This window comes from Phragmites australis, chromosome 20 (genome assembly GCF_958298935.1).
Source record: "Phragmites australis chromosome 20, lpPhrAust1.1, whole genome shotgun sequence".
NCBI classification, from domain to species: domain Eukaryota; kingdom Viridiplantae; phylum Streptophyta; class Magnoliopsida; order Poales; family Poaceae; genus Phragmites; species Phragmites australis.
In genome coordinates, this window is record NC_084940.1 from 4,164,942 (window position 1) to 4,271,176 (window position 106,235).

Consider the following 106,235-nt stretch of genomic DNA (forward strand, 5'->3'; position numbering starts at 1 on the left):
TTCGCACTCTAAACTGTTTGTGGCTTGGGATTTATTTTCTGTTGTGTTTTTGTTGGCCTCTCAGCCAGGTTTGTAATATACAGTATGAGTTGTAACCTTTTGTTCTATGAACCATAATACTTATGTACGAAGTTTGATTGTGATATTACAACTATTACTGTGTGTATCAGCTACTTGATTCAGGGATTGATACAGAAGGCACAGGAGATCCCGGGATTGGGGTCCTACATTGCTGACTGGGGGGCCTAGATGCGCTAGGATTGTTTGCTCAAACAACTTGGATTTGACCGCATCGAATAGGGTCATGACCTGATTAACCATAGGGGTTAAAGGATTAGTCAGATCCAACTTTGAAAGAGATCTAAGGGTTAGATGAGCTTCATGAATATTAGCATCTGGATTGCTAAAAACGCCACTGCCAAGGCTCGGTTGCGATCGAGCCGGTGAAGCCACGTGATGGCTACCCTAAGGGAGTTCGTCCCACAATCTCAGTATCGATGCTGGTGGAGGCATGCCCACTAGAAGCCGTCATTGAAGATCAGGAGGCGTCGGACCTCATGTGGTTCGTCGATGATCGATGGTACTGGGAGCATATAGAGCTCCGACTGCAGATGTCCCCGACAGTATATCTCCAGCATTGCCGGTGTTGGCGGCCACTGCCGTTGGATCCTCAAGGATTTTCATGCCATTATTCACCATGGTGTTTGGGTTACCACCGTCAGATCGGCATGTGAGACTCTGATTCCTCCAGCTATAAACATGAATGGATCTGTTTGGCTGCTTTGGTTGTCAACGGAGCCATCGTGACCACTCATGTCGCTGTCAGTGTCCATGACCTGCAGAACATTGGGCTCATTGGAATCCCTTTCAAGGTGTCCCACCTCGCGGTACGCGTCTAATGGGCTGGACTCAAGAATACCAGTGTGGATCAGTCCACCCTGACCGTCCCAGCAGAAAACCATAGTTTCGAACGTGATCTCTGATGCAGGTGGGGGTGATTCAAAAGCTATCGTTGGCGACTCTAAGCGGTCGTAGAAGCCAATGTCGGAGAATCCGGTGCGAATGTGTACTTGAGACATAGTCGATCCTTGAAGCAGAAGACTCCTACCTAGCGCGCTAACTATCGAGGGGTTTTCCTTGACAACATATCCGTAAGAATAACGGGGTTGCATTCATGATTTAAGAATCGAACAAGAGGCAAGATACACATGATGTATACAGGTTCGGACCCTCAGTTGGAATAAAATACTACGTCTTGTGTGATCGATAATGTATCTATATTTACTCAAGTACAAGCAAGGTGTCTAGATCTATTGCAATGAGTAGATGGGATCTAAACTAGACTAATGAGGAAATCGCCGAGTATCTCCTGTGGTCCTAGTGCTTGAATCGAGTTGCAAATGAGTTGTCCTCCTCCGAGAAAAGAGTCTCCCTCGAGGGTCTGGGTCCCCATCTTATAATAAGGGTCTTATACTACCTCCTATTTCGCCGTAATCGATAAGAAATCATTCATCTTGTCCACCAAGAAAGATTAGATAAATCCAGTTGGGATACTAGTTGTTCTCGAGTTGGATAACTAATCGAAACATTTGAGACCCTCCTAGTATATGCGTACTAAATCTTCAGGAGTGTCAAGTACAACAAATCCAGTTTCGTAATATCCATAGTTGTTAAGCATACATACGATATACCTTATCTATATATAATATACTCTTTATACATATATACTCTATACCCTATAGTAAGATACTTGATATCATTAACTCATCCCCCGCCCTCTGCTCCTTGTTCCAATGATGACAACACCATATGTAAGAGAAATGGTCTAAGTCTAGAGGATATAGACAGTTGATACAACTTGAGATTGGTTATCCGATGCATAGAACTATAAATCAAACTTGATTAGGCATTTTGGTTACTCGATGCATAGAATTGTGTGGCTAGCAATACTAAGCAAATCCACACAATCAACAAGCGAGACTCACAAATCATTCACTACAGATATATCGGATGACAATACCGACTGGCGCAATGATAATGCAGAATGAGTATCAAGGCAAGTTAAGACCTTCTCATCTTAATCTTAAATGTAATCTAGAGTCGGAGACCTTTTGGTTTTTATGGTGCACATCGCCTTCACTACGTAGGCAACTTTTAGAGCCCAACTGTTTGGCAGCTGCCCCGGAAGGCCACAGATCGTCCACAGAGAGAGCCAGAGCAGATGATCCTCCGAAATTCACAAGTGGAGGCCTCGTGTTGGCACTGGCCATTCCTGCTTCCTTTCTTTTTTTCCGCTTCCCAATCCGTTCCCGAATAAAAAAACCAGAGGAAAGGCGAATCTTCTCCTCGTCTCCATCGCTCGAGCAAATCCCCGTTCGTCCGAGCGAGATCAAATCGTCGAGCAAGTACTCACTAACCTCCCCTTATTAGTGATTGCTTCTCTGATTAGGGTTCTTACTACCCCGTGTGTCCGCGAATCAGCGGGGGCGGATGGATGGATTTTTGCGCATAATCGTATCCTCGCGACTCGTGTCGCCGTTTCAGGGTTGGTGTCTGATTCGCATAGGTCTCTTCTCCCAAGCGCGACAGCGGGGTCTCGTGTAAGGTACGGATTCCTGATGCAAAATTAGCAAACGAGTGGCGGACTGGATAGAATTGGAATGCTGACATTTCCGTCGAATTGTATTTTGCTTGTACTGACTGTAATTTTTTTTTAGATTGCTAGGGCCTCGTTTTGGGTCGACAGATACAGGTTGCTGTGATCGTCTGTTGAATGGCGCAGAGAAGCTAGCCACTGGAGCTTGGGTGGTTTGATGTGATTGGGATCATCGAAGTGGTGGCTGTAATGGAGGAGCTTGCTATGTTTGCGACGCAGTTGGGCGACTCATCGGATTTTGAGGTCGAGGGCATCCAGAACCTCACCGAGAACGATGTCAGTGACGAGGAGATCGAGCCCGAGGAGCTGGCACGGCGAATGTGGAAAGACAGGGTCAGGCTCAGGAGGATCAAGGAGAGGCAACTGAGGCTCGTTCTGCAGCAGGCTGAACTGGAGAAGTCTAGGCCGAAGCCGATATCTGACCAGGCCCTGCGCAAGAAGATGTCGAGGGCGCAGGACGGGATCCTCAAGTACATGCTCAAGCTGATGGAGGTGTGCAATGCGCATGGGTTCGTGTATGGGATCATCCCAGACAAGGGGAAGCCTGTCAGTGGCGCTTCGGATAATATCAGAGCTTGGTGGAAGGAGAAGGTGAAGTTTGATAAGAATGGGCCGGCGGCAATCGCGAAGTACGAGTCTGAGAACTTGGTGGCTGCTGATACCCACAGTGGTGGAATTAAGAACCAGCGCAGCTTGATGGATCTCCAAGATGCCACTCTGGGATCGCTACTTTCATCATTGATGCAGCACTGTAGCCCACCGCAGCGCAAGTACCCATTGGAGAAGGGCACTCCGCCCCCATGGTGGCCTTCAGGGAATGAGGATTGGTGGATTGCCTTGGGCCGTCCTAGCGGTCAAATCCCTCCTTACAAAAAACCACATGATCTTAAGAAGGTTTGGAAGGTTGGTGTGCTGACAGGTGTGATCAAGCACATGTCTCCCAACTTTGATAAGATCAGAAATCATGTACGGAAATCAAAATGCTTGCAGAGTAAAATGACTGCAGAAGAGAGCCTGATTTGGCTGGGAGTTCTGCAGAGAGAAGAAAGGCTTGTTCACAGAACAGACAATGGTGTATCAGAGATTACTCACCACAGTGTGGGTGAAAGAAATAGGGAGACACACAGCAGCAGTAATGAGTATGATGTTGATGGTTTTGAGGATGCTTCTCTTTCTACATCATCTAAAGATGATGAACAAGATCTGTCTCCTGTTGCACAATCTGCTGAGGAGCATGTCCCGAAAAGGGGGAGGGAAAGCACTTACAATAAACGCCCTAATCAGATTGTTCCTAATAAGGCAAGAACAAAAGAAACATCAAAGAGAAAAAGAGCACGTTTCAGTTCCACTGTTATTGAGCCTGAGGTACAAAGAATTGATGATGCATCAGAAAATTCAAGAAATTTGATTCCTGATATGAACCGACTGGATCAAGTTGAAATCCCAGGCATGGCTAATCAGATTGCCAGCTTCAACCATGGGGCAAATACAAGTGAAGCTTTTCAGCACAGAGGAGATGCTCAAGTACAGGTCCATCTTCCTGGTGCTGGGGTTAATAACCTCGATAGTGCCCAAGCTGCAAATGCTACTCCTGTAAGCATATACATGGGAGGCCAGCCTTTACCTTATCAAAATAGTGATAGCGCCAGGTCAAGATCTGGAAATGCTTTTCTAGTGGGTGCTAATCCTGGCTTAAATAATTTACCCAGCGGTTATCAGAATTTACCCCCGAAAAATTCACTACCACTATCTATGATGGATCATCATGTGGTTCCTACGGGTATCAGGGCACCTGCTGACAACAGTCCGTATGGTGATCATATAATAGGCTGTGGAAATTCAACTTCTGTTCCTGGGGACATGCAGCCACTCATAGATTTTCCTTTCTATGGTGAACAAGATAAGTTTGTTGGCAGTTCCTTTGAGGGATTGCCTTTAGACTACATCAGTATCAGTAGTCCGATACCAGATATTGACGATTTGCTACTGCATGATGACGATTTAATGGAATACTTGGGGACATGACATAGGTAAATTCATTACATATCCATTTCCTTGCTGTTTCTTTCTGTTTGATCATTTAGTTTTATTTTTTCCATTTCATTTTCAGGTTAGGATGAGGTTGCTCGTGATTGTTTTTTGTACATTTTATCCACCAGAATCGCCATCCTAACTTGAATATGGAAGGCTAAACTTCTCATTTTGTCGCCAATCTTGTCATTTTTTGTAAATGTATGACAGAACTGTACATGTGAAAGGTGAACATGGTCTAAGTTTTAAATATGATATCTTTGGAAATAATATCTATTGAAGAAAGGACAAAAAAAATTGTAATTTTTTAATCTGTGAGATATGAATGTTATGCTGCTTGTTCAAAATTGCCTTTTGCCCTCTACACAAACATCAAGAATCCAACATTGTATATGCAATGAAGAAATGAAATTTTTTCTGTTGAGGCATCCCTCTCTATATCTTTTCTTTTCCTGTGTTTGATTTCAATTTAGTGAACAAAGACTGTTGTATCATAACAAAGTACATTGCTAATGTCATTTGCTGATTGTAATTACACGGTGTAAAACTGTTATTATTACACTGTAAAAGAAAAAAATGAAATAACAACCATCGCACAAAAAAGTTCAGAAATAATATAATGGTGGTTATAACTAAAGTGTAAGTGTTACTAGGCTACTAGCTATCCTCTCCTGCTATTTGGCACTGTCAAATCCGCGATATTGCCGAGATAGCCCTGAAAATATGTATGTTGTTTCTTTTGATCAGCCAGTCAATCTCTCGTGCCACACTCATGAACTTTACTTTATGTTGATGGTAATATCCCGAGTTTTAGCTATATGGAATATAGCAAATTTCACTCTAATTTAAAAAAATTCTAATATATTAATTGGCTAAGTATTCCAAAAGAGCACCAAATTAAATTCAATATTAATCCTTGCATTAAAGTGAATCATTTGCATTTTTGTTTATTTGCTTTTTGGATATTTGAGTGGAGATTTGAAATTGAATGTCTCTTAAATTCAAATCTTTTCTTAGTTTCTTTTCAGCTCAAATTCAAATTGAATTCATGTTTGTTGAATTCAAATCATCTTCTAAATCTTAGAGCTTCTCATCCAAATTACTAATTCAAATACTCTTAATTAAATTTATGTCAAACCAAATCCATTTTTTTTTTCGAGAACACAGGAGAGCTGCGCCTCATTATATAAGAAGAGAAAAGGGCAAGAGCCCAAACAACCCCACAAACACCACACATACACAGAACACACACACGCACTCACTCCTTAACAGTTTCCAGGATTACAATCGCGCCCGTGACCACAAAGGCGACCAAACTAAGGTAGACAATCTAACTACCGGGAAGGAGGGCAGTCAAGAATGAAAGCCCTCGAGCACCAGCCATAGACCATAAGCGGCGCTCCTCGCCTGCTATGATCAAAGCCCCAACTAAGTTTGGAGCTGCTCCATCGAAAACACACCCATTGCGATGGTTCCATATAGTCCAGGCTCCGAGTATAATGAGTGAATTAATTCCTTGCCTCATCATCTCATCATCGGTGCTGCTGCTAGCTTTCTCCCACCAAGCATGGAAGGATATTTCGGTAGGCTGAGGGGACAAAGATTGAAGACCGACCTGTCTGAACAAAATGAACCAAAATTCTCTTGCGAACACGCAATGGACAAGGAGATGATCGATAGTCTCCTTTTCTTGGTCACAAAGAGGACAATACTTCGGATGAGGTAGCCCCCGACGTGCTAGACGATCAGCCGTCCAGCACTTATTGTGCGCGACCAGCCACACAAAGAAGCGACAATTGGGCGGTGCCCAAGATTTCCAAATCCTTTCCCATGGTCCGAAAAGAGTAGAACCCAAAAAGAATCCTTCATATGCCGACTTAGCCGAATATTGTCCATTGGAGGAGAGCCTCCATAAGTGTTTATCCTCAACCTCCGGCTGCAGCTGAAAATCCATCAATAGATCCCATAACTGGAGATAATCTGCAATCACACCAACTGTAAGGGCTCCCTGAATGTCCGAAATCCAAGCCCGGTTATTGAGGGCGTCCCGGACAGTGCGTCGCTTAACCCTCCTTTTAGGAATAGCCGCGAAAAGGCTAGGGGCAAGGTCTGCAATGCATTGCCCATGAAGCCACCGATCTGTCCAGAAAAGAGTATTTGTACCATTTCCAACTAAAGAATTCACTGCTACAGAGAAGAAAGCTTTCACTTGCTCAGGCACATGGAATGGGAGAGTAGCCCAAGGGCGATGAGGCTCTGTTTTCTGCAGCCAAACCCATCTCATGCGCAGAGACCAGCCAAGGGACTTAAGATCTGAAATTCCCAGACCCCCAAGCTCCGGTGGTCGGCAAACTTTGACCCAGGCCACAAGACAATGACCACCTTTCGCCTCTTTGCGACCTCTCCAAAGAAAACCGCGCCGAATTCTGTCCACCGCTTTGATAGCCCATGGAGGAAAATCAACGGCCATAGCCAAATAAATGAGCATCCCAGTGAGAACAAATTGAACTAGTACCCGTCTTCCAGCCCTAGTCATTAAGTCTGCCTTCCAGCCGGGCAATTTATCTGCAATGCGGTCAATAATGGGCTGCGCCTGTTGTTTGGTTAGTTTCCTTAGGGATAGGGGCACACCCAAGTATTTGCATGGGAATTCTGAGAGTGGACAGGGCAACAGGTTCTGTATGGTAGCAATCTTCGGATCACCACACCTGATCGGGAGCACATTACTTTTCTGCAGATTTGTCTTGAGCCCAGATGCCTCTCCAAACAAATTAAGAATATCCACGGTTGTAGAGATATCCCCAGCCTCCGAGCGGAGAAAGAGAGCCACGTCATCAGCATAAATAGAAATGTGGTTCTGAAATCCACGAGTTGACAGTGGCAGCAACAAACCTTCACTGGTGGCTTTATTAATCATATGCCCCAACACATCCATTACCAAGATAAAGAGCATGGGGGAGAGGGAGTCACCTTGTCGTAATTCTCGCCGATGATGAATATGATCCCCAGGCACCCCATTTAAAAGAACTTGGGTTGATGACGAGGAGAGCAGCCCACTGATGATATCTCTCCAAACTTGCTCGAAACCACGCTGCTGCAATACCTCCAGAAGGAAAGGCCAAGACACAGAATCAAAGGCCTTTGAAATATCTAGTTTGAGAAGAATCCGAGGCTGCTTTTGTTAATGAAGGAGCCTTGCTGTTTGCTGAACCATCATGAAGTTATCCTGAATGAATCGCCCTTTTATGAAGGCGCTTTGAATAAGAGAGACCATTTGTTGTAAACGACCAGCGAGGCGATTAGCCAACATTTTAGTGAATAATTTGGCGAAGCTGTGAACCAGGCTTATGGGTCGGAAATCTTTAGGCTGATCAGCACCATTCTTCTTAGGAAGGAGAGTGATATAGGCTGAATTGAGAATGTCAAAATTCAGAAACTTCCTGTTCCAAACTGCTGAAACTGCCGCCATAATATCATCCCTTATGATGGGCCAGCAAGCTTTATAAAATCGTCCCGTGAAGCCGTCTGGCCCGGGAGCTTTGTCTGAAGGTAAAATTTTAATTGTGTTCCACACTTTAGCCTCACTAAATGGGAGCTCGAGATCAGCAAAATCATGAGCATTGATTTCTAACTCCGATAAATTGATAGTGTACTCCCTGTCAGCACAGTTACCCAGCAGATTTTCAAACAAACCATCAATAACTGCCGCCTTATCCTCATGACTAGTGCAGATTTGCTCACCATCAACAATTTCAAATCCAAATTCAAACCAAATACAAATAAATCCATTTGAAATTGCCCTCAAACAATTTCAAATCTTTTTCTCTCCTCTCGGGCCGCCTCCTTTTCTTTCCTCCTGTGCAGCCTGTTGCGCAGCCTAGCTGGCCAGCTCATCGCTCCCCTGTGCGCAGGCTGTCGTACTTGAGCTGGCCCAGCAACCATGCGCCGCTGGCCGACACACCAGCCCAATGCGTGCTTGCCTCCGCCTTCTCCCTCCTCTCGCACGACACCATCGCAACCGGCACCATTAAGACGTCGACGACTTCCTAGCCGCATCCATGCTCTCGCTCTCTCTCTCTCTCTCTCCCCCCTCCCTCAGCTCCCTCACACATAGCCCGAGCTGCCTGACACCTCGCGACTTTGTTGCTCGCCACACGTGCATGGCCGGCGTAGAGCGGTCATGCCGTGTGGTTTAAGGTGGGCGTCGCCTCGTCACCATCCTGCTCACCAAGGATAGTGCGATGTCGCGCCTCTCGGCTTCTCTCTTTCCTGCTTCAACTATAAATGGAGCACCAACCTTCATTTCTCTTTGTTTCCCTTTTTCCCCACCTCGCTGTCGCACCAAAATCCGGCGAGCCCAAGCACGAATCGGCGAGCCTGAGCTACATGGAGCGAGGAAGTCGCGCACGACATCCCTGACTGAATTGGTGTGTCTTCCCCCACCAGGTTGGAGCTTGTGCCACCTTCTTTCCCGTCTCCGGCCACCACCGGAACCGGTCGCATGTTGAGCCGCTACTACAGCACTCCTTCCAGCAAGACCAACATGCAGTGAGTTTTCCCTCGCCCTCCCTTTTCTTTTGCGTGTTTAGCTTTTCCTTCGATCTGACGGCGGCGCACCTCTCCGCGGTGATGCACGCCGTCATGTCTCAACCGCACGCTGCCGGTCGGGCCATGGCCAGGCCATTGGCCCCTAAACCCCCTGGCTAGACTCCACGCGTCGCACAGCACCTGTATAGGGATGGAAATTTCCGCTGTTGGGTTGGGTCCCTGCGGGTTTCAGACTCGACGGGGGTAGGTTTGGGTAGAAAATCGGCCCCGTAGGGTTGTCGGGTCAGGGCTGGGGTGGCTTTGCACCTGCGGGTGCCCCACGTTCCCCGAAATCCCTCGGCCCACCTAAACCCCCCACGACCCAGCCCATCCCCACCTCCTCTAGTCTCTTCACTCGGTCACCCCCACTTCACGCCTCCACATGGTCCATAGTCCACACCAGATGCGCTGATGCGGTGAGAGGGCAGAGAGTGAGAGAAAGGGCGCCGAGATGGAGGGGCTAGCCAGGGGGAGGTCAGACGGGGCTGGCTGGCAATAGCCCGGGGTCGAGCGCGTCGAGTCCGGTGGCGCAGGTGGAGAGCGAAGGTGACGGAAGCTAGATCGAAGTGACTAGGGAGAAGAAGTTGATCGGGGAGAAGAAGTCACCCCCTTCTCTCAATCCCTGGGCTCCTCCTTCCCCTTCTCCACTTCCTCAGCTCCTCGTCACCGGCACCATGAAGCGGCGAATCTTCCCATGATGCGACCTTGGCTCCTCCACCTCCACGGCGTGACCACCTCCTCGGCTCCTCCACCTCCACGACGGCGGATTTGGAGGCAGCGTAGCCATGGTGGCAGATCTAGAGGCGTCGTCCTCCTCCTCGGCTCCTCTGTCACCTCCCCTCCCACTCAAGGTAATGTGGTATGTTGTCCCCCACCCCAACCCCCCCCCCCCGCCTGTTGATCTGCGATTGTGGACTCCACAGTGGGTGCCAGCCATCGAGCTCTTGTGCCGGCGTTGAGATGTCTTCAGCCATCACGCTGTTGAGTTGCCTTCGTGTCGTGGCCATTGAAGCGGATGTGCTCCGGCTGGCCTTCGTGCCGTGACCGTCAAAGCGGGAAGCGCGGTGAGGGAGCAGTGCAGGAGGGCTAAGGTGCGGCGAGGGAGGGCGACGGTGCGGGAGGCGTGAGGGTGTGGCGAGGGAGGGAGACAGATCGACGGGGAGGGACCTGCGCCGTCGCGCGGGGAAGACGAACTGATCGGGTTTCGGGTTGCCCCGTCTGGTTTTGGGTCCCCGTCGAGGCCAGGGGTGGGCTGAGTTTGCGCCTGGTATTGAGTTCAGGGTTGGGTCGGGTTTGACGAATCGGGTTTCAAGTTGGGTCTATTCCCTCAAAACCCAACGGGGGGCAGACCAATTGTCATCCCACACCTGTAGCAACCCTTAGCCGTCCGATTCCTCCTCCCTTTCCCCTCCTCCGCCGATGACCGAGCCGTTGCCACCATGGTCGTCTTCGGCCGTCGACTGGACCCGCTTCGGTGGCCGCTTGCCATTGTCGACCCCCAAAATGGATCCACGTGCCCGCACAGATCACCGACCCCAACACCTTTGACTCGAGCAACAGCCCTAACGTAATGCCGGTGAGCTCTCCGGTGCGGCTGCGTCGCCCTTGCTTGTCACCGCTCCGCCTTGCCAGTGAGCCCGCGCGCACATAGGAGCATGGCTGGGCCCCGGCCTCACCTGCGTAGCCTGGCCGAGCAGGTCATGGCTAGGCCCGCTCATTGTTGGCCTGCTAAGCCAGCCCAGCAGCTAGGGGTCATGCCCTAGTGGACCGACCCAGCTTTTGTAGCCCGTAACGCCAGTCGGCCTAACTCTAGTGGGCCGACTACTGTGCAACCTAAGCTAAGGCTCAATACAGCCCAATTTGAGTACTGTACAGCTGGCCCACCAAGGGGGTACTGTTCACTGGGCCCCATAGTACCATCCAGTGGTCCCACCTGCGGCCCCACCTATGAACAATACTGTTTTATAATTTCTCGATTTAATTTTTTATCAAATCTTTCGGGAGTCGTAGCTTCTTCGTTCTGACTCCGATTTTGACGATTTTTTCACGTAAAGTCATGTAAAATTGAGATCTATCTCTCTATCACAGTGTGATATCCATTAGGGCTCGTTTGATATTATATTTAGTGTTATTTGTTCTTCTCTAGTATAGATCGTTGTTGATCGTAATCATGTTTGCAGAACCAGAAGACTTTGCGGAGAACCCGGGGTACCCTGACTTCGATCAAGGTTTAGAAGAAGACTTCGGAGAAGGCAAGTCCTATCTCTTTGATCATTGAGCCTATGTTTTGCAATAATCTAATTGATCAACTGAAAACATGACTTATTATAGCATGTGCTATGTATTACGCTATTTCAACTACTGCAGTAGTTAAATCCTATCAAACAGTTGACATGCCTTACTGTCTTATCCAAAACATATATCACCCTAGGATATATCTGTCGTTATCTATATTAACGCTAGACAACACTATGATATCTAGTATGCTTATGATGGAATACATTCTCTTCGGAGATGTCGCTAGTAGAATACATCTCTTCAGAGATGTCGCTTCACTGTTTAAATCAATCCAACTCATAAGCCGTGAATCTTTGGTAATTGTGGAATCCTTAATGCCGTACGGGATATGGTAGGTGGTGTGTAAAATGGGTGAAAACTGTTTTAGCAGGAGCAAGTGTAGTAGTCCTTCGGCCGAGGATACTCTTGAGGGTTTGAGTTACCTTCGTAGTATTCATTGCTAACTATAGATGTCTTCCCTGACCGTATAAGCACTGGATCATTGCTCCGTCATGCTAAGCCACCAAGTGCAACCATACTTCCTGAATGGGCAGGACTTGACTTTTCTTCTCCCAATCGAGCTAGACATTATACTAGTAGGTTGAGAGCAACGAGGATGCAAGTGGCTTATTGGCCCTCTGCTTAATTGTGAGGTTTGGCAAAAGCCTGAGATCTGGCATCATGCACGAGGACTCTAATACTTGGCATGTCTCGTAGAAAAACCCGACAAGAAAATGTGATTGAGGTGCCTTGGTATAGTTCGTTCCTTCGCTTGCAATGGTTAGAGATTGAACATATCGTATGGGTACAGTGTACAACCTTTGCAGAATGTAAATCTATTCGAATAGCTATATCCACGGTTATGGACATACAAAGTAATGACCTCACTTGATTAGACTCAAGGAGTGTGTGTGTATCCTTGACGAGTGAGTGTGTGGACTAGATGTCCATGTAATGAGATTATTGTTTCAATCCACTAGGAGTTGTGTGGTATTAGAGGTACACCAGATACAGTGACAAGGACTGCGGAGCGGGGTGTAGCTCCTTCTAGAACTGAAAACCCTCATATATACCTTGTTATCTAGTGTACACTATTTTCAAGGTTAATAGTAGAGAATATGACTGGATACATGCATAAAACTATTTTGTGTTTAAAACTAAACCCGTAAAGACTTATCATTGAATTATCCTTTATGCATTTATCAACACTTTGATATAGTATAGAACTTATTAAGTACCTTCCGTACTCATTCTTGCTATCATTCAGATGAGAAGCATATGCCGACTTCGCTAGGGACAAAGACGTGGATGAGGAATAAATTAGTAGTCATGTTCGCATCTTAACTACCTGTGGCTTTGGGTAGATGATCCCATGTATTTTTGATGGCTGTTAGGTCAGGTTTGTAATATACAATAATATTTTAAGACCTTTTGTACTTGTAACCTTAATACCTTTATATACAAAGTATGACTGTGATATCACAATTGTTGTACTATATATATATATCAGTTATTTGACCTAATGACTGATACAGGAGGCATAAGAGATCCGGGGTCTTACATTGATTATCTTGACATCATCACGCTAATTTACGTGAGTTGTGTGCCTGCCTCATGACTCGTCTCAATTATACATTAATATATTCCTAAAGGAAACGGAGATGGTTAGTTCCAGTGGTGTTTTTCCTTTCTGAGGAACAATGTATCTTGGTTTCCTCGTGTGATATGAGTTGTAGCCTCCTTCAATGCTTGGGTGTTCTTATCTGAAGCTCTATCTGTAAGTTTCCTGGCCACTGGTCTCACTGACAGAGCTATGATACTTATCTGTTTGCACTGCCAGACTTGTGGGCCGTAGGTTATGGACCCCAGCTGTTCAGCCTAAAGTAGAGTTAAGGTCACTTTGTTTGTTAGTGTTATTTTGGGCATACTTAAATTTCTGTCATATTCTGTCCTGCAGAGTGCAGATCAACGGGCATAGCACAAACGTTTGCTAACAAGTTATGGTGTTTACGAAAGCTTAAGGGGTGCACTGAACTTGATGACTAATGAAAAATTGGCAACACGTTCACATCGTCTGCTGTCCTTAGGGAAACTGATTGACAGTCGTGGAGCAAATATTAGGGATCTGTATAAATCGATCCATTAATCCACTCTAGTTTAACTTAAGTAACAAATCAGTAACTATGGACGACCCCAATAGTGATAAATGAAGCTACCATAAGCAAGCGTTATGGCATTAGTTATGGACAAAGTATCAATGGCATCTTAATTTTGTAGGGCTAAAAACGGACGCAACATACAATCCTGGGTGTCAGTTTGGCACTTTGGCTACACTGCCAAGTTTCCTCTATGACTGTATAGTCCCAACTGCTAGTCGGATGTTACCTATTGAATGTTTCTTATATATTGTAGATGAACATTTGAAATTATCTGTGCTGCTTCCATAAAGTCTTGATTTTTTGGGGGTGCATGCACCTAATCCAATAATAACCACTGGGTCAGACCAGATAGGTGTTTCTTCAGTTTTGATATCCATTAGTCCAAACATAAGCAGACAACGTTAACAACTTCGATTGCGACATTAGAATAAAATAAGGGCACTTAAGTTTGGAGTAGGTGTTTGAAGTCGAAATGATTGTGATAAATATTTGTAAATGCTAGGACATATAGCAGCCTGCTACTGTGGCACTTGTTATGCTGTGTTGTCAAGTTAATAAAAGGAACGTGTTGTTTGCTTTGCTACTGTACTTTTACAGTCGTCGCAGCTTTAAGTGTAAAAGGTCTCTTACGAGATTATGGCATTTTGACTTTCAGAATACTTGATTTTCTGTGTTACCATTGTGCAGTTACTAAGTTGACATGCTGTTGCTCAATAATAAAGGTAGAGATCAAAGCAACGCTTGACTGATTGTTACTCTTTTTAAAATTCCAACTGATGAAGTATTGAGACAGAGATACGAGGCATTATGTCTGTTATGCTTACTTTCAGGAAAGGTAAAAGAAAATTTATTCTTTGGCATTGTTACAGCAGTCATTGCTATGAGATGTGTGTCTGGCAAACAATATATCTTTTTCACAATTTATAAATCAGTAAGTTAAATGTATAATTCAGCAGCTTCTCATATCTTAACACATGCATCTCACCATGGAGCTCTGGGTTTGTTTGATACGAGTTTTTCTGCTGTCCTTTTTTGTGATTTGCAATCAGTCTGGTTTGTTTTTTTTTGCTTTGTTCCTTTTGCTATGTTCCTTTGTGTTAAAGATACAATATTCATCATATCTCTTGGTCCGGGAGTTGTTGGACTGCTGCTCTCTTGTGCACAAAATGGCAGGAGCCAACATTTGTGGGGTCCTCTAATCCTAATTCTTTTGCAGCGATTCTGTCACATGCATGGCAGGTCTGCGACGCGCTGGAGCCTCAAGCGATCAGAAATTCAGTATTCAGAAAGACTGGACCAGAGAAGAGCAGAATACATCGAGCTGTGAAACGGGATGTCATGTAACCGTTTGACTTCTACTACAGGAAATGTTGTACTGTACTGGGTTGCGTCGGCAGCCGTAGTTACATGCATGTCTCTTTTCCTTTCAGGAAACAGGTTGACCCAAGGATGTAGAAGAGACCAGAGGAGTAGAAGTGTAGAACCTTTTCACCTCCGGTGACAAAAGAGCATCTCCGCTCCTATAGGGGTGAGTCGCTTGGCAGTTGCAATAATATTTTTTTTTCTCGAACATGCAGGAGAGTTATGTATCATTTAATTAAGATCAAGAACCGTTCAATTACAAAGTCATGCCATTTGCAGGTTGTTACATTCGCGCCTGAATCAAAAAGAACTACCCTGACCGCAACCCTCAAAGCAACAAAGTACGCAACTCCTTCGCCCCTGCCGCTCCCTAAAGTCTAGCCTCCTCGAAGATCTCTCGTAGTAGCCTAGCCACCCTAGGTCGGTCGCTATTGAACATGCAATGGTTACGAAGCTTCCAAATAGACCAAGCCATCAAGATCACCAAAGAATTAAGGCCCTTACGAACAATCTCATCCGCTTGATCACAGAACGGGCAGCACGGCGGGTGCTGCAGGCCTCGACGTGCAAAGCGATCGGTTGTCCAACATCTATTGAGGGTGGCTAACCAGATAAAGAACTTGGCACGAAGGGGCGCCTAGGTCTTTTAGATTCCTTTGGTTGGCTCGAACACAATGGCGCTCGTGAAGAATCGGCGATAAGCAGAGCGCGTCGAGAACATGCCTGAAGCCGACGGCGTCCACAGGTGATAGTCCGATCCCCCCTCCTACGAAAGCATCCCCTCCAATGCATCCCACAATCGCAGGTAATCAACCAAAGTCGGCACAGACAGGCCACCACGAATGTCGCGAATCCAGGACCTATCTTGCAAAGCATCGTGGACAGTTCATTTGGCGATCACCCGCTTTGCCATGAACGGCATCAACATTGGTGCCAACTCCACCAACGAGCGACCATGCAGCCAACGGTCGGACCAGAACAACATGGACCTTCCATCACCCACCACGGTGACCACCGAGATCGTGAAGAGCGCATGAACATTAGCATGCTTGGACAAGCCGAGGCCCACCCATGGCCGGTTCGGGTGAGATTTCTGCAACCATAGCCATCTCATCCGGAGGAACCAACCAAGCAACACCAAATTATGTCTACCGAGTCCGCTGAGGTCCCACGGGCGGCACACCTATTGCCAAGCAACTGCACAATGCCCTCCTTGCACTTTGCGTCTTCCCTTCCAAATTAAGCCCCATCTCCGCTTATCAATTGCACGAATCACCCACTTCGGCACATCCAAAGCCAAGAGAGTATAAATTGGGATTTTCGTGAGCACTGACCGAACTAGGACGGACCTCCATGCTATGTTCAACAACCCTGCCTTCCAGTCCGGTAGCTTATCATCTAGCTTATCAACAATCGGTTGGAGATCAGCCTTGGTCAATTTATGGATCGACAGAGGAACTCCCAGATATTTGCAAGGAAAGGTCGCCACCTTGCAAGGCAGCTCAGGTCGGACCAGTTGTAGGTTAACCTCCGGACATTGAATCAGGGTGACTGAACTTTTTGTGTATGTTGGTACTGAACCCTAATGCGACGCCAAAGGACTGCAAGATGCCCTTGGTGATAGATAGATTGCTGGTTGTTGGGTAGAGAAACATCACCACATCATCCGTATACATGGATACCTGATGCTCAATCTCTCTGCTCGCCAGTAGTTGTAGAAGGCCCTCCTGGCCAGCTCTAGTAAACAAAGCATTTAACATGATCATGATCAAAATAAACAACAAAGGAGACAATGTGTCGCCCTAGCAGAGCCCTCTGCGGTGCATGATCACCTCCCCCGGGCATCCGCAAAGGAGAACACGGGTTGACGAAGACACCAAAAGGTTGCACAGGATGTTCCTCCATCTAGGACCGAAACCAAGGTGTGCAAGAACCTCAAGCAGGAAAGGCCAATATATGGAATAGAAGGCCTTAGTGATATCGAGCTTTAGCAGGATCCGCAACTTCTTTTTCTTGTGTAAAAACTTGGCCATCTGTTGGACGAGGAGGAAGTTGTCATGGATGCAGCGGCCTCTAATGAAAGCACTTTGGTTCATGGAGACCATCGAGGGCAATGTAGGCTCGAGCCGATTCGCCAAGAGTTTGGTAACCAGCTTAGCAAAACTGTGCACCAAACTTATGGGCCCGAAATCCTTCACCTGCTCGGCATCAGGTGACTTGGGAATCAAGACCAAAAACGCAGAATTCAGAAGGTGTAACATCCTTTTATCTCCCTCGTGCAGACCATGGAGCACCGCCATGATGTCCTCCTTGATCACTAACCAACATTATTTATAAAATCAGTCGTAAACCCATCCGGACCTGGAGCTTTGTCCGGTGACAATCTTTTGATTGTTTCCCACACCCCCAACTCACTGAATGGAAGCTCCAGCGCTTCGAGATCAAAAGTTGCAGGGTGGAAAGATGACAGGTTAAGAGTAAACTGCCGATGATGTGGTGTACCAATCAGTCTCTGATAGAACTCCCAGACCGCCTGCTCTTTATCCTCCTGGGAGGTCAGAACCAGGTCATCAACCTTAAGCATGGCCACAAAATTTTTCCGCTTACGAAACCTCGCATGCAGGTGGAAGAAAAAGGTGTTTGCATCGCCCTCCTGCAACCACGCAAAGCACGATCGAGAGCGTGCAATGGTGCGCTATAGAGATGCAAGAGCTAGACAGTGTTTCTTCAAACAACGATGCAACAAAGTCTCCAAGCAAGACAAGTCGCGTCTATCCTGTGCAATGTCAAAGCGATGGAGCAGCTTCCTCGCTTGAAAAAGTTGTGTGCCAACGTTTCCGATTGCACGGTGACTCCAGGCCTATAGGCTACGGCTAAGGTTCGCGATCTTGGACGCCAGACGTTGCAACGGGCAGCAGGCATCCAGCGGAGCCAACCACAACTGGACGATGACCTCCTGAAAGCCCATACCAAAAGCTCTCGAAGTGGAAACGTGGCCTTGCGACAAAATTATCCTTAAGACCTAGGATTAGCGGGCAGTGGTCAGATATCCTCGTAGCCGAAATCTAAAGAAGGCAGTCTCGGAAGAGATGCTCCCACTCCATTGTGTAGAAAACCCTGTCAAGGTCAACCAACGTTGGCGAAGAGCGCTCGTTGGACCACGTGAACCATCTCCCCAGGAGTGCAATCTCGTAGAGCTTCGTGTTGTCCAGGAATCTGCGAAATTGGCCTATCATGGCGCGGTTGACATTGGCGTTGTTTTTATCGGTCGACCTATAAATCATGTTGAAGTCACTAGCCACTGCCCAAGGTCTCTTACAACCTAACCGCATGTCGTGCAGCTCTTGAAAAAAAAAAGAATCTTATCCTCGTCAAGCTGTAGACCATATACAGTCGTGAGCCACCGATGTTGACCATTGACATCCAAAAACTGGACCGGCATGAAAAAAGACCCGGGAGGATACAACGGAGCACACACTCCCCCTCCATGCCACCAGGATGCCTCCGCGCATCCCGATTGTCAACAGCGCGACATGCTGATCGAACTCCGCTCCAAGGGCGGTGAGGAGTAACCTAGTGGTCAGGGTAGCAACCTTTGTCTCTTGCAAGCTAACGATGTTAGGGCTTGCGTCATGCATGAGCTCTCGCACCGAGTCACGTCGCGATTGCATATTGAGGCCACAAACATTTCACACAAGAATATTTGAAATATCCATCGATTAAGAGTTAGGAGACGACCACAGACATCCGAACAGCACTGCCATGGAGACGCTAACAACAATCGGCGGCAAGGATCTCGGTAGAATGCACCTCGGCGTCCCCTAGTACCACCCAACCAAAGAGCGCTGCCAGCGCCGTGAAGCGTTGCAATAATGCTATATTTGGACTTCTTCAAGAACCTCTTTTCTTTTTATTTTGGTCTGAGCACTCGGGCTAAGGCTTCAACACTTCTTTTTATCTCTCACGTCAGCCTAAGAAATATCGCATGAGGCATGACTAGTCTGCTCAATTTCTTCAACCGCTCCGTTGTTCACTGAATCATTTATCCTCATTGTTTTCGCTAAACTGACAACTTTATAGTAGAAACGAGCATGCTATATATAGCTTAGTTCTTTCTTCGATCCGTCTGTGTGCATGTATTATGACTTGTCAGACGAACTGAAATCTTTCCAATTACAATTTTCGGGACTATCAAACGACATGAACAAAATGATTATCTCACTGAGCTTGAACTTTCTCGTGCCCCATAGATATACGTTGTTCTATAGTAAGCTGACGAATTACCTGTTTCCTTGGCATCATGGAGCTCTTGACGTGGCTTCTCTAATTCGGGTCGCATGTTGCAAGTTCAGGAGCATGTGTGTGGCGGCCACACAGACTTTTGCTCCAGCTGACATGAGCAGCAACTATTCAAACGACTGAAAGGATCAATTCTCTACACCAGGCGAAGATTAAATATAGCTGCAGAGGACCTCAGGAGTCGGCATCTCGAGATCGCCAATGTCAAGATGTCATCATGCATACGCAAATACATTAAATTCTTCAGAATTCCTTCTCTCGCCCATAAGTTGTTCTCATAACTCCATGCTTGGCCAGGAGATCCTTTAAGCACAGTTCCATTCGGTTGTATCTATCAAGCTCATGTAGCATTCCATGACGGTTAAACTTCTCAGTTTTTTTTCCCGACGGACTCAGGTGTTAAACGACAGGGAAAAGGCGGAACGTAGAAATTCTCTTCGATTTCTACAGCAATCGAGCCGATTTATGTGAGATTCTCGTGAATTTCTGCGTGTAAAGGAATTTCTGGTCAATCTGGTGCAGGAGTGAAGTGGTGCAGAACAGAGGATGTGGCCACGTAAATGTGGGAACGGCTCATTCCACAGACTGATGATTTTGGGAGCTGGGGCGGTTTACGTGCCTCGAGAGCAGCAACAGAACAGAACAGAAGCATTCACATACAAACTAAACGAATAATCTCTCCCTCTCTCTCTCTCTCTGAGCATAAGGTGCAGGCAGCTCAGTTTAGGACCATGGCCATGGCCATGGCCAGGCAGGCGGTTCTTGTCGTGTTCCGCTAGCAAATCGGTCAAGCAACAGAAATTGTCACCATGTCCTGCTTTTTTTTTTTACTTGTCACAGTGTCTTTACTAGGTGCCTTTTCTGACTAACTTTTCAAGTACTTAACACAGTCCGCTGAACGGCCGACTTGAAAAACATTTGGTTACTGCGGAACTAGGTTTGACTTTCACTGAAAGTGAAAATGGGAAGAAAGTTCTGAGAGGATGCATGTTTTCCTCCGCAAGGCTGCAACTGCCACCGTGAACGAAAATATTCTCCGATATCTTTGAGAAGCTAGAATAGGTTTGCCTCTCTCTCTATAGCATTACGTGGCCTACGTGCGCTCTAGTTCTTTTAGCTGTTCTAAATTATAATAATTCGGTTTTTTCTAAGAAAAATGCAGCGGATATACTTTATCAGAGGGTGCAAAACGCAAATAAAGAATAGGAAAGGATTTCGGTGCAAAAGGGAAGAGAGGATATTAATTAATTAAAGGCGGCAACGTCTTCCTCACCTGCTCTCTCTCTCTCTCGACTGCGTTAAAGCGAAGAACGGAGAGGACGAGAGAGGAGAAAAGCTGGGCTGTTTGTAGTTGTAGCGTCTCATTAGATGCAGCGAGCATGGAGCCAAACAGAAAGTCTGTTTCGCCATTAATGGATCAACATCTTCCTTCCTGGAATCCATTGACACTGCAGAAGAGGCTAGAGATATCTCAGCATGCATGAGAGAGAGAGAGAGAGAGAGAGAGAGAGAGAGAGCACTAGAACACACAACTACTAGTTAGTAGTTTGTTAGTATTAGATAGCTAGGGTCCAAGGGCCATCACAAATGACTAGCGTCCTAGAAAGACTGAGGGTCGCGAGTGTGGAGGGATAGAGGTGTTGCTTGGCCGCTAGCCTGCCTCGCCGGCCTTTGGAGTCAAAGCGTATTTAGGTCTCTGCTAGAGTCTGGAGATACACGTACGTGTATGTCTAGCAGCTAGCCTCCCTCTCTGCGTCTGTCTGTGTCGGCCGCCGGTGTGCACCTCGCCTGCGGAGCTGTGATCGATCGATGGTGAGTGGCAGCAGCCTCAAGGAGCAGCAGCAGGAGATGAACATCTCCTTCGGGATGAACCACCATCACCATCACCCTCCTTCCTCGTCTTCCTCTGCTTCCTCCATGCATGCAGCTGCTGCAAGCTTCATGTAAAGTTTCCTACTCAATTTTGATCTTCAGATGGTTTGTTTGCGCTGTTTCTTGTTCTTGAATTCTTGATGATTCGTATCTTGGTCATGCCTTGTTTGATCATCTTTCTCTCATCGATTGTTTCAGCTTTAATTTGCGCTGGTTTTGAGCTTCCTTTCCTTTCTTTTCTTCTTATGTTTTTTTCTTGACAATTCCACTAGCTCTCATTCTAGATAGCTAGGAAGGGTAGGGTATCGGCATCTTCTTGCACTGAATTCTGCAGGTTGGTGATTTTGCCTTTGCTAGCTGATGGAAAATTAATTATTTTGCTTCTTGCTGTTTCACTGAATTTTGCGTTTACTTGCCTTTGCACTGATCTGGTTTGGTTTTGCTTTTTCTGAACTCTTGTGGCTCTTTTGATTCTGCAACAAAGCTATAGCAGCCCTCCAGCTATTCCTTAAAAAATTTGAGTGATTATTAGACTATTTGTGATTTTTGTATGATAGACCGGATCTGGTTCTTTGATTTCTTATTCTTCCTTCTTTCCTTACTTGTTCCTTTTTCTAAGAAGAAAAAAAATGGTAGATGATCATTGAAACAAATCTAGATAAAAAATTGGCACTTTTGCTTTAGTAATCTGCAGATAATTGAACTGTTGTGAATTGATTAACAATTCACTAGTCTTTCTTATAAATCTTTGAGCCAAGGGCACTAATTTTTTTCAGAACAGGGACACGAACATTAATTTAGGACATGCTGATATTCTCCAGCCCATGTTTACCTTTTTATTTTCGATGAGCATAGCTTGCACACATGAAATTTCGAGACTACCTAGCCATATTTCCTGGGTTGCCAAATAAATACTACAAGCTAGAGAAGATTCCATGTTATTCTCCGGTTCCCATCCTGCAGAGGTTGGACCAGAGATAATAATATCATCATAATCATCATACACGCATTCATAGGTTTATAGCAGCATGATTTCATGATGATGTGTTGTCATCAGCTCCTCAAACCCTGTGCACATATATGCATCTACATATCTATATATATAAATGTTACATATTATTACATATATACGTATAGCTCATCGCATATATTATTTATGTCCGTTGCAACCAGGACTAGCGGCAAGGAGGCGTCAGGAGCTTATGACCATCTGGGCGAGCTGGACCAGGCGTTGTTCATGTACCTGGATCACGGCAGCCATGGCGCCACGCACCCAGAGCAAAGGCGTAAGTGTATACGCATGCGAGTTCTCTGACCAAAACTCAACTGCAGTTGCTGCGTTTTTGCCAGTTTTGCAGGAAGTCAAATGCAAGCAGTGATCAGCATGCAGTAGATTAGTGTAGTGTAGTACGTAGCAGTTACTGGCTTTTTTTGGCTGCATTTAGTAGTGGTGGTAATAGTAGTATAGCTAGGCCCAGAAACAGATGTGATGGATAGACGTAGTGGATAACTGCAGGGATTCCTCCGATCCTCTCGATCGGTGCAGGAAATCGCATCCTTTTCCTGCCGGGGCCATGCATGATCTGGCCGGCCGGCCTGCAGCAGATTCTCAGGTACGTACTCCATTTGACCAGGATCTGCTGCAAATCTGCAGCACTTTGGAGGACCTGCAGGGAATCGGCAGCAAGAACATACATGCTCAAAGTCCATGCATGAAGCCAACAAATCTTCTCTCTCTCTCTCTAACTATTGCCTTTTTGTTTCTTGCTTCTTCTCCTTTCTCTCCCCCCCATCTCCTATCTCTCCTCTTTCTCTCTCTTCCCCTACCTCCGGCCGGTCGGACTGTGACATGTAACGGACTGCTCAATGATTTCCTGGCGATCGAGCTGCATGTGCCCGCGGCAGAACAGTACACGCATAGGGGATGATCTCCATCCAGTACGCCAGTGGCTGGCCGCTGCCGCTGATCTCTCTCTCTCTCTCTCTCTCTCTCTCTCTCTCTCTCTCTCTCTCTCTCTCTCATGCATGCATGCATGCATGCCCTTCTCCCTCTCCTCTCCTCTCCTGCAGTGCAGCAGCTGTACATGCATGTTTGACTCGATCCTATCCACCTCTCTTTCGGTTTCAGTACAAGCACGCCCTTAGCTGTGCGCAACCCTGCTGTCCCGCATCTCTTTCGCGCCCCAGCTTTCTCGTGCCACTGCTTGTACATACCACGCTGGCACTGCCCAGCCCAGCTAGTACTGCCATGATTGAAGACTGTTCCTGCTGCATGCAGGCATGCAGCACTGCACAACCTTTCGAGCTCTTCTTCAGAGTTCAGTAGTATATATGTGATGAGTATATGGCATGGCCTTCTCTCTCTAGCCTCAGACTCTCAGGCCTCAGCTTCGCTTTGTTCTTTGTTGTCTTGTTCATGGATGCAGAGACACTCAACATCTTCCCTTCCCAGCCCATGCATGTGGAGCCATCGCCAAAGGTACAGCAACCATATATCTCACATTTGTTGAACCACTCATTGTCTTTCTCTCTCTCTCTCTCAGATGCAGTAGCTGCCATCCATGATTGCTACTTATTTGGTTGTTTAATTTGATGTTCTGATGTGATTGGTAGGGGGAGATTAGTTTAGTTCTGGCCCCGGCTCCGGTGGGATCCAAGCAGCCTAGGTCACCAGACCATCACCACCATCAGCGGACCGACATGGAGGAGTTGGCAGTGAGCAGGAGGCAGGATCACCACCAGCAGCAGCACCAACCCTTTGCTGCTGTCGCTGAGTCTGCAGCAGCAGCAGAAGGGACCATCAAGGATGTGAAGCCGGTGGCCAAGGTGAGTAGTTGATCAACTAGTAACTACTACTTAAATCAGTAGCAGAACCATGCACACAACAACATTTTCAGATATAGTATTTCTGTTTTTCATGGATGTTATCTTAGTCTCTGCTTTAACAACTAATGTATAATTCAATCTCTTGGTGGTTGTAGAAGGAGCACAGGAGGGGTGCATCGACCGGGGAACGCGACCCAAAAGTAATAGATTATGATACTCTCAAGTCTCAATTCTTAGTAAATTAGTTAATCATGGATTAATTCTACTGTGAAAGAACACTAGTAGTATTCAATGTTGTTGTGCTAATTCTGTTTACTGTTTATGCATGGCGTTGTAATGAACACGAGCAGACGCTGAGAAGGCTGGCCCAGAACAGGGAGGCAGCAAGGAAAAGCAGGCTAAGGAAGAAGGTGAGTGAATCTACAGCTAGTGCTTAACACCAAGATGGAACAAAAAAGACAAGATAAAAATCACAACCAAACATATTTACCATTAGTCAAATTCTTTTGTCTATTATGCATGCCAGTGCAGATTAATTTTAATTCTCTTCATTGCAACAGGCTTACATCCAGCAGCTGGAGTCTAGTAGGATCAGGCTTGCTCAGCTTGAACAAGAACTGCACACTGCAAGAGCTCAGGTAATTAAGCAATAGATTTCAGTTAAAACATAATGCATTTGTTCATCGACCCTTTCTGGACTCTGAAGTGATCTCTGTATATCATGCAGGGAGTCTTCTTCCACAACAGCGGCCTTCTCCCCGACCAAGGTGCCGCTGGCAAAGCCGTCCCTATCGGCGGCATAGACGGCCTCAGCTCAGGTATACATCTCTCCTAGACATCCATGTGCCGATCATACTTACGCCATTGGTCGTGATCGATCGGTGAAATGCATGCAGAGGCGGCGATGTTCGACGTGGAGTACGGGCGGTGGCAGGAGGAGCACTACCGTCTGATGTACGAGCTGCGGGCGGCGCTGCAGCAGCACCTGCCGGATGGGGAGCTGCAGATGTACGTGGAGAGCTGCCTGGCGCACCACGACGAGATGATGGGAATCAAGGACGGCGTCATCAAGGGCGACGTCTTCCACCTCATCTCCGGTGTCTGGAGGAGCCCCGCCGAGCGATGCTTCCTCTGGCTCGGCGGCTTCCGCCCATCGGAGGTCATCAAGGTACGTACTGCCTGACAAGCACTGCGTGATGGAGTTGGATCTCTCTAGCCTTCATATGGACTATTGCTTCGTTGAAAAAAAAGCAATTGACAACGACGTCAAGAAAGATCCATGAAGCAAGGTATTATTGCTTTGTTAAAAAAAACATATGGGTTATTTACATGAAAACCACTGGTAAATTTTCTTTATCACATTTTGAGTCCATGCAAAGAAGAAAACATATATTTTTTTAAAAAAACCATCTAATACAGCATAGGAAATTTTGCAAAGATAAGGAAAAAACAGATTATGGCCCGTTTGGAAGTCATGTAAAAAGCTTATTGAACATCTAAAGAAAAGCTTATTGAAAATATTTTGCACCGGTAATTATAACAAATTAGTCTTTTACATATATTTTGAAAGAAGTTTTATTGCCTGTACTAATACAGGAGTAAAATACACAACTGAAATTGTAGATGTGCACATTGTTCTGAAAAATATTTCTGGCCGAATAAGCAACTGCAAACTAAAAGATCTAACTTTATTAATCTGGAATGGAACCTGCTTAGGTAAAGCAATATGTTAGCTGCATAACTAGCCGCTTTTCAACCAAAAGGAATCAAACTTTATTAGCAGCACCTTTCATAAGATTGTGACATATAAAAAATAATATGCACCAAAAAAATAAATGTCCCACACATCTAGAACTCGATCCAAGCTAGTCAGGTCACGCAGCAGCATTCAAGCTGTGCAAGAGGAGTCGGTGTACCTCGTAGTACCCTGCAGCGGTTAAAAGTAGCAAATCATGGGCGTTTCGGCAGCCGCATGACGGCAGCCGAAATCCTCCGGTTGCCGACAACGGGGAGGGGAAGCCTTGCCTTCACCGGGCGAGCTCCATAAAAGCTTCCCGTGGAGCCAGCCGGGCCGCCGGGAGATCGATCTCGGCGCCATTGAAGCCGCTGGACCCTCGTCAATCTCTGTCGATCGATCGAGCAAGCCGTGCAAGCATGCCCCGTCATATTCGCTGCGCGTGCAGCACAAGATCTAGGTGTGAATTTTGCGGCCACATTGAATACTAAGATGAGAAACAACCGATTTGTCTTTCTCCTACTTGTGGAAATGGGGACTGATTTTGGTCCATGGCTGTAGAAGTAGCAGGAGTACAAGGTACAGTGGATAGTTTATTATTAAAGCATAGGGTTTATTTGGATCTCTGCCCCTGCCAAAAGGGAAAAATATCTCCTGAAAAATATTAATATAAAAATGTTAAACTTTTGGTTAAAGAGTTAAGATTGTTCACTCCATGGACCTATGCATGATCATTGTTGTGTTAGTAGACTTAAATGTAAATTGGACCATCAACTCCATGCACTCTTAGCATTGAACATTTGAACTAGTTAAATTTTTTGTCAACTGATTATTTAAGGTTAGCAAGTTAGTGGACTTATTTTATCATATATAATAGTAGTGGGCTTAAGTATAAATTTAACCTTGCATGTACTCCATGCATTCTCCTGACCGTACACATCTGCATGCATGTTCCTGGTCACGTACGTATGACGAATTGCTGGTCTTGTTGGATGGCTGAATGGATGGATGGAGCAGATGCTGCTGAGCCACGTGGAGCCCCTGACGGAGCAGCAGATCGTGGGCGTGTACGGTCTGCAGCAGTCGGCGCTGGAGACGGAGGAGGCGCTCAGCCAGGGCCTGGACGCGCTGTACCAGTCGCTCTCCGACACCGTCGTCTCCGACGCGCTCAGCTGCCCCTCCAACGTCGCCAACTACATGGGCCAGATGGCCGCCGCCATGAACAAGCTCTCCACCCTCGAGGGCTTTGTCCGACAAGTAAGTAACCAAGCTTCGTTCCTAGCTTGCATGCAGCATGCATCGGTCCAGTTATCGCGTTAGCTCGCTTCAGTATCACTCCTCCTCCTAATTTGCATGATGTCGCTGTATTGGGTTAGTTGGATCTGCAACCAACATAGACGATCGATCAAGCACTTGTATATTCGTTAGTTGAAGCAGGGTACAATGGAGGGTGGATGGTTTACCTAATTGAGACCGACACTTCATTTGATTATTATGATTAAGCAGCGATGCATATATAGAGCACGCACGCATGCCAGTACCGGTGCAGGACGGCAGAGCAGAGATGCTTGGATTAGGTGTCCTGAACATTAAAAAGCACCCGACTGTCGCCATCTCCAAAACGGAGAACCGGTAAAGGATCAAGTGATGCACATATGAATATATCAGTGTGCAGGCCGGGCTGAGGCTGACAGGCAGCACTTAGCTTGTTTAGGAGGATAAGGCACCAGGCCTAGCTTGTTCATTTGTTTATTGATCTTTCCATATTAGATAGGTACGCATTGTTTAGGTCGCCTTCACCTACCCATGGCTGCCACAAACAGAGATCAGTGTGTATATATATTCCATGTCTCTACTGCAAGTTGCAATATGTGTACTGTTAATGAAGCCACCTGTCGACATATACAAAAAAAAAAAAAGGAATGCTGATCCTGGTGTGACGACTGCAAAACGTCAAACGGTGCTAAATATTATCTGTCCGTTGTTCATTGTGTCCGCCCGTGCTGATGATTTGCTTTTAGCTAGCTTGTGATCTACGTGGATGATCGTGTATGAATGAGTTTGTTGCAGGCGGAGAACCTTCGGCAGCAGACGCTGCACCGGCTGCACCAGATCCTGACGACGCGGCAGATGGGGCGGTCGCTGCTGGCCATGTCGGACTACTTCCACCGCCTCCGCACGCTCAGCTCGCTCTGGGTCACCCGCCCCAGGGCCCCGCAGGAGCAGCAGGGCCACAGCTAATCGTCGTCGGTCGTCGTCAGCTGATCGTCACCTGGACGCACGCACGCACGCATGCGTCCATGCATGGAGCCATGGACGGATGGACGCATGCTGTTCGTTCGTCAGTTCAAGAAACAGGCCAGAGACCTCGCAGGTGTTCGTTCGTAGCGACTGTCGTTGGCTGCTAGTAGATAGCTATAGTTAGGTATGATCGATCGGTCGGCTGGTCAGTCGACGCGGCTGATTGATGATCTTAATTGTAATGGTTATCTTATCACCGGATGCATGCATGTGTTCACCAGTGTTCGTTGACTCTAGAGATGCGGCGGTTTTAACAATCCTGCAGGGTCACCGGTTTTAACAATCCTGCAGGGTCACCGGTTTTAACAATCCTGCAGGGCCTGGTGGTGGAGGCCGCCTCGTGGCGCCTCCGTCTCGAGTTTGTCACCGTGCCGGGCGACCACCACCGCCTCCGTTCGTCCAGTTCCCGGGAGCGCCACTATTGCCGGTGCGGCACCGCCGACCCTAGTGCTAGCTAGAGTCAGAGCTTGTTGAAACCAAACCAAATTAAATCCTCTTTTTTTAAAGGGAAATCGAACCCAAATCCTCTTTCGAATGGGCCTGGTTGCATGACCGGGGCCTCTTATCCCCCTCACCACCGGCAAGGAGCACGCCTTCGGCACAGACTTGGCCCATATAACAAAGTCCCTGATGTAAACATCGCGTATCTCACCGAATTAATTTGTACTATGTTTTTTACGGCCCCAGTGAAACTAAGAATGCTCGAGATGATAGATAAAGGTTCCACTGTTGAGCAAATGCCACACTAGTTTTTCAAAAGAATAACCAGATACATTTCACATGTATATTAAGATCAATTTAATCATACATACAGTAATATTATAAGTAATATATAATTCTATATCGAACAAAATAACCTTATTAAAATAAATACCAGAGTCTACGAGACAGCGACGGAAGAACAGAAGAGGACTCCTATGAATTTTCTAGGCATAGCACAGGCAATCAACTAGCAGCAACGTGACCTGGAACGCTCCATCTCTAATCAACGGTCTTCAGCTTTTTTGTTCTCCTTGTAGTCTTCTCTAACTTAGCAACATTTATTATTAGAAATAGCAAGTGTGAGTATATATTGTACTTCACAAGTGTGAAAAAGCATGACATGAGAGTTTAAGATAGAAAGGCTTAATTTAGATTTATTATGTCTATGGTATTCTAACCTAGGACTCAATAAGATATAGCATTCATATTTACTATGTGTGATAACACTGACTTCACAAAAATAACTTATCGGATTTCATCCGACTACCAAACTCACTAGATATCCCATATCCGACTACCAGAACTAAACATCCAAGATCCTCACTAATCATGAAGAAGTCCAAACCGCTCTTGACCGTGAGCACGACTGATCGATCAGTTTTATACTCTGCAGAATTTGCGCACTTTACCTACAAGTCATGATTTCATCACCCGTATTACCAGGTGACAATCTCCATATTGCCATGCTAATCAAGCACTTACACACTTTCTATAGTGTGCTTTCAGAAGATCACTACAAAGCCTTTATAAAGATCCCACCGACCCGTAAGCACCCACTAAGCTTTCACCGCTAACAATGATTACATCACTACGGATGCCCCCTCTTGTACCACTCAACCGTCCACTGGAGCCTACAAAATCAGAGGGGTGATTAATTAATTGGCCAGACTATACCCATATAGGCCTCATAGTTGCGTTGTTCAGCCAGGTTACAGGCTTCAAGAACCACTCCTTAGGATCCTAAGCAGGTACTACCACCAGCCCATAATGCATAACCGCACATGTGCATACCCGCACCATTATCATACCACCTCCTGCTTAGAATCCCTATGTTTCATGTTGCTACAAAGATTATCCAAATCAGTTCATGTTGCATAGACCATTAAACAGAGTGACATTTAAGCCACCTGACTTGACAACACGACTAAGTATCTACCCTCGACACCCAAACTACAACGCAGGCGACAAAGATAATCATGGAAGTATCTAGTAAACCCTAGCAATGAGATTTATATTGACAAGCATGCAACTAAAAGTAAAAGACACATTTTCCTACAATAAGGTTAATGTGATTTAGGACACTTGCCTGGATGCTGCTCAGTATGATAGAAATCTTGATCTTGAAATCCTTCGAACTGTTCAGAATGTTATCAACTAATTACGGGAAGTACCAATAAATAACACAAAGGAAACACTAAGAACATCATACCCAATGGCAGCAAAACAATATAAAAGGTTACTAACAGAGAGTACTCGTTACTACGATCGCGTGAGCATAAGAATTGTCTAAAATGGAGCTTGTGTGAAAAAGTTATAAAGGTTTGAAGTTACACGAGTCTTTTTTAAAAAGGCATGAGCTATTTGGTTAAAAAAATAGAAAAGTCTAGGAGCTTATTTGTAAAAGTTCAGTGACGTATATGTAAATATATAAAACTTCAAGGGCTAAATGTAAAATAAACAGTGCTAACATGGTCTTTTTGTGAAAACAGAAGGTTTAGGAGGACTAAATGCAAAATTAAATATTTAAAAGAATTAATATATTTATTTTTATTTAGAAACCTAATTATGATGCCAGCACACTGGCGTGGCTCGAGAGGGTGACGTGGCTTGCCATGTAGGACAAAACGTCCACATGGCATATTGACGTGGCTCTCGTAAACTGACTCGGTTAAAGAGGACACGTGGCGCTATCTCATTGGCTAGCGAAAGAGGTATGCCCCTGATCTAATCTCTGCCCTACATGCGGGATCGTACGGTGGGAGCTAGGTCTACCTCATAACCAGCGCCGAGCTCAAACAGTGGTGCACGGTCGGAGAAGAGAGGAAACCTCATCACGGGACCCGAGCTTTAACAGCGAGTGGCGGAGGACGATGTACGGTTGACGGTGAGTCCGTTTGATGGCTTGGACGGAGTCGGGGCGGCTCGCGGTGTCCTGATGACGTCGAGCTTCAACGACGAGGCTTCGGTGGCGGCGGCTAGAGCTCCGTGCAGTGGATGAAGCTCGACGACGTCTAGTTGAGGATGTCGAGATGCAGACGAAGAATGATATTGCACACTCGAACAGCGCCGAGGAAGGCTCGTGCTGCATGGTGATGGAAAGGGAGGCTTGGCGGAGTTCAGCGGTGGCTCGAGAGCTCTCAGGTGAGGGGACCATGATGGGAATCAGGGCTTTGGGCGCGGTATGGTGCAAAGAAGCCTGATCAGGGGTCAGGATGGGGTTTTATTGAGGGAGGGGCGGTTGAGTAGATGGGGCCGAGTCGTGCAGCAGTTTCGAGCGGAGTGGGCGAGCGAGAGCAGGGCGGGAGGTTGAGATGATAGCGGGGCCCACACGAATGCCTGCTCACGTAACACATTGGTTTTTTATTGATCGAGCGAAATTGAATCGCATTACATGACAAACGGCTTGGCAGTAAGCTTTAATTTTCATTGGCTAACCACTCAACGACAGCACCGACGAGGAAACTAAATATAGGCATATAAGAAGTGGCTTCGTTTATTTGTTACTCTGATCTATATTTATTGATTCAGATAGTCCTATATTTTATTGATATAATATCAATCTTTTAAATAGCAAATCATTAATTTATTCCTGAAAACAAATAGCCGCCCTCCGGATCGGCAACAGCAACTCTGAAAATGAAAACACGTATCTATCTCATGGCAACGACGTAATACCGGCGATGGAGCTCATCATGATGAGAGAGTAATATATGGGCCATGCATGCATCTATCGCTTGAGGAACCTCTGGATCCAGTAGCTGGACTGCTTGCGGTAGCGCTTGAGGCCGTTGAGGCGGTCGATGTAGATGAGGCCGAAGCGGTCCAGGTAGCCGTCCCCCCACTCGAAGCAGTCCATGAACGTCCACGTGAAGTAGCCCTTCACGTTCACGCCGTTCCTGATGGCGTGCTTCACGAACTGCAGGTGCTTGGAGTGGAACTCGATCCTGTGCCCGTCCTTGAGCGCCTCCTTGATCGGGATGCTCTTGTTGTTCGCCTCGGCGATGCCTGCACAGCCACAGCACAGCACAAGGTCGTTTCAATTTAATTCAAGCATGCGGCAGCTGCAGGTTAATTATATATTGAAGTCGTCGTCGTTGTAGCTAGCTAGTAGCCGCTGCATGCAGTGTCGAGCGAGGCAGTGTTACCGTTCTCTGTGACGTAGATGACCGGGTTGTTGTACCGCCGGTTGGTGTAGAGCAGGAGCTCGCGGAGCCCCGCCGGAGTGTTGAAGAAGATGGGCACGAACTCCGTCGGGCCGATGGGCACGCCGTTGCGGAACCCGGACGTGTTGGCGCGGATGTCGCCGTTGTAGGACTGCTCGAGCGCGTTCGGCGGCGGGATGTCGGTGGTGAAATAGGAGGTGTAGTAGTTGACGCCGATGAAGTCGTAGGAGCCCTTCAACAGCTTCACCTGCTCGGGCGTGAACCTCGGCAGCCGCGCGCCGAGCCACGCCCTCATGGTGCCCGGGTAGTCGCCGCGCACGATGGGGTCCAGGAACCAGCCGAACATGAAGTCCAGGCTGCGCTGCACGGCGCGCCTGTCGGCGAGCGTGTCGCTGTTGGGCACGAACCAGTGCGACACCGCCGTGATGCCGATCTGCCCCCGCTGCGAATGCTGGTACTTGGCGCGGTACAGCCGCACGGCCTCGGCGTGGGCGAGGAGGATGTGGTGCGTGACGATGTAAGGCTCGCGGCCGGAGTCGCCGGGGGTGCAGGACTTGGAGACGTGCGGCGAGCACCGGCCCGGGGCGTGGGCGCCCGTGCCGTACCCCTGCGACGCGTATGTCCATGGCTCGTTGAACGTGGTCCAGAACTTGACACGGTCGCCGAACTCCCGGAAGCACACCTCGGCGAAGTCCGCGTAGTCCTTACTGCGCTTGCACGTAACCGTGCCCATGCAAACGGTTAATCAACTAGAGTCTCTCGTGTAATCAGGCTAGTGATTAAACAACTGATGACATACATGATGTTTTCACTGAGGAAGCCTCCATACTTGCTCTCCAAGGCCTGGGGCGTATCCCAGTGGAATATTGTGACGAATGGTTTCAGCCCTACCATGAATTTTTTTTTAAGTAGTATAGATGTTATCGTTGACGATGAATTTATATATCTGCTGCATGAATGTAAATGACAATTGATTATATTATTCAACTACCATTTGCTATGACCTCATTGATCAAGTTGTTGTAAAAAGCGACCCCTTCCTTGTTGATTCCTCCGCTCAGGGAACCAGCTACAGAAAGCACGAAGCTAAGTTAGTACTGGATCAAACTTCAGTCGTCAGCCTGTGAAAAAAACTTCAGCAACACTAACTTGGCAGGATCCTGGTCCAGGCAATGGAGAACCGGAAGGCATCCAGGTTCATGTCCTTCAAGAGCTTCACATCCTCCTGCAATTCGGCCAGGTTTCGTCAGTTAGTACATAGCTCCTCGACTCGATCAGCGCAATTTCAAAATGCTCGAGCGGATTTGGTACTAATTCAGTCACCTTGTACCGATGATAAAAGTCATCTGCTACATCGCCAGTATCGTTGTTCAAAATTTTACCTGCAATCATACACAGTTTTTCTACCTGTCAGATACCGGTCGGTCACTGCGGTTCATCTTGCAGATACAGGGACAGAGAGACATATGCATGTAGAGTTCATCCAACCTGGGATGTGACTGAAGGTATCCCATACGCTGGGGCCTTTGCCTCCTTCCTTGTAGGCGCCCTCGTACTGCAGGTGATCAAAATGCACGGCACGAACTTGTTCAGACACAAGCAGTCACACGTATGCATCATGCATGCATGGATGCACCGAAATCAACAGTGTGACAACTAAACAGTGCACGGCTGAATACAGATGCTTGTGCACAGACAGTTAGGAGATACGAGTCGAAATGTGCAGATCAACATCACCTGATACGAGGCGGAGCCGGTGCCGAAGATGAAATCCCCGGGAAAGCTGTGCCTGCTGAACGACGCGAAGGCGCCGTTGCACGCTAGAGCTGCGAGGAGCAGAGCAGAAAGAATCTGCTTCGCCATTCCAATTCCGGCACCCGTTTCAGAGCTGGAACCGGAAAGGCTCTCCTGGCTACTAGTCGAGTTAAACTGATGCAGCACTTTGAGTTCCAAGTGGTATTTATAGAGGGAACGGTAGCAGTGTCCCTGCCTCCAACTAGGCATGTAAACGAGCCGTACTCGAGCGGGCCTTGGCACATCAAGCTCGACCTCGAGCCTAAGAATCGGGCGAGCTTGCAAGCAGGCTCGTACTCGGCTTGATCAAAGCTTGAATAACTTCGAGCTTGGCTCGATCAAGCTTGTTTAGGGATATGCCAGTTTTGGGCTTCTGGCATGCAGCAATTTTCAGATATAGCAATGCAAATGACAAAGAAAGATATATTAGGCTCGAGAAGACTCATTCACGTAATAGCAATGCCCGTATTCTAATTGAAGCATATAACTACGGCAAACCAACGCCTGCAGATTTTGATTTCCCCACCCAAAATTTCACCAACAATTGAGTGATGTCATGAAAAATTGCATGGATCCAGGAAGATAAACTAGAGCGTTTCCTCGCATGAAGATCTTCGGTCGCCGGTCGGTGCCACGGTGGAGAAGGAGAATTGCGGACAGGCGAGGCGGCCGGCAACTGTCGCATGCTGCAGGGGTGAGACTGGGGAGACGGAGGAGTAGTGAAGTAAATTTTATGGGATTCTTCACCGAGAGACTCTTACGAGATCTTAATCTATATCGTCATTCTCTGATTTAACGGTTGGTACGTGCAACTGAGAGGAAGAAGCGAGACACGTGGTATGCATTAGAGAGAATTTTTCTGTGAGACTAAATCTCATAAAATTTCTTTCCGAGAAGCAGAGTTTGAACGACCGGCGCTACACGAGAGCAACTGTGGTGCTGGGCGAAAATTAACAGCTCAAACGAGCTATTCGAGCTCGGCTCGTTCACTCGAGCTGAGTCCAGATCGAGCTTTTCACTAGACGGGTTCGGATAGCTCATCGAGCCTGAGTTTTTTTCAGCCCTAGCCCCAACCAATTTTGCTGTGTGCATACCAGCACCACATCTCTATCTTCTGTTTTCCCCTAAAAAAACGAGTTATGTATCTATATTTGTTTCTTTTTTTTTTGAGAGAGAGAGGAGACACAACTGGATCTAGATTAATCGATACAGCTTTGATATCTTCCTGCTCCGATTTCGATGATCAGTACAACTGGGATTGCCCATCAGCACGAGGCGCACGCTGCGCGTTCTTTATATGCCAGGAAATTCAGATCCCCGATCCGGTCGCTGCCCTTCCCAAGGCTACATGCGACCTACTTGGATGATGCGCTAGCTTGTGGCGATCGAGAGCGGACATAGGCGTGAGAACATAACAGTGATTAGTCTTTTGCAATTTTTTTTAAAAAAGGTTAAATTTGCTCCCTCTGTACTGGGTTCGCTCATGGTGGTGATAAGCCGTTCGGGGTCACGGTGGATGAACAAGGACGGAGGTGAGATCGTGCAGCGCCGCATGTGGCACCGTCGTCGATTCCATGCAGAGAGAATGCCACTTATTTTACTTCTCGCTTTGTGTTTTCCTATCTTTCTATTTTTACAAATTTGTACATCTTGTAATCACCAAGTAATTCTAAATATCTACTATATTAAATATGAGCCGTTTCTCACGTCATCTATTCCTTTACACTTTTTTTATTTAATAAATTTTTTTAAAACTCAAATAATTTATGTAATTTTACCATTCATCCTTATCTTTCCGTCTTTCTACTTTATTATCGACTACAGATATAGGATCATAAATAATATTCTCCTTCTTTTATAGATTTTATATAAAATTAAAGTATTATATCGCTCCAAACATATTCTAAATGGAGATATAAGAAAGATAATCATCTACCTTCTTGCTAAAAACGAAAAGAAATGCAGAGCGAATGCACATTATGCAGTGGCATTTTATTTCAGGGCAACTGGGCATTTTTTACGCGGATATTGTGGATGAATGCGGAGGTTCAGATGCGCGCACCAGACAGTCGAGATTTAAAGCGGAATAACGGACAAATTATTTTTAGAGTTTTAGGGACGATGGAATAAAAGACAATGCTAATGGATTTGATAAAGCGTATGATCAGAAAGAGGCTTCAGTTTATCAGAATCAAATATATGCGCATCAGAGGCATAGAGTATATTTTTTTCTTTTTGAAATGTTGAGGCAAATAGTTGACCTCACGTCGAAGCTGTATTCCGACGGGCGAGGGTGTAATGATTAGGTGGGATGTTGGAAATAATAGTATTTTAGATTTGATTTAATTTAATTTTTAATATAATATGAAGATGAATAGATACTGATAATTAATTATTGACTAGCTCGGATAAGTCTCGAGAAGATCCGAGTAAAATCGACTATGTATGATTGAGGTGAAAGACGTTTTACAAATTTTTTTCCGAAATAGATGACTTACTACTTGTTCACCTAATACTTATCAAAAAGTACCTACAGAAGCATAAACTTTAGACAAATAAAGCGAGAAAAAAATTCTAAAACAACATAACTCCACAGATAAAATATGAATCATATACTCTATTCAAGACTATTCTACGTGTCTTTAAGAACAAAAGTTTGAAACTTAAATAAAGAATAAAGAAAAAGATATTCACTTAAAGAAGCAACACTCTAAGTTGATAGTCTACAGGTAAAAGGATTCAAGACCCTTTCAAATACATGAGTACTAGAACGTTTATGACTCTAGCAACAAAAAAAATCATTTTATAAAGGTAAAAAAATTGCAGCTCATAAAGAAAAAAAATCACAACCGAAAAAGAAAAACTTACAAAGAAACCAAGCATATGCAAAAATATAAATTTCATTACTCAAAGGGATCAACCCCATTTTAAACGAACTACAAGTATTTTTCTTAAAAAACTCTCACATATTACATAGGACTAAGCATTCATCTTACTCTCGTCGAAAACTATAGCACTAGGCTCTTAAATGGGTGGCACAAGAGGCTCAAGTGACTGGTTCAAACTCTCCTATAACTCTATCACTTTATTTATAAGCCTAGTAAATTTGACCCATAAATTTCTCAGCTTATTACTAAAATACACCTCTCTTATGGTACACTTATACCTACCACCGAGTGTATTTTGATCTATTTCTTGCTCTGTCCATCGAACGACCGCGACACCTTCACAACTTAGCTTCGTCTCGACGCAAGCTTCGCAATGGTGTCACATACACCTCCAATCCTCCCACGGTTTTAAGGTCCAACTGTGAAACTCTCTTCACACTTTGTAAAGCATGACTCGCCACTTGCTTACACCTTAAGCAAACGCTTTGATATCGACACGTGTACTCCATATTGCGATCATGACCGCCAACAAATCTCTCCTACTCCCGATCACTCGAGTCGTCTTGTCACTTGCACCAACATTCCTTTCGCTTGACTTTGTCAACACATCGTCTTCATCCTCCGTTTTATATTTTGTTTGACCTCCAAATATACAGCTAGGATTACCCTTGACTCTGTCCGACCTCCTTGATCGTCCGACACCAAGCACTCGCTTAGCCCCGATTACCCGCCGTCGACCACCAAGTTGCATCCATCACCTGCACACTATGAGGCAAACAAACACATTTCTCCAATTCTAACTCCAGTTAGTCCATAATCAAAATACTCAAACCAAGCTTAAGCAATCTAAAGCTTGATAAACTAAATTGACAACCTTGGCAATCACTCATCATATATACACCAAGGTACATTTCAACTTGGTTTCTAAATCTTTCCCTTGATGAGTACATTGACAACACATCAAAGCACAAAGATTTTGGTTTGAAGAAGATATGCTCATACAAGTGACAAAAACTCAAAAAAGAGCAAAAATATATCACTTGACATAAGAAATATTATATAAGACCAAAAAGAAGCAAAGACAATACAAACACCTCAAAAGAAAAATAACAACTCAAAAATACAAAATAAAATGCCCCCTTGATGAATGCATATTTTTCATTTATGCAAGATTTTTCTTTGATTTGGTTGAAAAATTCTATTTCTCTCATTTTTCATTTATTTCTGCCCCTTTGGCAATGCAAATATTAAGGACAAAATATTATACAATGCGTTAACATGCAATTCTAATGAGCTTTCATAAGTATACTACAAATCATTTGTAAAAGCTAGAAACGTCAAAGGGCTATGGAAAGTAGAAGATGAATCTCACAAATGTACAAAGGCAAAAAAGAAACAGAGACACAGGAACATGAAGCTGTACAAGCTAAACCTGAAGAATTAGTTGGCGTATTCATGACAGTAGGCTTTTAAACGCTCACATATAAAATCAATACTTAGTTAGATCAAGTGATTTAAAATAAAATTAAGTAATTAGATACATTTCTTTCATTTTTATCCTCAAGTTGCCTCTTATCAAGCAAAATATCGCGTGACTAGGTACGAAAAACACCTTGAGGCTTCAAGACAACCGTATTAGATCACATATTAGCACAATATACTTGATTTCACAAGATTATTCACATTTTCATAACGAATCAAGTTTTCACATGATCAAGTCAAGTAGTATCTTTGCAACACAAGGAACGCGTATTCCCCCAAGGTTCTATCATGAGCTAAACATTTGATAAAGATAGAAAATATACAATGTTCCCTAATCCACTGACTTGAACCAAGAAGCATAGAGTAAGATATTCATCAAACTAGCCTTAACACAAGTATTGACTAAGCCAAAATAATTACGAATATGGTGATCAAGAATGTAGTATTTCAAGTCTATATGATTTATAAAATTACCAAATTTCATCTTAATCTGGCTTGCTTGAAATGTTTCATGTTAAAGCATCAAGATGAGCATAAGATTAAAATCTTGCTCCGCACAACTACTCAACTTAGTCCGAATTCAAGTCTATGATTATCTAATATGAGACGATACAATGCAAATACAACAAAAATAAGATAGAGTATATACAAAACTAACTCCCCCTCACACAATGCCATAGGGATGGCACACACCAAGCTCTCCCCTCAAATAGGCAAATCTAGTAACATCTAGAGGCTTGGTAAAGATGTCAGCTAGTTGGAGTTGGGTATCAATGTATTTCAAGTCTATATCGTCCTTCTCATTGTGCTCTCTCAGAAAGTGGAATCTCACATCTATGTATTTAGCTCTGGAGTGTTGGACTAGATTATTGGCTAAGCTTATGGCATTGATATTGTCACATTAAAGTGGCACACTCCTGAAATCTAACCCTAAGTACCTCAAGGTAGCAACCATCCACAAAGCTTATGAGCAGCAGCTAGCGGTAGCTACATATTCAGCTTCAGCAGTAAACTGCACAATGTTAGACTGCTTGAGAGAAGACCAACATATAAGAGAAGTATCAAGAAATGATACGTATCAGAAGTACTCTTTCTGTCAATTCTACACCCAGCAAAATTTGTATCCAAAAAACCTCGAAGAGAAAGCGAAGAGGAAGCAGAAAACTAGAGTCCATACTCGAGAGTGTGCTTGAGGTACAAGAATGTGTTTCACTACTTGGCGGTGACATGTCCTCGATGAAGCTTGGAAGCGCACGTAGAGACAGATGACGAAGTGGATGTACGGTCTTGTCACCGTCATATACATGAGGGAGTTAATCATGCTCTTAAACTCCCGCTGGTCCACCCCTTCACCATCTTCATCTGGATCAAGCACAATCGAGGTAGGCATCGATGTCACCAAGGACTCCGTGTAGCTTATATCGAACTTCTTCAGCAGCTCCTTAGTGTACTTCGGCTGGTGGACGAATGTGCCAGCTTGCATTGCTTGATTTGAAGTTCAATGAAGAAGTTGAGCTCGTCCATCATCGACATCTCGAACCCACTGCTCATAGTTTCTGCAAACTTGGTTATAAGTGCATGATAAGAGCCACCAAAAATGATACCATCCACATAAATCTAAACAAGTAGAAAATCTTTGCCATGCCCGAGGGTGAATAAAGTTTTCTGAAGCCTAGGTGCTTGCTTAAGCCCATACAAAGTTTTTGAAGCTTGTATACTCTATGTGTGTATTTGGTATGTTCAAAGCCTGAGGGTTGCTTGACATATACCTCTTCCTATATGGAATCATTTAGGAACACACTTTTGACATCCATTTGATACAGCTTGAAACCTTGGAATGCCGCAAAAGCAAGAATGATTCTAATAGCTTCTAGCCTAGCTACAGGTGCAAAGGTCTCTCCGAAGTCTATCCTCTCTATTTGAGTGACACTGTGAGCCACTAGTCTAACCTTGTTTCTCACTATAGATCCATCCTCCCCCTCTTTATTTTTAAAAACCCATTTTGTGCCTATGGTGTGAACATTAGGGGGTGACTCTACAAGGACCCAAACTTGATTTCTCTCATAAATTTTAAGCTCTTCATGCATAACATTGATCCAATTTGAATCGGATAAAGCATGTATAACATCATGTGGCTCAAAGGAAGTAATGAATGTAGAATCAGTAATATGAGCATGGTGAGTGGACTTGGACCTAGTTACCTTGTCATCGAGATCGCCGATCATCATCTATGGAGGGTGTCGCCGCTGAATGTGTTGAGGAGCCTCACGGCTTGAGAGAACCTTCCCCTAAAACACATGTAGTGCAGACTCGAGAGCAGCTGAAGTGAAAGTAGAGGTTGCAGGACCCTCTGCTAGAATAGAAGAAGTAAGAGACAACTTTGGAGCAGGTGTGGTCAGGGGAAGTAGTGGATCATCATCATCATTACCAAGAGTTGGAAGGTCACTATCTGCAAAGATGATCTTGCTCATCTCTTGATTACCTGCACACTCAGAGACAGAACTAGCATAGATAATTAATTCATCAAAAGTCACATCATATGATTCTATGATGATGTTAGTGTCAAGATTGTAAACCCTGTAAGCATGACTATGAAGAGAATACCCTAAGAAAATACCATTAGAAGAGTGTGATTCGAACCTATCAAGATTGTTATGCTTTAGAATGAAGCATTGACAACCGAAAACTCTCAAATGTGAAACCTTTGGCTTCCTCCCAAAGCGCAACTCATAAGAAGTTAAATTCAAAATCGAGCTCAAGAAAATGCAATTTGAGATGTAGCATGCTGTGCTAATGGCCTCATCCCAAAAATTCCTAGGAGTGCTATGCTCATCGAGCATCGTCCTAGCCATCTCCACTGAAGTTCTATTCTTTCTTTCAACCACGTCATTCTGCTGAGAAACGTGTTGGATAGAAAATTGATGATCAATGCCATATTCAAGGCAGAAAGCATCAAAGACATAATTCTTGAACTTGGTACCATTATCACTGCAAATTGCTTTCAATGCACCTAGAAGTTCTTTGAACAATCTCAAAGCTGAGCTCTGAAAATGTGAGATCACTTCATCCTTGCTTACAAGAAAGAAGACCTAAGATTAGCGAGAGTAATTATCAACAATAACAAGTATATACCACTTTTCATCGACTGAACGAACCCGGAAAGATCCAACAGTGTCCATATGGAGAAGTTCTCCTAGTCATTCAGTCATCACCAGATTGACTGATGGGTGAGGAGTGGCAACCATGTTGCCATGCTAACAAGGAGCAAAAATAAGTTTCTTCTCAAACTTGAGCTTAAGTAATCCTCAGATCAAGCCTAGGGAAATCCTCATGTGCCATAGTCTCCTATGCTACATCCAAAGCTCAGAAGAAGGTGGAGCAAGTAAACACCGATAAGAACAAAAAAAACTCAGAAAAAACGGCTCTAAAACCTCTCCCAACTCAAGAAATCTTGCAAATCAAAGAACTAGAAGAATCAAGAACTCGAGAAGTATCGCGCTTGAAGTGCACTGCCAAGTCCTTATCTAGCAACTGAAATAAAAAAGCAGGTTGTATCCCAGATGCTCAACCAAAGCTATATCTTTGGGAGTGAAACTCTCATTTACCTTTACAGTCCCTTTGGCCTTCACTCTACCTTTCCGATCATCCCCGAATGTGATGTACATGTGATGCTTCATTGGGGTGAGCCTGGAGAACCATGATGAATCTCCGATCATGTGGTGTGAACAACAGGGGTCGATGAGTTACTTGTTCTCCAGGCCTCTGCCTTCCACCTATATATGAGAAGAATAAAAGGTTGATGACTCAGTACTGGGGTTAGTCAAAAACCTCATCTGAATACAGTATTAGGTCATCCGCCTTGAAGTAAAAACAGTAGGTACATGCAACTCAACACCAACACGCTGGGGGCGAGTACTACGATGAGGAAAATATGATTCGCCAAAGCGTTGAGACTCAAAATATCTCACACGTGGACCAAAACCATATGAGTCATGGTAAAACCCATGTTGGGCATCACCCCTAGGAATAGACTGAAGAGCATCTGATCCTCGTGGGAGAGGGCAAGAAAAAGGCTCATGTACACCAACAGAGAAATGATATATGTCCTGGGTGCTCCACTCTAACTCACACCTCTCATCTCTCCTAGGGCAAAAGCAAAACCCAACAAGGTGATCCCCTCTCTAGCAATAGGTGTACTGATAGCGTCTCTCAGAAACTCGAATGGTAGTCACTCTAGCTCGCTCACAGGTGCCTTCATTTTAGGCTGTGGAGCTCTCTTGGGCGTGGGTTTCTTCTTTGTAAGTTGAGATGTAGGCTTTTTCTTTTCGGGCATAGATTGTGAGGTGTTAATCTTGGCTTTCTCCGACTCTATGATAGTGGGTGAGGTGAAAATAGTTTTGCCAGAACTAGTTTAAGCAACTCTCTAAAAGCTCAAACCCAAAGCTAACCCAGCCTTATCAGCACATATTTTGGTTTTGACCAAGATCAAATCTATTTTCCCCTTGCCTTCTAAGCACTTCTTCACAAGAGAAAGGATGTACTTATTCTTAGCTATGAGCTTTTTAACTTGCCCTCTAACCCAGCTGAGCTTATCCTTAAAGATAATGCAGGTGGGATATTTTAACTGCACATCCATAGAACTCTCAGCACTCTCCAATCTAGACTCTAGCTCATTTATGTGCTTGACTTTCACATCAATATCCTTTGAGAGCAAAATGCAATTCTTGCAAACGCCTAAGAGAGTAGGTCTAGACTCCTTAAGGAGCTTCTTCTCTGCAGTCTTAAGCCGACTGGCGACTTGAGCATTCACAGTTTGAAGCTCGGCAAACTCACTCATGAAAACCAAGCAACTCTCACAATCCTCATCCTCAACCTTGGCCCTAGACCTAAGCGACTCAAGCTTAAAAGAAACAGACTCATATTTAGGTTAAGCTCATTCAACTCACACACAACTTTTTTAAGTAACCTATCATAATTAATGAGAGCATCATTCAAGATATCAACTTGGATGGAAAGCTGATCGTAGAAAGGTAATACCTCGGAGGGATCAAGCTCGAGGTCGCTGTCGTTGTTGTCGTTCGCCATGAAGCAGAGGTCGGTGAAGTCCTTGGCCTTTTTCTTGTTCTTCACTTGTGGTTCCTCCTCCCCGAGCTCTCCTCCTCGCTAGAAGAGGTGTCAACGTCACTGGGAGCCGCAACGAACAACCTAAAAACCGCATTTGCTGCCTTCTTGGCCATCATGTCACGATTCTTCTCGAAGAAGGACTTCTTGTTCTTCTTCTTATGCTTGTTGTAGCTGTGGTCGTTGTCCTCCCTCTTCTTAAGCTTCGCGCAATGTACCTTGAAGTGGGTGGTGCCACCACACTGAAAGCAGGCTTGAGAGCTACTCCTCCTTCGATCTCGATGGTTGTTGTAGAAGCGGGAACTTCTTCACAATGAGGGCAAGATCCTCCTTCGTTTCATGCTTTGTTTGACCTCCATGTGTACAGCTAGGATCATCTTTGACTTCGTCCGGCCTCCTTGATCATCTGACACCAAACACCCGCTTAGCCTCAATCATCCACCGTCGACCGCCAAGTTGCATCCTTCACCTGCACACCATGAGGCAAGAAAACACATTTCTCCAAATCCAACTCCAGTTAGTCTATAATCAAAATACTCAAATCAAGCTTAAGCAATCCAAAACTCGACAAATCAAATCAATAATCTTATCAATCACTCATCACATATAAGCCAATGTACATTTCACTTTGGTTTCTAAGACTAGAATTCAACCAACCACAATCAGCCTCGGCTAGATACTCGAGAAGGATCTTGACTAGCTCACTCGAGAAATGTAACGACTAAAACACTCGAGTAGAATATCGACTAGTTCACTCGATTAAACACTCGAGTAGGATTGCAGTATATGTATCCGATGACGACGTGAGATGCAGAAGCCCCGTGATATCGATGCAGTAGACGATGACGAAGATGAAGTGATCGAAGTTGATCTCGATGTAGCAGACGACGATGATGGTGGCAATATAGATGAAGTAGCACATGATGATGTAGAGGAAGAAGATCATGAACAGATGCGACGAGCACTTCCAAAAACCTTATTCGCTGAACATGCAAAAGGAATAAAACCGCAAAAGGAAGTGAACCTACGCAAGCAACTAGATCCGATTTCGACGGACCATTCACGTATGTGTCGTGTGCCTGCGCCCTCCGCCCGTTATCGTGCTATTGAGGCGAGCGAGCGCGCGTGTGTTCTTCTAATCATCTCATCTACACATGATAAGTGGGTGAAAGAGAGAAATACTTTTAAGCTAGTCTCCATCCATATCCATTAGCAAGGTAGAATTAAAGAAATATACCTCCCTCGTATAATTGAGCATTTAAAATTTATTTAAAATTATACAAAATATTGGACTAAGCCCATATACTCTAAAATGGGACTACTTCAAATTAAACACGCAGAACGCACATCCCCAATCGAAAGGAGCCTTCGTCGGCACGGCTCTACTAGTCTAGAAAGGAAATTCCAATAACTATTTCCTGAATGCATATCTTATCAGAATTATTTATTTATTTTGAGATTTGTGTTAGGTATATCGAAAAATCCTAAAATAGATACAAAATTATAATACAAATAAAAAATTAACAAATAGATAAATATTATGAAAAATAAACGAACTCGATAGCCCGTTTGTTCAATGACCCTAATACGGAGTTGCCTCTAGACGGCCAGCTCCACTCCACCACGAGATCAGGACTGGATTTGCCATTCGCGGCCCGCTCAAATTGCCCTGATTTCTGGGCTCCGCAACGCGCGAGCGGGCGCAAACTCCCGGTTGCTACAAGTTCGGGGCCACCTGTGCGGACCCAATCCGGCCCACGCACTTGGGTCTGCCCATGACGGCCCGTAACTCTCTAGTAGCACGGGCCACTCGTCGCGGAGGCGGGCAGCTCGTTTGAGCCCAAATAGGCAGCCCAGACAATTGTGAAGCGCAATACTTTTCACCTCTGTTATACGGGCCTTAGAAGAGAATCATACCGTTCTTATCTTGCACATGATCCGAAACATTCATGGCCCAATAATAAAAGGCCCATCATCCATTGCCGAGTTAGATCATAGGCTTGCAAATAACAAGATAACGGACGCAATATTTTTTATTTTTAAATAAAAAAATTACAAACATATGTCTTCATTTTAAAAATTGCAGAGATTCTTGTCGGCTGTTTGAAAAATATATTTTTTCAAAATAGACATATATTTTTTCATTTTTTGATTTAAAAATATAAAAAATTCCAAGGTGTCGCTTCCGCCAGAATAATATCCTCTTCTGTTCCTAAAAGGGCAAAAAAAAAAAAAAAAAACAGCAAGCAGACTCGGGTTCTCACCAGCCCTATTGTTGTCTAGACGACTAGACTAGATAGGTAACGTGTACATATTAAACAGAATGTGTGTTTACGTACTATAAATTTGTCGTGTGTTAAGGATGCACATATGTATATATAGGAGCGTGAGTGTAAGTGTAACGTGTGAGTCGTATGCGTCAGGTTGTACCTAATAAAAAGATGCAAGCGGACGAATAGCAACGAGGACTAAAAATATCTCATTCGCTTTTGCGCTTTTCACCCTCGGCACTTCACTTCAGCGGGGACTAGAAATATCTCGGATCGAAATCTCGGATCAAAGTCACAAATGAACAGTAAAATGTAATACTATATGTCTGCATCCTAACGGTGGAAGGAATGGCGCTCTCAGGGCCTTGCTACTGTAACAGTGGCCCCAAATACGTATACATACATGCACGTATATATATACGTACATATATATATATATGTATACATGTATATCTATATATATGTATATATATATACGTATATATATATATATATACATATGTAATTTTATTTTCCAAAAAATTCTAGAAAAATATCGAAATGAATATTAGTTACATTAATAAATCAGCTGAAAAAATCTAAAATGCAAAGAAAAATATCTAAAACTCAAAAAAATATGAAACAAATTTTTTTAGTTAGTATTACTTTCACCTACATGTTAAAACTATGTGCATGCATAAAAGTATTATTGTTTTCTCTATAATTAATTTAATGTGTTTAACATTAATAATTTTATAAATAAATATTGAAATGTACAAAATTTGTGAGCTTAATTTTTTAATCTTTTTTTATCGTGTTTTACACAGTAAAATAAAAATGGGCGCGACGTACGCGCGCCAATCAAACTAGTACTATAATATGTGGGGAGGGTGGCTTCGCGTTCGTCGCCTCGGCGGAGAAGGCGGCGGTGGGGAACCTCCGAGCGGCGGAGGCGGCGCGGGAGATGGCGTGGGAGCAGCTGCACTCGGGGCCATGGAGCGAGGTGGGCGCCGCTTGGACGGACGCCTACGCGCTCGCCTGCCTCCACGTCGCGAGGCCATCGATGAAGAGGACGAGAGGTGGAGGGAGGGACTCGACAGGAATCGAGACATGGCCGATGTGAGCTCGCTACTACCTTTGTAAGGGTTTCGTGTTTGTTTATGTGCTTACATGTGTCGATGTGCATACGAATTGTGCTTAAGTTTTAGGTGCTGGTTGTCGTATGCCTAATTTTCAATTTTGAGTGCAGTTTACAAAATCTTAACGTTAATGTTAGGGAAGAAACTAGTCTTACTTTGAGTGGTGGATGAGCTTGTTTCTGTGAAATCAAGTGCAACTAGATCAGACAAGCGATTTTATTACAAAATGAGTAGGAATTGACGGATGTCATTGTGATAGTTTTTTTGGACATAGGCACATAGCCACGGTGTATCCTATCACAAATTGTGGGGAGTAAGCTACGGTTGATCATGTCAGAAGTTGTGGGGCTATTTTTTTTCCATGGAAAGATTGTTGCACGTTGTATGGAATGGAAATATTTTCTCTAACTAACTCCTTGTTTGGTTATTCTCTTAAGCTGTTTCAGCACTCAAAATTCTACCAGCAAAGTCTTTGTCTTGTAGTAAGAAAGTTGAGAGGCGATCACGCATTTCCTAGGAGGAGTTTATATGTAATTACTTTTTACATTGGTCCCCTGTTATAATCAGTGGCTCCATCGATCATTGGCCTGCAAGGACCAAATGGAAGGACATTAAATACCTCAAGAAGATTGCTGGAGATCGGACTGTTCCTGTTGAAGTAAATGCTTCTCTTTATACTAGATGTTGAAAGACTATGGAAACAGGCTGTTTGTATTCGATTAACTTAATCCCAATGTCTCTTTGCGCAAGCATGTGGTTGCTATTATTTTACTGGACAAATACATCTAAGAGATCGAGGAAATAAATTTTAAAGCTCATTTATATACCCTCTTAAGCTAATAGCATAAATAAGTGCATCTAAACTTGATGTTCAATACAATGTTCCTCATTTGTATAAGTTGTTTAAGTCTACATCAATATTTTTTCTTAAGCACACTTGTCCTCAAGTTGCATTAAATAACAGTAGCATGTGTTCTATCCTGCATTTGTAGCGCAATATTGAAAAATGTCACGCAACTTGTTCTTTTGGTTTGCAAGTTGGAACACTAATCTTTTGCCTTGGCATCTGAACACTAGGTAAATTTAAGTTCTTTAAACTGCTATATTCCCATATGTTCATTCAGTTTCAGCACTGTTTCTAGCATTTCCTTCACATATCTAGCTCAGCATCCATTGTTTGAGCAGGTAGCCGATCTGTTGCTGCTGATCCTCTACTCTCTAGTAGATTGCCTTTGTTCAGTTGTGGTTTTTACTTCATGAGATCGGGCAGATAAAAGAGCTCAGTGAAGACATAATGGTTCCTGACTACTGTTATGCTGGTGGAGGGGAACTTCAATCACTTAATACTTGGTTTGGTCCACATGGGACAGTGACACCATTGCACCATGACCGACATCACAACATCTTAGCTCAGGTATACCATGTGTACTACTCATTTTCCCTTGTTGGTTTACCGTTTTCATAGTCAGTAAAAAAGTGGTGTACCTGTAAATTGAATTTTGGGCCTGATTTTCGCTATGAACAAATGTCAACATTTTAAGCTGGCATATTGTACAGAGATATCTTCAATCATTTATGTGAAAACTATATATTTACAATATCTTGTGAGCTGTAAACTTGTAAAATGGTAGTGTTCTGTTATCTGACTATGTTAGTAACTAATAAGTGAACTCAGTTTTGTTTTAGTTACCAGCTTGTGTACAAGTAGCTTTGCCCATTTATTTTTTCCATGCATTAGAATTAGATGCTACCCCAATTTGACATCTATATGACTGCTCAGAATGATTAGATCATTAAGTTCGTACTTACCTTTCATAGTTTACTATCAAGTAAAGATCATGACAAACAGCTTTTGCTGGTGACTGCCTGTTTCTAAGTGTTTGTAAATTACCCTTTAAAAAAAAAAATAGCAGTTCCTTTAGGTTTATCAGCAGTTATTGGCTACCAATTGTTAGTTTCTCCTACAGGTCTTGGGCAGAAAATATATTAGACTCTATCCTGCTTCCATATCAGAGGACTTGTATTCACAGACAGAAACTATGCTAAGCAATACCAGCCAGGTGCATATAATCTGTTCAGGTGGACATATATGTGAAAGGAGAGTTTTGGCAGCTAAAAGATTCGAAATACTGAAATTTTGGAATTTTCCTTTTTAATATCTCTTCATGACTCTTAAGCATGAAAGTGCAATTGAGCTACTTGTAGTGCATTTTGATGACCTAAATTAGGAAACTTTTCCGCTTTCCATTTTCTAGGTTATTGCTTATTTTTCTGTGTCACCTGCTTCCCAGCAAAAGTTGTGTTTTGTTATTTGTTTACCTGTTCTGAGTAACCTCTGATACCTCAGGTAGTTAGTTTAGTATGTAGATACAATATTTTGTTGCCCATCTGTGATTACTTTCTAGGACTGCTCATTCTTGTTGCTCTACATTGTCATTTAGCTACATAATTCTCATTCCAAAATTATTGGGTTTTGCTCAATGTGGTTAGAATGCGTTGTTGTTGTGCTAATAAATGTCTATGCAGGTAGATCTTGACATCGATTTGAAGGAGTTCCCTAAGGCAGAGAACCTGGACTTCATGGATTGTATATTGGAGGAGGGTGACCTGCTTTACATTCCACCAAAACGGTGGCACTACGTCTGATCTCTCTCTACCAGTTTCTTCGTTAGCTTTTTGGTGGCGTGCAATAGTTCTTCCTTCAGGGGGTTCATAGTGTCATTCTTTTTTATCCCCCATATATTATAATCAGATTGCAGAAGATAAAGAAACCTGACAGGACCTTTGTTTCAGGTGACATCCGCTATTGAATGGATGTAGCCATGCCATCGCAAATGTTCATAGTGATTCAAATATTGAATTGCTTATATACCACATGTAACGATGTCCATACCCACTGATTCTTGAAAGTTGAGGTCGAAAGGGTTCAATATTTTTTTTTTCGGGAACACCCCAAACATTGGCGTAAAAGAGATGACACATCTACAAATTAGGCCAGCAAGTGCGAACCTGCGTCAGCCTAATATTCTACTGAGTGATACAATGGGTTTAGTGACAAGACAAGGTCTACGACTACTAGCTGCCATCTGTCTTAACGAGCTAGACTGGCCAGGCACTTAGTGCCTGCTTCAAACCACCGTAGCCCTTCTTCCTTGATGAGCTACACCAAGGAAGGTGTCCGATTCCTTCTTCGGGTAATCTTGTGTAACTTATATTAGTCTATGTATCAGTAGCGGGTACGTATATATTTTTAACAGAAGTAGATATTATAAATATACATCAATTAAAGTACGATATTAAAGTATAATATAGAGTTCATTACAATAAAGATCCGTAGACATAATTAAATAAAATCTCACCGCACAACAAAAATAACACAAAAGCGACACATGCCCTATATGCAACTTGAGTGCACACGAAACTAAACTTTTCTATTCTTCATCTTCACCTTCGACGAAGTCAGCTTCTGAATCATTAGAATTCACATATAACAAGAGTGAGTAAATAAGGTACTCAGCAAGTCCTATCTCAAAAGGAGACATTAGTTGCATAAAGGTAGATCAAGGATAAGATTGTAGAGTCTTTAGATTTTTTTAAAAAAGCTAGTTTTCGATACAAGATTCAATTTGCAAAGACTATCTTAAAATATTATTGAGGGAAATACATAAGTTGAGTTTATGGGGTTGTTGGCCCTGGGGAGATACTTTCATCCCGCCAGTTCCCACACTTCTTTTGTCAGTGGACACATAGTCTGGGATACTCCAGACGCATAGCCAACACTTTCTGAAAACACGGGCATACTGCCCACTCATACGCCAAGGAGTCACTCACGCTAGAAAGCTAATCATTGTGATTGAACCATAATATGTTCTTGACCGAGGACACAGCTATCCAGATATGTTTAACACTCTGCATAGGTTGTATACTTTACCCACAAGATATACACAAACCCCAACCTTAACAACTGGTGTATCTGTCATAACAAGACACAATGTCATTACAACATAGCCACAATATCCACCCACGGGGCACTAAGATACTAGCGGCCTTAGAATATCCATGGAAAGGACCACTTAGCAATCACAAGGCTCTAACATAGCCTTAACAATATCACTAGTCGTACATTTGGTTACGTACTGCCCAAGTCTTCTCCTAATCCATGTTGCCACTACCGGCCTTCAAGTGGGTACCGAACTAAATTGAAGGGGTTGGGTCAAGTCCTACCCATCCAGGTCATGTGTTTGTACGATTGAATACTAGGTAGTATATCACAACGAACCGATCCTTATACGACCGAGGCAAATACCTCACATCAAGAACAACACAAGGACGAATCTTGCACCAAGGTAGTTTCCATCTTTGTAGGGTACCTTACTTACCTCCGTCAACAATACACTAGAGTTTTTCAAGAACACAAATCACACACACACCAAGCACACATCACTTGACATTTTTTTTTTTGAAAGGCATGATTAACATATGTCATTATCATGTTTCTTTTATTTGAGCAAAGCAATCCTAAGCATACTAGTAAACAAACATTCATCCAAATAATCATTATAGTTGATGTTGGGTACCTTCTAAGGTTTCAGCGGAATAAATGTGACAATATCAAGATATGAAATAAACAAGCTAGGTCATAACTACATTAGCATATTCTTTAAAATTATAGTTATTAACTTAAGTATGTATATCCCTATAATTTAAAACAATAGCTCTATGGGTTGTATTTGAAAATATAGGATCAACGGTGTAGGACTTGCCTTCATTGAAGTCCTCGCCCACTCCTTCTTCAAACTCTGGATTCTCTTAGCCTTCCTCGAACGCGCCTTCCTCTAACAAACGCAACATACAGCAAAAGCACACACTAACAATCAATCACATTATTATATTAAAAACTAATTAAATTACAAACAAATATGGAATTGATATGGTTGGGTAGATCTTGAATTTAGATTAATATCGGTGGAAGAATCGTCGAAAATGGAGTTAGGACGGAGGAGAAATGGGCTTTGGAAGTTTTACCACGAGAGAAAATTAGAAAAAAAAAAAGGAAAAAGAATATTCTCAAAATATTCCTCAACTCGGCTTGGCTCACAAATCGCCTCAGGGTGGTGCTGGGCTCGACTTGGGCGGCTTAGGCGGGCCCACATGTCAGTGAGAGGGAGAGAGAATAAGAGAGAGGGAGAGGTGGCCAGCTCTGACGGATTGAGCAGAGAGCGAGAGGCGAAGGGAGAGAGGGAGGAGGCGATGGTGGTGGCAGACGGCAGGCGCGTCGGCGAAGGAGGGCGGCGGTGGCTCCGGCGAGCGGTAGGGTATGGCGGTGGCGGCCGAATCTGACCCAGGAGGGGGCGGTCTGGCCGGCAATGGCGAAGAAGCGGTAATCGACGATGGCAAGGAAGGCGAGCTAAGGTACGGTTCTCTGGTGGGATGGGATAGAGAGGGGAAGGGTGGTGGAGCACACCAACGATGGGTTCCAGTGTGGTGACGACGGCGGTGCTCGGAGAAGGAGTGACAGAGGGAGTGGAGGTGAGAGAGAGAGATGCGGTGTTACGGTTTGGGGAGGAGGAAGAGGGTATTGTTGCTCTTTATATGGGCGACGACAAGGGCACGCTGACGGAGTGGGGCGCAAGGAGAGGCTCAGGGCTCAAGGGAGCGATGCGGGCGCGAGGTTAGCTGCGACGGGACAGACGGCGCGGCGCGGCGCAGATTAGAGGGTGGCGAGGGGACGAGTGGTGTGGCGCGGCGCGGAGCAGGAGCTGCGCCGGGTCATAGGGAGAGAGATTTTTTTAATTTTTTTGGGAGAACACCGGTCTGACAAAAGGGTTCAGTATTGCCCAGTTCCATTTTTCTGAAAGAAGTATTATATGGTCCAACATCATGAATGTCGAGCATATAAGGTTTTGCAGTACTGTTGTGGTCAGTGTCTCAACGTACCTGTAACCATCCACGTATCGTTTTCGCATTTGTTGTACGAAGAGCCCAACATCACTTGCCTGTGATCACAGGCACTACTTGTTTTCGGTGACCTGTACCTGATGTTTCATGTGTAGCGATGCAGGCCTGACTGTGAGTTCATGACATGGTTAACATGTAGTGTGTGCTTGAACACGTGCACAGTGTATTCAGAATTTCAGATGGGATGCTAGTTTACTGGGCAGTCGTCAGGTACCCCCTCCAATAAAAACTGGGGAACAAGGCAGTCCAAATTCGAAGGTACATATTGCCAGTTTTCTTCATATAGTTTTGGAAGGTTTTGTAACAGATCTTGTTGAGTGGTGACCTCAAAAGCTGGGAAGCAACAACTGTCAACGGCAAGACATTTCGACATTACCTGCATGGTTACATCACCAGTTTCAATGAACTTTTTTTAAGATGAGTTTCAATGTGCCTTCATCCTTGAGACACACAACCACAAGAGAGAGGGAGAGATGCTGTGTGGACCGTACCGTGGAATCGAAGAAAAGCAAGGTCCATGGAACAAAAGTCTACTAGTACTTTGTACTGCACAAAAGTAGTAGCCTAGTACGTGATTGCAAAATACATGTCGATTTCTTTTGGCATCGATCTCTCGGCAACTTCCTGCGAGTGCTATGCCTCGCTGCTGCATGCATGGACCAGCCGCGAAAGGTGCCATGGAAAAGAAGCTGCACGAGACGGCCACCCTCTGCCAGTTTTGCCTTGGCGCTGCCCTGCCCTGCCCTGCCGATGCGTCATTGCGTGCCCACCATGGCATGGCATGGCACGGCACCGCCGTCGTGACTGATCCATCTGAGCCGGCGATGCCTGTGTCCGTGTGCCATGCAACGCGGCTAGCTTGTCACTGCGCACTACCACGGAAATGTACAGTATATCACTGTAGGTTTATGACTTAAACTGGTACTCATAATTGGTTATCATTGTCGGTTCATTTAAGTATAGGCTAACATCTATGTCGGTTGAGAATTGACAGCAATAAATCCGTCATTTATAGTTGTTTGTGCAGTAGTAGCGGCTTCTTGCTTGGCTTCGCCCGTTTGCAGCTTTCATCGACTGCATGCGCACAGTGTCACAGTGTGCAAAGCAGCTGGTCTGCAGCGTAGTGGGTGGTCAGGTCACGCAACTCGGGAAGCTCTCTCCTCCCGTGCGAGACCGGCTCGCAAAGCCTGTAACGTTGGAATCTCGTAGGATTCCCGCAAGATTTATATTGATTCCTGCAGAATTTGTGTGAAGTTCATGCGTCCCAAACGGGCCGTGACTATTTGTTTTAGACGGGTAGTCGTAATGTTAGTACCATTTCTTGCAGTATTATCACTAGGCTTTGTTTCCTGCGGTCCATTCTAGCAGTGTTACAATTTCTGCTATGACGGACTACGCTCTGCACTTGGTTAATTTTCTAGCTTCCTGTCTGCATAAGTCATGCCCGTGCAATATGGATGCTCATCATTTTCTACCCCGGCTTAGCAGTTGGAGTTCAGGCTGCAGCTAGCAACACTGATGATTGAAGGAAGAACATGTTAACCTAACCCAAAGCAGACAGAAAGGACTGCTAGGAGTTCACATGCGTCTGTTGCCATGCTTAGTCCTGAAGATAACAGCCCAGACAATTTTTTTGGCCAATGCCAGACAAATTAACATTCTAGCTAGGCCTATTCTTGTTGTGATTTTTAAAAGATTAGCAAAAGCATCACCCCTAGCTACCTCCAAAACAAAGAATTGAAACACACGCCCCAAGTATAGTGGACTGGTTAGTGGGTGGTGTAACTGGAGGCCATTTGGATTAATAAACAAACACCGCCCTGGAACAGACATCCTTCCAGGTATATGAACTAAAGGTTCTGAACATGCTGCAGCTCTGCATGCTCCTCATCCTGCTCTCCAAGCTGTTATTTTGTTCCTTGCTTTGTGCCGAGACAAAGGCATCCTTGGGGATGCCTACCTGGTTTCGTTTTCTTGCTCAGTGGCCTCTTTGCACATACCTTTTAAAAAAGAGAGCAAATGGAGCACAAGACAAGAAAAAGGTTCACATCAATGTTTTAAAGGGGGATTGAAGACACGCTCAAAGGTGTTTGATTTATGCCCCTAAGGCTTATCTTTTTGCGCAAACAAGAATTATCTCTTTTGTACATATGTACGTAATTACATATCTTCACATAATCTTTTGCAGGCGCAAAACTTTTAACATAGTATATATGCATGTGTAATTTTTTTAAAAAATAGTTCATATTAAACATAGGTGTATCTACACCAAAGTGTAGGACAACATTTCCAAAGATGTGCTTGCTCATAGTGTTTGGTTCAGGACCTGATCTGAACTTTACTAGTGCCAGTGCCCTGTGGGCTGTGGCTTGACAAAGAGACGTCCCATCCTGTGCTATTCTTCCCATGCATGCTAGTAAGATCCATCTAGCTAGGCGCCATTGCAAAAGCCCTCAAAGGTGTAAAGATGAAAAGAAAGGATAGATCATCTTTTTGTTGGTTGTGTTGTCTCTAACTGAACCTTTTTCCAAATCACTGCCCGCTGATAATATAAAGTTAACCATGATTAACCTGCCCCCTTAACCTATCCTGACTTGTGTTGTGATTCGTGACCCATTTTTTTTTGGATTGACCATACAGCTAGAACCTTGAGCTTTACATCTACATGAACTGACCTTGTTCATTCCAAGGTTCTAATTTAACTTATTGGCTTGTGATCTTGTTAAGTTCTCACAATCAACTTTTGACTAATCACTAGGCTCAAGGCAGCGTCAGGAAGAACACAGGCTGCTCCTGATCCTCCTTTTACTTAAATAATCAAGAAAAAGAAAAGCTTTTAGGAGTTCGTCTCGGTTTGATCAAGAGCAATAAGAATGTTTTTTTATTCACTCAAAAAAGAATGTTTTTTTCTGAGATGCAATAAGAATGTTTTTTTTACTATTGACTGTGACTTCGTTTCAATGAAAAGAATATGTTACTGTACACTATATGCAGTGTGGCAGGTGAACACCATGGATGCACTGCACGCGTGTGGTGCCATGGCCGGTGAGCCTCTCGCCAGGCGCCAGATGAAGCGCTCGGCGTTTCTGATTTGCCGATGCGTTGATGAGAATTTAACGGGAGGTTGGCATCGTCAAGTTGGGCGAGTCAAAAGTTGGAACCAACTTCAGCTGGGCGAGCGTCGGTTTGGATCCAAACGAGTCCTTAATACGCAAGTTGTCCAGAGCTTTTCAGAGTTTGGCGACCTTAAACTGGGCGATGTCCTGCATCAGCAAAACAAGGCAGCCAGGCAGCAGAGCAGGAAAGCCTGCAGGGCATCACTACAGCAGGTTCATTAATTCAGGTCATCAAGAGAGAGAAAGATTAGTATTTGGTTTGGGCCACCCCCAACTGCCAACCACTACTATTCTAGTGAAAATACAAGCCCAAAACTTAGGGCTAATTTGTAATGTAGAAATTTCATAGAAAATACTTCGAGTTATGAACGTGAATTCATCACCAGTATTAGTATTAGCTCTAGCAGAAAATAAGTGTTATACTGAAGTAAGAGTTTGTCACCCCCAGCAAAAGCGAATCGTATTCATATAGTCGAGCAAACAGAAACTAAAAAAAAAGACGACACAGGCGCTGTCAATCTCTTCAAATGTGCTGTTCCCTCCACCACCACACCCACCCTCTCCAGAACAACCAATCTCTCTCTCTCTCTCAAGAATTCTCTATTACTGTTCCCATTCCTTCCTCACTGGTGCCTCCGCCTCCCACTACGTTTCCAGAATCCCAAGAACTCGCTTCCCTGCAGCCAGCGTCCCACCACCGCTACCACCAGCAGCAGCTTTGGACCCAAAGGCGCAGCCTTTGACTCGCCACACGCCGCCGTCGCCATGGCCATGGCCGCCGCTGGCGCCGAGGGTTTCGACCCCGCGGCATCGTCCGCGCTGCCCGCCCCGGCCACGCGCCAGGACATCCAGGCCGCCATTGCCAAGGCCGTCGAGCTGCGCCAGCTCCACGCCACCCTCCTCCAGCGCGGCGTGCCCAATGCCCGCGCCGGCGCTGGCGCCAGCCGCAGCCCGGCCGTCATCCGCCTCCCACCGCCTGCTGCTGCGTCCCCTGCCTGCTCCAGGACAGCCGCAGCGGATGAGGAATACCCAGTGTTTACTCCGGTGAGCAAGCTTTCGAACATGCGTTGGCCGTGCGCCTTAAGTTCATTGACGTCACTGACAATGGCGTTTCTTGCTTGGTTGTTATGCTTGGTCAGGCTTACGACGACGAGGAGCGCGGGGCTGAGCTGAACCACATTTGTCAGGACAACCGGAGCCGGTCGGAGAACTGGACCGGCGTCGCCTTGGACCGCGACGACGACGCGGCCTTGTCGGACTATGACAACCTCCAAGCCGCCTTCTCTTCCTCCAACAGCGAGGTCCACTTCCCTTCCTCCAACGACTATCTCCGGAACAGGGGCGCGGCGTACAAGATCCACCCCGCATTCCTGCACTCCGCGCCGTCGGCCGACCGTTTCCTCCCGTCGGCCGGGAGGGCGGCGGCCTACACGTCGGAGCTCAAGCTGCCGCCGGCAACGTGCAGCAACACGTTCAGGCCCGCCACGATCAGTAGCAGCAGGGTGCCGCCCCCGTCGGCGCACTCACGGACGAAGCACAAAGGGTTGCAGATCCTCTCGTGGTTCTTCCCCAAGTCGAGGAAGAAAGCCAAGCCGCCTGAGATGATGTCGCCGGCCGCCATCGAGCGCGATAACATGTCGCGGCTTCTGACTGAGTGGGGGGCGCTGTCTCTCGACTCCCTCAAGAAAGAGCTCGCCGAGGCCAACGCGCACCGGGACGCCGCGCTGCGCGAAGCCGCAGAGGTGAGGTCGTCACTGGGTGAGCTGGCCACCAAACTGGTGAGCGTGGAAGCGTACTGCTCGGAGCTGAAGAAGGCACTGCGGCAAGCGACCAACTCGCCGTCCATCTCCCGGAGATCGACGAAGTCGATCGAAGCAAGCCGAGAGCTCCCGATGCCGGTCAGCCACGACGTAATGGTGGAAGGCTTTTTGCAGATCGCGTCGGAGGCACGGCTTTCGGTGAAGCAGCTCTGCAAGGCTTTGATCCAGCAGGTGGAGGAAGAAGCCAACGATGGCCTGTCCGACAAGCTGAACCTGCTCCTCCGGCCGTACCAGCTCGCTCTCACCGGCGGCAACGGCAAGCACGGCTCGAAAGCCGTACTCTACCATCTCGAAGCGATCATGAATCAGGCCTTGTACCAGGACTTCGAGAACTGCGCGTTCCAGCGGAACGGGTCGCCGAGGTGCCTCGACCCCGTGGAGGATCGCCGGCAGAGCTTTGCCGCCTTCGTCGCGCTGCGCAACCTGAGCTGGAACGAGGTGCTGAGGAAGGGCACCAAGTACTACAGCGAGGACTTCAGCCGGTTCTGCGACCGTAAGATGAGCGGCGTCGTGGCCACGCTGGGCTGGTCGCGGCCGTGGCCCGAGCAGCTGCTGCAATGCTTCTTCGTTGCCGCCAAGTGCGTCTGGCTGCTCCAGCTGCTGGCGTTCTCCTTCGGGCCGCCGCTGACGATCCTGCGGATCGAAGATGGCCGTGCATTTGATCAGATGTACATGGAAGATATCCTGCAAGACAAGCAACATACGCAGAGTCCATGTCAAGTAAAGATCATGGTGATGCCAGGATTTTATGTACAAGATCGAGTGCTTAAGTGTAGGGTTCTCACAACAAGATCGGTAGCATAATTGGTGCGATGTCTTAGCTTTAATTGACCAGTAGCTAGTGTGGTTTGTTTAAGTGCAATATTTTCTCTGTTCAGTCCAAAGGTACGGAAATGTTGGTTCATTGTTTGCCGGTAGATTTGGAGTAAATGTTAGGGAATTTAGCCTGGTGAAAGCAACATATTTATCTACTGAGATGATATATATGACACCGGAGGCACATTGTTTATTAAGCTCTAAGATCCCAGCACAACTGCGTCTCCTCCCACGAGCCTATCCTCTTCAACATCTACTCTCTGCTAGATTGATAGGCTTCTCCCATGCGAGCAGGTGCAACTAGATGGGCCGTACCATGAGGCGGTGCAAGGAGAGCTTTTGGCTGAGGGAGATGATGTCAAAGCAATGGGCTACCCCTAAACTGGAGATCATCGACGGTGGCGCAGCTCCTTCGTCGACAACAGGTCCCTTTGTGTAATTATCCCAAGCTGAAGGGGTGGGGGCCGGAAAGGACCTGAAATATGGTCCACTCACCTTGATCCAACGGGCTAAGGGTGGCAATTGAACCCGTGAGTTTGGGTACCCGCTGGTTCTGCGCCTAATGGATTTGGGTACTGAACTGAGTCGGATCAGGCTTGGGTTTCCAAATTCGCCCGTGGGTCGGATCGGGTGCCCGTGAACTCTTTCAATCTCCACTCAACCCATCCAACCCAATGGCCTAGCCTCGCCCTTCCTCTTCCAGTGCTCCTTCGCCTCCTCCAGTCCACCTTGAAGCATCATGCGCGAACCTCCATGTACACCGAACTTTAGTTCAAGTTGTCGCCTTTGCTGCTCAACAAGAGCTGCCTCGATTAGTTTGACTCTACTTAGACCCACCACCTTACAGAGGCACTGCTATCACTGCAACTTTAGACTTCATGACTCCACCTGCAATTGTGCACCTTTCTCTCCTATTAGCAAAATCTCTTCGAGCGAAATCAGATTCCTCTTTAGCCTTGACACATATTTGACTCCTCGAAGCATGCAACTCCATTATAGATCTTGATTTTGATAGCACCTACTCCAACAACATGGTATCCCGTGTCATCACATAAGTAGATAAAACAAGAATCACCAGACTTCGTGAAGACAATTGCTCCTTGTTGTGTGTCACATGATATGAGCTAATTGAATCCAATATTCACGACCAAACACCATCGATAACCTTTGCTCATCACCAAGCACCGCAACACCAGCTTGAGGAAGAGCCAGCTAGCCACTATATTCCCTCCTTCTCTTGTTGCAATATTCATCAGCGTCTACGACCTCCTATCGCACTCCAACACCTGGGCACCACATGCATATCCGCACGCTGCACCTTGTCACTTATATGCCAATCCATCCAGTGCCTGATCGAAACTTTGGTCTCACCGAACGCCAGATGATTCGCCTTTACTGCAAATTATCTGTACGAGTTCGTCGCGGAACCCACCTATGTTTGTTGAATCTCCTTGGTGGCTATTATGCCTCATCGCGCTCCTTGCCAACACATGATTGTTCATCTATTTTTCCTAGGAAAAAGTACATATTGTCTCCCTCAACTATTGTTCAAGCCTGTTTGTCCTCTACGAACCACAAAACAGATATCTCACCTTCTTGAACTATTCAAATTGGTACAATTTACCTCTTTAACTGGTTTTGATGGTGGTTTCATCCTACGTGGCGACAACTCAGCCTGTAACATAAGATCAATTCATATCGACAAGACTTTCCATTAATCTTTTTGTTGATATTTGGATTCTGTTTTCAAACAAAGTCATCTTGTAGTGTATAAAATTTGCCCCTTTTTAATGGATTTATCCCGCCTATGAAAATAGGATACCGTGTTTACATAGAAATCCCTACGTCCTTACATTCTATTTAGGATTAGGAGCCAAAGATCGTAGTTCTCGAACGAGCACTCAAGATATCTTGAATCGGGTCAACTTATCCGGGTCGTCCCCCTTAATGAATCGAATGATTCTTCAACCCTCGTTTGATTCCGCGACGGGAAAAAAAATCTACTCCGCTGCAGTGGAAATACTCACTTCTAAAAGGCCTTTACCAAGAGTGTATCTAGAGATAGAGAAATTTCTTTTGGCCCTATCGGGATCATCGAATCGATAGCAATAAGCCCTGTTTGAAGGGGTTCATATGCAGAACGCTGGAAATTATACCTGGGGCACCCATGAATAAATTCCTCAGAATGCTCTAGAGTTTAACATGTTAATTAGTTATAAATTTTGCTCCAAATTTAAACTTTTGTAATTAATTAGGCTAACTGAAATCAAGGAGGTATGCATATGAATGTATATATACTAGTCTGTATATATTCATATATTAAATGCATTAAGTTGACCAGGTACTCCAAAATACACTAAAATTGTTACCAAAATAATCCCTGCATTAAATTAGTTCATGTGAATTGGCTTATGGTTTTTATGGTTCTTTGTGTGGAGAATTGAAATTGTATGTCTCTCAATTTCAAATCGGTTCGTAGATTCTGTTCACCCCAGTTCCAATTTGAATTCAAATCTTTTGGATTCAAATCATCTTCAAGATCTCAAGATCCAAATCCAAATCACGATTCAAATGTCCCCAATTAAATTTATGTCAAGACCAAACTCAAATCCAAATTCAAAAACTCTCTTTTGAATTTATTCCAAAACCCTACATCTTTTACGATAGTCAAGCCGCCTTCGTTGCCACCGCTCGATCGCATCACCGGTCGCCATCCAACTTCTCGCCATTTTCGAGCTCGGTGAGCTTCCCGCCCCCTTGCGCAACCCCACTAGCTAGCATGTCGTCGCCTTCATGCTTCCTTCTCGGTGTAGCCACGTGCTGCCAAGCTTTTGCTCTGCCGTCGTGCTTTAGCTCACCATCGGTGTGCTTGTGCCTCTCCTTGTGGTCCAGCCATCGTGTCGTGTAGTCCAGGGAGCCTTAGGTTGCTTTTCTTGAAAGGAGATCACGCGTAGTCGAGGGAAGATGCTACCCAATTCTGCGCCACCGCTTAGACCTGCTCGGACCGCTGTCTGGCACTGCTCCGGCCACAACACGTTGCTGATAAGCCCCCAGTCGATTCTGCCGTGTCATGTTGTCACATCCGATTTTTAAGAGAACAAACCGGATGTATTCCACATGTATGCCAGGATCAAGTTTCCATACATGCAGTGATATCATCAGTGATAACATAATTGTGTCATTAATTAACGATAATAATCCTTACAAAAGGACCCATAGGTCTAAAAAAACACTAAGAAATCTTCCAGCGGTAGCAGGACTTCCATCCATCCACAGATGTTATCCAGGGGAGCGCTAGCCTATGACATGGTCTTTAGAGCGACGTCTTCCTTCATCTAGAACTCAGCACCATAGTCTGGAAGGTCTTCGAAAACTTCGCCTTCTGAGCAGCATCCAGAAGTTGGGAGAAGGCAAACGTGAGTACATAAAGTACTCAACAAGTGAGGGAAAAACATGATATGTAGACTTTATGATAAGGAAAAGCTTGACTCAGGATAACTGCAACTATGCCAACTAAACTAGGACTCAAATGACATAGCAACCTATTTACTAGCTTATGACTCCAACAATAAAGGAAATAACTCATTGGATTCCATCCGACTACTAGACTCATTAGATATCCCATATCCGGCTACCGACTCATCGGGGGTTTCACCACCCGACTACCCAAACCAACCATTCAGGATCCCCACTAATTATGAAGAAGTCCAAGCCCACTCTTAACTGTGAGCACGGCTGATCGATCAGTTTTATTACTCTGCAGAGTTTGCACACTTTACCCATGAATTGTGATTCCCACTTTGCTTTACACTTCCGGGGTGTAGAGCCGGGATCTCACTACAAGGCCGTTACAAAGCGCCTCCAAATCTATATGCACCCACTAAGGTTTCACCGCTAACATGGATTCCATCTACTGTAGAGGCCCCCTCTTGTGACACTTAACCGTCTACTGGTGCGTACAGAACATGAAGGGTAACTAATTATTTGGCCAAGACGTACCCATATAGGCCTCATGGTTGTGCTGTTATGCCGGTAACAGGTTTCACAACCGGTCCTTAGGGTCCCACAGGAACAAACACAACCCTGCTGTATAGCTCCACCTCAAACTAGCCATCCAGTTGGGATCCCTATACCATGTTACTACAAGATTACCATACTCAATTTCTTGTTACATGAACATTAGTCAAGATTAATATTTACCTCAACCATGACAGCACTAGCACAGCTACCCTTTTTTATTTCCCATGACCCTTCAATGGCTATAAGGAATGTCACACAAATTCTAGTAAAACCCTAACCATGGGATTTCATATTAAACAAGCATACATCTAGGAAAATAAAATCTACATTATCCTACAATAGTGTCAAAGTGGTCAAGGACATTTTCCTTCAAATGCAGGTTGCTCAAAATCCTCGAATGTCTGGTCCTGCAAGCTGATACACTACTCGTCTCCTAAAGCAATTGCGCACACCGGAAAGCAAGCAAACACAACAGCTAAGTACATTACACAAAACAGAGGCAAAGCACTCTAAAAAGGTTACTAATAGATAGTACACGCTTCTACGATCGCGAGAGCGCAAGAATCGCCTAAATTGGAGCTCGTATGAAAAAGTTATGATAGTTTTAATCTACATGGGCTTTTCTGAGAAATTACAGAGACTAAATTGCAAAATAGAAAGCTCTAGGGACCTATATGCAAGATTTAGGGACCTATTTTTAATTATAAAAAAGTTCAGGGGCTAAAAGTTAAGTAGAGAACTAACCAGGGGCATATTTATGAAAACAGAAAAGTTTGAGGGCTCGGCAGAAAAGGTGATTGGAGTGTCTCGGTGTGATTCGCTCCTCCACTTGCAACGATTGGAGGCTGAGCATATCACGTGGGTACAATGTACAACCTCTGCAGAGTGTAAACCTATTCAAATAGCCATGTCTACGTAGACATGCGAAAGCAGCAATCGTGTTGACTAGACTCTGGGTGCGTGTGCCTTGATGAGTGGGTGTGTAGACTAGATGTCCATGTGATAAGGTTATTGACTAAATCCGTTAAGATCTGTGTGGTACTAGAGGTACATAAGATGTGATGAAAGGGATTGCGAAATGAGGTGTAGCCCCTCCCAGGACCGAAAAACCCCAGATATAGCTTGTTACCTTATTTTTGAACTCTTAAACTGTTTTGAAGTCAATCCTAGATGATATAATTAGATACCTGCATAAAATGTTTTACATTTAAAATTAAATCGTAAATCCTTATCCTTAAATTACCCTCTTTATGCATCTATCAGTACATTGAAGTAGTATAAGGCTTGTTGAGTACCTTCTATACTCATTTTTGTTGTCATTCAGATGAGAAAACCAATGCTGACTTCGCTAGAGGTGAAGGCAAGGATGAAGTCTTAGAAGTCACATTCGCACCATAGTTGTTTGTGGCTTTGGATCTTTGCTTTCCGCTGTATTTTGTTGCATCTTGGCCAGGTTTGTAATATACAGTATGAGTTGTAACCTTTTGTACTCTGAACTTTAGTAATTATGTATAAAGTTTGACTGTGATAATATAATTGTTGTAATGTTCATATCAGCTACTTGATGCAAAGACTGATACAAGAGATACAGGAGATCATGACATTGTGTCTTACACAGTCTGCCCTGTTGGTAGCGTTTCGCTGATGTGGCATAAAACAAATTACAAAAAATTCTAAAAATACTAGAGAAAATTCTAAGACCTTATGTGAGTTTTTTTTTCAAAAATAATATTATTTGCATCATATTTAATGGATAGGAAACATGAAAAAAAAAAGAAAAAACATGCTTTAAAAAGCGTGCAACTCATTTATTAACTCACTTTAAGGAAAATATTAACATGCAAACATATATTTTTTATGTGTGGAGTGTAAATTAAGAGGACCTAGAAAGTTAGTTTCACTTTATTTAGAGTTTTATTAATTCCTCCATAATTTTTACAAAGTTCATAAGCATAAAGTGAACCGTTAAAAAAAAAGAATGTAATACTTATTCATATCTACCATTATTTTTAATATAAAAATAATTGTATAATTAAATTAATAAAAGTGGTTTCACTAATTTTAATGTGATATGAATTAGTTATGAATTAACGTAGTTGTAACACATTTACTCAATCTTGTATGTTACCATAACTATTTTATAATTTTATGTATTTTAAGAAGATAGAGGATCATATAATAAGACTAAAAATATTTTCATAATTTTTAGATTAGCAAATAATTAAATATGCTAGATTTAACAAATAAATTTTAAAAAGATATACAACTTTTTTACAAGTATAAATATTTTTATCACATAGATCGGCCCGACTCGACACAGGCCGCCCGTCCCGAGGCTGGATTTTTTTTTATTTTTATATTTTTAAATATAAAAATTTATTTAAATATACTCCGGATGAAAAGATTTATAAAAATAAATGCCTATCTCCCTCTCGTAGGGCGGTTAGGCCCTTACCGCCCACTAAAAGGGCGGTAACCTGCGGGCCCTCAGGGGGCTTACAGTGCTCCGAATTTCAATTTCCCTCCTATTTTATTCGTTCAAAATAGTGATGTTCTGTTACTTAAAAAATTCTAAAACTTTTTGTACTTGTTACATAATCCATATGCAACCCATTTTAATTGAATTTACCCAAAAATCATATGTATAATTTAAACTAAAATTCTCCAAAAAATACTACTTTTATAAATTCTAACAATTGTTAGTGCCTCAAGTAAATTTCTAAAAATCTAGTAAAATTCACTAATATTCTTCTTATGTGATGTGATAATTTCTAAAATTATTTTCAGCACTAGGTTTATATATGTTTGAATTCAAATTAAGTTAAAAGAAGAATATCATATGAAATTATAAAATACATATAAATGGTGAATTACAAAGGAACTCACTTTTTTACCACATAATATAGGTCTGAAAATAATTTTATAAATTATCACATCATATAATAAGAATATTAGTGAATTTTACTAGATTTTTAGAAATTTATTTGAGGCACTAACAATTGTTAGAAGTTATAAAAGTAGTCTTTTTTGGAGAATTTTAGTTTAAATTCTACACATGATTTTTGGGTAAATTCAATTAAAATGAGTTGCATATAGATTATGTAACACGTAAAAAAAGTTTTAGGATTTTTGTAACAACAGAACATCACTATTTTAAACAGATAAAATAGAAGAGAAATTGAAATTCGTAGTACTGTTCACCACGGTAATGTTGGCTTACCGCCCCTCCAGAGGGGCTGTAAGGCCTACCCGCCCCTTGAGAAGGCGGTAAGCTGCAGGCCAACTGCTCTCTTGTAGGGCGGTAGGCGTCTATTTTCGTAAATCTTTTCATCCGGAGTATATTTAAATAAATTTTTGTGTTAAAAAATATAAAAATAAAAAGCTCCTGAGGCTGGGCCGTGAATTGCTCAGCCCCAACTGGGCTGCTCGGGCCTGCCCAGCTCCATGTCCCGCACAGCAGGCCGAGCCGCACCACGTGCAACCGAGCCCCACGTCTGGCCGCACCCCGCCCTATCCTGGGCCGCGCGCCCGTCCAGGCCGCGCGCCAGCATCTGCCTGGGCGCCTGGCCAGCTAAATTTCCTAACACCGGTGAAACGGGACGTGGTCGGAGCTACGCAGATGATAACTGGCAAAGGCGGTTGCCATGGCGGTCCTGATAAGCTCGACGGCAATAGGTCGGCGGAGACGGTAGGAGCCGGAGGTGATAGTGGCTATCCTTAGAGCCATGGAGGTGAATGTCGCGGACGGAATAGGTCCGAGGTGGCATATCCACGATTCCGGCGGCGTTTCCACCTCCGGAAGTTTGCCGGCTGTTGATCGACGGCTGTTGGTGCTCGGAAATGGTGGCAGAAAGGTTAGTGAGATGACGGCGACACTAATTGCGGGACGGGTCGGCGGCGGCGGTCTTCACCGTGGTCAGGTGTGGAAGACGAAGGCGGACATGGCGTCCATGCTATCCTCCTGCGTGGGCGTGGCGCTGGCGTCTGTCGTGCCGAGAAGCGCGCCGCCGCTGAGCCAACCGGTGGTAACTGGCCAGCGCGCGCACTAATAGAGTGACACTGGTGGCATACTTCTGCCATCCCAAACGACGGCGGCGGAGGCGGCGGCAGACACCAACACCTGCATTGTGCTTCTGTTGGTGTCCGAGTTATTCTGATTTAGATGTTCATCTGCATTCCGTTTAGAATTTCCAAGCTTCTTCAGGACAGTTACCCCAGGAGCTTTATTGGAGTTATTACTGAATATCTGCAGTCAAACAACAGATGATCATACAAGAGAAATCTTACACTTGAATGCAAAATTTCAAAATAACCAGCCACAAGAAACAGCATTGACCATCTGAGATTCTGAATGCTCATACATTTCGTTTGAGGTACATAAATGTTGATCCATATGTTTTGCCAGTAGATTTGGAGAAAACGATCATAGGTGTGAGACTCCTCAACGAAATGTGGAAATGATTGATAAATTTTCCATTGTTATGCTATGATTAATAAAAATATTGCATCACAACATAAATGTTCATATGTTATGAAAGCCTCTTCCCTGTCAGAAACCTACAAAGGTTCTGAACATTTCTAGGCAGGCATCTACACTTCTGTATCACAAAACTGGGCATACCGCCCATGAGAAATAGATAAAATCAAAACATACATATGCACATTAGGTTTCAGGATGACAAAACTGAAAATTGGAATCACACCCAGCTGCTCTCAAATGAGAGGTCATCGAGCCGAAACGACAGATCCCCCACATAGTCCTCTTCAACATCTACTCTAGACTCAATGCTCTCGATGAGGTTTTGGTGTAGCTGAGGGAGCATTGAAGGTGGGGGCAGTTTTGGAGAACGGATTATCTGCTCAGCTGGACCAGTAGGTTTCTCCCACGCAAGCAGATGCAGCTGGATGGGGCGCACCGCAAGGCGGTGCAAGGAGAGCTTTTGGCTGAGGGAGATGGTGTCGAAGCAACGGACTGCCCCTGAGCTGGAGATTATCCATGGGAGGACCTTCTCATTGGACACCCTTGAGATGACCAGCAACTTTGACGCCTCTTTGGCCCGGTTGAATAGATCACGGAGCCCTGACCGTGTTGATGGTGCTTCACTTTCCTTGTCGTTGTCGACCACTGAAGATATGAAGATAAAACCCTGACAGAACGAAGTGTGTCAGTAGGTTCCATGGAAGTTCTAACTACTGAAGTAGTACATGATTGTCAGCATTGTGTACAGTGACTAGTGAAAGGACCTCTTCAGTTCGGCTGATGGCAAAGCCAAGTCTCGTGTCACCTTCTTCAAGTGGGATCTCCAGCAGCAATTCTCCTGCTATGGAACTGTACCAAAGCCGGGCTGCCTTTACCACACCAATGTCCACCCCGTGGTAGTCCTCGAAACCGTAGAGCGTCGCATTAGTGACATTAGACAAATCAGACAATGACCCTGAATTGACTGTTGCAGACGCTGTCTCCCCAGATATCTGCCCATTTCAGAGTGCGAAGACAACTTTGACTAGTGTCTTTCAAAAGAAGACAAAAGCGTATTGGAGAAAAAAAGAAGACAAAGCAAGTAGAATTTGACCAAATCGATCGTCTGATTTCTGGACTCAGATATATGTAAGAATAGTCAGATGCATACTAACTGAAGGTTCATTTTGGTAACTGGCGACCTACATTGTGAAATGTCTGAATTAGAGAGCTTGTATTTGCACCTTGGTGAGAAGAGCTTCACTCTGCACATTCATGAAATGAATGGGGACCCCTGAGGCCTGCGAAGAGTAGAGCCATGCACTGGCACGCGCTAGGGTATCCTCGAAGGACTCGTAGCGACAAGCATTGGAGTCCAGAGCCTTGGGAAGGACGAGCATCGAGAGGTAGCAGCTGGAGTTGGGCGTGCGCAATGTGTCGCGCATTTTCTTCTCCCATGGGTACGCGACGTACCCATCCTGGAGTTGTGCCTTGCTCAGTGCTGATGCAACTCTTGTGCTCCTCGTACCTTCCAGAGACAGCGATTACAAAGTATTTGGGTCATTAGTCCATCACAACATGACATACTCATACTGTTTGTGAGAATACATTCATCTATGAATTAAAGCATCACCATCGGTGATCAGAAGCACAGTAAAAAAAACAATCAAGAAAAATGCATGCTTTCATTGTAAGATTAACAGTTAGACATATTCGTTAGTTTGAAGTCTGAAAGTTCATGGCTTCGATCTAGATACAGGTTTTCCAGACAAGTTTTTCTTTCCCAACAGAAAGGAGCAACAAAATTCCAAACTCCTAAAGAAGCCATAAATGATGACTATTTCTAACGACCTTCGGGTGAGGTCAATAGTCTAATAAACTAAAGAATGCCATATTCCCCAAGAGAGACGAGAAAACGAGCGAACATTACAGAGCACGAAAGAATTGACCACCACCTAGACAAACAACCAATTTCTATGACAGCAATGCACTTGGCATTATTTCAGAAATGTCTTTCCATTCTCCCTATTTATAAATATTTTTATCCCTTTTCTACCTTTAAATTTCGTTACGTAGCTGTCACTCTGATAGTTGATAACCATAAGCACCTTAGTTTTCTCACAGTAAGACAAAGAGATACGCATATATCAGCATTTAGCAAGGATTTCAGCCTGCAACAGTGTACTGAAAGATCAGCTTATCAGAATATTCTCCGTCTAGTTTTAACTCCAGACTTGTTGTCTTTTCACATCATGTGTCGAACATAACAAAAAGGCATGAATACTGAAAGCAAGTCAATAATATGCATAGCTGATACTATTTTCTATTATTCCCTTTTTTCATTCATCGTCCAAACTAAGAATCCGACACCAACAGCAAGCATCCTGAAATCCCTTTGATATGCAAAAGTGCTGAGCTCATGACTAAAGATTTAGTCATACTGTCAATAAGATCAAACGTACTCAATCTAGCTGAAACAACAACAGAAAATTGATGTCCGTGATTTTGCTTAAAACGGCATTTTTGGCCTAATTCAGTTGGAACGGGCAAAAGGAGTAGCAATGGTGAGCCAGCATTTCTTCAGAGTGCGTGATGAAACAGAAGAATCAGTAGTGACCTTCCAAGATGAGGCACTCGCTCTCGAGGCGGTCGACGAAGCCGAGCGCGTAGTTGGGGTCGTGCAGCGACCGCAGCACGTACTGCTTCCTGCCCCCACCTCCACCTCCGCCGGCGCCGCCAGCGCCGGCATGGTGCGGCACGATGCAGGCCTGCAGCTCCCTGCCTCCCCGGACGCGCACCTCGACGGAGGTGTCCCCGCGCTTGAACGCCGCGTGCAGCGCCTTGTGCAGCCCGGCGCGCCCGCCCTTGAACGGTGCCTCGAGCTCCAGCGCCGCGCCCGAACCCGCCCCGCCACCGGAGCCGCGCCCCACGCGGACGGCCTCCACCACGTCCCCCTCCTGCACCACGCTCCCGCCGCCACCCCATTCCTCAGCCTTGGAGCTCCCCGCCACGCACTCCAACGCCACCACCTGCGCCGCCTCCCTCCTCCTCCTACTCCCGTCCTCCAGCTCCGCCATAGCTCTCAGCTCCACTCACCTCCCCTCCCCTTCCCTTCCCTTCCTCCCTGCCAAAGATCACCTCGCGCGGGTTGCTTTATCGAGCGGGCGGCGGCCGGGGACGCGCCTCACGCGCCGCCCGTGACTCCGTGAGGCGTGCGGGGATCTAAGCTGGATTCTGCCCGGGACGGGGATCTTGCACCAACGGCGGCGGCTTCGGGCCCGATCGATCGGCGTGCGCACGTTCCAAGATTCCTCGGTCTCCTCTCCTCGGATTTGCTTTGGTCCACGGCGCTGGCGAATGGCAACATCTCAAACTTCTCTTTTCGCGCTGCACGGAGGTGGGGGTTTAAAGAAGGGGCGGGCGAAGTCGCCGTCGCGGTGGGGGAAGCCGACCAATCGCGCCGCGTCAGGTGGCGCGCGCGCTCGCGGGCCCCGCATGTCAGGGGCTCGGGGGCGTAGGGATTGCGACCTATCGTGTCCCGTGTCAGTTGCGTGCGCCCCGTGGGTTGTATTTATTGCGATTTTATACTGTTGAAGGTTGAAACAGCCTTGTGCGGTAGAGCGCTCGCGGATCAAAGTTACATAGGAATAATATCTTTTGTGATAAGATGAACAGTATCATGATGTTAAATATTGTAGCAACAGTGTTGTATGTTTGTATCAGGTACTGTATTGTTCTACTATAGTAAATAGTACCGTAGCACTCGATTTGACTCATCCATTGCCGATCTCACTACCCAAAATAGGGTGAAGTTACTAACTTCATCCCACTGTAAAGTTTTAAAATATTTAATTTAAAAACTTAAAATTATATATATATTTATCTTTTAAAAATATATCATAGTATCATAAATTTTTATAAAAAAATGATGATCAAAACTATATATTAAAGATCATGATTTATGATATGTATTTATGATTAAGAGAATAGTTTCTATTTAAGTTTTTTTTTCCTTTTCCAAGTACCTTCTTTCAACGAGTATAGTTGTGGGTAGGTGTAAAATTATAGTGATCTATCTCATAGTATTAAATGCTACAGGCCGACCTCGTATGCGAGCGTGATAGCACTCGGCAGATGTGACAGGGTTTACAGGCGACCAAGGCAGGATGAGCGTGCATGCCCTTCGTAATGATGATATACGAGTAGTTGGTTTTGTCAAAAGTAGATCTGCTATAAAATTTGGCACGATCTATTTATATTTACTTATTTTTCTCTATTATATAAAAAGGGAGAACCCGACTGGTAAAAATGATATTCTTAAACAAGTTAATCTAATTTATAAGAAAATACATATGACATATAGCTATTATCCCACGAAAAGTTTGAATCCAGATAAATCCTCACGTTCTTATGCCTATCAATCATAAAAAAAACGTTGATCAACACGCATGCCATCCAATATACCTGGATTTATTGTCGTGAATCATCTTGACATATCTCCAATCCAAGGTGATCTGTTCTCCGTCACCATAAAACCCTAACAGCTTATGTGTATGCTCCCCTCGCAATGTATGGAGATACAAATTAGATACTTTGGTTCCCAATGTGCTCAACTGATTGATGTATGTAAGATGGTGAGCTTATTGAAGAGGGGGGTGGGGGAGCCCTGCAGGGCGGCAGTTTAGAGATAGTTCTGGGCATCTGATAGGCAAATGAATTCGCTATGAAAAAAATTCCTGCCGAAACGAAAGCAGTGGAGGGGGGGGGCATACTATAAAATAAAACGAATGTTAAACTATTTCAGAGTATGAACTCCAAGATTCCACCGGGTAAATTAGTCCACTAGTTAAATGTAATCAATGGATTCAAGACAGGAGAGATGCTGACTGTCATGCATCGGAGAAGATCCCAATGACGAAGCAAGGCTCCGTTTTTAAATAATTGACACTATTGAGTGTACTGTTTCAACTTTAACCACTAATAATTTTTAAACTATCTAAGTAATAAAGATGAAAATAGTATTGTTAGATTTTTCATTAAAAATACTTTGAAAATATTATATACTTAGAATGATTCGCAACTACATTTTTGAAAAATTGGTCAAACTTCGATGCCAAATGTCAACAGTATCAGTGTTAGGATATATATGATAGGAGGATAGTGGTAGGTGTCGACTGTTAGAAGAAGGAATGTAATATAGGTTGAGAAGACTTAGACCTATAGAGAATATATAGGAGAAAGAAATTGAAAACTAGATTGATTTATCACATTTGATCATTCCTTAGGGTGTGATTGATTGCTCGCACGGATGGATACAGGTTTGGTGGATACGTATAATCTCAGAAAAATACGAGTTTGGTTGTTCGTATGCACTATTCCAGCCTGACTAGATGGATGCAAATATGCACCTACAGTCTGTCTTAGGAGGGAAGCTTCTCTCTGCAGCTTGGTCCGACAAATATAGACTCCTGCATCTACTCATGTAAGTAGGTTCACTTGTTAGTGTCACAAAATCATTTTTTTACGAGTAAACAATTACAGTCTCAACCCTTACATCCACTCATGCAGCCATATATTCGGCTAACAAATAAAAACTTAGCTCAGTCTGTTCAGACAGATATAACCAAACAAACGCTCTTCTTTTCAGCAAATATAACTCTCCTTAGCTGCATATATGACCCATGCGAGTAAAACTTACCATGGCAGCCAATCATATCCTTAATCATGGCTGGCGTCATGTATGTATAGCCGGTCAGAGATAAACCACCCGAACTACACAATTCTAATTCAAATCTAACTATAATTTATCTCTAACTCATATCCAATTTAAACTAACAGATCTTTACTCTTACCTCTAACTAAATTTGATTCATACTAACAAATCAATCTAACTAATTTTATCTCCAACCAATTGATCCGCCATTACAGTGCGTTGGTTACTGTCCATACTTATTAATAGTACGCCGATCGGTAATTCCTGCACATAACAGTCGGTTATTAAAAAACGGAGGGAGTAGCACGAAATGGCTGACATGCCTAAAATACGAAACAAGTTGCAGCCACATATTGTTTTTACCAGAAGGGACCAGAAGACAGGAAGCATCACTCGGACAGTTCATCCATTGAATTCGATATAATCTATCAGCTTCATCTCTTCCAGCTCTCTGAAATGGCAGGAGAATAGATTGGCCATTATTGCAAGCTACTTCAAAGCAAAAGAAAGCGCTGTTGCAGCAAGGGGAAAATGAAGCTTCTGATTGTTACAACATGATTAAAAGAAACACTTTGCAATCATATTAGTATCAACTATAAAATATCATTAAATGAAATATGCTTGATCCCTAATAACTAGCAAAGAAGAAAATTACATGCACAGTTTATATTTGCCTAGACGTGCCATCCTAAAAGTCTTTGGGAAACACCTAATGGATGGGGGGGGGGGGGGAGGATTCAGGAAACAAACAAATATCTATAGCATATCAGGAAATAGAATTTAGGCACGTAGTTAACTCTTATTTCAGGATTTCCTAAAAGTAGAATCTCGATATACTAGTTTCTGTTGATCATGTTCTTTTCCTTTAAAAGAATTATTTCGATCATGACTATTGATAAAGACCATCACAAATACACTTTTTTATGCCAAGTAAGATCGGACATTTGTGATGAATAACAGCAGCAACACCAACGATAATGGAAAACAAGCAACAAAAAACTATTAAATAGCTGGATGAGTATTAATTTAACAAAGATCAACTGAAGCAAATGGCATATTTAACAGATTTGCTAGTGCATGAACAACTGGTAAATTTAATGATGCAAGGAGTGTACCTATCAGGTAATTATTTCTTGCTGGCTAAACTCTACACCCATCTCCTTGTAGCTTTATTCCTTGAATCCTCCTGACTTTGCCATCTAATCCTTTTAAAATCTCCATTAGAGGATGTATGTTGCTTCTGTCTGCCAACTGAAGTTGTTTCAACTTTCGGATTAATACGGATCTCTTTTAACAGGCTAGTTGGGCGCGGCGGATGCCGGCGCCGGCGCCGACGCCGACCGCATCCGGCCGCTCGAGCACGCGGACCTCTCCAAGGGCTTCTGCGACCACCTCGCCCAGCTCTCCCTCTCCCCGCCGCTCGCCGAGGACGTCTTCCGCGCGCGCTTCGCGGAGCTCGCGGCGCTGGGCGCCGACCACCTCGTCCTCGTCGCGGAGGACGCCACCACGGGGGCGGTGCTTGTGAAGCGCAAGTTCATCCGGCGCTGCGGCCTCGTGGAGCACGTGAAGGACGTGGTGGTGGACGCCGCCGCCGCCGCGAGGGCTCGCGGAGCGACTCGTGCGCCTCCTCGTGGAGCACGCGAGGGGGAGGGGCTGCTACAAGGTCATACTCAACTGCACGCCGGAGCTGAAGGGGTTCTACGCCAAGTGCGGGTTCGTGGAGAAGAACGTCCAGATGGGGCTCTACTTCTGATCTAGGTTCCACCTTCTCGGATCACACTCCCTGTTTATATTGTCCTTAATTGATTCCTGGATTGATGTAGTGCACTAGTGCGATGGGGAAGATCCGTAGGTTCACGCATTTCTTCGAGTAACAGTTGTAGTTGCCTGTGTGAGCTAGTGATAAATGCAGCTTGTAATGCATTGCCTCACCATAATTATGTAGATTTGTGGCACGTTTTCAATTGTGATAGATTGTTATCGGTACTTATCGTAGATCCCTGACCAGGCTTGCAAAAATGATTTCCATGAGTAAAAGTAATTCCGAATAATATTTCAATTGCATTTAGTAGAAGGAAGAACCTGATAAAAAAAAATGACAGATTTTGTTTTGTCGGTTTGGACCTTGGAGCTGCCAAAGTGAGTGACATGCTAGTTGTGTACCATCTGTTGTGTTTATTTGACTAGTATCATACTGCTATGCAAGATTTGAACTTGATGAAGCTTTCATGGGCAGCAACCGGCGACCAGTGTTTATTGGATAAGATTGGTGCCAGTAGTTGGCACAAGTCATGGGGTTAGGTGTGAACAGAAATGTTTCACACAAATAAGGAGAATAACTAATTGTTGTAGACTTTTAGTGCCACTATTGGTTTGTGTGTACTTTTCTTAGAGGAAGTGGCCTGTATGTTGCTCAAGGTATTTGCATTTGTGCACAATTGGAAAACGAAGACTGCTCTAGACAATGCAGAATCAACATGGATCAGATAAGACGATAATTCACGATGTGTGAACTGATCTTCGAGATGAGGCAATTTAACAAGCTATTGTTCTTCCATTGCTAAAACGAATTATGCATATTAACCTGGTAATGTTCCTTTTAGGATTGCTTTTGCAGTTCTTTAACACAACTCTGCTTGCCCAACCTTTTTGTAGTTGAATATTTGGTGATAAGTGGAATGTTTGAGTAGTGGTATGATTTGAGTTGAATAAATCAAGGCGGGGATGGTTTGTACTGGAAAATAGTCAGATCTTATTAAATGAGCACTCCTTACTCTATTTTCATGGCTAGTATTTTTGTTCCAACTATTAATTGAAGCAAAATATCTGACATGATGAAGGGGAAACCAAGTTTACCCTCTCTTCGATTTAGTCTTTTTCTTAATCTAGGTGACTGGACCTGCAACTTAAGCTTGTGTAGCAAGATTCAATCATTCAAGATATTTCAAAATGAATAGTAACCTTTATTTTAATGTTGTCTCTTTTGTCTGTGAGCAGCTGAGCATGGTTTTGAATATTGTGCGTGTTTTAGACCATTGCTCCCAGGCTAAAAAAAAGGAAGCTATTTCATCACAAAAAACAAACTATACCCCCTAGAAAATCCTCTAGTTCAGTTCATCTCACCATCTTCTTGACATTCACCACCTATGAAATAGTTCATCCATCCACACACAGAAAAGGCAGGTCTGCTAGGACGAGTAATCAATTTCCCTGGAAGCAACTTGTGTCCCGAGTTCTCCAAATGCAGAGTAATACTGCAATGGCAAGCAACAAGAACATGGGCTTGGGTGATCTCTGAGCCCATCCCAGAGTGAATTGGCTGCAGGAAGTTGGACCACTTATTCCTCCAATTCTTAGGTCCAACCAGAGCCCAAAAGATAGCAAGACAGAGGGCATAGAAAGAAAGAAAAAAATCAATATTTTCAGCCCCAGTGCAAATGAATACATCTCATTTTCAGGCCAGTTTGACAGCTCCCTATCTTATTTACAAGGTTTTCTACAGAAGTCGTTAATTACAGATTTTGAGAATGGTCTAAATTTGTAAAAGTTGGCACTCAGCACAGCACTGCACAGTAGCTCATCCATCCACACGCAGAAAAAGAGAGTATATGGATTAATCATAAGAGCGTATCAAACCTCTGTAACCTTTATGGATGCTTGTATTGGAAGATTCAAAGACTTCTTTTCATCTGATTCCCCAAAGTGTAGCCTTTTTTACTTTCTTTCCGTGAAGGTGCACTTTGATATCTCTTTTTCTCCCGCTTTTGGTCTATGAATATGATCCATGTGTCTTGTGACTCGGAACTGTAGTATTGATCTGTAGTAACTTTTTTTCTTTGATTTTGTGCTCAGTTATATCAATTATCCTTCTAAGTCAGATAGCTATATATTGTCAGATCAGGACAAAAATGGCCATTTTCTGATTGTCAGCAGGCAATTTTAAAGAAGTCCTCATGATGGATGAATATTCTGTGGTTGACTCGCATTGTACTCCACTACCGACTTGTGGGAAGAACAAATTGAGAGATGTCCTACAGAAGGGTAAGGTGAAATGATGTCTGAATAGTGTCTGAAGGTCATATAACTCAATTGGTGGATGGTAGTGGATCCCTGAATCAGCTTATGCTGGATTGCATCTTTTGTTTTCTTTTTACTACATAATTCTCTGCCAGGTTTCCAAAATTCAGCTGATCAGTTTTTTTTTTGTCACAGTTTTACCAGGTGATATAAACTTCCTTCTGAATAAGCTTTAATACTATATGAAACCTATACTTAAGATAGCCCAGTGGACAGGACGAACCCTACTGTTCAAAGTTCAGGCTTTCAAAATCTTCTAGAGACAGCTTCGATTGTTTGTTGTTCCTGTCACAGTTGAGTATATATAGTACTCTCTCTTTCGTGTTTTACTTACAGAGGTCGATCTTTTCTGTTCATGCCATTCTGAAAGATGGCCTCTTTGGCTGTCATGATGTAGGTGCAAGTGCGGTGTGGCATGGCATCAAAGTAGATTCTTCTTCAGACTTCATTTCACGGATGGCCTGAAACAAAAGACCTTTTCACATGCAGAATGCCCATGGTGGAGGCACTATTGGATTGGCGATTTCGCAGGCGCTGCAGCACCTGCGTCTGGCTGAATCGCCATGATCCATTGCATTCGGCGCTTCATTGGATGAGCCGTTCCATCCCATATCTGTGCTGCAGTTTCCTTTCCCCAATCAAACCCGGCAGGCCTGAGGTATCTTCATGTGGCCGGATCGTGTGCTGCTGCTGTTTGTAAGTTGTCATGACTAGCACAATACATTGCTTTTTGGTGCGGTGCGGTGCGGTGGTGGTGGCCGTGGCAACTTTCCTGCCGGAATGCAGCAGAGGCAAGCGCGTAGGGTGGCTACCAACTTTTAACTGGCCTCCACTGTTGCTGTTGCAGTGGTTTTCTCGATCATCCTGCCCACTTGTGACACGCTCATGATTTTTGTGCGTTTCTATTCCTCTGGAGAGGTACTATTTGTCTGTCTCAGACCAAACCTATTCAAGCACCAAACTTCCGTAAGACTGGCAGGCAGGGCGAGATTCTTGAACTGGTGCTCGTTCACGACAAAAGGGTACCGAAACCGTCGCGGTTTAATGGTGCAACCTTGCGGTTTAATGGTGTCTTGTGCAATTCATATCAAGGAGCCCGAGAAAGCCGTTCGATTGTAAATCATCTTCTCGTTGTTCATCCTGGTGAAAAAGGCATGACAAAATGCTCGGAAACCCCGATGCACGAGATGCCATTGCTAGTACGGACACGGGGCATGGGGGCGTGCTTGGTAGGATTTTATCTCATCGCATTAGAGAAGACGATTCCGTAACAGAACTGCTGGAGATTCCTGCTCCTCCTGTGATGTTGCTCCGTCCAACGACGTGGGGCCGCGCCGGCTCGGCCATCCGGAGCCAACCGCTGAAAGCGGGAGGAAGTTAACGGGCAGCCCGAGCGCATCGATCGCATCCGGACGCTTCCAAGCGACGTCGTGCGCGCCCGTCTGCCGCTCAGTGGGTCGCGCGCAGGCCCGATCCCTGCACAGAGCATTGCACGCACCAACGCACGCCCCGTGGTCCTGGACTCCTGTCCTCCTGGAAGCCCGTACTCTATCAGGGGGCGCAGCTTTCCGCATAGGCCATGATCGCCCGTGCGGAACTGCGGATGGCTGCAGGAGGGTGGACGCGAGTCACGCGCCGAAATCGCCCAGCCGTTGGTAGTAGGCGCGGCGTGTGTGCCTGGCTCCATTCCATTTCGGCGCGCGACGCCCAGGCGGCAAGCGCGTCGTGGGTCGCGTGCCGCGCTACTGGGCAGTGACGTCTCGTGAGCTGGTATTGCTCGAACCACGACTGCTCCCGGGCTTTGTGGCGGACCTTGGACAGTTGGACGCGCACGCACGGCCGCCGCTTTCGGGCGAGGGAAAGAGCGGCAAAAAATTAAAAATAGGCAACAGATATAACCTTATTTATTAAAATAGTTAATATATTGGCGTATTTACAAATCTAGTATCTATATCTGGCACCTTAAACATCGAAAAATTGATTCTGATACTTCAGATACCGAAAACTATTGTATTTGACACCTGAGACACCAAATATAGTGAACAGTACGATATTCGGCACCTCCGAATATAGGCCAACCCAAAGCGACAGTTGCATCATTTCGCTTTTGTCACTTTTTTAACCCACGCGCTGTCGTGTTTCGCTATAAAATAAGAGCAGACTGGTTTTGTAGCACAATTTAGTTTTATCAGGGCACGCGCGAATAAATAAAGAAAGGAACTAGATAATTGAGTGTGTCATAATTTTGTCAATATTTTATCATTCATTTAATGTATTTGTGTAGGTAACTTCTTAGGGAACTAACGTCGGGAGGATACAAAATCTAATTTGTTGAACAATTATAGTTGCAAAGTACGATTATCATATAACCCGTTATAGACGTTACATATGTTGATAAATATTACATCCAATATTAGATTTTTTATCGCTGCGTGAATATATCATAACCATAAAGAGATAATGACAACAAATGTTGGCATGTACGGTACGTCTAAAATCTAACTTAATAGCGTGTCACTGCTAAACCAAATATGCCTTAAGGAATGAAAATAGATCGGGTTACAATAGATGCTATCTACTGAGTGCCCCTACGATATTTGCCTTTTCGCGGGGCATCAAAGTCCTTCGCTTTCGCGTGATGGGCCCTCTCTGCTTCACGTGCCTCAGCCGTGGTGCGCTCCTTGGTTGACTTCCTTATGCGCTCCTCTTCCTGACGCTTGGGTCATAGTTCCTCCTGTTGTTGCTTATACTCCCGGCGTTCGTACGTTTTCCTCCTCCACCGCATACTCATGTCGACCCACCGCTTCTGGTGCGTATTTTGCTCCATGTCCAGTCATTCCATGAAGTCACAGATAGGTGAAGGAGATTGGATAAATGAAAAAAGAGGGTAGGTTAGTAAGATAGTACATGAAATCGTACAAAAAGTGCCACATTAGTGATATACGTCGTTATACCGTGGGTACTCATACGATCCATGTCAAGACTTATCGTACTGGTAGTTGGCACATATGTAGAAGCGTAGGTCATAGGTGTAGGAGATGTCCGGGGACTTACGAAGCCTACAAGAGTCGTCATAGAAGCACATCGACGGTTCGACCCCACGGGGGATGAAAATCCCCTAATGTTTTTGGGTGGGCTTGGTGAAGCTGAGAAAGACATTGCAGTTAAGAGAGTTGAGGAAGAAGTGGTCTATCCATGAATGATGGTGGGGTTATTTATGTTGGCTGGGGGCTTGTGCATGGACTAAGTGTATATGTTTGACTAGGGGATGGAGCATTGGACTCCCTGTAAAAGCTAGAAAAGTTATGGTATTGATGCTTGGCAAAGATTTCCTGTGAAATTTGTTGCTTGGTGTTGTTATTTTATTCTGCAAAAAGTTCAGCAATGAGTTACTGTTGCCTCTAGGTGGAGATATAGAATACTATAAAAGCATTCCTTATGAAAGCTGTTGATTTTGAGTGGGTGTAGAAGTAACATCTATCCCTTTGATCTTAATCCAAAGTCGAAGCATGCTTTAAGTATTCATCCTAAAGAAAGCACAACCCGAGGTTGAACAGTTCATATAATCACATTGTTGATTTTAGAGTTACAGTTAATGTTAGTTCCCGAGGTGCTGATGATACATTGGCGTGTCTAAAGCCTGAGTTCACAAATACCTTTCATATGTTGAAAAGAATTGTGCTTAGATAGTATGTTAATATAATAAACTTATCATCACATTGATTAGACAAATAGTTCACAAATAGCTCGTAAACAAAATAAATAGTCCTGCCTGTCATTTGCATAGTTCGTAGTACATAAATGTTGAATACCTAGATCATGTCAAGATGGCGAAGAAAGTGGCGACGCAAATTAGCAGAAGAATACCAGATGTGTCAGTCAATGCTATCAGTGTAAGATAGTTGTCATCTCCGAGGTGGCAATGAGAAGTTGTAAGGATGGGTACCAGCAAATCCACTATTATTTTTAATGTCATCAATGTCCTCCGGAGATAGAGGGCTCAGAAGGAGGGGTTGTTGTGGAATGAAATCGTCATCGTCGTCATCATCTTGAGCTATCACAGTGTAGCACATCCTATTTCCTTGTCGGTTGTATGCCATCTCGATGTGGTGCGTGAACGTCCTCTTGCAATGATAATTGAATCTTCTCTTGTATTGCTGCTGGAACATTGAGGCATTGGGGGTATAAAATCATTATCGTTATCGTCCTCGTCATTTTTTGGATGAGTAGTAGAGGGCACCCATGTACCCTTTAGGTTCGCTGACCGTCGTCGTCTTATATGCGAACCAAGCATGATACTCCCGCCGAAGAGCATATACATCACTAAGAAGTTTGTGATATCTTTGTTGATCAACTGTGCGTCTTTTGGGAACGCCTAACGCAAAATAGAAGCATTCGAATCAATGGAAAAAAGATAAGTAGGGTAAGCACATAGGAAATTACGAACCTGAATGTGGGATCCATATTGGCCGGCAATATCACTATCGTTCTTTGCTTCCTGGGGAAACCTAGAACAGAAGGATGGTTGGCCAGTTTGCACACCCTGAGATACGTTTGAAACTGCTCATGCAAGAGGGCCCTAAAGTCCTCGGTGTTTATTGGAGCGGAGCAGTTAACGCAGAATAGAAGAGTCTTGCATGTAATTTGGCCATGGCTTGAATTAGGTTGCTCTCCTTGAAGGGATCATTCTTCCTTTCACGCACAACCTGCAATGAGGCATTAAGTGCTATATGGATCATTGTAGGTGTTCATCGAAAGCCTCTACTTGAAGATCCCACCATAGATTTATTAATCCTTCACTGCAATGTTATGTCTCTGTACCAAAGCAGGAATCCCTGATTATTTAAGAAACATTAAACAAGTATTAAATATCATAATTATTTAACAAACATTACATAAATTGTGTGCCAGAATTATTTGACAAATATTACATAAACTAAAAATAATTAAATTAACAATACAGTGACTAATACATAATAGGAATGACTACGATAATAAAGTCAATAATACATGTGTCGTTAACAAGTATAAGTCGAATAACTGCACTAGCGACTCAACAACGATGACGCAATCCCCAGGAGTGTACGTGTCTGGTGGGTGTGTGGCCGTCATCCCAACGACTTGTGATGGCCCCTGCCTTGTGTTCCATTGCTTGTCATCATCAATGTCTTGCCCAGTGGGACCCTCACCGAACGTGTATCCCGCCTCGCTAAGTCTGCCATGCATGTAACATGAAGAAGGATCCTCATGCGGCGATGTGGACACCCCTAGAATGTGCTCTGACGAAGTCCGGTGTGGTGAAGGATCGCCCTGCTGGAACCACTGTGAACTCCTAGGATATTGGGGGTACTGTGCGTTGAGGAGCTCGGTGAAGCTGGTGGCCTGCATTACAGCAACCCAGTCAAAATCATGTGTGCTGCTCCAGTCAGACGTCTGCTACGTGCAGTCAACGACGTCTTCGTGACAAGTCGATGCTGTAGGCGGAGGTGTCAGCGTGGCTTGAGGATATTGTGTTCACCACGGGGCCTGTGAACCAAGTGTACACTGCACGGGTGTAGGAGCCTGCGTGCACTCCTGCGATGCTCCAAAGCAAAAGGTGCCTCTCACGATTGTGCCCGAACGGGTTCGTTACAGGCACTAGACGAGCGTCTAGTATGTGAGATACGGGACGAGTCCATAGTTGGTAGGTCATACCCCCTCCAACATGGGGCATAACCACCTAGTCCACGTATAGCGGATAGGAAGTGTGACCCTCTCGTCTTCATGTAATCCCGGAGAGGGTTCCTATCCCTTCACGTTAATGACCCGCTTGCTTCCCCATAAGCTTGCTTCGCTTGCGTATGCATCCCCGTACGCCTCTTTGGTCTATATAAGATGGGAGTCATGTCAGTAATATAGAGGTTTAACCAATAAAAATTGTTGTAAGTACCACAACAATTACCACACTATGAAGAAGGCGGGTACAACCCTCGGGGAAGGGTCTGGGGCCCAGCTATACAAGTTCGCTGAGTAAGGTGGCACGCGTGCGCAGGCGGTACCAAAAAATGTACTGCCAGTATATGGCATCATCGTATTGTCCAGCATGAATGACGACATCCACCGCGGCTGACTCCATCCACCTCTGTAAGTGCTCGGCATTCACTAATGCCTAGTCCCGCATGCCTCTGCCCCCGTGCGCTCCTCTTGTACGTGAATGAAACAGTTATAATTTATGAACATGGATCACCAAATGTACTAATACTACCTACAATAACATAATTACTCGTGTGCAGAACTGGCGTCTCGTGGGAGAGGTACTGGCACCACTTGTCGGTACCTAAACTGTCTCTGTACACGCTTAGGAGAATATGTTTTCACGTTGTTCATGTACAACAAAAAGCATTTAGTCATCCATAAGTCTGAGTCATACCAACATTATGATGCGAGCCATCAAGTCGCAATTTCGGCCATGTGTTCCTTAATGTATCGATTGTGAAGTACAGTGCTATGCACTATGATCCGTTATTGCCGCTCATGTCACTGCAAGCGCTAAGACATGTGAGCATGGGATATGATGCAGTTTTGGCTTATTGCATGCGCTCTTCACCTCATGAGGCCCAAGTTGATATTGATGCAAGGTGTCCCCTGCGGTATACCCTAAAACATCCGGTGTGTACAACCTAGAAAACTAGCCATTGGAACTCCCACTCAAAACCTCTGTGAACACCGGATTGTCGGATGTGTTCTTTTTTTCATCGCCGAACCATCTGGCGTGTATACTTCCGCCATCCGAGCCACTTCTTGCCTCTCTACAGAAAATGCTCTGGTGTAAGTCTCCGGTGTTCATTGCAAAGATCACTGAACCATCCAGTGGATTGATCTTCAGTATTCAACTCTTGAAAACGTCTCTGCAGGAAATACTCCGGTGTAAGCCTCCGGTGTTCACACCTCTTTACACCGGACCATCTGACGTATGGCTTCTTCTCTTCCTTCCTCTGGAAATGCTCCTGCGTGTACTACATTAAGCACTAGACCATCCGGTGGGGTCTTATGCTTTCTCTTTGCACTGTTCATTTTCCGGTGTGTTGAACTTACTTAACATGGGACTATCCAATGATGTCAACTGCATCTGGACACAAAGCTCCGGTGTGTACAAACTTATCTAGCATTGGACCATCCAGTGAAGTCATTTTCTCCGGGTCTTCTCCAATTCAACCAAACTTTATCCTGACTTCTGTGACTTCTACATGTATTGCATCCATGAGATATACTAAAGAATATACTTGACATACATGCTAGTTTCATTGACTGTGTTATCATTAATCACCAATATCGCATACATGCTCTAAAATAAATGCTACAATCTCCCTAAGAACATGTCTCCTATAGGCGTGATATCACCTCTAACCTTTGCTATGCTCACCCCGATTCCGCTCTCCCTTCCATCTCTTATATGTCTAGAAGTCTAGGAAACTGGCCTATGCGAGACCGACCAATCGATTGCTGCATCCGCACGCTCTATCGCATAAGCATATCAAGAAACTGTCTAAGCGAAGTCATATTTATTAAAAGAAAAGGTATTTAGTTGGTTATATCTGTCCAGTAGATTGAGCTGAGGTTCTGTTTGGTTGACTGAATATGAGGCAGCGTGAGCAGATGTAAGAGTTGATATTATGATTGTTTACTCGTCTAAAGATGATTTTATGATATTAATAAGTGAGTCTGTCTGCATGAGCGGATGCAAAGCCTGTATCATCCGGCCATGCTGCAACATTGAATGCAGGCAACCAAACGGGTTTCTTTACCAAATTACACGCATCTACTAGGGCAGGATGAGAAGGATGCGAGGAACTAAACACACCCTAGCTGAATGTACCGAGGCACCTTCTTTGCAGGTTGCAACGAATCACCAGTTCATGGGCGCAATGGATGATCATGTACATATGGGTTGACAATTTGATGTGTGTTTATGTCCCTTTCTCGTGAGAAACACTGTGTCACATATTGATAATCGTATATATGACTATAATCAGCACTCGGACCGTGATATGAAAACCATGAACCATCCTTAGCCTCCGATCTCTCTTCTATTTGGTCGCTCACCCTTACCCCGCCCTCCTTCACCGTCTCCGGCGGCTCTTCCGCCTCTAGATTTGCCACGCTAATAAGTCCATTTCAATTGTCCACCGCCCGTCTACCGCTTTCGAGGCTAGCGCCACCGTCCGCACCTCGCCGTACCGTCAAACCGTAGCCCACCACCTTCGAACCTCTCTTTTAAGCCAGACGAACCTCCAACACCATAAAACTCCGAAACCCGTAACCCTAAACCCATCGGCGACCGCCGTTCTTCGTCTTTCGGTGTCCCCGATCCATCCGTTTTTCCATTTTCTTTCTCACACTCCCTCCAAAAGCGTACGATCCTTTCTAAAAGCGAACGGTTACTCTGCACAAAATCTAAAGAAAACGAACCCTTTTACTCCGATGCTGCAGCACTTCGCTTTGTACAATGATTACCAAAGAAAGTAATTAAAAAAGTTGCACGCATCCAGATCCCAAAGTCGAAGGTTAGTAGTTTTAGAAGAAACGGAGGACAGGATGAGCCTCCGGCTCCGGTCTGCGAGCGAGAAGAAACCGTTTGGCGTGAGCGCGTGGCTGCCGATCCCGCCGAATCGAAGCGTGCACGACGGCGACGAGCACGGAAGGAGGCGACGAGAAAGCCCGCGCGGAGGCCGCCGCCAGCCGATTTCTTTGCTCGTTCCATCATCCTCTCTTCCGGGCGTGCAGTTGGGCGCGCGCAGCTGCTCTCAAGTTCCACGACGTCGCCCTCGCTGTTCCACTCCTGCTCTTTGTCTTCTCTTTATTTACTTGGCAGAAAGAGAGATCAAGTACTTGGCGTGATGTGCCGACAGATCCCAATCGGACACAAGCGCGCACGTAACTGCAGACCACAGCCGCCACGCAGGCGCCCGCGGTTTTTGAGACGCGGGTCGGCTTGTATGCTGTAGCAGTAGACAGAAGGGGCGACAGGGACAGAACAATCTGCACTAGTCATTTGTTGTTCACTGAACCTGTCCTTCAGGTCCGCTCGACCCTGAAACGTCAAACCAATCTTTCGTGTGCTAAAACCCTAAATGCATTTTAGCTCTGAAAGATACTCCAAAGCACGCTTGTAAAACAGTTCTAGGCCACATAATAGCGGTGGCAGTTAGATTACTAAATTTTGTAATATTATAAAAAAAATTCAAGGTAAATCGACATATATAATTTTAAATTTTTAAAAAAATATTATTAGTTAAAGTTTTAACAGTTTGATCAAATCTTTTTTTAAGATGGCATGTATTTATAACAGAAGTAACAACTTGCAACGTGAAAAGTAACCTAATATGATGTTAATGGGAGAAATTCAGTCTGGTCGAGAGACAGGGGATGATGCCGGTGATGACGACGACGAGCAGGCTGGTGTTAAATAAGGCCTGCAGGCTTACCATAGAGGGAAATGCAATGGACAAGGCCACGGGCATGCTGACAGACAGCTGCACCGCATCTGGCCGCATGCACGTACGTGTAGCGAAGACAAGACAAAGCCCTGCACATTCTGATCTCATCTCCTTTTTAAGGACCAGCGAATTAACATCACAACTGTCACTAACATGTGGCCCTACGCTTCCGTTGGGCTGCCGCTTGGCGCTTGCTAAGTTGCTAATGTACAAACCAGATCTCATCTCCACGATCCATCTCCCCTTGCCTTCTTCATAGATGCTGACAGCTGCCTGATAAGTACAGCGGCACTTTAAACTTGTACCGGTGCAGATGCTTCTACCAGCACCGGGAATTCGGGCTTAGCTGGTGAACTGGTTCTGCAGCTTGCTGGAGGGGCAGCTGCAAGTAGCGCGGCAGTCATTTAACACCTGGAAAGAACAGGAAGAAATCTTGTTGATTTTGAAGTAAAAAAATGAGAGAGCCGACTAGGAACACATTTTTTCACTCCACAATTTTAGTGACCGTGGGATGATATTTTTTTATATACAAAAGATGCGCACATAATCACGCACGTCCATCACACTTACGCTTACACAGTTTCATTTCAACATCCTACACACATCTAAATAAAATTAAAGATATAAACTTTAGTAATATGAAACACGTTTTGATCATCGAAAATATCCACGTGTATATGTAATATTTCTTTAGGATTTAATTTAAAAAAATATGAGCATTAGTACTAAATCTATGACTCAAATCCACATGTTACACTATAAAAACCTTAATCAACTTAGCTCGGTTTATGACCGTGGGATGGTAATTGACCTCGCATGTCTTATAATCTACCTCTATCATTGTTCCCCGTCCCGCCCTTCAACACCGTGTTCGGCGCCGAATCCGTTGCGGCTAACCCGTTGATGCCTGGCCGTCGCTAAGCCTAACCTGCCGCCGGCACCACCAGCAGCAGCACCTTGCTGTCGCCCCCGGCATCCCACTAAAGCTTGGGAAACCTCCCGAGCCCCGAATCCTATCCCACTTCAATTTCATCAAGTGTACGGAGCTTAAATTTTTCAGTCGATTGACGGGTAGGAAACACGTGCAAAAACTACGTTGACACCAAGAATCTTCACGCGCCTATATATCAGAATTGCCTGTAGAAACGCAGCCTAGTTGGATAATTAAATAATTCACTAACTAGAAGGGTGTAGTTTGGATACGGACGCGGTTCCTCGGAACTGCTGGTGTGACATCGTCGTTACCACGTGAACCAACACTCTCCTTTGGATAGAGCTAATTGGAGTTACCCCTGCCCTCGTGCACTGGGCAAAATCTACTCAATCGAAACATTTCCGATAGCTCAGGGCTACCCGATAATAATCAAGCATTCATGTTGTTACCAATCTTGGTTGAAAATAACGGCTTCGGTGTGTATATACCTTGACCTGCTTCTGAAGATCCTTGATGTAGTCGACGGCCAAGTCCAACATGTCAGCCGTGTTCGTTTGCTGCAGCCAAGAAGACGACCAAATGCAACCGGTCAACTTTGATTGGCTAGACCTGCGCAGGGTTACGTCGCCGTGGTCCTCCCATGGCGCACGGCGAGGTACAGCGTTCCAAACAGGGAAGAAAAAAAAGAAATCTTCCACTGTCCTATCGAGCTAAGGTTTGGTTCGGTTACCTTTTCCATGTTGGGCACGAGCTCCTGCAGTTTCCGTATCCGCTCGCTGATGCGTGTCCTCCTCACCTGCAGCGCGCGTCATTCAGTTCAGCCATTCAGACAGCGATAAGTCGATGGCGACATGGACGTCGTGATCGAGCTCGAGAGTTGCAGGAACGGAGCAGGGAGGCCGGAGGCGTTGGGCTGTGCGACGTACCCGCTCGGCGATGCTGCGGGGGTGGGTGGCGCAGCCGCGCTTGGCGCGGATCTTGCAGGGGACGGCGTCCTGGAACTGGAGGAACTTCTCGATTGCCGCCATCTCCGCCGAGGGCTTGCCGTTGCCGCTGGGCAGGCTGAGCTGCGGCGTTAGATGGTGCCCGTTTGGCGGTGCCTGAGGGGGCTCGGAGGCCTGGTCGCGGGGGCGCTTCACGCTGGACGTCGGCGACGGTTCGTCCCAGCCGGATAAGCTGCCCATCGGGTACCCCGGGATGCCTCTGTAGCCGCGCGCGCCGTTGCTGCCGGCCTCGGGGCTGCTGCCGCCGTCGAGCTCCTCGCTGCCCATCTCCGAGATCTGCGACATCACCGAGCCCTGTCGAGACGAGAAGCTCAGCTGCCCCTTGAGCCGCGCGTCGCCGCTGACGCCGTTCCTGAACCCGCCGGCGCCGACGCCCATGCCTGCCCGGAGCATATTCCCGTACCCTGCAAGCGGCGGAGTATTAATGGCTACTACGAGAGAGAAGCGAGAAAAGGTACAGGAGGAAGCAGAACAATTACCGTTGTCCATATTCATGTGGTTGAGGAAGCCGGCGGGGGAGCTGCTCTGCCGGAGAAGGCTGTTGCCGGCGCTAAAGGCGGCGGTGGCGGGCTCCGTTCCGCCGGAGCTGAGGGTGCGGTAGAGCCCCTCCATGGCAGCCATCTGCTGCTGCTGCTGCGACGGGTACGTCAGATGCTGCTGCTGTGAGACCATGGACGCGGCGTCCTCCATGAAGTGAGGGGCGGCGGGGCGGGGAGGCTTGGTGTCCCGGATCTCAGGGTGGTGGCCGGCGAGGAAGCGGGTGAGGGCGGCGTCCGCGGCGTTGTCCGGGCGGTGCCCCGCGCCGGCCGCGTCCTGATCTCCACACATCACCTCGCCGAGCAGAGTGCTCGGCGCCGACCTGTACCGCAGCAGGCCCGGGGAGTTCATCTGCGGCGGCGTCGGCTGCGGCTGGGATGCTGGCAAGTTGAGGTCCTTGGGCACCGGCGAGCCGTGCATCACCCACCTCACCTCCCCCAATTGGCAGAGCACAGCTCGTGTAGCAAACAGCACGACGCAATCGGATTAACCGCAGCGGATGGAGAATCGCAGATGACGGTGAAATGTGAAACCGATCGGTCGAGCGGGAGGAGAAAGAAGGGAGGGACAGCGATCAGCTGCAGCGCGGCGCAGTGGCGCGTGGGGAGCTATAGATAAGGGGAGGGCCGTAGCAGTTTAGCATGTGGGAGTGACCAAGTGAGAGCTCGGCGCTATTTATAATGGCGGAAGTTACCGGAAACGAGGAAGGAAGACAGTACTTGGATCCCAAATATAAGTCCATACTAGCTAAGAGTAGCAAAAAATATATAAATATTAGATACGTTAATATTAATTACAGTATAAATATATTGATATGTTATGAAAGTATCTCTAAACAAATATATCAAGAGTGATAAAGTAATTTGATTTTAGATGGGATCTGAAAAAAGATAAAGAGATTAGAGCTTCTACAAGAGATCCGCTAAATAATTCTCTATAACTAAATATAGAGATTTTAATCTTAGAACACATCTCTAACAACTTTCTAATACCACACTAAATATTTATCAAGCTCCAAAATCACTCACTTGCTATCTATTTGTAGGGAGCATCTCATCACTCCTAAAAAGCTGGAGCGCCCTTGGACCCCACCCGTTCGTCCGCATGCCTCTACCATCTGTTGTCCTGCGCCATGCCCGTGCCCGCACCTGGCCGCCAGCCCTCCCGTGCCCAGCCGCTTGCCCAGCAGCAGCCCTCCTGCGGCTTCTCCCCTGCTTGGCCATAGCCTCCTCCCTCATCCCTCTCATTTCTTCCCCCTCATCGAAGCTCGCCTCCGCCAAACTAATCACCGTTCGCCGGCGAAATCCGAGCTCCATAGTGAGGCTGAGCCTCCCAACCTTCTCCCCCACATGACACGAGCTCAAGCTCCACCAGATTTCCCCCCTGCCCAAGCTGCCGCCGAGCTCAAGCTCTGGCGCGGCTCGCCAGTGGAGGCTCGGGACTGAGTTTGGGCTTAGCACGGTGGCGTAGAAGGAGGCGAAGGTGGAGGGAGGCTGGATTCAGACTGGGAACCAGGGTCGCGACAGGATTGGCCGACTACCAAGCGTGGCCGAGCGACGGTCCGGTGCTGCAGCTTGTGTAGGATCCTGATTCCTTGCAGGTGGGGATGAAAGGGAGGAGAGGTGGCTCGGGATGGAGGGGTTTCTCGTGCGCATCGGCAAACCTAGCAACGAGTTCTAGTCCCATGTTCTGTTTCAGTGGCTAGGTGGGATATGGTGTAAAATGTAGAGATGATGGTGAGATATAATGTCGATGGTAGAAAGAAATATAGGGAATGAGGTATTGGAAATTTGTTGAAGAGGAAGATGATTTAGAGAGTGAATATTATTAGAAAGGCTTCATATGGAGATATATGGAGTGAGTTTTAGATAGATTCTTGGAGATGCTCTTATACACTAATTTCTCTTATAATTTATTTATTTATTTTTATCAGTAAAATGAGTTCTATATCCATAACCAGTAACAAGGCAAGAATGCTATAGAGTGAAGATGAATATCAAAAATAGATAAATTATTTGAATTTTAGAGATTTTTATTAGATACGAGAAAGTAGAGAAAAAATATGGCATGTGAATAAACTCATATTTTCTATAGTACAGATAACCTTCACTAAAATACACCAAACATAGGTTCACTACAACTCTAATGCAACATTTTGCTTAGTTCTTTCATGATCGTCCATATTTAAATGCATCGTAATCAATGCAATAAACTTGCCACCATCTCCAGTAATAATTAATAAATAATAGAGTTATTGTATCTGTCACTTCAATTCTTATACTAGATCTAAATAGATTTATATTTAAAATTAGATGGAGTAGACAAGTGCCCTAGTTGTTGAGGGCACACGGTCCTGCATGTGGCCATACGAGAAGGAACTTTTGCTAGGCCGCCGCCATGGACACCTCAGTCCTAATGCCGTGAGGGCTCAGCTTAAAGCGTCTCCAATGATATACTTAATTATTGGTGATAAAAAATATTTATATCCTCCGTAGATAACCTAATAGATAACTATTTTAATGAACTAGCTATATCGTTTTCTGCTAATTAAATGCATGTCACCGTGTAATAGGATATTAAAAGTTTGCAGAAGTCTTATAAGTACTATAAACTAATTACATATTAGCAGTTAGCTTTTCTCTCTCATCGTATTAAAAAAATATGATGTGAACAATCTTTTAACTAGCTAATATGAATTATTCTCCGAAACCAGGTTTGGCCAAAATGGCCGAATTTTTGTTTCGAAAAAGAAATGACCGAATCTCATCCGAATGGTTTGGATACGGCATGGACTTTTTCGAGGTAACCTAATTTTGGCAAAATTTTGGACAGAGTTGGAATGTGACCGACATTTGGATAAAACTCAAAAGAAACTGAAAAACTGATCATATAATTTTTTTTGGGGGACAGAACTTACTGAATTTCCACGAAATTATCCGCTCGAAAATTGGCGACATCCCGTTCGACACGACCACGTGGACCCTCCGCAGCCACAGGTCGCCGTGGGACCACCGAGACCAATATAAAAAGAAAATCGAAAGAAAAAAAAATCCCCATTCACGAGGGCGTGCACATGTGTGCAAGCATGGCCGCGATGCCGCGTGTAGCAATAGCATCCCGGCTGCGCGGCTATCGTCTTCCTCTGCTCGCTGACACCTGAAAAATGATATGCTGCAGCTAAAAGTCCGCATCGAAATTCTAAACTCTATTTCTGCTGGTGCGCTGTCCATCGAATTTTTAATCCAGTTTCAGTCTGGAGACGATAAGAGAATATTATTGAACTTATCAATCACCGTACCATTTTGATCAGAGCTGCTAAGTTTGAGCAAACAAACTGACCGCTGCATCTCGAGTTCAGTTCATTGGATTCAGATACTGTTTCTGCCGTTTGGAACGCGGGGATTTTGTCGTAATTCCTCAAGAACAGAGGATTTTTTTATTTTTATTTTTTGCTCTGGAACGTAAGGACCACGCGAAAACTTTGAATAAAATGGAATTTTATGAGAAGATCTATACATTTTTCACGGGGGACATGTCCTGTACTACCAACGATAAGATGTTCTAGCATTTTCTTAACAGGATCTGCATGCACGTACCTTCATGAGCCAGGTCCTGCCCCTCTACTGCAAAAGAGGCTGGATCTAGCTTAACCAGCGTATAATGATGACAGAAATAAAGTATAATCAACTAGGGAGAAATACAACTTCACATCAATCGATGCACACATGTCTAATCTCGTTTGCTCATTTCTCTAATTTGATATTCATCTACCGTTGATTTCCTTCCTCACTTATGATTCTTTTCACCTACTTTCCGATACAAATCTAAACGCAAATGAAGATAAGCAATAGGTACCCATCCACATATACAAATGTCACTTGCATCAACTGCAACTCACTGGTCTACCGCCGCTGCCTACAGTAATCATCTTCCTCGAAGTGCTGAACCAAACTGTCCCAATTTGATTCCGTCCGACGGGAGGTATCAATCGAAACCCCATCCTTTCGCTCAACGCATGCGGCCCTGTGAACCATGTGGCTCCACATTGGTGCCGGATCCTCCCGATCTGCCGCCATTTATTCTGTGCTAAGCTTGTGCTTCACTGTTCAGTAATCCATGGACAGAAAGGCGAGCAGGCCGGAAGAAGAAACCACTTTTCGTTGCTGATACAACAAGAGACGAAAACAGGAGCATTATTTGGGGTTTGGAGATCGGTGTCTCCGGGGCATAAAGCCCTACAAAAAGGGAGGGAATAGAGAGTGACACGGTTGGGTTGGAGCTTGACACCGGCTGGGCTGGCTGGTAGAGCGGCAGCCACAAGTGCCATGAGAGTCTCCGTCAAGAGGCTGACCTCGCAACAATTTGGCCGAGAACAGAATAGTATGCTGGCATTATTCCCCCTTTTCAGCTTGGAAGCAGGCGATTAATTCACAACAAGGCTGCACTAAATTGGCATGCAAGATTTTCTCGTATCTCTGTTATTGCGACAAAAGAATTTCAATCTTGGACAAATTAACATGTTTGGTTAAGTTTGACGCATGTTCAATCTGCATTGTACGAAAAAATGGACTCTCTCTCTCTCTCTCTCTCTCTCTCTCTCTCTCTCTCTCTCTCTCTCTCTCTCTCTCTCTCTCTCTCATCAATTTGTTGTACATTTCACATAAGTAAAGATTCTGTTAGTGCACTAAGATCAAAGGGAGCTACCTTTATATCCGTAAACTGAACTGTCTTACATAATTCAAGAAGCATATAACGAATACAGAACTTTTGACGAATCTATCTTCAAGAATAAGCACATCACGAATCGTGGCCCGCCGATTGAAGTGATGAACCATATCCGACGATGCTATTCCTCGAGAATGCAACGCTGTAAAATCAAGGGTCCCCTCCCCATTGACTGAGTGTGTGCGCGCCCGCGCATAAGATAGCATAACTATCTGTCTTTCTTTTTTTAACGATCGCCCCTGGATCATAGAACACCAGCGAGGCTCAAACCGCCGCCGGCTTGGCTCCAACCTCACACATTGGCACTGAGCTCCGTGCTCATCCGACATAGCATAACTATCTCGATAAGGATTTCTTGATGGCATAAGGTATCTTCGATCAATCAGAGCCACTTGATCTCCATGTTTCGATGAAGGTTGCAACGAAGAAATTTATCTGCTAGCTAGAAGTAGATTACCACTAGCGGACTGATGCCAACGAACCCTAGAATATATGTATTGAGCGATTCACGGGTACTAGCGGACCCTACGTTTTCGCCATCTATGGAATATAATGTTCCCATTATTCCCACCAGTGGAAATACCGGCAATAATGCTTAGAATCATTTTGGTCGTACAGAACACAAGAATATCTCTACATTATTATCCGGGGCACCCTACACCTTTGCCACTAATTCCTTGATACATTCCAGTGGGGGAAAGTCCAATGAAATTTGGATAGCAATATAAAATCACTAGATAAGAAACCAACAAAAAAGATAACATATTAATGATGACTGTTCAGCACGTGTCACTAATATCTTATTAGTGACAGACCCAATAAAAACACATCATTAATGTGTCTTTTAATTAGACCCAAATATAGATCTGTCACTAATGAATAACTATTGGTGACGAGTCGTAATATAACCCGCCATTGATGATAATAGTGACAACCCATCACTAATCATACGGCAACTTTATAACATGCTAGTCTTCATCTACTCAACAAGTGTTCCCTGCTAAAATAAAATACGTTATTTTTGCTCTCTATTTAAATACTCAGCAATACAAATATGATCTTGAGTTATTCACGAATATTTTTTATTTTTCTTTTATTTTTTTCTCACCTCAACAACACTAGAATATGAAATATTATACATTTTAGCTCAAGTTTGATGTAAAGGGGTGACGGCTATGGATATAAACGCGCATTCCGAAAACGGTGCAGAAACTTCATGAGGACGAGAATTCAATCTTCCAGGCCGAATCTGGTCTCGAAAAATTTGTTGAACCCAAGAAAATGGGGGAGAAACTGATGTAACTTCTTTTTAGATGTCCATAGAGTAAAAAAAAAAGAAGTTAAAATCGGAGTCCATATGCAAAAATTACATCCATTTTATCGAAGTCACTCCGGATCATCTATGAAATTACGATCGTTTGCATGAGATATTCTTAAATTCATCACGTATATTAATACAAATTTAGATAAAGAAAATTTTTATATGTAAATTATAACCCTCGATGAAATTTGGTAAAATCAGTCTTAGTGACGGATCAATATTACGACCCGTCACTAATGTTCAGTTATTAGTGATGAGTCAATGTTATGATGCGTCACTAATGACCTTCGGTAAAAAGGTTAAAAGGATAAAACATCTAGTTTTTATCACAACTACATGACAATAGATGTGATAAGGTGGTTACACGCGCGATGAGTAGGTCACATGTTCGATTTTCATGGAAGACAAACTTGGAAACAATGTGAAAAATAACGTGGCTCATGAGGCATATACGATGTGCCTATGTTGGGATGGCTCAAGTGATTTTTTTTTTACTTTTTTTTCAAAAAATATTCTTCGGTCATTAGTGACGGATCAAAATTACGATCCATCACTATTGATTGAACATTAGTAATAGTTTATCGTTATAACCCATCACTAATAATTTATCATTATTGACATGATAAAAATAACGGATATATGACCCATCATTAATAACGATTATAAACTGTCACTAATATTTTTTTAATATTAAATTTTGGTGTCGCAAAAAGCCACAATGGAACTCTATTCCTCTCGCTACTTAAAATCGCGTCATATTGTTCTTCCTGGGGGGATAAGCTTCCAATTCTCGGCACCTTCCATTGGTTACGAAGTATCACTACAGGAGCATGCAGCAAACTGTGCTTGTACGTCGCATAGATATGAACAGAAATGAAGTAGTGGCTAATGGTACTCCGATCCTATTCAGCGTTCATGCTCCAACACTCCTTATGTCTTGGCTTTTTATATTTTCCCTGTCAGGATTACCTTAGAAATAAGGCCAAAGATAAGCTTACCTACAAATTTGTCGTGTAATCACTTCAAAAAATAAGTATCAAAATAGCCTAACTGCTTATGTCCTACTCTACTCATGCGCTGACACTTTTGTGTTTACACGAAATAGCTAGGTAGGTGAATTCATGTAGAATTCCTGTGAAATTCTCTCGCTCCGGGTAAGACGGAACACAAACATTCCGTTGGAGCTGGACTAAATTGAATACACGGTAGTAGATGGCAAACCCAGATTTTATTGGCCCTTGAATGCACGAGGTGGTGCCCGTTCGAGCCCCCGTACAGATGTGGCGCACCGTGTGCACAGTGGTGCCCATGCGAACCCCCCTGTACAGACGCGAGAGGAACGGCGAGATCAGATCGTAAGGCCGGTGTTCCTCCCCGTGCGAACAGGAGCATGTGAGCGCGAGACAGAATGCTGCCAGACGCCAGTGACAGAACTAAGAAATCGAGCAGTCTGGACCAATCACTTAGAGCATCTCCAATCGATTTCCGTTAGAACCTAAAATTCCTTCACAGAAAGTATTTTCGTTCACTTTAACACTCTAACGATTTTTCTTCACAGTTCAGTTCCCACACAAAGGGAAAAAGGTCATTTTTTTAAAAGATGAGATTATCTCTGTTTTTCATTAAAAAAACTGTTACAGATGAGAGAAAATAAAATAAATAAAAATAAAAAGAGAATATAGTTTGAGACGGTCTTATGCTGTGGTGCAGGCTGACCTGCAGCCCGCTGGGCTTTGTGCTTATTGGCGCCGTTTACAGGTCACCGTCTCACGTCCAAGGAACGCATGAACATTCACAGTTACTAGAGGAAAGGGCAAAACTTCCAGAGAAAAAAAGAAAGCACTCTGAATTGAAATCTAGAGCTGTTACAGGAGCCAGCTGTTAAATCTTGAACGGTGGACTTCTCTGGTTTCAACTACAAGTTCATAGCTTTTGTCTGAAACAGAGCATCAAACTGTATAGGTAGCCTTCTCCACCGACTTTGCAACAATCATAACACGAAATCAACAACGGAGTTTTGTACTTTTGCGGAGGACCGATGGGCAGGGCTCGGTTCCTCTAAAACCGACCGGTCGTTTCAGAACTGGGGAGCATCTGGAGATCGGGAGTCGAGTCAATCGTTGTTCCTTCATCAGCTGCAGGCATGCGAAAGGATTATGTTAAATTCTGGTCATCTGCTCTTTGCCAACAAAGACGACCATTGCAGCATTGAGCTGGATCAACCTCATGCCCGTGCTTCACTTCCTGCCAAAACAATCACCGATAAAGCTACGTAAGTTCACAAAAGTAATACAACCAACATTTGACTTCTGAGACGCTCACTCAAACTCTGATTATATTCGCAAATATATGTATCGATGAAGAAGGCATCGCTCCAGAACACACCATTTGGCTTCTGAGCTCCAAATGTTACAATTTTGACCTCGGACCACTCTTTCCCGGCATCTGCAGAGCGTCATAATGGCCATAACCATGATAAAGAACTTGGATAGGGTCATCTGTCCCGTACTGTTGGCCATATTCAGCAATTGCTATTAAACCGCCTGCTTCTTTATCATGCATGTATACAGTAATGGGCATCCTGCAAATGCAGTAATGTGCAATTATATTCTTACTATTGTGGTCATTCATGGTTACGAAAAAGAACCACACTAAAGAAGCCAGCCTAAAAATAAAATTGGCAAGTATATTTTCTAAATTATAGTTATTGATTCTTGTTTACAACATAACCGAACAATTATCTAGTATTGCCTAGAAGGGATTGCAAATGAAACTAATGAGCATCAGCAATATAAAAAAGTAAGAGTGAAACTAACTTATCCCACAAATGTTTTGCTAAAATAGCAAACAATATGAAAATGCTCAAAGAACATGGCTAACACTCACTGAAGAACATGTGAAGCCATGAATAACTCTGGCTCACCTCCCCACACATGTGGCTTCCTAATCTGAGAGACATACGTATCAAAGTCTCCCTCAACAAACCTGCAAATGATGTCATAACAAAGAATAAGCACAAACACTATTTAGATGAATAACAAACAGCTTGATTAGGAAAAAAGAAACTAACCATTCAGTCTCTACTCGTCTCTTGATAAATTCATCAGCAACCTAACAGTTGCAAAAGTTTATACATGTTACATAATGGGGCTAATCACCAGTATAACAATTGCTTTAGTGTTTAAGAACGTAAGTAATCAAAAGTATGAAACTCAACAAAATATTGTATGCATACCATTGTTCTCAAATCATCAGCTAATCTTTTCTGAAGATCCTCATTAGGAATGGGTTTACCTGATCTAATGCATGCACCATGGGCCACAGAGCGGAATAGGCATCTTCCATCTCCGGGAATGCCTGCAGGCCCCATGAATCAACCACAAGTGTCAAATTGATGTTACGCTTTGTCATGTGCACATTGTAGTTTTTCAATACAAAATACTTCAACATTCTCACCAGTTACAGAATAATCTGTGTAAACTTTCTTTCCATGAGCTGAATTCGTCGAAGATTCAATAGGTTGGGTGCTATCAATATTATTGTCCACAAGACCCTCATCATTCGCCATCCCAGACAGTACAAAGCCTAGTCCAGATGCTGTACCTCCTGTTTTCCGTGGAATACTTCCCAAATTCCAGCTTATACTAGAGAACTTTTGATGTGGGGGCATATCAAACTTTACATTTAGAATATGGCCTCTCATTGATACTCGGCATTGCAACTGTTGCCCCAAACTGACAAAGCATGTTGTACTTTGCAGGTCATATGACTTTACACTCTTCTTAACAGAAAAACTAACTAAACCTATTATTGCGTGGCTCCTATTCCTCACTGCTTGTGAACAAGAAGCATTCCAAAAGGCCACTCTTTCTGTCAACCTTCCCTGTAACTGACTAGATTGAGAATACATGTTGTACGAAGTACAGCGTTGCCAACGGACAGTAGGCACATGCAGAAGCATCTGCTTCAGTATCACGTATCAACTGAAACTGAAAATCATGTATGGGGAACCAGAATTAAGAATTAGAGGAGCACGAACCATTTCTCTAAACAAAATATGACATGGTACAAGATATAGATAACCCGGAAGACCTATGACATGCTTCATGAATATAGTAGCAACAATTGAAGAAGGTTAAGTTACACTTCAGAGCAAGTGAGCTGTGCAAGATGGTACATCTGGGAAATGCATAGGTTAGGAAAACAACTAAACATGCCACAGATAGCAAGCATATAGAGGCTTTCAGTGACATCAACCTTTACCAAATAATCACTTTAGTTCGACAAAATTAACGAGAAGGAAGTCTTGTAAGTGAACATAGTGAGTTACTATTTTTTAGGGGACAATTCCTCCTGTGCCACTGAAAATTCACCAATTCCCTTATATGCCACTCAATGTGTCAATGACATGTGGGTCATGTCATTGACATATCAAGGGAATTGTTGAATTCTCAGTGGCAAATGAGGAATTTACTCAATTTCTAACATATCCAGCACAAAATTGCTACAACAAGTGCAAACTGTATTGCTTGTTTTTTTTCGTTCACGTTTACACTAGCATAGGGGATTCAATCCATGCTATCCTTAAGAACTTCTCAGACGTTAGAGTATGCTAAAACGAAAACGGCCTACCCAAATCCCACACATATGAAACATGGACAGCAACCTACATTAATTAGATGGTTCATTCAAACTCAAACCAAGACTTTGCTTTATAGAGATATACTGATGGGTGATGGGAGCCGCAACAACAGCATCCTCAGCTGAACAGCTATAATGCAATTGCCGTCTTCGTAAGTCTACTACACTCCACACATAAACCCTAGGGTTGACATGAAACCACGCAAATGGGACACCGAGATAGATCTATGCTTCAATTTAACACTCAACGATGAGGCGATGAATATATTCCTCGCACGGAGCGAAGGATTAAAGAGATAGCTGATATTAATCGCAAGAAGTAGAGGGAACTGATTTGCACCTCTGGTCGTCCGATTCAGCAAATCGAGAGAAGATTAAGCTGCGAGGAGAGTCAAAACTTGCAGGTCTGGGTGCTGGAGCGGGGGAGGCGACGATGGAAGGATATTGCAAACGGAAGCGGCTCGGATTCTCGCGCGGGGACAAGGGGATTCGTCGGTTCGCGGCTTCGTGCACAGGACTACGGGATGAGATGCCGGTTGTCGGCGAAGAAGACGAGGGCCAAGCGGAAACCCGTTGCTTGGTCTCTGACGGGCTGACAACTATTCCAGCCCGTTTACATTTGTGTTGAGGCTAGTGTTGGGCTTTTCAGGATATGTTTGGTTCCGGTCCTTTCTAGCAGGCTGTCCCGCACACATACGCACACTTCACTCACGTATGTATTTTAGTACACATCTAAATAAGATTGAAAAATCTTCAAATCACCTTTTGAAATTTGCTTGGATATTTAAATTTTACCGTAAACTATAAAACTAGATATTTTTCATACTAAACTTTACAGTACCATTCAAATAACATCGTAACTGGTTTTAGAGGTGGTATTGCTTACGTGGCAAGTATGCATATGCGGTTTTGCCATGTGGGGTATGCGCTGATATGGCTGATTTGGTCCAACTCACCATCCATTGACACAGAAGACCCTGGCCTCATATGTCATTCTCTCTTCGGAGGATGGGGAAGCAATATGACCGAGTTAACGTATGGTAACGCTAATTGGCGAAAAAGAAAACAAAAACAAGATTAAATGACATGTTAGCCCACATGGTAAAAACCACCATACCAATTTGCCACGTAGTCAAAACCACCTTTCAAAACCTGGTTTAGGTGTTATTTGAATAGTATTGTAAAGTTTAGGTGAAGAATGTCTGGTTTCATAGTTTAGGGTAAAATTTGAAAATCAAGGCAAAGTTTAGGGGGTGATTTGGAGTCTTTTCAATAAGATTTGAAGCATAACTTTATGTAGCACATGTGCATGTATTATTTCTTTCAAAATTTAATAAAAAATATAAGTACACGTGTTGAGTCTAAAATTCAAACCCAGATGAACAGATTTCATTATTAAAATCCTAACCAGCTGAGCTATGCTAGATGGGTTAAAAAAGTAAGAGTCTCGAGGAATTTTGTCATTTTTTCTTCTATGAGGCACATTTTAAATGGGGTTCTCTAGACGTGTGTTTGGATAGACGTATTTACTATATAAGAAATCAGTAAAGAAAACACTATATTATTAACGGCTGCTCAACACGCATCACTAATATCCTATTAGTGACGGGTTCAATAAAAACATGTCAGTAATGTGTCTTCTAATCGGGATCAGATATAAACCCGTCATTAATGAGTGATCATTATTGACGGGTCGTAACATGATCCATCACTGATGATAATAATAATGAGTCAAATTGTGATCCGTCATTGATGACCTAGGTCATTAGTGATGAGTCATCCTAAACTAGTCATTAGTGACGGATCAAGTTGTAACCCATCACTAATGATAATATCATCAGTGATGAGTCATTCTAGGTCAGTTATTAGTGATGAATCAAGTTGTGATCCGTCACTGATGATCCACTCATTAATGACGGGTCGTCCTATATCAGTCATTAGTGATAAGTTAACTTATAATCCATCACTAATGACTAACTCCTGTCACTAATTACGATATTCACAAATATTTTTTATTTTTCTCTTATTTTTTATCACCTCAACAATACTAGAATACGAAATTTGGTAAAATTGGTCATTAGTGACGGGTCATGGTTATGACGCATTACTAATGATCTTTTGCAAAGAAGATTAAAAGTATAAAATATCCAGTTTCTATCACAATTACGTGATAGCAGAGATGGTAAGATGGCTACACGCGTGAGGAGGAGATCGCAGGTTTGATTCCTTTGGAACACAACCTAGAAAACAATGTAAAAAAATATGGCTTGTGAGGCATATGGGATGAGCCTGCTTTGGAATGGCTTGGATGAAAAAATATTTTTTGACTTTTTTTTTTTCCAAAAATACGAAAAATATTTATCGATCATTAGTGACTGGTTAAGATTACAACTCATCTCTAATGTTTAATCAATAGTGACGGATCACGGTTACGACCCGTCACTAATAACCTCAATAATGACGGATCATCACCCATCACTAATGACCTATCATTAGTGACACGATAAGAATAATAGATACGAACCCGTCATAATGCCTATTATCATCCATCGCTAATGATTTTTTCACTATTAATCAAACAAACATAAAAATTAGCTCATCCTATCCAATTTAATTTTACCAACTAAACAGAAAACTAGCTTATTCTATCTATCCTAACTAAAAAAAATTAAATCATCTTATTAAAAAACATAAAGTCATATCTCATCTAATCTCAATCACCAACAAAACGCACCCAGGTTTTGTATGAAATCCTTAAGGAATGATCCGTGTGCTATGAATTGAAGTGATTCTAATGTAAGATCGGATCTTGTGTGGATATCATTTCCTGTGTTTGCGTCTCCAGCGGATGGTTATATGCTATTCTTGCGATAACTCGCTTGTCTCGACATAGAAAACTGGCAGGAACATTATTTTGTAGTCCTTATAATATCAACTTCATTGCTTAGCGATCAATCCATAAATATTTATAGTCTGTGCTGGCTTTTTATAATCTAGAATGCAGACAATTTAACGTGCTGAGAGGCTCCGTCCGAATGTTGTTGGTCCAAACGAGAATGTTGCAGAGCTAAAGCCGAACAATCGCCAAGCCATAAGAGAGTGGTAGAGTTGGAATAGTGCGGCTAATGTGGAGTCGAAGACCGTTGCCGTAACATAGCTAGCGGATCTGAAACTCTCGACACATAAGGTGTTCTGGCAACTATCACGAGCTTTTGTTGATGAAGATTTCTCGAGAGAGTTATCAATTATGGTGTGATCAAATCACATAATGATTACTAGAAATGACACAATCTATAGTGCTAGTGGAACGTGTCTTGTCCTAAATAGATTAAAATTGGGGAACCACCAGCTGTTGAGTTAGTAGAGATATGATATACGACTATACCTATTAGGTTAAAATCTTGGTGACCTGATATCAATTTTTTTATATATATGTAGATGTTTATAACAATATTATTTGTAGTAGTGTGATAAGATCATACTCGTGGCCGTGTGCATAGTATGTCACCGTGTAATTGAAAAAAAATGATTAAAATTGACCAAATTTCATAGAAGTACGGTACATTTGCTATTAGGGGAATAGGGTGGAGGTTGAAGTATTGTCTTAGCTCAAATGCTCAAAGCGGCAGTCCATCCAAACAACCCGATCCACTTTCCTCCCATTCAGCAACCAATTCTACGACTCCCATCATCTTCGCGACGGCGACATGAACCCCGAGCCAATCCAACTGACGAAATTTAAGCATCTCCAGCGGGTTGCGTGAGATTATTCTACACTGCAACCTCGCATGGTCCTCCAAGCTTAAAAGATTCAACATTCAACCTTGATAGCTCCCAGAGGAGAAGAATAGAGTGATTCTTGAGCCGGACGTCGCAATGGCGTCTCGCCCGCTTCAGCTCGCGGCCGCGCCCCTGCTGCTGCTGCTGTTGGTGGTCCCGGCCGCGCGGTCCAGCCGCGTCTTCTCGGTGACCGACTACGGCGCGGCGGGCGACGGGTCGCGCTACGACACGGCGGCGATCCAGGCCGCCGTGGACGCCTGCGCGGCGGCGGGTGGGGGCCGCGTCCTCCTCCCGGCGCCCGGGGACTACCTGACGGCGACAGTCCACCTCCGCTCGGGCGTGGTGCTGGATGTGGCCCCCGGCGCGCGGCTGCTGGGCGGGACCAGGCAGGCGGACTACCCGCCCGAGTCGCGCCGGTGGTACGTCGTGCTTGCCGAGAACACCACCAGCGCGGGCGTCACGGGGGGCGGCGAGATCAACGGCCAGGGCGGGGCGTTCGTGGTCACGCCCAGCGAGAAGAAGAACATCATGGTGAGCTGGAACGCCACCGGGGACTGCGAGGGCGACGAGTGCCGGCCGCGGCTCGTCGGCTTCATCGACTCCAAGGACGTCAGGATCCACGACATCACACTCAACCAGCCCGCCTACTGGTGGTGAGCATTTCTTGATCCTCCAACTAGCGCAGATGACAACAAGCTTGTCTGATTCTTCGTTCCAAAGCTGCTGAAATTCCTCAAATTTGTGGTCTGTTGTTGTTGTATTTCTTGTAGTCGTGGGAATAGCTTATCTTGATATCTTTTGCTAGCTAGGACCTCCGATAAGCAGAAGTAGGCACTGTTTATTTGTCAGTGTATTCAGGGGATATTAACAGGCTATACACTTGCATTCCCTGCAGTCTTCATCTTGTTAGGTGTGACAATTCGGTGATTCGCAATGTGTCCATATTTGGGGATTTTAACACTCCCAACAATGATGGCATTGACATTGAAGATTCGAACAACACAGTCATCACGGATTGTCACATAGACACTGGAGATGATGCGATATGCCCAAAGTCAACCACAGGGCCTGTTCACAACTTGACGGCAACAAACTGTTGGATCCGTACTAAATCTTGTGCCATCAAGTTTGGAAGTGCAAGCACCTTCGACTTCAAGAGGCTGATTTTTGACACCATTACAATAGTTGATTCACATCGAGGACTTGGAATGCAGATACGGGATGGAGGTACTAGCCTTTCCTTGCAATTATCAGTGAGTAGTCGCACTATTAGGTAGTACAACCGAACATCTTATGGAGTAAATTTACTCTGTACTATTTTTGCCTTTAACTTGTAAGCCTTTTGGAACGGTGAAACTTTCGTAAGGAAAACTTTTGAAGGATAGTTTTTTGGAAACCTGAACCTCATCTTGACTTGTACTGTGCCTTTGCATACTATGAATTGCTGAAGTACCATGAAATTTTATTCAGCAATGATCCTATCATGCAAATTGAAAATGCCTTACTGAGTTGCTCTAAGCTTTCTCTAATACGGAATTGCATCATTTTTGCAGGTAATGTGAGTGATGTGGTGTTTTCAAACATCAAAATGAGCACCAGGTATTACCATCCTTCGTGGTGGGGGAGAGCTGAACCGATCTACATCACAACCTGCCCAAGGCATCCAGATTCCAAAGAAGGCACCATTTCAGACATAAATTTCATCAACATCTCATCGGTATCAGAAAACGGTGTTTTCTTGGCTGGATCGAAGCACGGACTGCTCCGCAACCTGAAGTTCAGGAACGTCGACCTGACCTACAAGAGATGGACAAACTACACCGGAGGACTGTACGATTACAGGCCTGGATGCCAGGAGATGGTGAAGCACAGGACCGGTGGCATGATGCTGGAGCACATCTCTGGCCTGGACATCGATAATGTGAGGATGAGATGGGCGAGAGGAAGCCTGAAAGGCTGGGACGTCAACCCTCTCCTCTTCCGGCCCTCGACCATCGACAAGCTGGCATTCCATGAGTGGCAGTCCGTGGATGTTCAGTGAATCTGGATGCTGCAGTTCCACTACGTGCATCTGTATCACGATGAATAAGGGGTGGTTCTTTTTGTGAAATGTGTTAATAAAAGAGGTCCCAACAGTGTTTAATCTTCTGCGAATGGGTGAGAATTCATGCTCTGAATTCAAGTTTAGGGAGGTGATTCTTAACTCATGCCTTCTTTCTGATCTTGTTTTTGACGTGTAATCTGTTCATGCAGCTGTTTTAACCCTGCCGATTTAGGAAATGTTAGGAGGTTCAGTGAAGCAGCTGCACGCTTGATGATGAAAACCATGGAATCTGAAGAACCAGTTGACTGCTTAATGATTAAGAACACTGAATTGTTCAAGCGGTTCTATGTAAAAAAGAATGTGCAACGGTAATTGGGAATGGAGGCATTTTTACGGGATTTGCATAGAAACACTTCTGATCGAAATCCCACTATCTTAAAATTCAATTTTTCTTTTGAGAGGATCTTAATTCAAATCTCGACTACTTAAAATGTTGCTCATGAATTCGTTCGTCCACCCGCCCCTTCGTCTGTCCACCCGCCCGTCCCTTCGTCCACCCATTCCCCTCATGCGCTGACAGGTGGGTCCATATCCTTCTTTCACTCGCTTCTCGTCCGTCCGCCCTGGCGTTTTGCCCTTCCTCACACAAACGACGCACCTACAGGTGGTTACTCCGCGTCTCTTCATGTGCATCGTTTCACAGAAGAACCGCACCACCAGGTGGGCCCCCTGCGTAATCACCTCAACTTCTTCTGAGCGCCACGCCCCCACCCCCGCATCCGCGCCTCTCTGCTCTCCAGCCTCTCGAGTCGCCACCGCCTCCTCCTCCTCCACGCCCGAGCTGGGCCGACGATACCACCCCCGCTCCCTC

At 44.5% G+C, this 106,235-nt stretch overlaps 8 protein-coding genes and 2 pseudogenes across 19 annotated transcripts; 6 read left to right on the forward strand and 4 right to left on the reverse strand.

The window, feature by feature from the left end:
• The first annotated feature begins 2,224 nt into the window (after positions 1 to 2,224).
• On the forward strand, positions 2,225 to 12,892 carry LOC133901779 (ETHYLENE INSENSITIVE 3-like 3 protein). Of its 7 annotated transcripts, none has more exons than XR_009906770.1 (4): positions 2,225 to 2,605; positions 2,718 to 4,686; positions 11,455 to 11,526; positions 12,819 to 12,892. XR_009906770.1 is itself a non-coding variant. In XM_062343267.1 (4 exons), the coding sequence occupies exon 3, from the start codon at positions 2,846 to 2,848 to the stop codon at positions 4,679 to 4,681; it is 1,836 nt and encodes a 611-aa protein (XP_062199251.1). In that variant the 5' UTR covers positions 2,225 to 2,405; positions 2,482 to 2,605; positions 2,718 to 2,845; the 3' UTR covers positions 4,682 to 4,686; positions 4,767 to 5,025. The 7 variants fall into 7 exon arrangements, 6 of the variants coding, with proteins under 6 accessions (XP_062199251.1, XP_062199252.1, XP_062199254.1 ...); XM_062343267.1 differs by lacking the exons at positions 11,455 to 11,526; positions 12,819 to 12,892 and adding an exon at positions 4,767 to 5,025 and having other exon boundaries at positions 2,225 to 2,405; positions 2,482 to 2,605; XM_062343268.1 differs by lacking the exons at positions 11,455 to 11,526; positions 12,819 to 12,892 and adding an exon at positions 4,767 to 5,025 and having other exon boundaries at positions 2,225 to 2,405; positions 2,545 to 2,605.
• Positions 12,893 to 20,671: 7,779 nt separating this feature from the next.
• Positions 20,672 to 28,606, forward strand: LOC133902424 (transcription factor TGA2-like). Its single transcript, XM_062344006.1, has 11 exons — positions 20,672 to 21,314; positions 22,417 to 22,529; positions 23,670 to 23,722; positions 23,857 to 24,069; positions 24,225 to 24,269; positions 24,420 to 24,479; positions 24,630 to 24,707; positions 24,797 to 24,887; positions 24,966 to 25,237; positions 26,822 to 27,061; positions 27,875 to 28,606. The coding sequence occupies exons 1-11, from the start codon at positions 21,181 to 21,183 to the stop codon at positions 28,043 to 28,045; spliced, it is 1,470 nt and encodes a 489-aa protein (XP_062199990.1). The 5' UTR covers positions 20,672 to 21,180; the 3' UTR covers positions 28,046 to 28,606.
• A 3,044-nt stretch (positions 28,607 to 31,650) lies between these two features.
• LOC133901223 (beta-glucosidase 29-like) lies at positions 31,651 to 34,166 on the reverse strand. Its single transcript, XM_062342514.1, has 8 exons — positions 33,988 to 34,166; positions 33,739 to 33,805; positions 33,574 to 33,632; positions 33,400 to 33,475; positions 33,242 to 33,319; positions 33,050 to 33,137; positions 32,233 to 32,957; positions 31,651 to 32,092 (listed from the first exon to the last, which is right to left on the reverse strand). The coding sequence occupies exons 1-8, from the start codon at positions 34,111 to 34,113 to the stop codon at positions 31,815 to 31,817; spliced, it is 1,497 nt and encodes a 498-aa protein (XP_062198498.1). The 5' UTR covers positions 34,114 to 34,166; the 3' UTR covers positions 31,651 to 31,814.
• Positions 34,167 to 44,343: 10,177 nt separating this feature from the next.
• On the forward strand, positions 44,344 to 49,816 carry LOC133902369 (lysine-specific demethylase JMJ30-like; annotated as a pseudogene).
• A 6,683-nt stretch (positions 49,817 to 56,499) lies between these two features.
• On the forward strand, positions 56,500 to 58,840 carry LOC133901295 (IRK-interacting protein-like). Its single transcript, XM_062342604.1, has 2 exons — positions 56,500 to 57,041; positions 57,137 to 58,840. Exons 1-2 carry the CDS (start codon positions 56,763 to 56,765, stop codon positions 58,619 to 58,621), a joined length of 1,764 nt encoding a protein of 587 aa, XP_062198588.1. The 5' UTR covers positions 56,500 to 56,762; the 3' UTR covers positions 58,622 to 58,840.
• Positions 58,841 to 67,103: 8,263 nt separating this feature from the next.
• Positions 67,104 to 70,477, reverse strand: LOC133902127 (uncharacterized). Its single transcript, XM_062343717.1, has 4 exons — positions 69,730 to 70,477; positions 68,357 to 68,640; positions 67,898 to 68,125; positions 67,104 to 67,800 (listed from the first exon to the last, which is right to left on the reverse strand). The coding sequence occupies exons 1-4, from the start codon at positions 70,187 to 70,189 to the stop codon at positions 67,351 to 67,353; spliced, it is 1,422 nt and encodes a 473-aa protein (XP_062199701.1). The 5' UTR covers positions 70,190 to 70,477; the 3' UTR covers positions 67,104 to 67,350.
• A 3,397-nt stretch (positions 70,478 to 73,874) lies between these two features.
• LOC133902370 (glucosamine 6-phosphate N-acetyltransferase 1-like) lies at positions 73,875 to 77,839 on the forward strand (annotated as a pseudogene).
• An 8,499-nt stretch (positions 77,840 to 86,338) lies between these two features.
• Positions 86,339 to 89,565, reverse strand: LOC133901611 (transcription factor bHLH130-like). The gene is made up of 5 exons (XM_062343026.1): positions 88,796 to 89,565; positions 88,239 to 88,720; positions 88,043 to 88,108; positions 87,801 to 87,869; positions 86,339 to 86,789 (listed from the first exon to the last, which is right to left on the reverse strand). The coding sequence occupies exons 1-5, from the start codon at positions 89,271 to 89,273 to the stop codon at positions 86,721 to 86,723; spliced, it is 1,164 nt and encodes a 387-aa protein (XP_062199010.1). The 5' UTR covers positions 89,274 to 89,565; the 3' UTR covers positions 86,339 to 86,720.
• Positions 89,566 to 96,727: 7,162 nt separating this feature from the next.
• LOC133902123 (OVARIAN TUMOR DOMAIN-containing deubiquitinating enzyme 4-like) lies at positions 96,728 to 100,148 on the reverse strand. 6 transcript variants are annotated; one of them, XR_009906832.1, is made up of 8 exons: positions 99,881 to 100,148; positions 98,356 to 98,888; positions 98,135 to 98,256; positions 97,970 to 98,010; positions 97,786 to 97,884; positions 97,222 to 97,480; positions 97,123 to 97,143; positions 96,728 to 97,034 (listed from the first exon to the last, which is right to left on the reverse strand). XR_009906832.1 is itself a non-coding variant. In XM_062343712.1 (8 exons), exons 2-6 carry the CDS (start codon positions 98,858 to 98,860, stop codon positions 97,309 to 97,311), a joined length of 939 nt encoding a protein of 312 aa, XP_062199696.1. In that variant the 5' UTR covers positions 98,861 to 98,888; positions 99,881 to 100,148; the 3' UTR covers positions 96,728 to 97,034; positions 97,123 to 97,143; positions 97,285 to 97,308. The 6 variants fall into 6 exon arrangements, 3 of the variants coding, with proteins under 3 accessions (XP_062199696.1, XP_062199697.1, XP_062199695.1); XM_062343712.1 differs by having other exon boundaries at positions 97,285 to 97,480; XR_009906833.1 differs by lacking the exon at positions 97,123 to 97,143.
• A 3,019-nt stretch (positions 100,149 to 103,167) lies between these two features.
• LOC133902193 (probable polygalacturonase) lies at positions 103,168 to 105,468 on the forward strand. Its single transcript, XM_062343789.1, has 3 exons — positions 103,168 to 103,973; positions 104,216 to 104,547; positions 104,874 to 105,468. The coding sequence occupies exons 1-3, from the start codon at positions 103,417 to 103,419 to the stop codon at positions 105,359 to 105,361; spliced, it is 1,377 nt and encodes a 458-aa protein (XP_062199773.1). The 5' UTR covers positions 103,168 to 103,416; the 3' UTR covers positions 105,362 to 105,468.
• The last annotated feature ends 767 nt before the right edge of the window (positions 105,469 to 106,235 follow it).

Coding starts and splice junctions, on each gene's coding strand:
- LOC133901779 (XM_062343266.1), top strand. CDS start 2,846: ATGGAGGAGCTTGCTATGTTTGCGACGCAGTTGGGCGACTCATCGGAT.
- LOC133901223 (XM_062342514.1), bottom strand. CDS start 34,113: ATGGCGAAGCAGATTCTTTCTGCTCTGCTCCTCGCAGCTCTAGCGTGC. Junction 33,138..33,241: donor CAATGAGGTCATAGCAAATG/GTAGTTGAATAA, acceptor AATTCATGGTAG/GGCTGAAACCATTCGTCACA. Junction 32,958..33,049: donor TTCCTCAGTGAAAACATCAT/GTATGTCATCAG, acceptor GTGCAAGCGCAG/TAAGGACTACGCGGACTTCG.
- LOC133901611 (XM_062343026.1), bottom strand. CDS start 89,273: ATGCACGGCTCGCCGGTGCCCAAGGACCTCAACTTGCCAGCATCCCAG. Junction 88,721..88,795: donor CCACATGAATATGGACAACG/GTAATTGTTCTG, acceptor CGCCGCTTGCAG/GGTACGGGAATATGCTCCGG. Junction 88,109..88,238: donor CCCGCAGCATCGCCGAGCGG/GTACGTCGCACA, acceptor CGCGCGCTGCAG/GTGAGGAGGACACGCATCAG.
- LOC133902424 (XM_062344006.1), top strand. CDS start 21,181: ATGGTGAGTGGCAGCAGCCTCAAGGAGCAGCAGCAGGAGATGAACATC. Junction 24,070..24,224: donor ATGTGAAGCCGGTGGCCAAG/GTGAGTAGTTGA, acceptor TGGTGGTTGTAG/AAGGAGCACAGGAGGGGTGC. Junction 24,708..24,796: donor TGCACACTGCAAGAGCTCAG/GTAATTAAGCAA, acceptor TATATCATGCAG/GGAGTCTTCTTCCACAACAG.
- LOC133901295 (XM_062342604.1), top strand. CDS start 56,763: ATGGCCATGGCCGCCGCTGGCGCCGAGGGTTTCGACCCCGCGGCATCG. Junction 57,042..57,136: donor AATACCCAGTGTTTACTCCG/GTGAGCAAGCTT, acceptor ATGCTTGGTCAG/GCTTACGACGACGAGGAGCG.
- LOC133902127 (XM_062343717.1), bottom strand. CDS start 70,189: ATGGCGGAGCTGGAGGACGGGAGTAGGAGGAGGAGGGAGGCGGCGCAG. Junction 68,126..68,356: donor GTGAAGCTCTTCTCACCAAG/GTGCAAATACAA, acceptor TGAAATGGGCAG/ATATCTGGGGAGACAGCGTC. Junction 67,801..67,897: donor CCATCAGCCGAACTGAAGAG/GTCCTTTCACTA, acceptor TCGTTCTGTCAG/GGTTTTATCTTCATATCTTC.
- LOC133902123 (XM_062343713.1), bottom strand. CDS start 98,860: ATGCTTCTGCATGTGCCTACTGTCCGTTGGCAACGCTGTACTTCGTAC. Junction 98,257..98,355: donor CACAGATTATTCTGTAACTG/GTGAGAATGTTG, acceptor TGGGGCCTGCAG/GCATTCCCGGAGATGGAAGA. Junction 97,885..97,969: donor AGACGAGTAGAGACTGAATG/GTTAGTTTCTTT, acceptor CATCATTTGCAG/GTTTGTTGAGGGAGACTTTG.
- LOC133902193 (XM_062343789.1), top strand. CDS start 103,417: ATGGCGTCTCGCCCGCTTCAGCTCGCGGCCGCGCCCCTGCTGCTGCTG. Junction 103,974..104,215: donor AACCAGCCCGCCTACTGGTG/GTGAGCATTTCT, acceptor CATTCCCTGCAG/TCTTCATCTTGTTAGGTGTG. Junction 104,548..104,873: donor AATGCAGATACGGGATGGAG/GTACTAGCCTTT, acceptor TCATTTTTGCAG/GTAATGTGAGTGATGTGGTG.